Raw genomic sequence first — 144179 nt, 5'->3', positions numbered from 1 at the left:
GCCTCAACATCATTAGATGTTGCTCACTAGTAACTCACTCTTTGAGGCACTCACTGTTGTACCAATGGTTAACTGAGGGGTAGATAGCTACACCCTCTAGCTCATTTTCTCTGAGGAGTTTACTCAGAATCAATTTCAGTTTATCTATCATATGATCTGCACTATAGGAATCTTTACAGTAGATAATTTGATATAAGGGGATATGACATCTGAGAAAGTATTATGGATCCTTGTCATAACTTTATTGTTATCTACAATTGATGGCCATTTCAGGGCTCTACAATTATTACTGACTATCTTTTGAATTGAAGTTATGGTACTAACATTGTTTGTCGGATTCTTGGTCTCAAAGATGGATTCTGCTATTGTTAGGCACAATGGGTAATGATCGTTGTCATCTCTGATTTTAACTTTTAAATCAAGTATATTAAACCAGGAATTTGCAGTTACCATTATGTAGTCAATACTGCTCTTAGTAGATCCCCTGTTAAATGTGTGAGCACTCGGTCTGTCTGAGGGCAACCTCCCATTACAGGCCCTAAGCCCATGCCCTGAAACTAATTGAATAAGTTGAGCCAGTGCAACTGTACAGGACACAGTGGGGCCAGCCTCCAGGGAAGGGACGTTATTTTGCATTTCCTCCTCTTCAAAGATGGTTTCCAACCCCACTACCGGTTCAAATTTACAATTAAAATCTCCCCCTACAATTACTATTGCCCTGAAGTCAATTGCACTTAGAAATACATCAAGTAGCTCTATCACTGGAGATTCCTTGCTAGCTGGACTTCGTCAATTTGTAAATGTTTTCTATGTAGATTTCTTCTTTATTGTGTGTTTTTACATTTATCCCCATTATGTCCAGTGATGGAAATTCCAGCTGAGATGCTTCAACATTTAGAGTGATTTTTACCCACAATACCAGACCACCTTACGGTCTACCTCTCGTTGAGGGAACAGCACTAACACTGAATGTTTTATCGCCAAGCTTGTATGGGGTTTCCAATGCCCAGGCTTCTTGCAGCAGGCAGAAGTCACTTTGATTAATATACTCCTGCCATTCGCAGTCTAATAGTTTTCGTTTCAGCCCAGCTATATTCCCGGATATCAGGCACTTTTCTAATTGCTGTGTTACTTTGTTCCTGGATTGGGAACTGCCTGAGGCAGAGTCTACCCCTGTATCTCCTGTCTGCATGGTTAGTGTGTTGTTTTACACTGAAGCCAATTGGAATAGAGTTTTCATTAAGCAGATTAAGAGGCCCCACACTTCGAACAAATGTGGGGGACAGCACTGGCTGTCTATCAACTGCCTTCAAGTTGTTTTGCGAAGGACCAGGATTTGATAATGGTCTGGGATTAGCAAGTACTTAATGGCTCCCTTCTATTGTACCACAAGAATTGTGTAGTTTGAATCTCACCAGGGTAATAGAAGGTAGACCTGTTCTCAAATCAAGTGCTATTAACCTATCAGCTATGTTTTTTGTTTTAAATGTGAGGAGTATGGTATTGTGAGCTACATTTTTACTGGTTCGGCGCTCAACCTCCAAAAGATCCGAGTGTATTACTGATAGACAATTACGCTTGTGTCGGATCCAGTGTATTACCTTGTTTTTCAATGACTCTTCATCCTCCCTATATGAAGAGAAACTAAGCTTGGGGACGTTCGTCATATACACTTTCCAACCCACTTGTCTAGAACTACCAGTTTGACTATGTGTGGTGGAGATCTGCCTATGCTCTAGGTCACTAATGGGAGGGTATCTTATTTGCTGTGCAGTATGATGGTCCTGCTCCCATGTTGAACTTTCCCTACCCATTGAAATGAAATGAAATGAAATGAATGAAAAAAAAAAATAATTTAATAAAGCGCACTGCGGCCAAGCGGCTTCCTGGCGCTGAGGACCTGATCAGAGCTCACAGAGAACACCCCGGGAGACTAGGAAGGGAATGCCTGAGAGAAAAGAAAGGTTTAGAGGGCCTTACGGAAGTAAGTGTAAATGGGAATAGAGCGAATGGAAAGTGGAAGACTGTTCCAGAGCTGAGGGGCCAGGACTGAAAACTGGGTACCCCCCGTTCTGGATTTACGGAAGCGGGGGATGTGCAAAAGAGACAGGGAAGAAGAGCGAAGAGTGCGGCTGGGGGCGTGAGAAGAGATAAGAGAAGTGATGAAATAGGAGCAGAGCGGGAATGAGCCCGAAAGGCTAAATAAGCCAGTTTAAAAAAAGATCTAAAACGAACAGGAAGCCAGTGAAGAGACTTGAGTGCAGGTGTGATATGAGAGGATTTAGGGAGGGAGAGGATGAGGCGGGCCGCTTGGTTTTGAATGGCCTGAAGTCGGCAAGATTCGAAGGCGGGTATGCCCACATACAGGCCATTCCCATAGTCGAGGCGAGAGGTGACAAGGGCCATGACTATGGTTTTAAGTGCGTCGGTGGAAAAAAAACGCGAAATCTTCCGGATAAGACGGAGGGACAAGAAGCAGGAAGACACAATAGAACTAATCTGACTGTGCATAGATAAGTCATGGCTGACTTTGATGCCAAGGGTGCATACAGAGGGGACGGGCAAAGGGGGGGGAACAAAAGAAAGGGGCCAATGTGCAGGAGACCAAGGGTTGGAAGGGCCACCAGTGAGGACAAGTTCCGTCTTGTCCGGGTTAAGCTTTAAGTGGTTGGCACTCATCCACTCAGAAATAAAAACTAAAGTGGAACAAAACTTAGGGAGAGAATCAGGGGAAGAAGACAGGTCAAAGACGAGCTGAAGGTCATCTGCGTAGTTGTACACAGAGACCCCCAGCTCAAGAAGGGAAGTGATAAGGGGATGGATATAAAGATTGAAAAGAAGGGGGGAAAGGGAAGAACCTTGGGGGACACCACAAGTGACCGGGCGGGAAGGGGCAGAAAAGCCAGAAAGATGAACCGCCTGGAACCTCTCCCGAAGAAAGGACGCGAGCCAGGAAAAGGCCGCGCCCCGAATGCCAGCTGAGCTGACACGGTCGAGAAGGATGGAGTGGTCGACCGTGTCAAACGCAGCGGACAAATCGAGAAGGACCAGGGCTTGGGGGAGGTTAGAGTCGGCTTTCCCCTTGAGTTCATCCAAGACCGCGAGGACCACCGCCTCCGTGGAGTGGCCCGGGCGGAAGCCCGCCTGATGGGATGCCAAAAGGCCATTCTCCTCGACATAAGTGGAGAAGCAGAAGGTGACATGGGCTTCGAGGATCTTGCCAAGATAGGGAAGAAGAGAAATGGGTCGAAAGTTAGACAGGAGAGAGGGATCCAGACCGTTTTTTTTTAAGATAGGAAGGACTATAGCAGATTTAAAAGAGGAGGGGACAGAACCAAGAGCCAGAGAGGAATTGAGAAGGGCAAGAGGAGGGACAGGACAGTTGGTGAAAAGAGTTTTAAGAATACGAGCCGGCACACAATCCGCGGGAGAGCCAGACTTGACTTTGACCAGGAGTTTAAAAAATAATTCAAGGGAAACGGGAGGGAAAAGGGCGAACGAAGGAAGGGGAGGAGGAAGGAAGCAAGTGGAACTAGGTTGAAGCACAATAGGGATATTGGCTTTAATCTTCAAAATCTTGTCGATAAAGAAATCATTAAGTGAGGAACAGAGGGACTGTGAAGGGACAAGACTGGGGGTAGAGCGATCAGAGGTGGCAAGATTGTGAACCAAGGAAAAAATTTCACGAGATTTATTAGCGGCGAGAGCCACTCTCTCGGTGAAATATGAGGTTTTATCCACTAGGATCGCTTTTTTATATTCGGTGAGGAGTAGTTTGTATTTGACGGGTAAGGAGGAACAGTAGTTCTGTCTCCAGTGGCGTTCCGACCGCCTAATATCGAGTTTAAGCGCTTTTAGCTCTGGAGAGAACCATTTGTGCGCGTCGTAGGGGCGAACCACTTTGATCTTTCTTAGCGGAGCAACTAGGTCACATGAGGAAGAAAGCCAAGTACTGACGGCGTCGGCCTGGGATTCGAGAGGAAGATCATTAAGGTCCGGGGCAGAGGAGGCCAAGGTGAGCGAGAGGGAATCGAGGTCGGTCTGATTCCAATTACGGGCTAGAAGGTTTTTCGGAAGGGGGGGCTTGTCGACCGCGCCCAAGTAAATAATAAAGTGATCCGACCAGACACAAGGGGATATAGAAGGAGGTGAGATGACAGGACGTGTAGACCAGATTTGGTCCAGGATGTGACGCTGTGCGTGGGTAGGGACTGTAACATGAGATGTAAGGTTCAAGCACTGAAGAGTGGCAGAAATATCTTTAGAGGGAAAATCTTCCCTAGGATCGCCCGGCCAAAGGTTAAAGTCGCCGAGCAAAAGGACGGAAGAGTTATTAACCACCAAAGTGGCCAAAAGGTCCTGGAGGGAAGCTACAAAAGAAGGCATAGATTGAGGGGGACGGTACACAAGGACAACAGTGAGGGGGGCAGAATGATTAAGTGAGCAGGCCACCAAGTAGTCCACGTTAGGTCTGGGGGGGTGAGTAAGAAGTTGGAATTTGAGAGTCGACCGGATGATCATCGCCACACCACCCCCAGCCTTGCCGACCGGACGGTCAGCTCGGAGGGCATAGTAGGTATCGGGGAGAATGGCCAGAAGATCAGGAAGGGAATCGGTGGAAAACCAGGTTTCAGTCAAGAACAGAAAGTCAGGAGAGTCCGTGGTCAAAAGATTGAAGAGTGCCGTCTGGTGTTTGACTGCAGAACGGGTGTTAAGTAAGTGAGCAGAGGCTAGAGTAGGAACAGGAGAGGGGCGGGGGACAGGAGGGGGATCAGAAGAAAAGGGAATGGGGCAGTGAGTGACAGGTACCGGGTAAGAGGAAGGAGAGGCAAGAATGCCGAATGAATCAAGGTGATGCAATAGAGAGAGAGGAGGAAGGAAAGTAGCAGAAAGGGCAGTGAGTTGGGCTGACGTGTAAACCAAAAAAGGAGCAGGGTGTGTGGCCCCTGGTCCCGGCTCGTCGCGGACGGGTGCAGACGGGCTTAACTTAGGCGCAACTTCGGCGCGCCTTCGTCGCGCCCGCTGCGCTCGTCCGCTGCGCTGCCGGGAATGAGTAACCATGATGTAGGGACACATGGGGGAGGAGGATCAGTGGGGCGTGGCAGGGGATGGAGGAGCCAAAGAACTGCAGCGCGGCGCCCAGACCCGCCCAAGATGGTGGACCCGCCCGTCCCACTCCGAGAGCCAGGCGAGGAGGGGGCGGTCAGCGGAGGCGGTCTGGGTCGCGTGCAGGAGAGGGGGCAGCCAGGGAGGATCCAAGAGCGCTATGTCCAGAGCGCTAAAAGTGCAATGCAGGTATGGCAATTTTAAAAGTCAACGAGCAAAGAAAGTCTCTAAAATGAACGTTGCTCCCGGAGACGCCTCGTGAGATCTGAAGGTGGATACAGGGATAGGCGCGCCTATTCCATACCAGTTGATGTATCTCCCCTTATTTATGTCATGCTGAATGTTTTTATTGGTACTGTCCCTTTGTGCTCCCCCTTTCCTTTTCTTATGCTCATTCCCTCCCTCAGGTCTTGCTCTTCCATAGCAACAATTCATTCGCTTAACCCATCTATACCTATCCTTAGGGTTTTTACTTTGTGAGTCTGATCTTGGGCCCTTAGTTGTTTGTCAGTTCATGGGCCCTCTCGTCTTTGGCCTCCGTTTTTTGGGTCTTGTAATCTTAAATTTGTAGTTACAGGTACTCTGGAGTCAGCTTGGTGCCTCTTGCAACATCCACAGGGTTCCTCTAAAGCTACATCCCTGTCTATACTGGTATAACTGGTTAAATTCTCTATTATTACCTTGGCAACCACTTCCGCTAAAATGACTAGTCTCTGGACAAGCTCGATTAGCAGTTGTGTGTTGTCATTAATATGTACACAGGCCTGTGTTACTGGTGCTTTAAACGGAATGTGTGTTTTACTGACTTTTCCTTGTATATTACAGTGTTGTTGTGCCTTTGTGTTTGGGTAAGGAATCTGTATAGATGGAACCATAGTGTCAGCGTCTGGCACCTCTTACGGAGGCTAAGGGGGAATACCTATTCGAGCACACGATAGGCGTGAAAACGCTCCACCTCTCTCAACACTATTTGACTCATTTAATGCACAAGAGTTTGTCTCTTGAGGGGCATCACATTTGTTTTGTTTGGGAGACATAAGTTGGGGGAAAAGCGTGTCTGGTGCACTAAGTGGGAGCTAGATTATTACTTTTATCTGACCCATTGCTGTGGGGCGCTCTACTTGGAAAGCTGGGGGACGTTTGCCATAGAAAGAGGTGATTTTTGTTTTGCTCTAGTTAATTAATTTACATTTGTTACTTAGCATTGATTCCACCTCTTCAATAAGATTATCTATTTCATCAATGGAACAGTTTTCAGCAGCACTTTTTCTTATTTTTGATGATTTCCCTTTGGCTAGGCCCTCTGAAGCCTTCCGCTTGCCCATTATACTAATGAAGTTCACTTATTTGGGGCAAGAAGAGTGTCCCTTTCCCCACACCACACCCACCCAAGATACCCTTGGAGTTCCCCTCTTTTCCTTATCGATAATGCAGAGGTTTGTCAAGTGGGAGAGGAGCAGTTGGCAGTAAGACACAAAACGGTGGGTATAAGAAGAGAAGCCCCTTAACGGAACCCTAGATGATCCTTTAGGCCAGTAAATTGCCAATTGCTCCAAAACAGATATTTCACAGTACACAGTACACCCCTGTATGAAAGAAGGGTTCAAGGGATAAAATAAAAAGCGAAGGAGATAAAGGGCATCCCTGTTTGGTGCCCTGCAAAAGGGGAAAATATGATGACTGGGCACCATTTAAAAAGCCAGACGTCATCGGGGAGGAATATACTATACTTATTTATTTGAGAAAGGCTGTACTAAATCCATGCCATTTTAGAGCCTGCATCTTAAATTTTAGTTGACACGATCAAAAGCCTTTTCGGCATCCAATGTTACAGCCGCCAGAGGTGTATTATCTGAAGAGGCCATATTTAATATGTCCAAAAATAACCTAGGATTATCAGTCATATGTCTACTTTTAACAAAAACTGTCTGTTCAAATCAAACCATGTCAGGAATTAAGGGGGAGATCCTAATTGACAAAATCTTGGCACAAAGCTTACAATCTAACTTAATTAGGAAATGTGCCTATAGTTGGCACATAAAGAGGAGTCCTTGTCTTTCTTAGAGATCAAACAGATCATAGCCTCTAAAAAGGTCCCATTAGCTTCCTCCTCTGAAAGAAACCATAGATATAAAGTAAGTAAGTGTGGAAGCAGAAAATGAAAAAAACAGGAATAAACTTCAACAGAAAACCTGTCTGGACCCGATGCTTTATCTTTGGTTAACACACAGAGAGCAGACTTTAGTTCAGGGATTGATATAGTCTCTTCAAAAAAAGAAAGATCCTGTAACTGCTGCCGCCTTGGTGGAAGAAAATGAAAGTAGGAGTCTAATGCTTCATCAGTGGGGCAACGGTCCGGTGTATATAAATCTGTGTAGAAATCAGTAAAGTATTTCAAAATGTAATCTTGCTTAAAATGAGCATGTCTATTATCATGTAAAATCTTTATTATTTTAGATTTTTGAGATTTGGCCTTCAAATAGTTGGCAAGTACTTTCCCTGCCTTATTACGTTCACCATAAAACTTGTAATTTATTTTGAATAATGAACCAGCAGCTTCATCTGTTGATTTTTTGTTAAATTCAAATTTGGTTTTCATTAAACGTTGAAGCACACTATCATTATTAGTTGCTTTGTGGACTGAAGAAATAATGAGCATTCTACTTAGCCGAAACAAAATTAATTATATGTCCAAGGGCAGAAGCTTTAAAAGCATCCCAAACAGTATGAAATGGGATATCAGGTGTGACATTATGCAAAACAAAATATTTTATGAAGCATTCAAAATTGTGTACAAACTCTTTATCTTTCAATAAACCATAGTTGAAGCGCCATCTATTACATTTTAATGTCACCGCCAATAAGTCAAAATCTTTAATAACAGGTGCATGATCTGAAATTGATATTGAACCAATTTGAGCTTGAGTTAGAGAGGCAACTAAGGGGGGGTGAGAGAAATAAATAGTTAATTCTGGAACAAGACCCATGTGCCGGAGAGTAAAAAATGTATTCCAAGGTGTCCGGAGAAAATAACCTCCAGGCATCTACTAATCCTCTGGAATGGACAAATCGTGTAAATGATTCTTGCATCTTATTAGGGACATATTTAACTTCACTCACCCCCAACTATTAGATTTGCATTTGTACAGGAACGTAGAAACACAGACATTTGTTCCCAGAGTTGTCCATCTATACCGGTGGGGCCATAAATATTTAATCCAGAAATAGGCTTGTGATGAATGGTGGGATGAATTAAAACCCATCTACCTTCCGCCTTTCTTACCTCCTTCTCTATCACCAAGGGAAGGGATTTGTGTACTAGAATAGCAATACCATTTTTTATGATCAAGAGCTTATCAATTAAGTGTGTTTCCTGTAGTAAAGCAATATTAAATTTAACCTGAGGTTGATTGGTGAGAGCTCGCTGCTTTTTATTAGGACTACGCAAGCCCTTGACATTCCATGAAATGATCTTAAGGGAGTTTACCATTGTGATGTTTAAAGATGTATATTAAGTCAATGTATCTATAAAAGGAATATAATCAACTGATGAATTATTCCAATCATCATATGCATCGAAGAACAATATTACATGGTAAAATCAATAAGAAAAATTATGAAAGAGAAAAGAAAAGGAAGAAAAGAAAATGTAGAGAAAGAAAAAGGAGAAGTAAAAATAAGAAGAGGGAGAATACTTTTTGTAGAGATGAAAAAAATGACAAAAAGCCAAAACGTTTTAGTCAAGAAAAAAGAAGGACAAATCCGGTGTAAGAAGAATATATTGGCAGGGTAGAAAAGTGCAAGACTGAAGACAACAAGCAGACAAAAAAAAAATTTAAATGGCAGGACAATAAGAATGTCCTGAAAAAGAGACAGATAATGTAAAATAGAGTAGAGTAGTCAACTTATAGAAAATATAATGCATTAGTGCACAAATAAAACAACTTACCAAACACGAGGATAGCATGGAAACAGTAGGTGTAGGAGGGGGATACTGGGAGAGCAATAAAACAAAAGAGGGAGTCCAAATTAGACAACAAATTTCTGCAAGAGGGAACAAATAAATAAGGAGAATGTTAAACAAGTATACCAATTGAATAAGAACAACAAATATCATAAACTGACTCATAAAAAATGAACATGAAACCACTTGTGACAATATACAGAATCATACAAGTTAAGACATGAGTATTCACAAACGTTCGCTTAAGGGTTAAAATTACGGTGTGGTTTGTGGCTGAGAGCCACACCAGTGGGGGTGGGGTTAGTTGGGGGGCGGGGCTAGAGAAAAAAATCAAAATCTTTACCAAACAAATCAAAGTGGTACTATAACCTTGTAACGACTATGCGTGACACTTTCTCTCAAGCAAAATCAAGCAAAATGAAACCTATAAATATCAGAGGAATACATACGATTTCGATTACAGTCCTGTTTAGCATCACAAACAGGCCTTTACAGACTATTAAAACAGCAATTTTTTTTTATCCTTCTACGTTTTAGCTGGAAGCAGACTAGGAAGACAAAAAGCGATAGCTGTAATGTTTGAAATCATTCTTAAACTGGTAATTACTCCGGGCCGGCTCCATGCATTGCTTTTTCCCTCACTATAAGGTTACAGAAATGGATTAGCTTTATGCAAAAACAACGATGGTCCACGTATTTAAAACACATAGGGTTACTGATGTTCATATTCAGAGGAGAACGACGGAGCAAATGGGCTGGGACGATGATGGTTCGCAATAGACTTGTTCCTGCCCACAATTGCACAGACGAGATAAAATCTGTAGAAGGGAATGCACCCAAGTACCAAAGACTTACTTTTTTTTGCAGTATGAAAATCCATACATTTTTCCCTGACTATATAACTGCAGAATAGGCCAGTTCAGAGAACTGCACAACATATTTTGGATTTAATCACACACCATAATAAAAAAAAAACGGGTTTACAAATGACATTTATACACTGCAAGTCAAAAGCATACATGGGATATCACAACATGGCAGGCGCGCAAAGCCCATTGGGGTCAAAGGGCTTCAGACCCCCCCCGTCGTGTGTGTCAGCCCGGCTGAGACAGCTTCCTGGGCACACACATAGCCACACCCAAGTACTTCACAGGTCTTTAAAAGACCATTTACTTGTTAATGAGGCTTTGTTGTTTTTCACCTCTTCTTAGCGCCCCTGCATCTTCACTCTGACTATCGCTGGAATCGTCCGGCCCACATAGAGCAGAGTCTCTCGGAGTCCACGCTGCTGCAACCGGCGGTGTTTGCTGACACTCTTTAAAAAAAAAAATCATAGGTCTGCAAGGTCAGCGGGCCGCCAAGGAAGGATTGCCGGGCCACTGGCGGCCCGCAGTCCGTACTGTGAGTTAAGACATATATTCAGTTCAGCAGCAAATGTCAAAGACAAAGACTATTACTAATGAGGCGAATTCAAACCAAAAGTTCAGGTTTTCCTGCGATCCAAAACTTTGCCTTTATGATGTAGAAAAAATGTCTTCAGATCTTTAGGGCAATTGAATGAAAAAATTCGGTCCTTGTATGTGACTTTAAAGAAGCATGGGTGCACGAGTCCATATCTTGCATTCATAGCTCATAGAGTTGGCCGGAAAGACAAAAATTGTTTTCATTTGGCAGCAGTTGTGCGTGCTACATCCTAGGAAATAAAGAGCTTCTGGCCAGACCATAGAATTTGCTTCCTTTGTTTAGCTGCCTTTAAAACCATAAACAGTTGAGTGTATTATAGAAAAAGAACAATTATACCTCTGGGGCGGCCAGAACTTGAAGCACTTGCAGAAATAGGACCAATGCGATGGGCACCTTGTAATTTGAGATGAGTACCTTCTTTCAGGCCCAACAGTTTGGGGATATATACCCCAAGAAAGGCAAGCATGTCTGACCCCTCTGCTCCTTCTGGAATTCCATAAATTGGAAGATAATTACACCAATTTTGACAGCAACGTCCTGCACGTCACTAATACGTTGTTTGACATTTCTCACTCTGGACTCCAGCATAGACCACCTCTCCTCAATAAGTTGGAGTGTAACGTTAGTCTCCATGACAAAGGGTTTCAAATGCTTTATTTCTTCCTTTCGGTCATCTAAAATCAGAGGTAAGGGTGACTTAGTAGGAGAACCAGGGTCATTTCTTTCCTCTTATGCAGAGCATTTGAGTCTTTACGAGCTGTGGGCATGCCAATAGATGGGTTAACAGCTTTTAGAGAGGACTCCATAAGCATTCAAAAAATCGCAGAAAATGAAAAAAGACCAAATGCAACACACAGAAAAATATCCAAGTTGTATGCGTAGCTACAAAATATCAAGTGTGGCCCCTAATACTGAAATGTAAGCAAAGTCAAATGTTATATAAGGATAGAATATCTAAGGCGTGAGCTCACCTGTGTACTAGATAGCGAGCACAACAATTTCCTCTGAAACTGCAGCATTTAAACCTAGCATATAAACATTTAGAAGCATATTCTAAAAAAGTGCAGTCCAAAATTCCTTTCACCATAATATTTATTTGCCAGGCATTGAATACAATGCCATAAGTGTAATATACTCTGTACCATGCCAGGACACAATAGAGTATCTACTGTATGGCAGGAAATATAGCTAAAAATAGGTCATCTAGGCTCCTCAGTCTCCACTATAGACCTGGGAGTCGTACAAGTATATATATATTATCTACTGGTGGTCGCCAGTAGATAGTTATAGTTAGGACCGAGTTCCCATAGGAAATCTGAAAATTCTATTTTGAATAACTTTGGCGCCGGTTGACTTATCTTCGTGAAATTTTCAAAACTAATGGGGCGCTCCGCTCAGCTCCTACCCTGAATGTCTCGGGGTGATTCGTCAAGCGGGGGCTGAGAAAAAATGGGGGTCCCAAAACGCGTTTTCCCCATGCATTTTCCCATATATATCTGGGCGGAGCCTAACCACACATCTCATCGTGAGATCTGATTGGCTGTCAGCACTTCATCCAAGAAGTGTTGCCAGCCATCTTGGGACCAATATACATGATAGCACCGCATTAAAAAGCATTGCAGTTAATAGAAGGTTTTAAGACTTTAGTTACATTATAAATCATTTGTTGATGGTACCATACTCATTTTAGGAATTGTGGTGTGTTCTAAGGTGATTTTACCATGTGAAAAAGCCTTCTGCAGTGATATCATGAATCATGTTTGAGAGAAAACTATTTTCTCATGCTTTTCCCACAGAGGTTTGGAAGGTGATCTATAAGCTAAACTGAGAGCATATGTTCTGTAAATTCACATTATCTTTCTCAGTCATGTGAGAATGAAGTCTGACATTCTCAGTAAAACATGTACATCCAACAAGGGCAGAGACTGTCAGTTGATTCCTTTGTGTTCTACTGCAGCTTCCCAAAGTGTTCTAAAGAACAACTAGAGCGCTAACAGTCCTACTTATGACAAATGTATGGCACACCTGAAGCCATCTTGGTTGGAATAAAGTGGTAACTCTTAATACATTTAATTTAAAAAGGAACAAAATGAGGGGGTTCATTTTGCCATAGAAAGTATGATTAGCGCTGCAGAAAGAAAAATTAGGGCACCTTTTGAGTGACTTCTCAAATCCTCTTCTATTTCATTAAAAAATTCTGACATGCAGACTGAAACATGCACTTTCAATACCAGCAGCAGACTTCCCTGGTGAGCAGTAGCTTTACTACAGTGATCTGTTAAGCAACTAGAGTGCTAACATTCTGAATTTATGGCAAATGTGTGACACATCTAAATGCCTTCTTAATGGAATCAAAGTAAAAAACTGAAAGTATTTCCCACTGAGGAGATTGTAGTAAATGAGGAAATTAGGAAACTTCATAACAAATAAGTCTCCCAAAATGGCCACAAGAGACAAAAGAGCCCAAATGTAGCCCAAATATCACCCAGATGTAGCCCAAGTATAGCCCAATGACATAATGTCCCAGAGTGTTCTAACGAACAACTAGAGCGCTAACAGTCTTACTTATGACAAAAGTATGGCACACCTGAAGCCATCTTGATTGGAATAAAGTGGTAACACTTAAAACATTTAATTTACAAAGGAACACAATGAGGGGGTTCATTTTGCCATAGAAATTATGATTAGTGCTGCAGAAAGAAAAATTAGGGCACATTTTGGGGCATATCAACAACAACCGGCGATAATTATCTCTAAGTGCACTTAGCGCTAGGATAATTATCGCCGGCTAGCGTGAATTTTTATCGCTGAGATAGCGTGCTATTAGCAACGCTTATCTCAATAGCGATAAAAATCCTTACGCTAACAGGCTAACGTGAGATTATCGCTGGAAACCCAGCGATAATCTCACGTTACCTTGTTGATAGGGACAGGCAAACTTAGCCATGATATCCACCTTACATAGGATATCATGGCTAAGTCAGAAAAATACCAGACGTAAAAAAGCAGCGTTAACCGCGGTTAGCGCTGCTTTTTTTGTCTCTAACAGGGTTAGCGACATTCTTGATAATAGGAGAAAAGTCGCTTAGCGACATTTCTCCTATTATTTTACTCTGGAACGCCCCCTTTGCATCTCATTAGAGATGCAAGGGGAAGCGTAGAGTAAAAGGGTGCTAACATGCAAATTTGCGTGTTAGCACCCTGTTGTTGATAGGGCGCTAGTTTTATCTCTGCTTTTTTGGCTTTTAAAGCCAAAAAAGCAGAGATAAAGCCCTTGTTGATATGCCCCATTGACTTTTCAAATCCTCTTCTATTTCATAAAAAAATTCTGACATGCAGACTGAAACATGCACTTTGAATACCAGCAGCAGACTTCCCTGGTGAGCAGTAGCTTTACTACTGTGATCTAATGAGCAACTAAAGTGCTAACATTCAGAATTCATGGCAAATGTGTGACACATCTGAATGCCTTCTTGATGGAACCAAAGTGAAAAACTGAAAGTATTTCCTACTGAGGAGACTGCAGTAAATGAGGAAATTAGGAAACTTCATAACAAATAAATCTCCCAAGATGGCCACCAGAGACAAAAGAGCCCAAATGTAGCCCAAATATGACCCAGATGTAGCCCAAGTATAGCCCAATGACAGAATGTCCCAGAGTGTTCTAACGAACAACTAGAGCACTAACAGTCTTACTTATGACAAAAATATGGCACACCTGAAGCCATCTTGATTGGAATAAAGTGGTAACACTTAAAACATTTAATTTACAAAGGAACAAAATGATGGGGTTCATTTTGCCATAAAAACTATGATTTGTTCTCCAGAAAGAAAAATTAGGGCACATTTTGACTTCTCAAAACCTCTTCTATTTCATAAACAAATTCTGACATGTAGACTGAAACATGCACTTTGAATACCAGCAGCAGACTTCCCTGGTGAGCAGCAGTTTTACTACAGTGATCTAATGAGCAACTAGTGTGCTAACATTCAGAATTTATGGCAAATGTGTGACACATCTGAATGCCTTCTTGATGGAATCAAAGTAAAAAACTGAAAGTATTTCCTACTGAGGAGACTGTAGTAAATGAGGAAATTAGGAAACTTCATAACAAATAAGTCTCCCAAAACGGCCACCAGAGACAAAAGAGCCCAAATATAGCCCAAATATCACCCAGATGTAGCCCAAGTATAGCCCAATGACATAATGTCCCAGAGTGTTCTAACGAACAACTAGAGCGCTAACAGTCTTACTTATGACAAAAGTATGGCACACCTGAAGCCATCTTGATTGGAATAAAGTGGTAACACTTAAAACATTTAATTTACAAAGGAACAACATGAGGGGGTTCATTTTGCCATAGAAATTATGATTAGTGCTGCAGAAAGAAAAATTAGGGCACATTTTGACTTTTCAAATCCTCTTCTATTTCATAAACAAATTCTGACATGCAGACTGAAACATGCACTTTGAATACCAGCAGCAGACTTCCCTGGTGACCAGTAGCTTTACTACAGTGATCTAATGAGCAACTAAAGTGCTAACATTCAGAATTCATGGCAAATGTGTGACACATCTGAATGAGGAAATTAGGAAACTTCATAACAAATAAATCTCCCAAGATGGCCACCAGAGACAAAAGAGCCCAAATGCAGCACAAATATCCCCCTGATGTAGCCCACATGTAGCCCAATGACAGAAGTGTGCAAAACACTTATTTTTTGTGTATTTGTAGTTTTACATAGTGCAGACTTGTCAGGTATTGGAGTGCTTTACATGAGCATTGGTTACATGACACAAGATCAAATTCATTTTGGTTGTAAGTGATTTGACCAGAATCACAGAATGTTGAGCTGAAGCAGAAACTCCAACCTGGTTCCTCAGTTGCAAAGTCTGCAGCTCTGGAAGTAACACCACATCCTCTCCCCTAGGTGCAACATTTAATCAAGTGGTCAACTAGATAAAAAAACATAAAGATTACAAATAATTTAAAAGTTCTTTGTCGCCATTTGAAAACTCAGAAAATGTCTCCTCATTTTAGTTTTTTAGAGCACTAACCATAATTTTGATGCAAATAAGACCCTCTCCTATATGTAATTTCTAAAGGAAATACTCTAGGTATTACAGTTTTGATTACATCAAGATGACGTCAGGCGTTCCACACTTTTGTAATAAATATAGAATGTTAGCAATCTAGTTGTTCATTGGGATACTGTTGAGAGGCAGAGGCCAGGGGCACGGACTCTGAAAATTGAAGGCAGGTAGGAGAGTGCAGAGGCAACAATTTGACCGCACTGGGCAGGCAGGAAGGGCAGTGGCAGCACAACAGACTATGGAGGGCAGTGGAAAGGGGGGCAGGGGCAACAAACCAACAATATGGGACTGGCAAGAGAGGCTGTGGCAATATAATAGACCATTGTGGGCAGAAGGAAGAGGCAGTGGTAGTACAACCATACATGCCAACAGACCCGTTTCAGCCAGGAAACGTCCAATGTTTTTAAGCTCAAATGGGCTTTATTTGATCTGTCTCCTGTCTATAATCTCCTCTTTTTCAATGTAACTCAAAGGGGAAAATCAATACCACCGTTTTTTTTCAAAATCTCCCTCTTACCAAGTTCAAAATGTTCGCAAGTATGGTACATTGGATCACGGTAGGCAGAAGGAATTGGGGTAGGGACATGGACTCGGATAACAGAGGACAGGAGGGACATGGAGAGGTGCACCAAACTGACCCTACAGGGCAGGCATCAGGGTTTGCAGCATCACAATACACCACACAGCACATGCGGGACGGGAGTGCAGCACAACAATCCATAGAAAGCAATAGGGAGGGGACAGGACCATGCACATGGACAACAGAGAACAGAGGGGAAATAGGCAATGGTAGCTAGCTGACCATAATGGACAGACAGGAGAGAAAGCTGCAGCATAATTGACCATAAAGGGCAGGAGGGACGGATCAGGTGCATTACAATGGAACAGACAAGCCAGGAGGGAGGGAATCGGGGTCTGCACATGGAAACAGAGGGGTGGGGGCAAGGGGGCAGTACAGGAGGAGCAAGATGACCATGAAGGTCAGGCAGGATGGGCACTAGAAACAAGACACACCATGGAGAGCAACAATGAGACTATGATGGCATACACACAGACGATGGAGGGAAGGTGGGAGGGGGTCATGGGCAGCTAGCTGACCACACAGGGAAGGTGGGAGGGGCCATGGCAGCACAGAAGACCATGCATGGCAAGCTGGAGGGATATTGGCAGCACAATGGCTATGATGGGCAAGAAGGAGGGTGCAGGGGCATGCACAAAGGACCATGGAGGATAGAAGGGAGGGTCAGGACCTGGGCACAGACAAGAGAGTTCAGGGGAAGGGGCCTCACAACAGACCGCGCGGGGCAGGCAGGAGGAGCAGTTGCAACACAACAGACCAGGGAGGGCAGAAGGGTGTGGCAGTAAAATGGACCATGGAGGACAGGATGAAGGGGATAGGGGCATGGCATGTGGACAGGCAGGTGGAGGTGGCAGGGACAGGTTACAGTCATCTGACAATGCTAGGCAGGTGGGAGGGGAGTGGCAGCTCAACAGAGCACTCAGAGTAGATAGGAGTGTCAGGTCCATGGAACATGGTGGGCAAAAAGGAGGGAGCAGGGGGAAGGAGAATAGGGGCAGCAAGCTAAGCACAGAGGCTAAGCAGGAGGTCAATGATGGGCCATAGAATTGGGCAATGGAGGGCAGGAGGAGTGGACTGGTACATCATGCTAAATGGAGGGCATTGGCAGCACATCAGACCATGCATGGCAGGAGGGAGGAGGCTAGTCCATGGATTCAGACAACAGAGGATAGGGAGGAGGTGGATGGGGCAGCAAGCTAACTGTTCAGAGAAGGTGGGTATTAGGAACTTTATTGTTTTTAAAATGTACGAACTACTTAAAATATGAACAAGTATGCAGCATAATCTCACTTTTATTCAGGAAGAAGAGGACGTTTGTGACTGTGACTCCGGGCTCACTTGGCAGAAACACCCCCTGACCCTCCACCCCCCATCGCAAAATGTAATGCCCGTGAAAAGGGTAGGTGGACGCAGTGTTATATAGAACATAGCCCTGAGAGCACGATTGAAAATGAAAACTAGATTTAGTATATGGTATAAACTATGCACCAAAAAGTGTGATATAAGATGAACTGGGGCGTGAAATATAATATGCAATACATTGTGAGTCTAAAGTGAGGTTTGTCTCCTTTCCAGAGAGTAAAATAAAAAGTATTACACATCCGGCGGTGGATGTGTGTTTTATTAACCGTGAGGGGGGTTTCTTGCATAGTTTGGTCGAATTTTTGTCGAATCCCCTTTGAATGGCTTGGTGTGCGTGTATATGAAATGTGCCCGTCAATAGCTACCCAAGTTTGTATAAATAAACGACAAGGGTGTCTACTTTGAGAGTACCCACCGGCGGGGGCGCCGGGATTAGGCACGGTAGGGCGTCAGACACGTCAGAGCTTCACTAGCAGTGTAAATACATTCCATGTGGATTCATTCTATGCATAGTCGCCTTTTAATTAATATCACGCAAATCGTCATGGTGATAGGTACATACGGTTTGTCCAGCATGTCCTAGGTGTTTCTATAAATATATATTTTTAAAAAATAATAAAAAACAAAGGCCGGCCCCGGGGGATGGTGTCCCCGGGGCCATAAGTGGCCTGAGGAGGGGGGCAATGCAGCCCCCTCCTAAAGAATAAAAAAAAAAAAGGCCATGACCCGGGGGTTGGGGTCCCCGGCGCCGATTAAGGCCTTGGGAGGGCCAAATTAATTTTTTTCAACAAAAAAAATTAGGGTGCAGTGCAGGCCCTGGGGGATGGGGTCCCCAGGGCCATTAAATTAGAAAAAGAAGGGGGACCACACAGCCCTCCGTCTTAAAAAAATAAAATAAATAAAAGACCGGCGTTGCGCCGAAGGCCACGCCCCCTCCTTGCAGCACTCTGCAAATGCGCCCCCTGGCCAGTTGTAAGTTGGGAAATTAATTCCTCTTCAATGCTGAGGGTCCCTGAGGGCCAACTAGCCCAACAAGTATCTCCAGTATGCGCCAGGGAGCTGCGTTGCAGACAGGTGTTCTGAGGCCACGCCCCTTATTACACCTCTATGCAACGCAGCTCTGTGGCGCTTACTGGAGGTACCTAGTGGGCTAGTTTGACCCTAGGGAACCTTAGGATTCAAGGGGACTTAATCTCTCAACTTAGAACAGCCAAAGGGCGCATTTACACAGTGGTGAAGTGAGGGGACGCGGCCCGAGGTGACATGGGCAAACACGCCCTGTGGCGCGTTTTAAGTTGTGGGAAATAATTCCCTTTCAATCCTGAGGGACCCTGGGGGCCAACTAGCCCACCAGGTGCTTCCAGTAAGCGCCACTGCTCTGCATTGCAGAGAGGTGGTGCAGTCCGTGCTCCTTTTTACACCTCTCTGCAATGGGGCTTACTGGACGTACCTAGTGGGCTATTTTGCCCATAGGGATCCTCAGGATTCAAGGGGACTTAATCTCCCAACTTAAAAAACGGCCAGGGGGGGGGCCTGAGGTGACATGTGCAAACATGCCCTATGGCGCGTTTTAAGTTGGGGAAAGAATTCCCCTTCAATCCTGAGGGCTAACTAGCCCACCAGGTGCTTCCAGTAGGCGCCCCTGAGCTGCGTTGCAGAGAGGTGGTCCAGGCCGTGCCACTTTTTACACCTCTCTGCAACGCAGCTCTGTGGCGCTTACTGGAGGTATCTAGTGGGCTAGTTGGACCCTAGGGACCCTCAGGATTCAAGGGGACTTAATCTCCAAACGTAAAACGGCCACAGGGCGTGTTTACACAGTGGGGAAGTGAGGGGACGGGGCCTGAGGTGACGTGTGCAAACACGCCCTGTGGCGCGTTTTAAGAGGTAGTTTTAATACCCTGCCCTATTATATACTGGGGGCTTACAGAGGAGGTCATGCTGATCACAGGGGGACCCCAACGCATAGTGTTCCCTAGTGTATGTAGATGTTTTCACTGTATTCTGAGTGTCTTTTAACATAGCACTGGCTCTAGGACTGGTTAGTCAGACTCAGTTACCACCAGTATCCATCTGAAAAAGTTGAGGGTACAGGATGATTTTGCAACAAGGCTTCTTTCTGCTCTTCTGTTTGTTCTTTCTTCACGTTATCCTTCTTCCTGCACTTTTCTTCATCTTTGAGGACTTCTGTTGCTTCTTTCTGCATTTCTTTTTTTTCTTTCTGTGCTTTTTTTCTTCTTCCTTCACATGTCCTATTTCTGTAGGCATAGTTAGAAATTAGCATTTAAAAAACCTTTGAAATTCACTGGAAGAACCATAGGTTTCAGGCACGTTATAGTTAGGAATTAGCATTTAAAAAACCTTAGAAATTCACTGAAAAAACCACAGGTTTCAGGGGCGTTATAGTTAGCTGGACTTTTCACTCGTACAAAACCATTGAAATTCCCCCATTATAGTTAGTTCAGCTAAATATAACTCGCGCGCCCACAATGCACTGCTGATGACGTCACATATTACATCACTCATGACATGGTCAGTGACATCACTCATGACATCACTGATGACATCTCAAATGACATCACTGATGACATCATCCTTGTGATAGAGTGGCAGACCTCCTCTCCCCCTAATATAACCTTTGATACACACATTCAAAAATAGAAACTAAAATTTTCAAAACAATGGACATACCAATATCAGTTACAACAACCTATTCAGTAATTCTAAGATCCACATACATGTACTCACTCATCATATGTACTCATACACCTATACATCCTGTTACACAATGCCACTCATCCATAGAGTTACTCACACACATAGTCACTCATGCTAATAAAGAATCAAACATCCATTTACTTGCATATACAGTTATACACCCACCACCACACTTACTTCTTCAGAAACTTACACATACTTAGTCTTTTAAACAATCACTTATAGAAACACATACTTATTCATACAGGAACTCTTTCAATCTCTCACTCTCACATATGCTCGCTTATATACACCAATAGTCACATATACTAGTTTAAAACATATGTAGTTACTCTTAAAGACACTATTGAGGCAGACATTCACTCATTAACACACCCATGTACACACTCATCCACCCTTACAGTCCTGCACACATGCTGTCTTCAACACATACAAACAGTGAGTCACTCATTCATGCACCTATGCACTACCTAATACCCCCCATCGAACCACACAGACACTCAGACACTCATACTGATACTCAAAAAAACAACTAATAACCTATATAGACACTTATGTAGCTACTCACCAACCCATGCAGCCACTTATACACAAAGTGAGAGACTGATACAGATATTTACATATTTAAACATTACTCACTAAACCATGTATTCACTAAGATACACTTAATCAGTCAGTTATACAATAAATTTTTCAAAAACAAATCATCCATTTAGACACTTATATACCCATGTATTCTTCCATCAACCTTGAGATATACATATATAAAACATATGTAATTTTCAGAAAAACACACATTCACTGGATGATGTCATCAGTGATGTCATTTGAGATGTCATCAGTGATGTCATGAGTGATGTCACTGACCATGTCATGAGTGATGTAATATGTGACGTCATCAGCAGTGCATTGCGGCGCGCGAGTTATAGTTAGCTGAACTAACTATAACGGGGGAATTTCAATGGTTTTGTATGAGTGAAAAGTCCAGCGAACTATAACGCCCCTGAGAGCTGTGGTTTTCTCAGTGAATATATATATATATATCACTTTTTCCGCAAGCTCTTCGCTTTTGCCTCGCCGCATACGGACACAGACCACAAGTTAAGTGCGTTCCTTTAGTTGTTTATTGATGCCGCCATAACGCGTTTCAAGTCGCCAGGAGTCTTGATCACATGGTAACATTTTTTTGGTCCTGCTTTACATTTTAAAGTGACATAGTGCTGTGTAATTGGTTAAAACTAGCACATGATCAAGGACATGGAAAAAATACATATATATATCCAAGTTCCCTACAACCAATTTTGTCATGGCTTAAATGCTGGAATATAGTTGTCATTTCGGGAGTACATATATAAATGCATTAGAATGATTATTTTAAAGAAAAAGCGAGGATTTATGTATCACATTATTTTCACACATTTGTATAAATATATAATATAGCATCAGTATTCATACTGCTACTTTGTGAAGTCATTTCTTATGGCCATCACCATTAAATATCGACATAATAATTTCTTTTGTCTACACATCAATTATGGTGAAGGATCCTGCTTCAACATTAAGGCATTTAAATATTCCCTCTGTTGATGACCAAATTGTTGCTTAAATGCTGCATGTCAATAAATAATACATGAAAAAGACTTTGTGCGAAATACCATATCATTAAAAACGGTATATATTGTGTCACAATTTCTTTCTTTTCAATTCCTGACTAAACCCTTATATTATACACACAATTCTAATAAATATATATTGTCATATGTCCTTGTGTGCAAAATAGTGCCTAATAAAGTGCAAAGTGAAAAAGTGTTAAAGTGCTGAAATGAAGAAAGTGAAGGGGGGGTTTATTTATACTTTTTCCCTTATTTCTTACATTTTTTCCTTTTCTTTTCCCCTTCCCCCTCACTTTATTTTAATCATCGATTTCCCTCACTTGTAATCTTCTTTATCTTATTGAAGTTATTATAGTTACAATTTACCTTTTCATTCTAACTATATTTTTACTTTGTCCTTTCCTTTTTATCTGTGATATATATCAATTTTAGATCATCGATTTTTTAAATTTTTTTCACAGACTTTCTTTATTTCTTTTTTTAAAATTTTTAGATTTTTTTATACATGTTGATTCCACCTCAGGTTATATCTCTCTTTGATCTCAAAAGTATATCAGTTTTTGTAAGTACAAATATATTCATTACTGCTTGAACTTGTATATTTATGTAAATTGGGTCATGTACGTTCCAGATACCAAATATTAAATATATATAAATAAATATATATCTATAAATATATAAATAAATATATAAATATCTTAAAAACGTACCATAAAATATACCAATACTGTATAAAAAATATATGTATATCAATATTTGAGTTGCAATATGCTAAACAGTACTTAGATTTTTTATACATATATTTTATAGAATTTTATTGACAGGTATACATATCCTTGGTGTTATTCAAGCCTCCCGGTGTCTTAGAGTCCATTTCAAGAATATATCTTGTTTCCAACCTTCGCAATTTAGCTTCTCGGTTGCCACCTCGCCTACTTAGGGGTACTGAGTCTATCAGATAATATTTCAAATCTTGACTCTTAGACTGATGGTATTCCCTGATGTGCCTTGCAACAGGGTATGTGTTGTCTTGATTGGTTACAGCCCTGGTGTGTTGTAATATTCGTTTGTGGGCCTGTAGCTTTGTGCTTCCTATATATTGTAGCCCACATGGACACACCAGGACATAAAGAACATACTCTGTTTTACACGTAAGCAGTTTGGTTATCTTGATTTCTTCAGGACTAAATGGTGTCACATATGAGGTTTTATTAATACCCAGTTGGCATGCTTTGCATGTCTTGCACCTAAAGAAGCCTTTGTGAGTTTTTAACCAACTGCAGTTTTCTAACAATTCAGGATTTGTTTTCATCAATACATCTCTCATTGAAGGTGCCCTTTTGTGCGTAATAGATATTCTGTGTGACAAAAGTATGTCCTATTACTGGGTAACTCAAAACTAATGGCCAATTGCGTTTGATGATATTACACAATTCTTTGTGTTGTTTACTGTATTCCAGAATAATACGGAACTCCTCCATTTTAATTTCATTAGTCGGAGTTCTGTTTGCCTGTTGGAAATTGTTTACATTTGTCTCAGGTTTAGGTTTGATTAATTCCAATCTTTCTGGAATAATAGATTTTGTTATTGCCCCTTCTATAGTTTTTAAAGTTTTTAATGAGTAACCTCGTGCTAGAAATCTAGCTTTTGACTCCTCCTGGGCTTTTTTCAATGTCGTCTGATTACTGTTAATCCGTCTTAATCTAAGCATTTCCCCATAAGGGATGCTGTTTATAAGATGTCTCGGGTGAGCACTGCTGGAGTGTAAGGTTGAATTCCCAGCAGTTTCTTTGCAGTAAAGCAATGTCTCAATTTGGTTGTTCTCTGTGGATACCTTTGTGTCTAAAAAATTAACTGTCGTTCTACTTATAGTGGCTGTAAAATGTAAATTGATCGAATTAACATTGATGGTTTCAACAAATTTTTGTGCTTCATTCTCTGTGCCCTTCCAAACAACAAATAAATCGTCAATAAAGCGTAGCCAAAGTATTATATTGTTTTTAACAATCATCTCATAATTCTTGGCGAGAACCAGCTCCTCCCACCAGCCCATGTGTAAACACGCATAGCTGGGGGAGAAGCTGGCTCCCATCGCCACTCCCATTGTTTGTTGATAATGTCAATTATTAAACATAAATATGTTATTTGTCAGGCAATATTCAACCATCTCAATCACCATCCTGCTATGATCAGTCAATTCACCCAATTCTGTTGTTAAATAATACTGTAACGCTCTAATACCATCAGTATGTTTGATATTGGTATACAGTGATGTAACATCTAACGCCATTAATAAGTAATCATCTTGCCACTCAACATCTTGCAGTTTATATAAAAAGTCACTGGTATCCCGTACGTACGACGTCAATGCTTGCACATGATGTTGCAAATAAAAATCCACATGTTGGGACGTGTGCTCCAAAAGACCTCCCCGTGCTGAAATAATAGGTCTGCCAGGTGGTTTCTTGGCATCTTTGTGTATTTTGGGTATAAAGTATATCGATGGTGTAATGGGGTAATCATTTTTGAGAAATTTATGTTCATCATTAGTTATTAAACCCTTCATTTTCCAAGATGATAGTTTTGCGTAATATATTTTATATATTTCCTTTAGGTCTGTTCCATTTCGTCTTGTGTAGCATTCGGGGTAATTTAGTTGTGATAGGGAGTTTCTTATTACTATTGATGCTTCTTTTTCCAGTTTGCGCACGAGTGAATAGTATCCCAAATTGCGTTTGTTATATTTCTCTTTTGTACTCTGTACCATATGATTCAGTTGTTTAATTTCAGTGATCAGATGCTCACTAAACACGTCAATCGAGTCTCTTGGACTCACTGGAGTAAATGTTGACTTGGCCCTAAATGGTGATGGGATTATTGTTGTTTGGGTATTTTCATTGTTGAAATATCACCACCAGTTTCATTGCTCCCAATTTCCTGATTGTTTACTAGATTCCCTTCCCTCCATAGTTCATTTAGGACAGTTAATAAAGGCGTCTCTTGGCTTTCTATATTTATCTCAGTTTTATCCTGCTATGTGTTTTTGGCCAGTAGTATATGATATTTCTTAAGCTTAAGCTGATGCAACAATATACATCCATCCTGGTTCTGGAGTAATTGAAGTTACTTTCCGGGCAATATGATAGGCCCAGACTCAATATTTGTTCTTCCTCTTTTGTTCGATTTATCGTTGATGGGTTGATGATAGTTTTATTTGACTCCATATTCATTTTTGTTGTTGTCTCCATCTTCCTCTGGCTTGTTTCCTGGGATTTGATGTGCTTGAGCCTTGCTTTGCGCCTCTGCCTGCGTTTGTAGTTTCGGCAGTTGGGACTTTGTTTGTTTGGTTCCTTGGGCGCAATGTCTGCCTTCTCTCTACACATAAAAAATTAATTTCTTCACCAGGTGCTGGAATATTTTGGGCGAAAATAACTTCTTTACTCCTCAATTCTGAATCAGACCCACTGTTCGGAACTGAACTTAAGTCAGAATTCGATGTTTGTAGTGGTTGTTTACTGTGTTGCCCCGTATTCGTTTTTTGACCATCTGTCGCATTTAATTTAGACCGCCTCATTGAATCATATTTTTTGGAGAACGTAAAAATTTGGCCTAATTCGTAGTCATTTTTGTCTCGCAAAAATTTGTACGCCTTTCTTTCCTTTATTTTGTCCTCCTCTTTTTTTAAACGCATTGTCATCTCCTTACGTAATTTCTGGATTTCATTTTGTTTTTCCTCTGACTGCTCAGTGCTATCAATCTCTTCATTAAGTTTATCTATTGCTTCCAGTAGTGAGGCACGGTCTATTTCTGCATATTTAATTAATATGAGTACACGATTTTTTGATGACTCCAAATTGCAGCTTGCCCACTCCTGCATCAACTGGGGATTTGGGTTTTCATAGCTAGGAGCTATAAATATTCTTAACCCTCGAGGTATTCTTCCTACATCGATATATCTTTGCAAAGTCTTAGACTCCCACCATTTGCTTTGTTCTTGGCGCATGTGCTTTACAAGCTGTTTAAACTTCTCCTTCAATGTATAATTAACTTTGTTTATTTCATTTTTCTTGTTTGGTATTGCTAAGTTCGTTGAGTGCAAATCGTTAAACATTTCAAGTGCTGCCGTTTCACGGTCCCGTAAGGTTTCTCCCGACATCATTTTGTATCTATATTCAGTATTAGCGCGTTATCCAGTCTTTTTTTACTTTGAAACTTTTAACGCTCGCACACCGCTGTCCCCCACGCGTTGTTTAACATGCACGCCTACCTGGCAGTTCGCCGGTTGCATCCGGGTCCTCCAACTCAGCTGTTCCCGGCTTCTGCCTTGGCTTCGGCCGTTCGTGTTAACGCTGGGGGGTCCGACACTCCTAATCCTCCCAGATTCGATAAGTTCCCTTGCCGATGGCTTCGGAATTGGTTCCCGTTTGGTGTCGACTTCAGAAGCAGCAGGGGTCTGTGTGGAGCTGGTTGGAACCTCCCGGCTCATATATCACTTTTTCCGCAAGCTCTTCGCTTTTGCCTCGCCACATACGGACACAGACCACAAGTTAAGTGCGTTCCTTTAGTTGTTTATTGATGCCGCCATAACGCGTTTCAACTCGCCAGGAGTCTTGATCACATGGTAACATTTTTTTGGTCCTGCTTTACATTTTAAAGTGACCTAGTGCTGTGTAATTGGTTAAAACTAGCACATGATCAAGGACATGGAAAAAATACATATATATCCAAGTTCCCTACAACCAATTTTGTCATGGCTTAAATGCTGGAATATAGTTGTCATTTTGGGAGTACATATATAAATGCATTAGAATGATTATTTTAAAGAGAAAGCAAAGATGTATGTATCACATTATTTTCACACATTTGTATAAATATATAATATAGTATAAGTATTCATACTGCTACTTTGTGAAGTCATTTCTTATGGCCATCACCATTAAATATCGACATAATAATTTATTTTGTCTACACATCAACTATGGTGAATGATCCTGCTTCAACATTATGGCATTTAAATATTCCCTCTGTTGATGACCGAATTGTTGCTTAAATGCAGCATGTCAATAAATAATACATAAAAAAGGCTTTGTGCGAAATACAATATCATTAAAAAAGTTATATATTGTGTCGCTATTTCTTTCTTTTCAATTCCTGACTAAACCCTTATATTGTACAGACAATTCTGATAAATATATATTGTCATATGTCCTTGTGTGCAAAATAGTGTCTAATAAAGTGCAAAGTGAAAAAGTGCTAAAGTGCTGAAATGAAGAAAGAGAAGGGGGGTTTATTTATACTTTTTCCCTTATTTCTTACATTTTTTCCTTTTCTTTTCCCCTTCCCCCTCACTGTATTTTAATCATCGATTGCCCTCACTTGTAATCTTCTTTATCTTATTGAAGTTATTATAGTTATAATTTACCTTTTCATTCCAACTATATTTTTACTTTGTCCTTTCCTTTTTATCTGTAATATATATCAATGTTAGATCATTTTATTTTTTTATTTTTTTCACAGACATTTTTTTTTAATTTTTTTTTTATACAATTTAATTCCACCTCGGGTTATATCTCTCTTTGATCTCAAAAGTATATCAGTTTTTGTAAGTACAAATATATTCATTACAGCTTGAACTTGTATATTTATGTAGATTGGGTCATGTACGTTCCAGATACCAAATATTAAATATATATAAATAAATAAATATATATATATATAAATATATAAATAAATATATAAATATCTTAAAAATGTACCATAAAATATACCAATACTGTATAAAAAATATATGTATATCAATATTTGAGTTGCAATATGCTAAACAGTACTTAGATTTTTTATACATATTTTTTATAGAATTTTATATACAGGTATATATATATATATATATCACAGCGCAACCAGGAACAAAAACCGGCACCAGCGTGCTTCGCTAATCAACAAAATGGAGGCCACAACCGCTGATTCTGTGGTGCGCAACGCGGGGAAGCAAAGACAGGATAAATGACAAAAAATGCACAAAAGATGAAAAGTACCTCGGTACCCCACGTTCGCACACCAAGTCTGTTCATTTGAAATTATAGAATTTAATTATGGCCGCTCATAGCTGCTTCATATTTCCTGTGATGGGCGGAGCTTCAAAAGCTTGTGGCCATCTTGTGGACTACTTGGCCAGGCCCCCCACAATTTTTTTTTCTTTTTGAATGACACTTGTTTCCCTAGTTTCAGTTTTTTTATTTTAAAACATTTCCCAGTTGCCATTTTATGGGCAAAAACCCCCAAAATGTTTTTTAAAAAACTACAAAGAACGTTCTAAAAAATGTACAAAAAACTTTCCTTGTTAGAACCCCCTTTCTGGGTTTAAAAGAAGATAATCTGATTGTGTGTGCATGTATAAAAAAGATGAGTGAGTGAGTGCATCAGTGAGTAAGTAGATGTTTAAGTGGTTGATATAATAGGTGTGTGAGTGAGTGGGTGTGTCAGTATGTGTATGGCTTAGTGAATGAGTGTGTGAGTGACTGTATTGGTGGGTGAGTGGGTGTGTGAGTGGGTGTATGGATCTGTGAATGGGTATAAGAGTGGGTTCATGGGTGAGTACGTGGGTATGTTTGTAGCTTTATAGGTGAGTGATTAGGTATGTCAGTGGTTAAATGAGAGATTGCCTGGGTGTATTATTGATTGTATGAATGACTGAGTGCATGTATGAGTGGCTCTATTGGTAAGTGAGTGGGTGTATTTGTAACTGTATGTGTGAGTGACTAGGTGTGTCAGTGGTTACATGGAAGAGTGACTGAGTTTGTTAGTAATTGTATGGGTGAATGAGTAGATGTATAAGTGACTGTATGGTGAGTGACTGACTGCATGAATGTTTCATGGATGAGTGACTATTTCTGTAAATGGTGAATGAGAGGGTGTATGAGTGGGTGAGTTAGTGAGTGTGTGAGTGGCTATATGGATGAGTGAGTGTATTATTGACTGTATGAGAGACTGAGTGCATGTGTGTGTCCCTAGCTGTATGAGTTAGTGGGTGTGTCAGTAGTTACACGAAAGAGTGACTGGGTGTATTAGTGATTGTATGGGTGACTGTGTGAATGAAGGAGTGACTGCTTTGGAGAGTGAGTGACTGTGTTAGTGTCTGTATGGGTGAGCCAGTGGGTGTGTGCACAGCTATCCTGTTAACTGTGTCAGTGACTGTATGAGAGAACTAGAATGGTGGTTTCTCTAGCTTTATGGGGGAGTGACTGGCTGTATTAGAAGCTGTATAGGTGACTGAGTGGGTGTATGAGTGAGAGTTAGGGTGAGTGGATGGATGTCTTTGTAACTACATGGGTGAGTGATTGGATGTGTCAGTGGTTCAGTTCTATTCAATTAAAAACTGTTTTTGCATTAAAAATGCATAAAAGTACAGCAAACTGTATACTGAATTAGGTTAAAGGTCCTAAAACATGAAATTGTTCCATCTCAAGAATAAAATAGTATCTTACAAACAGTACCTGACCTCTCTTACATCAATTCATTCACCTCCAATGATTTAAAATGTATAGGTAGTTTACATCTTAAAAGGGAGTATTAGCTATACTATTCCTCACAAACTAATTTGCAATTAGAGTTACGCCCAAATCCTATCATTATGTAAATGAACACGATCCAGTGCCCATAGATGTCCTCAAGATAAAGTTCCACTGTACATATAGAGGAATGCTATACTTTTACAGTTTATCTCAAATTTGACTTTCTTCTCATTGCCTTAAAGTACTGAGGAGATGACATCCCTGCAAGTTTTTATGGCTGCCTGTGAAAAAGAAGCTGTTGCAAATCATACATAAGGTATTTCTAGTTGTTGCAAAATGAGAAGTGCTGCCATAAAGTTATGCAGACTAAACTTCCTTAGAAAAGGGACTGATGAACTTTTTCATTTCCCTCTCATAAAACGGACAGAAAAATAAGATATGTACAATCGATTGCTTTGAAATAGCATCACATGGACAGGATGAAAGTTGATTCAATGAAAATACATTTGCAGAAAACCCCAACATTAAAGGAACATAATTTAGGCAAAATCTCGTCAGGATATACTGTGGTGAGGATTTTCGACAAAAGCAAGATAGGAAGAAGATCCATATAATACAGAGGGCAAAGCGTAGTATGCAATTAATGTGGATTTTTCTGTATTTCTATCCTATCTGTCATGTGTACTTTTGGCCATGAAGAGATCTTTTAGTCTTGCTTTAGGAAAGGTTTCACAGTGTGTTGGACTATCATAGAGGTCTGCCAATCCCAAAGAGACAAGTAACTGCCTAACTTAACACAGCCATGGAATTTTAAGAGCATTATCTAAATTCATAATATCCTTAAAATTAGCTGATTTAGCTGCACCATCTTTCTTTTCCAGATAGACAACTATAATAATAAAGGGGCCATTCTAATAGTGTCACTAATAAAAGGTAGGCCTATTTCTTTATGGGGAATGAAATTAGAACAGGCACCTGGGACAGACAATAAGCTCTTAGCAAATCTATTCTCTCTCATTTCTAAGCTGTCCACTTGTGCTATACCCCAAATTGCTGTACCCTAAGTGGCCACTGGTAGTGTTTTTGCTAGATAGATTTTAAACAACTCATGTATAGGCTTATTACCTACATTTTTGGCAAATTTAAAGATTGCAACTATACTTTTTCATATGGTTGGCTCTAGATATCACCATCTCATTCCATCTTAATTTGGAATCGAAAAGAATACCCAGGTATGAGAAGTTATTTACGTGTTCAATTTTCAATCTGGGAGTTTGCTTTCTTTTTCCTCATATCTCCTACTGTCATAATAAAGGACTTTGTTTTATTAACGTGTAGGTCCAGATCCATCATAAAAGTTACGTCGTTCGTGATACACTTCTGTAAAGACAGGGGAGTTCTTACCAGCAAGACCCCATCATCTGCATACATCAGGATGGGGAGCGGAGTAGAGTCTGCATAGGGAATATCTTTGGACTTTTCGACCAACGCCTCGTTCAGTTTATTGGTAAGCAGAGAGAATAGAGAGGGAGCAAGAACACAGCCTTGTCTTACTCCTTTCTCAATTTTGAAAGATTTAGTATATTCTCCGTGTTTCCGATATCAGACCTTCACCATAGCTCCTAAATATAATTGCCTAACAAAGGAGATTATTGCATCCCCTTTACCTCCATAATGCACCATAGTTTGCTGTGGTCGGCACAATCAAATGCCCCCGACAGGTCCATGAAGGACATGTAGAGGTTGCCTTGTTTAGCTATTTAATATTTTGCCACTAATAGAGCTAGATTTGAGCACTGATCCAGTGTACCCCTGCCCTTCCTGAATCCATATTAGACTTCTGCTAGGATCCTTTTTTCGGTGCCTCAGTCTTCCAATCTATTTAATAATAAACAACCCATTATTTTTGCTGTGCTATCTATTAAAGCAATGTGGTAATAATTTGCTGGATTTGATCCTTTCCCTTTCTTGAATACCTGGATAATTAATGATTGCTTCCATGTGGGGAAAGGCCCTAAATTACTGATTGTATAAAAAACGAATGTAAGTAGTGGAACCAATAAGGATTTATTAGTAAGAAAGATATCCACAGGAGCACCATCTGGGCCAGCTGCCTTTAGGCTCAATGATTGTGATAGGGCAAGGTCTATCTCTTCCATTTTAAGATTCAAGGGGAGGATATCCTTGGGAACTACATATAGATTACCAGAAGTGGCATTCTCTTTCTTTAGGAACATTTTCCGAAAGTGATTAACCCATGAGTTCTCGTCTATAAATGTATCCAACGAGGGACCTCCCTCATCTTGCAGAGGAGGGGTATTAATCACTTTCCAAAAGGCTTTGCTGTCATTGCCACTGGATGCTAGCCTTAACTTTTCCTAAGCCTCAGCTCTCAGCTGTTTCTTCCTATTTCCTCTGGATGTTTTATATATGGCTTTCAGGATTTTAATTTGGTCCTTGTCTCTTGGATTCATTTTTAAAGCATTACATGGTTACATCGGAGAGTGCCAAGGTCTGTTAGTGATTGTATGGTTGACTGAGTGAATGTATGAGTGACTGTATGGGTGAATTTGTTGGTGCACAAATGTATGTCTGGGTTAGACAGTGGGTATGTGAGTTCCTGAATGGGTGAATGAGTGACTGTATCAATGACTTTATGAGAGACTGAGTGTGTGTTTGTCACTAGCTGTATGAGTGAGTGGTTGGATGTGTCAATGGTTACATGAGAGAGAGGATGACTGGGTGGGTGTATGAGTGGTTGTATGGATGAATACACACATGTGTTAGTAGCTCTGTGGGAGAGTGAGTGGATGTGTAAGCATATGTATTTATAAGTGAGTGCATGTGGTAGAACCTGTATTAGTGAGTGGGTGTATTACTGACTGTCTTGGTGAGTGAGCGGGTGTATGAGTGGCTATATGACAGTCTCTCTTGTTCTACAGTTTCACTCCAATATATGATGTGATTCATCTGTTTCAAAACAAAAAGAACAAGTATGTTAGTTAGTATTACATCTTACAAAAATCTATAATAATCTTTCAGTTTCTGCAATTAATGAGTTCATAGTATAAACAAAACAGTCACGTTTTTTATGCTGTAGTAGTATTTCACACTGTACCAATGCAGCACCTGCTCTTTTCTTTTTCTAAAATCAATTGTGATGCTTTTTACATCATTTTCTAATAACATGGCATCTGGTGGCATAAAAATCTGTTGCAACAACCTGTTGAACACAGTTCTTTGGAGGAGGAACCCCCTGCAAACATCAATAAATTGCATGTACGTTTTTCACAATCCCCTCCAGGGAAAAGAAAGTGATGTCTAAGCATGTCATGTGCTCTTTATGCGTCAACACCCTCTTTAGGAGTATGTCAAAGAAATATTTGTATGGCACTACTAAATTTGTAAGCATTTCTAAAGACATATCACTCCAACCACTGTTGAAAAAGAAAAAGAACACAAATATAACGTATTATTATATTTATAAACGTTCGGAAGCAAAACAGTACACATTGCTTCTGCTGTAACAGTATATCACACTATAGTAAAACATTTAATTTTCCCTTTTCTACTGTTTTCAGCTTTTATATTTGTACACTATAGACGATGTATTGTATAAAGATTCATCCTTGAACAGTGATGAAAAACAATTGCTTAGATTGCAGAAAACAAATTGCACAGTAGATCACTACAAATAAGTGACACTATGCTATGCAATCACTACAGTTATTTAATCAATTAGTTTACTAAACTAAACTAGACAAACATATATTAAAAATCGCTGTTTGTTGTTATAACTGGTACAATATAAATAACAGATATAAAGCGCACTTGATTTTTGGAGATCCTATTGAATACATCACCCCTGGTAGAACAAATGATGTCTCAAACACAGAAGATCCACATAGACGAAATACCGTACACCACCATCATCATCAAACTTTATTCGGTTTTGCAAATAAAACAATAAAAGTCATACAAGCATCAATAAAACTTCACATAAATACAAAATCGCAGTACAATACATCCTGGGTAGTTTAATTACAGATTACAAATTATAAATCCCAATGCCAAGATTAGTCATAGTTTGACCTAAGCCTAACGGCAGCCCTTAAAATGTTAAGCGTATACAAAACTATTTCATTAGAGAGGAGTTATAAAGGAATAAAAGCTGGTCTTTTTAAGGATGGGACTAATAAATAACTTTCTAGGAACCACATATAAAACTACAAAATATTAAAAAGTGCATCATGTCCTGAGGAGACTGACCGTCGCAACCACAGGGCATGAGGCACTGTGCACCACGTGGATGTGCCAGGAGATAGTGAAAACTATCAAAATCTGGTCAATAGAAAGTAATTGTGAATAATTTTAAGCCCTAAAAGATATGGTTTGGTGGTTGGTAGGGTTTTTAATGCAATGTACCTATGCACACTGATCTTACACAGCTTTGTTTCCTCTCTGTCACAACAATTCCTTCTAAAAAAACACTTGTTAGCCCAGGTAAAATCCCTCTTCCATATAATTTTGGGGTTATCAAAACGTTCTGCCGTTCCTAACCTACAAAGGCCCTCTCTCATATACTGGAGTCATCAAATGCGCAAGACATGGTCAAGGGAAAGACAATCCTTTAAAATGTCTTTGCTGGGGGCGTAGCTAAGATGGCGTGGGTAAGATAGCGGCGCATTAGGACGTGGATTCCTGTCCCTCCAGTGCCGCCAGCCTACAGCTTTGCAATATCGCCTACCTCGGAGGCCAACCATGGGTCAATGAAGGCAGGGAGCCCTTGGCGAGCGATCCAGTGCCGGTGACTCGCTTCAACAGGGCCGCAGTCTCCTGTTTGCGGCATTTGAGCCTCGCTGCAGGGTCGCAGCCTGTCGGACCTGGTGCAGCACGCGGCTCAGCCGGGATCTCTTCGGCGTCCGGATTCGGAAACTGCCCTGCTACTGGGAGCCGTGGCGCGACTCACAGTAGTGCCCTTCAGTGCAGAGCCCAGGAGGAAGACGAGCCTGCCGGTGTGTTCGAGGTGGAGTGTGGGGCCGCTCTGGCGCCATTTCGCAGCTTGCCTGTTGCGGCCTGGTGTGGTGGCGGGAGAGATCGGCTGACCTGCGGGGCTCGAGCCAGTGCAGTGAGGTTGTCCGGGCCTGGCCCCTCAGCTGAGCAGCGCGGAAGGCCCCTGGTGTGCCCACAGCTGGTTGTAACGCTGCTGCTGCCTGGAGCGATCGGCGATGACATGTGAGGTGAGGAGTAGAAAGGGATTGCACGGCATGGCCTGGTGGGGCCGCCCCCGGTCTGCCGATTGGCAGACGGCGTGAGTGGGAGGCCGGACCTGCCTTCGCCCCTTGAGGCCGGTAACTAGAGCGGATGTCCCCCAGCGAGCCCCTCCAGCTGTGTTTGGGGCTTTGGAGGGCTGTGAAGCACCCATCTGCTCGCTGGGCCTATCGGCCCTTGGGGGAGGTTCTGCTCCCCCATCTGGAGGACTGCATGGTGGCAAGGATGACGGCGCTTTGAGGCTGGTGGCACAGTGCGACATCTTTGCAGGCCCCTGAGGTGTATAGCCCTAGTGCCCCCCTCACATGCTGACAGCGCGCCTTCACAGGCAGCGCTTTGTGGACCTCTGGTCTGCCTGGAGTGATAGGAACGTCTTGAGGTCCAGTGCTGTGTCCACCCTGCTGACACCCAGGATGGGGGCAGCGCGGAGGGAGGCCTTGCAGAGCAGGGGGCGACGGTGGCCCAGGTTGGTCCGCACGTCAGCAGACGGTGCATGTTGGGGTGGTGTCCTGCTGGTGGTGGCAGCTTGGTGTGGAACACTGGTGGCCTTGGCCCCCATGGGTCCTGGTGGCAGCCGGTTCCTGAGCGGTGCATAGAGCAGGTTGCACAACGGGTGGTGGTGCTCGCCTTGAGGTGGACGTCGAGGGCCCAGATGGAGGCTCAGGGGGCTGTCCCTCCGCTAGGACCTATGGAGGCGGTCCGGCCCGAGTGGCCCCTCGGCACGGAGGGCTTGCCATGGCGACAGCTAGGGCCCAGAGAGAGAAGTCGCTGAAAGAACTCCTCGAGAAGCAGTCAGGTCCATCGCCCTCTCAAAGCGGGAAGAGTGCTGAACAATTGGAGGGCGGTGATGCTCCAGCAACCAAAGCGTTAATGGTGAAGCTATTCACGGCTATCAAGGAAGACATTCAGGAGCTCAAATCCCAGTTAGCTGCCGATCTCAAGGAGGTGAGACGCGAAGTGGACAACATCGGCGAGCGGGTGGTGACCCTAGAGGAGCATGATGTTGGCAGGAAAGAAGATCTCCATCACTTGCAACAGGAAATGCTGCGCCTCTGTGACCAGAATCTTGATCTTCAGGCCCAGGTGGAGGATCTGGAGAATCGTTCCAGATGCAACAACGTGCGGATCAGGGTCATCCCATGGAAGGAGGAGGGTGACGATCTTCGGGCTTATGGAGGCGCCTTGTTTCAACAGACCCTCGGGGAGGAGGGGGTCTCAGCTATCCAAATGGACCGGGTCCATCGGGTGGGTCTTCCCCGCGGTAACAAAGCCCCCCCCTCCTGATATCCTTGTGTGTGTTCATGACTTCCAAACAAAGGAATGCATCCTCCGGAAGGCCCGAAGCATCCCGTACAGTTCCGTGGTCATCGCCAGCTCTATTTCAGGACCTCGCAGTCTCCACTCTTGAAAAACGCAGAGCGTTTAAGCCTGTCACCACCTACCTGCGAGACAAGAATATTCCTTATTGTTGGGGTCACCTGTTCTGCCTGATATTCAAACACCAGGGGAAGCTCCTACAGCTTAAATCACTTGAGGAGGCACTGAAGACCTTAGGTATTAACGCTGCCCCGTCTGCGGAGGGGGTGGACTGACTAGATGCAAGGCGTCACTCCCGCGCTTCGGAGTGGCAGCGAGTAGGCAGGCCTTCACCGGGCCCGATGCCTGACCGGGCAGCAAGCATCCAGGAGAGGGAGGCGGTCCTTGCCTCACTGTCGCAGGTTACGGACTGTCCAGTCACTCCGTGACATTCCTTGCTGATGGCTCCCGAGTGTACTCAACGCTGGCTGTCGGAGGAGCAGAATGGACCGCTCGACTTGGACTGTTGCCTTTCTCCCGGTGGTGCAGTGGTTGAGAGAGATCCACCCTGCTGAGTGGGCGACTTTCCTACCACGCCCCCCTGAACGTGGACTGCAGTGCTGGGGCATACTTTAGTCATGTTTACGACTTCGGCCTTGGTCATGTTCATCCTGTTACACACTGACGGACTTTCGTCATGTTCTTTCTCTATTTTTTTTTTTATTTGTTGGATTTGGGTGGGTTTTCTCCTCAGTGAGCTCTTCTACTGCTGCCGCACCCACTGCCTGCGCGCTTGGGCCCCCATATCCCTTTCTATAGTAGCACCTGGTGCGTGCCCCTGCTTCGCTTCCCGGCGTTTCACCTTTCCCTCTGGATTTTAAAATAGTCAGTCTCAATGTCCGGGGCCTCACTTTCCTCTGTATGGGTGGCGCCTTCATCGCTAAGGCTGCCTATGACAGCAAAACAAGACGGGCGAAGCGTGCAGAACTTGAGGCAGCTGTCCTGGAACTGGAGGCAATACATAAGCGGACTGGTGCGCACCGCATCTGGCGGCAGTTGGAGAAAGCACGCCTCCAGCTGCGTTGGGTGGACATTGATCGAGCGGAGCACACTATGATTCGCCTCAAACACAAATACTTTGTTGGTTCCAACAAATGGGTCACATGTTGGTGCACTGTCTACATGGCCAGCAAGAAGCGCATGCGGTGAAATCGGTTTGGGATGAGGCTGGTTGTCTCGCTATAGACGACGCCCGGATAGTCTTGTCCTTCCGTTCCTTCTATCGAACATTGTATGAGGCGGATCCCTCCTTAAGCCCTGATCCATCTGAGTATTTGGGCGATGAGGCAGTGACGCCCCTTCCCGAGGCTGAAGCCACAACTTTAGACTCGCCTGTACGCGTCGAGGAAGTCATCTCTGCGATTTCTAGGCTGAAGTTACAAAAGGCCCCGGGGCCAGATGGCTTTGGCGCTCTTTTTTACAAAACTTTTTGTGCCGAACTCGCCCCCCTGCTCACTCGTCTTTTTAACTCTTTTTCGGATTCGGGCTCCCTCGCCCCCTCCATGCTACAAGCGACTATTTCCATTATTCTCAAGCTGGGCAAAGATCCGGAATCCTGCCACTCTTACCGGCCGATTTCTTTACTGAATGTCGATGCCAAGCTGTTCTCTAGTATCTTAGCGCACCGACTAAACCCCCATATGCCTGGCTTGGTTGATCCGGACCAGTCCGGCTTTATTCCGGGACGACAATGCGGAGACAATACTAAGTGCCTTTGTCACCTGATCGACAAGGTCCAACGATCTAAAGAGGAGGCCCTTTTGTTGGCGATCGACGCGGAAAAGGCCTTTGATCGCGTACATTGGCCTTATCTGTTTGCCGCTCTGGAACGTTTCGGACTGGAGCCTGGGTTTCGACGTTGGATAATGAGTATATACAATGGCCCACAAGCCACGGTGCGAGTCAATGGTGCACTCTCCGAGTACTTTGATGTAGGGTGGGGGACGAGGCAATGGTGCTGTCTCTCCCCCCTGCTTTTCACGTTATACATGGAGCCTCTGGCCCAGCGTCTCCGGGACAACCCTCTTGCGCAGGGTATTCCTTTCGGTCAGGATCATCATCTTATTAGTCTGTATGCAGATGATATTATTTTTACAATTGCTCATCCCCTAACCACGCTGCCGGCCATTATGCAGGACCTTCAGACATTCAGTCGTTTCTCCGGCTTTAAAATTAACACACAAAAGTCCCAGGTCCTCAACGTCACGGTCAGCCATCACACGGCAGAGGCCCTCCAGGCTCACTTCCCCTTTGAGTGGGTGGCTGAGGGGCTTCCCTACCTAAGCCTAACCCTCCACAAGAGCTTTTTGAAAACGGCGGAGGTGAATTACTCTAATCTGCTTTCCCGCATTCGCACGGATCTTCAACGGTGGCGTCGCCTGCCACTTACGTGGTTCGGCAGGTTAGCCGCAATCAAAATGAATGTCCTACCGTGCGCGCTCTTCCTGTTCCAGAACCTGCCGTTGGTACCCCCGCCGACTGTCCTTTGTCAAATACAGAAGGCGATTAAGGGCTTTGTCTGGGGCCCGATCTACTGTCACACTCCCAACTCTATAGTGCAAAGACGCACGGAGGCCTAGCTCTCCTTAATTTTACCCGATACTATCTCGCATCCCTCATCCGCTATATCGTCGAATGGAACCGTCCCTTGACGGAGAAATATTGGGTCTTCATGGACCAAACCATGGCTGGCCCCCATATCTGGCGTGGTGCCTGGCTGCAGAGGTCAGCTCGCGCTTGGGGGCTTTATTCCTCTCCGGTCACACGATCCACGATGCTAGCGTGGGACAGGGTCTTGCGGAGAGCAGATTTTACCTCTTTCCCCTCTCCCCTGACCTGCTTTTTTCAAACCCTGCTTTCCCACCAGGGATGAGTAGTAGTGCGGCGACACGTTGGGTGACGGAAGGTTGTAAGCGCATAGGCCATTTATACGACATTAAGGGCCTCATTCCCTTCAAGGGACTACAGAAGGACTACAATCTCCCTGACTCCGACATTTACTTACACTCCCAGATGATCCATTGGATCACGGCCTCCGGGACGCGCCCCCTAGTTTTTCGGCCCATAAACCCTTTGAGAAGTGGTTACTAACTAAGAAAGATGATAAGAGCCTTATCTCTGATCTCTACTCCTTCCTTAACGCTGCAACCCTGAGGGTGCGCACGGCTGGCCAGGAGCACTGGGAGGTGGAGCTGGGGCGTGCGTTGTCGGACAAAGAATGGGAAGACATTTTTTACCGAGTGCACCACACAACCTACTCCTCTAGCCACACCGAGACATCTTTTAAAATTGCTACTTACTGGTACTATACCCCTGAGCAGCTTTCTAGGTGGCAGTCTCAATGCATAGACCTTTGCTGGCGTGGGTGTTGGAATCCTGGGTCACTGGTTCACTTACTCTGGCACTGCCCCATACTGACCCGATACTGGGAACGCATCCTGGATGACGTTGACTCGTCTTTCAACACTTCCATACCCCGGCTTCCCGCGTACACGCTCCTAGGCTTACCCAATGCACTTACTTTCCCCCTGCGCTCGCTTAAGGGACGGCAGATGGCATTGGCATTGAACGCTGCCACAGAGTAATCTTAGCACGGTGGAAAACCGATAAAGTCCCTGACCATACCCATTGGCTCCATCAATTGTGGAATTTGTTAGCGATGGAAAGGCTCTCCATGGTAGCGGTGGGGAAGGACAAGAACTATCCTAAGCTTTGGGCGCCTTTTTTAACTGTTCTCTCTGCAGAATTTCGAGAATTGACATGTCCGCAGTATCTCCGCCTCTTGAGGTTGGTGCCTGACACTACTGCACGCACCACATAAGACATGGTCTTGTCAGCCTCTGGCCCTTCTCACTGTGTGGGGGCCCTCCTTCAGCACTATGGCTCAGGGACTATCGCGCGTGCAGCTCCTTCTATCAGTGCTCACCGAGGGAAAGGGGTGGAGGGGGGTGGGGATTTTTGTGGGGTTTCCTTGGTTTTTATTATTCTTCTGTTTACTGTTTCAATATGGAGCACTGCTCGGAGCCTACGGACCATATTGGGCCTCTCTCCCAGGGACTAGACTCTCTATAGCCAGCCTGAGTGCCTACTTTCCCCTGCCTTGAGTCCCAGCTCACGTCCCCGCCTTCTCCTTTTTCAGACGCGGCCGGCCCGGCTGGGTTGTAGGCGATTTGCTGTGTTAAATATGCTATACCTGCATAGATGTTGGTCTAGTGGCACAATTCTGTTATATCTCTTCTGTTATATCTATTGCGCACCATGCCAGCACACTGGGTTGTAAGCATTTTGCGGTTGTATCACTGCAGATGTTCCTCAATAAAAACAGATTTAATACTAAAATGTCTTTGCTAAGTGCATTTTCTTGCTTAGCCCAAATCTTGAACCACAATGCTAATGGACGGAAAGCCAATTCATCTAAGAGAAAGGCCATCCCCAGCTCTTCATGCACAGCACAGGACAAGGTACTTTGCGGTACAGAGAGAACCCGTCTCAAGAAAGTGTTTTCATCAATTTGCAAAGCCTCCAAACCAATGTGACCCCATAGCTCTCTCCCATAACAGGCCTTGGAAATGCATTTCGCTCTATAAATCATCAAAAGGGTCCCTATTGGTTTTCTCGGCCTCTGGAAGCAAAGTTAAAAACAGCTGCAGTCGCTTTGACCAGGTCCCCTTCTGAGTGAGAAAGGGGCCCCAACTCAGAGAATCATCAAACACTACTCCCAGATAGGAGAACACTTGTGTCTTAGGTATTGACAAGGTTCCTATCTTAAAGGTAAACTGCTTAGCTTTGAGAGATCCCACCTGCATAACAAACGTTTTAGTATGATTAAACGTCAGGTCCAGGTTCGCCATAAAATGAACAAAAGAGTTCAATAGGAGTTGTAAACCCCTTGCTGTCCTCACCATGAGAACAGCATAGTCTGCATATATGAGGACCCACCATGGGGCAATCAGCTTTTGTATCCAAAAGGCCCTTCTCCAGGGAATTGTATAAGTTAAAGAGAAAGGGGGCTAGTATATACCCCTGACATACCCCTCTCTTGATGTCGAACTTGCGAGCCACTTTGAGATCCTTTGAGTAACGGACAACCGCTTTTGAGTCTCTGTGACAGTCCTTTAGAAACAAAACAATGTCCCTGTCAATGCCTATAGAGGAAATCAACTGCCAAAGCTTTGATCTATTTATACATTCGAACGCTGGGGACAGGTCCATAAAGGCTAGATGGATAAAGCTGGGGTGAGCCAGAGTGTACTTATTCAAAACCATGTACAGACTTAAACATTGTTCCTCCCTGGAATGACCTGGACGGAAACCATATTGAACCTTGGCTAAAATTTTGTTTTCATCTGCCCAGGATACAAGTCTATCCAGTGCCATATGACTCACCACCTTCACCACAGAATCCAAAAGGGAAATGGGCCTGTAACAATCCAGGGTGCTATCCCGATCCCCCTTTTTAAAGACCAGGACTATAGTCAATAAGGCCCAGGAGTCTGGGTGGCTGGCATGGACCGATGTATTAATAACAGCTGTAAGTACAGGTACCCAGGTTTCCACATGTGCGATATAAAGGTCTGGGGGATCCCATTTTGGCCTGGGGCCTTATTTTTAGACAGACCCATGATACCTGCTCTTACCCCTTGTGTTGTGAAAACAAGCTCAGCTTTGCTTTCCACCCTTTCCTGCCCTTCTATCAACAAGGTGTTAGACTGAAAAATACCCTCAAAATGGCTTACCCTATCGTCCTCTGTGATATGGGCATCCAGTAAGTTGCCACTGTCTCCACCCAAAAAGGGACTGTTAATAATGCCTCATAACTTTGAGCTATTGCTCAATGTGCTGGCCTCTACTAGGGCTAACCAGGCCTCCTCTTTCAGGGCAGACTTGCGTTTTACTAGAGCAGCCTTGTAGACTCTCCGGAGGCTTTTGACAGCTCTCTGATCTCGAGGCATCACTCCCAAGGCCTGTTTCAATTTCCTAGATGCCTGAGAACACTCTGAATCAAACCATCTCGATCCTGGGCGCATAAAACTCACACCCGGGGCCCATAATAACTTCCCTGTGACACTGGACATGTTTCCAAATGCTTTTATGATATCCCATGCTCTGGCCTCACTATCTTGACAGATGGCAAACTCTCTGTGACATTGGATTAAAAGGGACTCATGAAGCTGCTCCGGGATGATTTGCCCCCACTTTAGTCTCCTCCCAGCCTGCACCACTTTTAAATGGACTCCCGAAACCTTCTTAATTTGTTTATATACTCCAGACCATCCTGTTTAGACACAAATTGGATTATGGTTGCTATATGCACTCGCCGAAACTGAAAAATCTGTGATCAGGGAATGAAAAGGTGTAGAAACAAAATTAACATCAATAATTGTCTCACACTCTCTCCTGATAAAAGTGGGAGTGATGTCGATTTTCACTGGAGGCAGCTTATTAATGGTAGAAGCTAGATCAAATTTGTGCAAAATGTTAGTAAGTACAGCACCCTGAGGTGTATGTTCCATATGCAAGCCTGCTTGTTGTGCGCAGCCCATAGCTTTCCCCCCTCCCTGCCTGTCTCCACACATATAAATATTAAAATGCCCTGTTAAAAAAATGTAGTGGTAACTCTGCCCTCTCAGATTGATGTTCCGGAGTACAGACCCCAGCCGTGTTATGATGCAATCTTCCAGCTGTGCGATTCCCGCACTGTAAAGATTTACCAGCAGGAACGTACTCTTTTCGCTGGATGTTAACATCATATGCAGAGAAGAGGAGGCAAGAAGCGATATGGCAGAGATGCCACGGCCTGCTACTGAAAGAAAGATAACAAGCCCCTCCTTAGCTGGTCCTAGAGGGGATAGCTGGCACAAAGAAGGTTTTATAGCCTTCCAGATCGTAACTATTCTCTACAGCCCATGTTCCTTGAGGCAAATCACATCAAGCATTTAACAAGGAGTAACCATTCAGGGTCGTCGATCTTACTCGCAAGCCCTGCAATGTTCCAGGACAGAAATTTACACCCTTCACACTCATTAAATACCTGGTCCAAGGACCATGCCTTCCCCTGAGGTACAGGAGCCTCAAGGTCCTGAGAACCAATTACACCTTTCCAATGAACTCAGGGGGTGAACCTAGTTACTAAGCTTACTCCTGAGGATGCCCCCATTTAACTCAGAGCCCACCTCTTGACGCCACTCCTGTTGGTACCCTGGTTTGTAACTTCTGGGCCTATAAAAGTAGACCAGCCGGAGTGCCACAATTGCCGAATTCCACCACCTGTAGTTGGTTTGCGCAACTGTACTTAAAATTCAATTTACCATAAAAAGAATTGTTAAAATTAATGACAACATAGTCCCCCACCCATGTTATCTTGGCACTACCAGCCCACTGTGTCCTACATACCATTATGATTTCATTTTCCGCCCTAGAGCAATATTTGAATTTAGCCAGTGTACCACCTTATACTTCAGTTGGACAAAATCTTCATTTGTCCCTGGATCTAGATGTGGTACATTGGCTAACACCACAATGAGCAGGGTAGACTCTGGTGGGAGTTGAACAGAATATATACGGGGGATTGATCAATTCCCCTGAGAGGATGCCTTCCTACACTTCCTGCCCTTCGTCTGAGGAGCTGTAGGATCCGCCCGCTTTAGATCCCTGGGCTTAGAGAAAATGAGAGAACTCTGGGTTCAAGAAACTCTCCCCCCTATGAATGTCTTGTCGGGCCAAAGGTTCATTACTGTTCAATAGTGGTAGTGTCATGTCAAAACGGGCTTTAGCTACAACATGACATGGCCACTCTGTTACAGTCTCGGCTCTAACGCCAGGCCTCATGCCATTACCACAGGAACTACTGATGATGGCTGGGGCCATGGCCTTTGGGGACGGGGGCTTATAAGGGGAGAGGTAAAGTCCCTTTGCAGTGTAGCAGTCAATATAGATGAATTGTTTTCCAGCACAGATATTCATTATAAAATAATGCCCAGTGCTGACTGCAGGGCTGCTTTGAACATGTCAAACGAATTGATATCCAAGTTGGGTCCTGCTTGAGGCACTGCTAAATTTGACTGGGAGCCACTGTTCTTTCTATGTTTACAAGGGCCCCCCCATTGAAGGGCGTTTCCTCTTTGCACCCCCCCACTGCCGTCCTACTCCCAGGGGTCAAACCAATACTTGCCCTAGGCACTGCTGTCTCAGCACTATCCCGTGAAGAGGCCTCTGGCGTAAAAAGGGAGGTAACCACAACATGATCTTGTACCATGTCCATCAGTCTGACACGTAGTGCCTGTGCCTGTGCTAGGGAGCCTTCTTGTGGGGCTACGAATGCAGTCTCTGGATAGCGGGGTAAAGGTGAATGGGACAATTGCCTGGCAGCCAATTCGATCTCCTTATCCAGTACCCCAACAGCTTGCTGCAGAAATGCATCCATAGTGCTCACCGTGTTCGAAGTGTCTTTAGATTTAGGTCCAGCCACCCCCCAACATTTTCCTATTGTGGAAATACTTAAGTCCAACAATACCCTGACAGAACCGGCTGATGCAAACAATTGCCGGATTAGCCTAATAAAGGAGATTAAGTTGTTAGAATCCACAAGATCCACAGTGCCCCTCAGTCAAAGGTGAGACTGCTAAAAATGGGACGGCCAAAGCCAACAGGCTCAATGCTGAACTCGCAAATTGGTTAAAAGGAGGAATCGACTCTTACCTACAGGTCCAACCATGTGCCAGCCAAGCTGAAAGATCCAGGATTCAAACAGTCTTCTTAATGATCTAAATAAGCAGGTAGGAACTAAGTTTCCAAGATGCACGGTCAACGCCTGCGGGAGAGGAGCAGCACCTTAATGGTGCGTGGCACGTGACAGCTGGGGGTAAAGCTCCTCCCCATCCTTGTTTGCACTCTGTATCCGAGTCCTGGAAGGGAGAACAACATTGCGTGATGCTGGTAAAGCATTGGAATGGTGCTGTTATTCGTCGCCCAGGACAGGGCAATAGTTGTTGCCTCTCTTGGCTCAATCAGGGCCAAAAAGTCTCCAGGTGTCTCATTCCACTCTGCAGCCGCACTCTGGGCCTGCCAAGCTGCCGCACCACGTCAGCTCGCCAGCACCCTCCACAGCTGAGCGAGCCTTGGTGCAGCACCCTGAGCACCAGAAGCAGGCAATCAGTCACAGCTGTACGGGGACTATACCGTACAACAAATTTTTAATCATAAATCCTACTTAGAACTTTGGTTGAAGAAACAAGTCGTAAGAATTTGGAAGCTTGAAAGGCAGTTTTTGTTTGAATATAAGGTTGGTGTCATTGCATTCCATCCATCCAGTTTAACTGTTTAAATATACAGTATAGTGTCCAGATGTTATATTAAGTCCTTTGTGAAAGATGATTGTAATATCAGTATAAGTTCTTCTAGAAACTGTTTGTAATTTCGGTTTCCAGTTCAAACCCATCTGCTCTGCATCATTGCAGCATTCATATAAGGCATGTTCCATGTTTTCGTATATACAATGAATGTAGCCATAACATCTAATTTACAATTTGAGCAGGTCAAATTTTGGTTAGCCTTTTTGATCAATCTATCAAAAGATACAGATTGGGAATCTGGAAGTATTAAGTACAAACATCGTTCAGAATTCATTTTAGTGGTAGACGTAAAAGAGCAATCTTCACAGTCATGGTTCCACATGTAACTCAGTCCAAATCAGTCATCTTTATTTATTTCTTCTTCTTCGATAACTCCAAGGATGGCCATTATAAATTCCTGTGCGTCTTGTTGAGTGCTTTGAGTAAATAGTTTTGAACCACGATGTCTACTGGATATTGAATGTCGGAAGCACTATGTATTACAGTCCTATCACTATGTAAATGTTGAAGCAAACCACACAGTGAACACCATAATATCAACTGTTGTTTCTGTTCAATTGCATTTATAAAATGTGGTAAATAAAACAGTGCATTAAGCACAACATTTGTTTAGCAGTTGACACCAGAAGTGTTTGAGGACTGATAACGCAAAATATATCCCTAGTTCTCCAGTTTTTTCTTAACACCTTCCTTGTTCTTCTTTTCCACCTATTCAGCAACATCCATAGATTCTTTTGAGAACTTCCACTTTGGACAGATTATCCATGTTTGATAAATGGGATACTGTCCTAAATCAGGAGCATATACACTTCTCAACCAATTGTACTTTCTGACACATCTTGCATTGGCACTAACTTTCCTGTCATCAAAATCAACCAAACACAAACCGGACAGTGTTCGAACTCGAGACAATGCTACATATGACATACCTTCTTTAAACACAATACTACCAATAATAATAAAAGCTGCCTCTACACTTAAACCTTGAGATTTGTGGCTAGTTACAGCATTAGCTAGAGTCACTGGGAACTGCTGCCACCGCACATATAAGTCCTTTATAGGCAAAAAACGTACAACACATCGGCCAATTTGTTCCACGCCATCAATCTGATCAAATCTATTTGGAAAATTCATGAAATCAATAACTTTACCAATTGCGTCATTTACTAATCCTTCCTCAAGATTTACATTACACCCCAAAATTACTTTACCGTTTTTGCACATGTGTAAACACTTTTCTAATCCTTCAATCCTCTAATGAATCCAATGTTGCTTGTAGTTTTTCCACTTATCAGTACTGTCACCCCCTGGTGTTCCATTTTGTCAACTGCTGTAATTTCATAAATGTGTTCTTTCTCCAGTTTTAATAATTCTTCATTACAATTGGAACACTCCTGAAGTGTTGGCATTAAACAAACTATGGATTTCCTTTTCTTCAATGGAATTGTATGTTAGCTGTGCTCCTGTGCTGTTAGAGGAAAACAGTTTCTTGATAAAAAACAAATTTCTAAGGAACATTTTCCCTCTTTTGTCAGAACTCCTCCTCTAGGGCCATATGTAGGTAAATTACATTTACCGATTCTTAAATACCGAATTTTACCGATTCGGTATTTATGAATCGGTAAATGTAATGTAGGTAAAAAAATACCGATTCGGTAAGTGTCGGTATTTTAGAATCGGTATTTACCGATTCGGTAATGGTAACCTGTATCTCATTGATTCCTATGGGCCAGGAGGCCCATAGGAATCAATGGGAAGCCAGTTACCATTACCGAATCGGTAAACACCGAATCGGTAATGGGGGGAGCTCAATGAAGGGTGGCAGGGTGTCACATTGACACCCTGTTGCACCCCTGATTCCTGCATGTGTGCACATGTGGCACACATACATGCCCTGAGGGCATGTGTGTCTGCCACATTGCACACATCTAAGGGCCAAATAATGCCTTAACTGAGACATTCGTCATTTACCACCAACTTTCAGTTGGTGGTAAATAACAAATCCCCACACCCACCACACACTCCCCCTACATCTCATTTCTGTATTCGGTATTTACCGAATCGGTAAAATTACAGATTCGGTAATTTTACCGATTCTGTAAATTACCGAATACAGAAATGATCCCCCTACATATCAAATGCCTAAATACCGGTCAGTAACGGTATATTTACCGAAAATCAGCCGTTACCGACCGGTATTGGCCTACCTACATGAGGCCCCTAATGTCTTACAGAATATTTGTGTATTCCACGTGAGAGGTTGTACATATTCTTCAGTAGTTCTTCGTATTGGACATTGCCAATGCTTCCCAAAGAATTCCAAGTTTCATCACACAGAAGTATCTTCAAAACAGGGAGTACTTTGACGGGGGTAAGTTGCAGTAGGTCACAGAAGATAATGTAATGCTTTCCTCCAAACAGCACATCATTCTCTGTTTTAAATCTGTGGCATTCTCCAGTGTACGAATGAAAGCATTAACTTTAATGCCATGCTCACCACCTCGATGATTAAAAGTTTCCATTTCTTCAGTGGTCTTGAGACTATATGACACGCTTCACCGGACAACTTGTGGTATTCCAGTTTATTGCCATGTTCAACAGGTAGCATAAGTAGTCAATATAAAGACATTCCTTTAATGTTGTGTGCAGTTACTACACATGATAAATTTGATTCTGTAGTCCTCTGTAGGTAAGTGGTGAGAAATGTAATTAAAAAACGTTTCCTGGTGCCAGCTTGACCTTTGATGTATGAAAGTATTGGATTAAATGATAAGCATTTACTGTATTTCTTCTTATGGAGGAATCCATGCACTAGTTCCTCTTTTACCTCTATATAAATGTCTTTCTGTTTGATGTTCAGTTGTCCAACTAACTGTTCCAAATCAACAAATTCTTCTCTTGCTTGTTGCATTGCAGTCTCTATCTCTTTCATGGCGATGGCAGCTTCATTTTCAATAATTGGTTGATCAAAGGGATCTTGACTCAGTGGTCCTGACGTTTGGTTGCTTTGTGAATTCTCCTTAGCTATCTAAGCAGCAATTGTTTTTTTTCTGTTTAATCTCATCATTTAACATTTGCAAATAGTTTGCAAAGAATTAAACACTGAATACTGCTTCTAATTCTAATTCAGCATGCCAAGGCTTGAAGAGTTGTAGAATCGCAAATTGAAAAACTCTCTTTTGTCTGGAGTTTTGCACTAAGTTTTCTGTGTTTAATTAGACTTCCTTTTGTGCATCTGACCAAACAACTGTCAAATCCAACTACTGCATATTTCCCTTCTTCTAAGTTTTCTGTTACATTGCTTTTATATCTGTAGTATTTAAGTACTTCATAAAGGCACATCTTTTCTGGATGTGGACTCCTCCATGGATAGTATGTGTTCAGCATATTTGATTCCACAATGTCTGTACTTTCCAGGTCGAACTCTACTAGGTGCTGAATTTCTAGGAAATACTTTAACACTCTATTTTGCGTGCTTGCTAGACCTAGACCTACCCAAACAATTCCCTTGACTTCAAGAGTAAACTGGTCAAGCTCAACCGATCACAGAGCTTGTAGGACCCTATTTCTGTATGGGAAAGTATTTTCTTGGTCAAGGTCTTTTCTGAAATCTCCTCTCACATCTCCTTCATCTCTGTCTTCTCTGATTTTGTAATATACAAAGTGACATAATGAGCAACAGTGATGGAGTTGTCTGCAACAAATTGAATTTCCTTATTTGCATTCCACATTTTGAGAATCACAGGGTTATATTCATTAATGTACTTAGAGGCCTCTGTTCTACTCAAATTATATGCATTTTTCAGTGATTTTCATGTCTGTGTATGACTGACTGCAGATAAAATTAGGCCTGGGCGGTAAATTCCGTTCCGCTCGCGGAATTTGCGGAATTTCGGTAATTTCGCGTTCCGCGGAGAACACGAAATTGCCCAAAATTTTGCTTTCCGCGACTTCGCGAAATTTTTTCCTGTTCGCGTTCTCAAAATGCGTGTTCGCGAGATATTTCTCCCCGAGCACGCAAACAGCAACTGTGAACAGGAAAAAAGCATCGCAAACAAGCAATTCCGCGTGTTCGCGGAATTTCTGCATGTTTGCGGAGATTTTTACTGTTTCGCGGAGATTTGCGTAACGCGATTACGCAAATTCCGCCCACCCCTAGATAAAATGCTGGTAACTCCTCTATGGGAAACAACAGGTCTTGTAAGTCCAAAACGACATCTTGGTTAAAATTTTCCTTTGCATCTGTATTTTCAACGACAGTACTTTCCACATCTATGTGTTTGAAAGGGCAGAACTTTGTGTCTCAGACCTTTTCAACCACTGTCTTTTGGGATAGCGCATTCACATACTGTTCTATGAAAGAGAGTACTGACTCATCACTGTCTGTGTTAAAGTTTGGCACATTTGTTATCCATAACAGCATGTGAATATGAGGAGCATCTCTTGCAAGGTACTCTTTACACCAAAAGAAATCTGTTACTTCGCCAAGAGAAGGATTTGCTTTGTTGCAAACAAAAGACAGACTGACTTGAATCATGTGGTTAAAATATCTACAAACTTAAGCAGGATCCAAAGAGCAATGTTCTCTGGCTGCTGTCCTTAATGTTTGAGTTTGCTTCTCTCAAACATTCAAGCAGGTCATCCCATGTGTATTCCACACAAGTAAGTGTCAAAAACCAAGTAGGTGCACCTAGGTTTCTCAACATACATTTCAGCTCTCCATGGCGATTATACCAATACTCGTTGGTGCCACGTTGGCCCACCACCACATTAATCAAGTTGCATTTTAAGTTTTAATCCATTCCATGCACTTTGTCAACAAATTCCTTTGCAGAGAGATCTTGAAGATTAACCCCTGTCTTCAGTATGTGGTTTACAACATATGATAGTCCAGACAAGTCACTCTCAAACAGAAGATAGAATATGTATGGAAACCACTGGCAAAATCTAGGATCCTCTGAATATATTCTGGTTGAGTGGTATTCAGCTGCTGGTATTTGTACAGGGCGGTCATCATACTGGCTGCCTGTTCCAGTAGGAAACATTTGTGGAAAACAGCAAGTCTCTCAACATTTCTCCCAAATACTCATGGGAGCTCTTTTTGCTTGTATCATTTGAAAGAGCAATAGCATCACCAATAACTTCTTCAAAATGCATTGGATGGATGCTGTAGGGTTCATTAATTTTTTCTGATCTGAATCGATCCACGTTTTCAATCTATCCACTTGAAAGTAATGTTTCGTCCACCACACATATTATATCTTGGTCAACATAAACATTTTTCAAATTAAATGTTATTTTGTACCAGGTATAATGTTGCCTTTTTCACTATACTAATATCCACTAACTCTTCCCATTTTTATTTTATTATTGATAGGCACACCATTTACTAGAATGATAAGTGGTTCATCCATATCTCTATCTTTATAATCTAAACGTAAGTAGACAACTCTTCCTTTAAGGACTTTCTGTAACTCAGTTGGTGACAGGTTCCCTGTCTTTGTTTTCATACGAACTATTGACTGAAATGGATGTATAAACTGTATGAGAATTGATTCATAAACATTTCATTCTCATAGTTCTCCTGGAACTGATAGTACTTCTTACGTGTTATGTACTGCTCCAGTTGGCATTTTGTTATCTTCTAAGATATCATAGCAATTCTTCATATAACTTGCTGTGTGGACAAATCAAACAGTTCTTCTACAAATAAATACACAGCAAATTCTTGCCACTTATCCATTTTCTCCTGTTCAGTTTTTGAGAATACAGGTATATTACGAGTTTGGCTGTTATAGTGAATTTGTGGACAACAAATGCAAACGCTGTTTGGTTTCTCTGAAAAAAACGTGTTAAACTTTGCAATCTTCTGGGTAAAGTCTCCATAGTAATACCTGTGTCCTGTACCTCTACACCTGCCCATACCAACTCCTCATTTTCCCTAGACTCTTTTTCATGACCCAAAAAACAAAACTGAGCATCTTCACAAACTTTTTCTACCTCTGCTACTGTACCATGCAAAAGAGCTCTATATTTATTTCTCCTAAACATAAGGCAAGAGTTTTCACATAGTAAAGTCTCCTATCTAAATTTTGCATCGTAGAGTGGTGAACAGCTGACATTCTGAAATGATAAAACGTGCTTCAGCACTTTCTTTGATAGACATTCTAGTGAATGTCCCTGTAAATTAGTATACTTCCTTCCTTGGCATGGCCCTAATCCTTGAAAAATCCAGATTTTCTGTTTCAGACATTTGCAAGGAAACTGATGTAGAAAAGCTCTCAATATATCAGTTGATTCCTGCCGAATACTGCAAATACTGCTACAGTTCCATTTGTATACAGGGGCCTGTCTATGCCGTCCCTGTAGCTCTTCCGCTATCACTTCTTCAACATTCCTAGGAACAATCTCCTCTTTTGCAATGGGAGTGCCAGACTTCACCTCATAAAATCGACCTGTTGTTTCAACTGCATGAACTAATGTGTACCCTTGAATGTAGCTTTCTTCATTAGAGAAAGGCTCAGTATTGAAAGTATGCTTTCATTCACCACTGGAAATTGTACAAAATATATTTTTATTTACATGTCTTTTGTTGGCTTGTTCTCTTCATATCTCACAACAAAGGAGAGGGTCCCTTTTGTAACAAAGGGGTAGGGCACCAATAAGACCAAAAAGTCAAAAAGTGGAACCCCCTTTGAGCAGTTTAAAAATTCAACTCTCATACATACAAACCAAATGTCCAAAACATCTAATGTATTACAATTTGATACACTAGATCTTTGGGACATTTGTGAGAACATGAGAACTGAATCTAAAAACACTCCGGCTCAACAAATGATTGGCTACAGACTGGTGTCTTTCTAATGACATGATGAATTGCCTAATGTATTCTCCTGCTATGTTTTCTGTTTAATGAGGGTTTAATAATGATGTTATATTTTCTTCTTTGTGATTGTTTAAATTTTGCATGTAGTGAATGTTTTTATGCTCTTTAAAACATTGAAATTGTATATTTTAATAATGAATTGCTATGCGTTGTGATTTTAATGAATACATATAAAATTTTCTAGAGAAAATTACCCGGCATTGTGTGTATATCCATACATCGCTTTGTTTATATTTGTTTTTGAAGATATTGGTTGATACTTGGTTTGTATGTATGAGGGTTGAATTATTAAGCTGCCCAAAGGGGGTTCTACTTTTAAGTTTTTGTTCTTCTCTTCATAGACATCATTCTTTTATCCAGTATTCTCATTTTGCTCAGAATCAAAATAAATAGCTGCCTTTTCAGGGCAAGAGCCTTATCAAATATAGCCTCAACACATTATTTTTGTTAGACTGCTTCGCTTTTCCTTTTATTGTGCATCAAAACATTCTAATTCGTATTTCCTTAAACTGCCTTTGTCTTCTTATTAACTACCTGATTTGTTATATGATTTATTGTTCTTAATTTCATTTACTTTTTAACCTTCCTTAGCTGATTTGAAATCACACTCTTATTTATTTGCTTTTGTTACCTTTGCAGTTTTCCACATACTATTTTTAAAAACGTCTTAGTTTTCTTACCTGCAGCTCTTTTCTTTTTAATCCCATTGTCCACATTCTGTCCCTTTTGTTTCTCTGTTGTAAGTAAATAGTATCCTTTCCTCTGTCTCTTTCTTCTTTCTGTTTTTTTTCGCCACTATAACTGTCTGATTTTATGTCCAAGTAGATGTCTGGAATTTAAAAAAACTAATCAACATATTTAGCTTTTCATTATATACTATTAAATTACAAATCTTAAATATTTAAGTTCCAATACAAACATTTACATCACTATCTCATAGGGACACTAGGGGGTGTATTAGGATGGCGGGCAGAAAAGCACCCTGACCGCCATGGAAGCGGAAAACAACTGCCCACCGGCACCGTCGCAAAACCGGCGGTCAAATTATGATCAACCACCAAAAAACACAGACCGCGGCGGAACGGGGACAAGAAAAACCGCCCGTAGTGGGCGGAGATGGCCAAAATCCGTCCGCGGCTGTCAGATCTGCAGTGGAAAAACACCAACCCGCCGCAAGTATAGCGGAGACACGGCACGGTAAATTAGGATATCCCTAACGGTCCCGCGGTACGTACCGCTGTCTCCGACCGCCGTGGTCACCCAATGGAATGAATGGGAGAGCCAGCGGAAGAGCTGCAGCACAGCCACCACGGCGGACGCACCGTGACAAATATGGCAGATGAAGTCCTAAAAGTAAACACAGCAAACTAGCCATGGCCCCCAAATACACAAAACACACTCCACTAAAACAACCACATGGCAAAAGAGAAATATAAAAATCCCAGGACAACACACCTGACAGCAATACCCCAATTGGACACACCCACATAGCTGAGTATAAAAACAGTCCCTTCCCTGACCACATCCCTTTGCAATACTCCATGAGAGAAGGGGCACCCCCCCCAGCTGAAAGGAGAGGCAAAGAACACAACATCACTAGCCATACCACACACAGCACCACCACCACTTCCACAGCTGCACAACTAGCCCCCCTGCACAACACACACCATACACATCACAACCACACCCACCACTCACACTCCTGCACCCTCAACCACATTGCACACCACACACCATGGCCACACAGAAAATGCCCAAATTCACAGAGAGTGAGTTGACAGTCATGGTAGATGAGATAGTCAGAGTGGAACCACAGCTTTTTGGTAGCCTGGTCCAACAGACACCATTAGCCACAAGGACACAAATGTGGGTGAGGATAGTCCAAAGGGTCAATGCAGTAGGGACCACCCCAAGATCCAAAAAGGAGATCATGAAGCGGTGGCATGATCTGAAGAGGGTTGTCAAGTAGAGGAGGCGCAAGAACCGTGAGCTGGCTCAGAGGACTGGCGTTGGCCCTCCCATTCCACAAAAACCATTCATACCATGGGAGGAGAAGGTGCTTGCCATACTGCATCCAGAGAGTCTCACAGGAGTAGCCGGGGGAGTGTAGGCTGGTAAGTACAAACAAATCACTACCACCACTCTTTTATGTACTGTCTCGCACAACTACAAAGCTACACCACCTAGGACAAATCCTATCCATCTGTACCACACACTCACAAAAACATGTCTCACAGATCTAACATTCACCCACTCCCATTCTCCCCAAACATAGCTACCAACATTACCATGGGGGCATGTGTACAGGCAGACAGCACTACAACTCCGACCAGGCCCCCTTGTCCCACAGCATCTGCAAGATGGAGCTTTTCCACCCACCTCACCCAGAAGAATGTGTCAGCCATTACAATACCCTCATCAAACTTACAGGTGGGCAAATATCTTCCCTGGGAGGGTGTTTGGGGGTGGGAGGCCTACACTACCACTCCCACCATGCCTCCTGGCCCACACCTCTGCAGGATGGAGCCCTCCCCCCACCCCACCCAGAAGCAGTTGGAAGCCATTGCAGCACACCAAACAAACTTACAGGTAGGTAGCCATCTTCACAATGAGGGTGTTTGTGGGTGGAAGGCCAGCACTACAACTCCCACCATGCCCCCTGGCCCACACCTCAGCAGGATGGAGCCCACCTTCCCCACACCCAGAAGCAAGTGTCATCCATTACATTACCCTCATCAAACTTACAGGTAGGTAGCCATCTTCACAGTGAGGGTGTCTGGGGGTGGGAGGCATGTACCACTTCTCCCACCATTCCCCCTGTCCCATACCTGAGCAGGACGGAGCACTCCCCCACCCCACCCAGAAGCAGTTGGAAGCCACTGCAGTACACCAAACAAACTTACAGGTAGGTAACCATATGAATCTGTCCTTTGACCCCACTGAGCAGGATGTAACCCGCCATCACGCACACACACATGTGACATCACAAACACAAATGTGGGCACATTACAGTTAAGCCGCCAGTACGTGCACTCACCCCTTCGTCACAAATGAAAAGGTGCCATTTGACAACACTAGCCCTCTCATTACACAAAGAGGCACACCTATCCCATTGTCAAGCACAGTGTGCACACAGGTAAGCTAAGGAAACTGTCACAGCTACCAAAGTGTGACATACCAATGCACAAGTAGGAGAAAGTCAGGGCACAATCATGCACAGCACAAATATTTACATGTGCATCGCCATGGGGCAAGTGCAACAAGGACCATTTGAAAAATACGAAAACATGTGTGGTGGTACAAATCAAGATATGCGCATGACAGGACAAAGGTATGCAGGAGATGACAATGGCCAGTCCATGGCCAGATGTGACGCCTGCCAGGTCACACAAAGCAACAATGAGTCCTCAATTAAAAACATGCTGTGCCAGGCCGTAGATGGCAACAGGTCCCTGTAATCATTAATTGTGCACGGGTTGCAGGGTATGCCTTGACACCTCACACCATAGACAAGTAATGCCTGTACCACTGCATCATGTCAGGAAGCACAGTAGTGCACATAGTAAACAATGTGATGGTCTGTCAATTGTGCAGTGTACAAAAAGTGAATGACACACAACTAACACAAAGCTTGCTGGGTGCACTACAATGACCAATTCCCATCTGACCCACAGGTGACCAAGAACTCACTGCAGAGGACAACACCAGCAACCTGCAGAGCCAGTTTCCCGCCCCCCCGGTACATGGACTCTCGGATGTTGACTCCCAGGATTCCATCGACGATGAGCTCGGAGCTGGCCCATCTGGTGTGCCAGGGAGCAGCAGGTCACAGGACCCCATCGCCCCCCCACCACATCTGTGCCAACAACCACTTCACTGCAGACCACTGCTGTCACGGCTTGTGTGGCCACCGCCACCACCACCACCAATGCTGCCTGCAACACCCTCCCTGTCCCAGAGGATGACCAGCACACACCACCGACGGAGGAGGGCAGGGAGAGGATGCGGATGCCCACAGTGGTGAGGCAACAGGTCCGTGGCAGCAGGGCAGGTGGGAGGGACAGGGCCAGGAGGCTGGGACCCAATCCCTGGAACACATCACCAGAGTCCTTGGTGCATACGTACAGGCCCAGGGACGAACGAGCCGGTCGGATGAACTGTTACACAAGCTCATCCTGCTGATGAGGTCCATCGACACCCGCATGGGACAAATTGTGGAACTCTTGGGCCAGCAAGTGGTGGTACTGAGGGACAGGCCTGCGTCACAAACAACACCTCCACCTCCCTCTGGTGTGCCGCAGGATTACAGTTCACCATCCTTCCCTGCGCCCACAGAGAGGGATGAGTCCTCAGACCCCACTGTCCCTGCAGCAGGGCCCCCCCTGCCGAACGACGAAGGGGCCGTCCTAAGAATGCCCTGGGAGAATCTGGAGGCAAAGCACCTGCCAGACGCCAGTCACAGAAACAGCCATGATGGCAACCTTCTCCACCACTGCATTGACTTTTTGGAATGTCCTTCCCCACACTGCCTTATGAATGGCATCTGTCTATTGGACTGGGTCATCACTTCAATGTGCTGACTACTCGATTATCTCATTTACCACAACTGTCAACTCACTGCTCCACGCCCCCACAGTGGAAATGTACACCCCCGTCGCATCTCACCATTGCAAATAAAATATCCTTACACACATGTTGTTGTGTCTGTTCCGTCTTTATTGCAGGATGTACAGTCTTCATAATGATCACAATGTACCAGGAGCATGGGCTGTATGTAGGCAAGGAGAAGTTGTAGGCACCTAGGGAAACGCAACAGAACTACTTTCACTGGTCTGGGTGTGGCATCACAGACATCACACAACTCCTACCATCAGGATAACCCAACATGCACATGTCACAATGGGCAACAAGTGTCAACATACACATCCTGTTGATGTTCCCAAATGACCTGTCCCAGAAACATTGCCAAACACCGCTGAGTCTACAACTGGCTGCTGTTACACTTCTCACATGCCCCTTCACGACAACAGCAATATCAGCAGACAATGGGTATGTTGCACATTGTCACCCACCTTCAAGTGAAGTAGCGTGTGATGAGCTGTTCACATAGCTCAACACCTTCCTCCTCTCCACTGTCCTCATCACTGGACATGGGTTGGTTTGCAGGCTGGGGCCTTGGGTCCTCACCATCATCCAGGAGCAGGGGAATCTCCTTGCGAAGGGCTAGGTTGTGGAGCATGCAGCATGCCACTACAATCTGACACACCTTCCCGGGTGAGCATGCCAATTCAACTCCGGTCTTGTCCAGGCAGAAAAAATGTGACTTGAGCAGACCAAAAGTACACTCCACCACACGACGTGTCCTCCCATGGGCCTCATTGTAGCGGACTTCAGCCGGGGTCTTGGGATTCCTCAGTGGGCTCAGCAACCAGGGACGGTTGGGATATGCATAGTCACCTAGGTATGACAAACACAAATAGACATTGCAATGAGGGCAGCAGGTCACACACCCAGCATGCCACATGACTAGGCATACTCACCCACAATCCATGCACGCTCGGGAAGCAGATTAGCCATCAGCTGGGGCACAATGCTGTTCCACAGGATGTAGGAGTCATGGGCCCAGCCTGGGAATTTGGCACACACGTGGGAGATGTTCATATCTGCCAGGCACACCACCTGCCCATTTATGGAGTGGTAATGCTTGCAATTGCGGTAAATGTGCTCACTTGCCTGTGGTGGCACAAGCCTGACATGGGTGCAACAAATGGCACCAACAACATTGGGGATGTGTCCAAGGGGATAGAAGTCTCCCTTCACAGCTGAAAATTCAGCACCCCTGGGGAAATGGATGGATCTGTCCTTGTATATCATCATGGCGGACAGTACATCACGCAGCACCATGCTGAACATTGGTTGTGACATCCCACCAGCGCTGGCCACTGTCTCTTGGAACGATCCAGTGGCAAAAAAATGCAGGGCCACCATCACCTTATGAGTAGGGGTGAAAGCTGTTGGATATGTTCGGCGAGGCTGCAGGTGGGGCTCCAACAGATCACAAAGGGTTTTCAGGGTGGCTCTGTCCAGACGGCATTTCCTTTTTTTTTTTTTTTTTTTTTTGATAATTTTATTGAGATCAGGACAGGAGACCGGGACAACATATAATAATTAGAGTTACAGACAATTAAACAAATAGATCGAATCAAACAGACAAATCAGAGAAGGGCATGTAAATACAGATCAGCAATCATATCAGCTTTGTCCAAATCAGCTCAGTGACAAAAAAAAAAAAAAAAAAAAAAAAAATGATGTGTTCATCAATCTTTACTTAGAGTTGAGGCGCCCCAAATTCTATTAGTTTTTTGAAGAAATTTGTGACCTCTGATCTTAGCTAGAGAAGTTTCCATAGTGTGGATTTCTTTGACAAGAAGCCACCACTCCATCACGTGTGGAGGGTTACATGAGATCCAAGTCCTAGCAATAGTGAGTCTGGCACAACCAATCAAAATATTAATAAGATCAGTTTGTGAGGCTAAAGATGAATGATTCAGCAGGGGGATGCCGAGCAATACATTAGCCAAGCTAATTGTAATTGGTTGTGTCAAAATCTGCGTGATACCCTGGCTAACTTTAGACCAAAATTCAGTAAGTCGGGGACACGTGAACATCATGTGTTCAAGATTGGCGGCTAGCAGGTCGCATTTGGGGCACCTTGTCCGTTCACTACTAGAACTATTACTAGACCATTTTGAGATTTTTTCCGGAGTATATTATAGCTGAAATATCGTTTTATATTGTTGTAAGCGTAAGCTGGAAGACTGGACCGAGCGATTAAAGCTACTTAGCGAAGATGATATCTGATTAGCTCAGATATTCAAACCCAAACGGGAACTCCATTTGTCCGCAATATTCCCACAGTCGTCCAGTTTAAGCGAGGTAAAAACTTTATAGCCTAAACTAATGAGTGATCTAACCTTAGCAGGATAGAAGCAATTCCATATATCTGAATCTTCAATTTTAAGTAGCTTTATTTTACGTATTAAGTAATCATGAATCTGAATATATTTAAACTGTGCGGCTGAGGGTAGTTTGAAGATTATTCTTAGTGTCTCAAAGGCCAATAATCCATCATTACCGTAGAGATCTCCAAGTGTTTCAATTCCGGCATCTTTCCACTTGTAAAATATACCATCATGAAATATGTCCGGAAGACCGGGGTTACCCCATAAAGGCAGTTGAGGATGGAACAAAGACGTATTGCATTTGGCTAAAATAAGTTGCCAAATTTTAACAGTGTCTCTAATCGTCTTAAATTTTACCCGTTTAAAATAGTTTGGGTCATTAGTTTTGGCTAGAAACATATTGGAGTCCTCGCCTAGGGCGAATTGATAACAATACAGCGCTTGTGTGTTGCGGACAAACAGGCCACGGAGACGACTCAGGAAAGCAGAAAAATAGTATACTCTAAAGTCGGGGAAGGTCAAGCCACCTTGATTAAGAGGTAGTTTAAGAAGATTAATTGACCTGCGAGCCTTCTTGTATCCCCAGATGTAACTGCTAAAGATCCCATCGAGCCGTTTAAAGTATGCGTTATTGACGAGAAGAGGTATGGACCTAAATAGATATAAGAATTTAGGTAGTATGTTCATTTTGATTAAATTGATCCTACCAACCATGCTTAAGGGGACCTTGTGCCATTTTTTAAGAGTTGTAGCAGTTTCTTTAAAAAGAGTCTCATAATTGAGTTTAATTATCTCATTAGTATCTGAAGAAATTTTAATACCAAGGTAAGTGGCTGTTCTGCAAGTCCCTACTATTTGAGTCGTTGGTTTGAAGTTCAGAATAACTTGAGTTTTATGTGAGTTGAGTTTATAACCGGAGACTAACCCAAATTTGTTAGCCTCCTCAGTAATTCCCAGTATAGCTGACGGTATATTGGTTGAATAAACCACGATATCATCGGCATACGCCGTTATTTTTAGTTGTTTCTGACCGTGTATAAAAGGAGTAATATTAGGATTTGCTTGTAGTGCGACAAGAAAAGGTTCGAGCGATAATGCAAAAAGCAAGGGTGATAATGGACACCCTTGCCGAGTGCCGCGAGAAATTAAAAAGCTGGCAGAGGTTAGCCCATCATAGTAGAGCCTGGCTGTAGGGCGATCATATAGAGCCTGAAGCCATTTGAGGAATTGACCATGGAAACCCATAGTGATCATTGTTGACCAGAGAAATTCCCACCCCACTCGGTCGAAGGCTTTTTCAGCTTCCAAGAGAATCATACCGAGTGGGGTGGGTCCAAGCCTGGCAACGTCGAATGCAGTAATGGCCATATTAATATGGGCGGTAGTATCTCTTCCCATGACAAAACCATGTTGGTGAGGGGACACCAGATGAGGGATAAGTGGAGCTAGTCGGGAAGCAAGTACCTTGGCGAAAATTTTAGCATCTGTATTGATTAGTGAAATGGGTCGATAGGACCCACATTGATCCGCCGGTTTGCCCTTTTTTAGAAAAAAGACCATCCTGGTTGTATTCCAGGATTTGGGAGCCTCCCCATTTATCCCAACATTACTAATCACATCAGTAAGTAATGGCAGAATTTCCTCCGAGCATTTTTGGTAGATGTCTAATGGGATTGTATCCTCTCCAGCAGCTTTACCTAAGGGTAGTGAAGCGATTGCTTTTCTGATCTCTTGCTCAGTAATATTTTCAGAGAGCAAATCCATATTTTCAATCTGTTTGCCTTTAGTTGTATTGGTGTCTAAATAATCTTGAATCTTATTCAACTCAGGTTGCTCCTCTGGAGTATATAATGTACTATAAAATGCAACGAATTGCTGGAGAATCTGTTCGGGTTGAGTGTAAACCAAATTGTTTGGGCCCTTAATTTCTTTTATAAATGTTTTAGATTTATCATCGGCAATTTTATATGCTAAAATTTTGCCAACCTTATCCCCACTTTCATATTGAGATATATGGAATTTTTGTAAACTGTTTACATTTTTCTCCATAAGTCTAGTTTTAATATTGAGCTTAGATGAAGCTAGCTTTTGACATATGTCAGATAAGTTTGGCACGCCCTGTATCAAAGCCTGTGACAGCTGTTTTTCAAGCATAGTTATGGTGTTACTCAAAACCGCCCAACCACGTCTATATAGGGAGTTTTGATTGAAAACAAACTGTTGTGTGAACCCACGGATGCTGGCTTTAACCGTATCCCAAACTATGCTTGGAGAAGCAGAATTAATATTTATAGCAGTAAATTCACGTAAGTGTGCTTTGAGTTGTGTTATATAATCAGTGTTAGATAGCAAATGTCTGGGAAATGTAAATGTCCTAAGTTTCCGGTTGGTCCGTGGTAGACTAAATGATAATATAATTGGATTGTGATCCGAGGCAACTCTTGGACACAACTCGATGGAGCTGTTCTTTATGATATTATCTGATGCCCAGACCATATCAATTCTTGAGCAAAGTTGGTGGGGGGCAGAGTAGTATGTAAAGCCGGCAGTAGAGGGGTATATTGTTCGCCAGACATCTTTTAAATTGTGGATACGTCCGAGTTCGATAAGTGCAGCTCGTGAGCGACGCATCCTCTGAAATGCTCGTTGTCGAGTAGTATCAATATTGTAATCCATAATAAGGTTGAAGTCCCCCATTATAATAAGTTCCCCACTGCTGTCCAATAGTTCAATATTTAACCTGTCTATAGTAGACGGGTCATCAATATTCGGCCCATAAAATACACAGAAAGTAAAAATATTGTTATCCCAGAGCACTTGAGCAATAGCCCAACGGCCAGCTTTATCAACCTTAGTTTTAGTCCAGACGGCATTTCCGTATGATCACAACACCCTTCATGTCCTCCAGCACCGTCAAGTGACGAATCAAATTTGGCCTCCTCCTATTTGAGATGATAGTGAACACATGTCAATACATCATGAGATGTGCACAGCATATCACGTTCTGGATGACACAACGACAACAATGACTGACTAACAGACCAGCTCACATGTAGGGACACCTTAATCTACACAAAGGCCACACCTGTCAACTTACACAAGACAAGTACCTCAAACACCCCTTTGATCAATGTGAATGCACATAGGGATATGGCCACATTTCACATGGGCACACCTGGGAGTATAGCATCCAGCATATGTGTAACTAATCAAACCCACTGTCTCATACCTAGCTGCTGTACCTGTCACACCTCAATGCGTCATTACAACCTGGCACACATCCACCACACAATGACCACAGTTGGCGCTGGAATGACGAATGTGTGCATGAGCAGACATGAGAGGCAATGCAACACAGTTCATCATTCATTGAGACGAGCATCGCTGTGATTGTCAGTGCACCTCAACACATTGACATGTGTACACATCGTAGAGTCCAGAACAACACTGTCCTGCCTACACCAACATCAAATCCATAAGTGGCATGTGAGTGGGTACGGGCCAATCTACGAAACAAACACACAAATATGGCATGTGTAGCCATCAGTGGAGGAAATGGAACATTGGCATCATGTGCACGATGACCATGTTGGCACTGTGCCCTATTGATGTTTGATAGATGGCCATTGCAATTGTGTGGCACCCAAATCACGGTAGCTACCGCCTGGCCCAGGCGGTGTCTCACCAGCACCCCCATTCACACAAGTGCTGTACTGATAGGCATGAAGACATGTGAAAATGGCAGTTGGCATGCTCCGCCGCCTGAATGGCAGAGCCTCATGTCAAAGTACGGCACCCAATTCACGGAAGCTACCGTCTGGCCCCGGCGGTGTGTCACCAGCACCCCCATTCACACAAGTGCGGTACTGATAGGCATGGAGACATGTGGAAATGGCGGTTGGCATGCTCCGCCGCCTGAATGGCGGAGCCTTGTGTCAATGTATGGCACCCAAATCGTGGAAGCTGACGCCTAGCCCCGGTGGTGTGTCACCAGCACCCCCATTCACACAAGTGCGGTACTGATAGGCATGGAGACATGTGGAAATGGCTGTTGGCATGCTTCACGCTAAAATTGCGGTAGCGCACACCGGGCCCCTGCGGTGTGTTACCGCCATGGAGCTTACCCTAGAGCCAATGCAAAGCTCGATAGCGGTGGCATGATGCAATTTTGAAGATTGCGGTAGGCGTGTTCCACCACCGCGGAGGCAGTCATTGGATGCATTTGAAAGAGGCAGACCAGGACCACCAATTGCTGCAGCTTGGCACCTTTGAAACGACCCCTGGGGCTATATGTGTGTGGGAGTGAGCCTCACATTTCCACTGCTCCCAGAGCCTGTTGCCTGAGACCCATCACCTGCTGCTGCCCCCAGAGTCTCCTGCCAGAGACCCCTCACCTGCTGCTGCCTCCAGGGATTGCTGCCTGAGACCCCTCACCTACTGCTGCTCCCAGAGCCTGCTGTATGAGACCCCTCACCTGCTCCCAAAGTCTGCTGCCTGAGACCCCTCACCTGCTGCTGCTCTTAGAGCCTGCTGCCTGAGACCCCTCACCTGCTGCTTCTCCCAGAGCCTGCTGCCAGAGACCCCTCACCTGCTGCTGCCTCCAGGGACTGCCGCCTGAGACCCCTCACCTGCTGCTGCCTCCAGGGACTGCTGCCTGAGACCCCTCACCTGCTGCTGCCTCCAGGGACTGCTGCCTGAGACCCCTCACCTGCTGTTGCCACCAGGGACTGCTGCCTGAGACCCCTCACCCCCCAATTCCACCGCTGTTGTCTCATGTCCACAGTGATGGCAAGGACAGAGAAGATCCGTGCCAGTCCCTTCACAAGCAAGAAGCTGGAGGTCCCGGTGGACGAGGTGCTTCCTACAGTACCCAAGTCTATATGGTGTCCCAAATGTCGTGGTAAGTCTTCGACAGTGGTGGGGTAAGGCAGAGGGGCCACACATGTAGTTGGACTGATGCAGTATGTGCCTGGGAGTGTGAGGTAGTGTCATGCAGTGCCTGACATGCTGTCTCCAGGGGGAGGGTGTGTGTACCCAATGCCACAGGTTTGCCTCCTTGCACATGTATGTATGAGTGACCTGTGTTCTGTTGTCAGCCATACAGTGACACAGAAGTTTGTTTATGCTGTAGTCAGGACAGTGATTGCTTGTCTGGATGGCTGTGTGTGCCCCTGTAGTCCATCTCAGTGTGAGCCCAGCTGGCCTGCACAGTCTGCGCCTACAAAGACAAGGACACCTCACTTAACTTACAGAGTATGACATCAGTCTTTACACATTGCACTCCAGCTATGGGCCATCTCAGCACTGTAGTTTGCACAAAATTGCCCTTGTGAATGGCATTTTGTATTTTTGAGATCATGTTCCTCAATGTGACCACCATGACACATTCATCTATTCACAGGGCAGGGACATTGATGGCTGTGCAGTCTTGGACACAGTGAGTCCACCCCCAAATACAGGTTGACATGTGATGTATGTGTTGCTCAAGCCAACAATGGACTGGAGATGTGGGCAGGCTACATAGGTGTTTCGGTGCTGGCTTCTTGCATGTGCGTGAGATGTGCAGGGACTGTGTTCCCCCTCACACCTTCATGCTTTAACATCAGCTTTTCTCATGCAGGTGTAACATGTGAGCTGTACTATAGTCTCTGATTGACCTATCGTTGGATATGTGATAATTTTATATCTTGCTGCTATACTGATAGATGTTGGTACATGACACTGTGTCACTGATCATTCCCCCTCTTGTCTCCCATGCCTGCAACTCAAGGTACACCAGCGTAAGGCCATGTGGAGGGCCATTGCAGCAAAGGTGCAAGCTCTGGGGGTCTCAAACCGACGGCACACCCAGTGCCTCAAGAGATGGGACGACATCAGCCGGCTGGCAAAGAATGTGGCGGAGATGACCTTGGGGCTGATTCCTCACACTGGGCGTTTGGGACGGCGCAGCATGACACCACTAATGGGGCGCATTTTGGCGGTGATGTTGGTAGTGTGATGCTGTGGCATGTAAGTGGCTGCTGGCCTGGGTGCCGGTGGCATGCATTTGCCCTACCTGTACTTACAAAGGTGATTTGGATGCTGTGCCTTCAGATTACATTCTGAGATGTGCTCTTCAGGTTTCTTCTGCATTGGGGTAGTCTTGGGAATCCCATGGGAGGGAACAGTAGTGTGCCCGATCTGACTGTGCGTTCATCAATGCATCCATTGCATGCACCCAGATTGGAGAGGCCTACACATCTGACAGCAATGTGCACCATTCTGTTGTCCCCAAGGTACGACATGGTGGGTGGCATGGGCTAATGTCCATTGTGGACTGCCATGTTGTAGTCTGGGTCTGTGTTGTCCCCTCCTGTTTCATCCAGATCTGTCATTGGCAACAAGTACTGTGCCCCCATCATGTCCCTAGGTGTGCTCAGAGCTAGTTGTGTGTCTGTTTGAACAGAGCCACAAGCAGGGTGTTGTGCTGTGTGGTCATCACATGGCTCACTCATGCCTGAGTTTCCAGTTTCCACGCACTGATTGAGTCAATATAGTGAGTTGGCACGATGTGATTGCACAGGATGGTGTGCAACATGTAGATTTGGTGATCTTTTGTAATGCATTGCTTGCATATGTTTGTTCTGTTGCTGTTGCTGTCACTGACCTGACCCTGCATCTCTCTCTCTCATGCAGCATCATCTGTGGTCACTGAGGGACAGGAGATGGACACCAGTGGGGGTGAAACTAGCACAACAGCTGTACAGGAGCACAGTGACACAGATGTCACCAGCACCTCCAAGGGGGACAGGAGTCTGCTTGAGGAATCCCAGCCTGAGATGCAAAGCATCACATCATCCGATGCCAGTGGGGATGCATCCATGTTGGAGGGCACAGAGAATGGGGACTCTGCATCATCTTCCACCACACAGTGGCCAGTGCCCACCCTCCCAGCCGCTTCCTCTGGTGTCCACCTCAGTAAGAGGGGAAGAGTGTCCTTCAACCCTGGCACCGCTGCCCCTGTCCCCCCTGCTGAGTCTGTGGACCTTTTGCGCTAGCTGTGTGTAGGCCAGACAGCTCTCCTCAATGCCTTGACCACGACAAGAAATTGGCCCAGGTGGTTGCTTTCATGAAGGGCATACATTCAGATGTTGGTGGGCTGCACTGGACAGTCCAGGCTTTGTTATCAACAGTGACATCTACCCTGCAACAGGCACATACTCACAGTCCAGCTCCGGTCCCTTTGTCCACCCCCTTGCCACTGGCCACGTCTGACGATAGTGACCACAGTCCACATACATCAAAGGCATGATACATCACAAGAAGCACACAGCAGCAGCAACCCAAGTGGTCCCGGGCGCAGACACCATCCCCACAGAAGCCCAAAGCCACCCCAGAGCGCAGGGAGAAAAGCCTGTCAGGCGACACCAGTGGACAAAAGGCAAAGCAGCAGACCTCAGGCACACATGCCTCAGTGACATCCCCATCTAAGGACTCTCCTGCCCCTAAAGCATCGCGCAAAGATAATCATACAGTGTCTGTGCCCACCAAGGAGGTGGGGCATGCCAAGGGTACACCTAGGAAGGGCTCCAAGGCAGAATCACCAACCACTTCGACTCCCATTCCAAGCCCAGTGAAGCAGGGGTCGGAGGGCACTGTAGGGGTAACACCTAGTAAACAGGGGAAGGGGCAGAGGTGAAGCCAGGCAAAGCGTTCCGCTGGGTCCTGCCCATCACCAGAGGGGATGCCAGTGCCTGCACCTGCTGCAGCTGTGGTGGTGAGTGTGCCTGTTGTGCCCACACCACTTCCTATTGATACAAAGTCAGGCAAGCCATTTAGGATCCCCAAGAAGTGGAAGAGCACCCCTCCACAATCTCCCAGCCACACCGTGTCTCCTGTCTGCATGACTCCACCTTCACGTGCCACTACACCACCTGGTCCTAGGAGCCCTCCGGCTTGCCAAGCCACTGATAGCTCTACCTCAGCTGGTCCGCTCTCTCCTCCGTCAAGTGCCCCGACAGTACCCGAGACACAGCCAGCTCCCAGTCCGCCTGACAGCCAAGTCTGAGTGGTAGTCACACTCACACACCTGTCTCTCACACATGTGGGCCTGTACTGCACATTGTTGCTCCCTGACTGTGTTGCTGACCATGGAATGGTACAGTCGCACACATTCCCTGTGCAGCTTCTCATGGACTCCTCTGCACTTTGTCCTGCCCACTGCCCTTGTCGTTCACTGCTGTGTGCCCCCTGCCTGTGCAGCTTCTCATGGACTCACTCTGCACTTTGTCCTGCCCACTGGCCTTGTCGTTCACTGCTGTGTGCCCCTTGCCTGTGCAGCTTCTCATGAACTCACTCTGCACTCTGTCCTGCCCACTGGCCTTATCATTCACTGCTGTGTGCCCCCTGCCTGTGCAGCTTCTCATAGACTCACTCTGCAATTTGTCCTGCCCACTGGTCTTGTCGTTCACTGCTGTGTGCCCCCTGCTTGTGCAGCTTCTCATGGACTCACTCTGCACTTTGTACTGCCCACTGGCCTTATCATTCACTGCTGTGTGCCCCCTGCCTGTGGAGCTTCTCATGGACTCACTCTGCACTTTGTCCTGCCAACTGGCCTTGTCGTTCACTGCTGTGTGCCCCCTGCCTGTGCAGCTTCTCATGTACATGCTCTGCATTGTGTGCCTTGCTCTTCTCATGGTACCTATCTGTGCAACATGTGAATAAAGACAGTTGCTCCTGTTGTCTATTTTATCAGTGTCCTTACTGAATAAAGTTCTTTTTCTGTGTGTAAATAGTTTACTGTGGCACATGGTCTGTGTGCCACTTCAACATAGTCAATGTTTGGGCTCACTTACTCTCTTTTTTTCAGGGGTGACAGGGTCTTCAGTTCTTCTTAACTCAGATACTTGTGTGGGCAATGGTGTCAATTTACAATGGATAGCAGTAGACATTTACTTAATTTGTTCATGTTGGCTATATTGTACACCGGGGGGCACTGCCAGCACAGAGTGGGTTTCTACACACAGTATTGCAGGCAGCCTGGCCAGGGTCATCATGTATGTGTGTTCTTCCTTTATGTGTGCCCAGTGGTGTATGTGTGTGGTCATCTTGTGATGGCCAGTCATCCTAGTCCCATGGCTTACTTTCCAATTGTGCTCTTGAATGGCCAGGTAGTGTGCAGTGTGAAGGGGGTGTGTTTGTGGGGAGTGTTGATGTGTACATGCCTCTGCACTGTCAACTACACACATGTGTCACCCAGGATTTGTGTGCCTGTTGTCTTGATTGTTCATCTCTGTGGATGTGGTTGTATGCCCATGGGTGAGTTGTATGTTGTGCACTGTGCAGTGTGTTGGTGTGTCCTTGCAGTTCTGTCTGACTCCTACTTGATGTTTTTGTCACTTGTGAGTATGCAGAGCGTGTTACTGGCAAGTCAGTTTTGTGTTTTGTTGCACATCCATGTGTCTTGTTGCTGTTTGTGGAGACTGTGCAGACCTGCTGTTCCACACTGCCATTGTGGTTGTGTTTTCTCATGCATTGCTGTCCCATGGTGCCTTCTTGCCTCCAGTGTGGCATGTTGTGTGTTTTTTCATTCCATCCCCTATCTGTGCTTCAGCTGCCTACCCATTGTGGGTCTGCACTCCCACTCTTTGTGTATGGTACATTCCTGCCATGTCCCCTACTGACATGCAGTACTCTTCACTTTGGTGTCAGCTGTCCCCTTGGTTTATATGTGTGTGTACCTCCCCTTGACTTCATTTGTGACACTGTGCTTTGTGGTGCAGTTCTTTGGCCAGGGTCAATGTGTCACTCAGGGCATTTCCCCAATGGGTAGTGTGTGATGTTCTGGTGCTATTTGTCAGTCATGGGTGTTCCTATGCAGTTCAACTGTGTGTGCTGCCCAGTCCTCTGGTCAAGTTGTTTCCACCTTTGTGTCCCAGACTTGTGCATCTGTTGGGTGTTGTGTTGGATGTATGTGTGTTGGCTGTGTTATTGCTTCACTTCCTGGGTTTGCTGTTGTCTTTGTGCTGTGCTGAATGGTGTTGTGTGGCTTGCTGTTCTGCCACTGATGTCTGTGTGTGGCTGGAATGCTTGATGTGCACACACTGCTTGTTGTGCATGCAATGCTGTGTGTGTATTTTGCCTTGTGATTGCCTGGTGTGCATCCCCTGATGTCCTGCTGTGTTTGCTGTGTGATTGTTCTGCCTGTGCATCCGTTGTTTGTTTGCTGTGGCTGTGTTGTTCTGTGATGGTGCACTTCTTGTGTGTGTTGTGGTATGTTGTCTGTGCATTGTTCCTGAGTGATGACGTTGTGCACTCCTGTTGTGTCTGTGCTCCCATTGACTTTCCACAGTTTAGCTGCACAGGGCATGTCTGTTGTTGTTGTGGTTCTGCGTGTGTTTCTGCCGGGTTATGTGTTTGTCTGTTGTATTTGTTTAGACATTTGTTGTGGCATCCCTGTGTGTGTGTGATGTTTGTGGTTGACCCTAGGGTGTGAGGTTGTTTGTGTGTGTATTGCCTGGCAAGTATTGCCAGCCTTCAGTGTGTTTGGCACTGGTGTTGTGTGCTGCTGGTGTGAGGGGGGTATGTGTGTAGATTCCTACTGGTGTTTGTCAGTCCTGAGGTGTGTAGATGGGCCCTGTGTATAGTGCTGCTGGTGTACTCCTGTGAAGTAGTTGTATGGATGTGTTGCTGTTCACAGTTTGACTTCAGGGCCTTCCTTTCCTTCCTTGTGCCTATACATGGTTTGCCTTGCTCTCTCCCTGTGTTGTTGCACTGAGCTGTCTGTGGTTTGAGTTCACTCACTGTGCCAGGCATGTGTGCTTTGATGGTGTGAGGGTGTTGCTCTCTGTTCCTTGTGTTGATGTGATGTACACATGCTTGTTGTGTGTCTCCATGGCCTTCCATTTGTGTGCAGCTCACTTTGGTTTCCCTATTTGTTGTGCTCCATTGCTGTTGGCATGTGGGGTGTGTATGTGTCTGTGTGTCAGTCTGTGGTATGTATGTGTGACTGTGCAGGCTGTGTGTCCATTTGGATGTTGATTCCTTGTATGTGTTTATTTGGTGCTTGTCCTCATTTTTATTTCCCTTAGTGTGGTGTGGTGTTGTGTGTGTTTCCCTGGCCCTGTGCTACTGTGCTCTGTGTTGTGTTCCTGTGCAGCCACTCCTGCAGTGTCTGTCTCAATGATTGTTTGTTGTGTGGTGCAGGGTGTGTATTGAACTGGCTTGTTGTTGTGCATGGGGTGGACAGGAGGAGCACACGGCATGTGCCTTCAGGGGGTGTGCTAGTGTGTGGTGGGTGTAGGTGTAGCCCTGTACTCTTTGTGCCCTGCCCATGCCTGGCGCTGGCTCTGCCTTCTGCATTGTGCGCATGTATTCCCTTGTGTTCGCCACTGCGGTGACGTGACTGGGACATTGCTGCATGGTGGCGGTAGCTGTGTGTCTAGGATGCAGAGGGGTGACTTTGTGGCAGGTGGGTGATGTGTGGGTGCCCTTGGGGATGTGTCCCTGTCCCCTCCAGGGTGTCTGATGTGGATTTGGACCCTGTGTTTGCCCGTGTGTTGTGTGATGTGTTTGTGTTGTTGTGTACCTGCGGCAGCGTCCGCGGTGGTCCATGAGTTCCTGGTGATGTAGCAGGTACAGCACCGGAAAGATGTGTAGAGCTGGGTCAATGGCGGTCGTGACCGGGACTCTGGTTTCACACTCCGCTGTCGAGCTTCCGCCATCTCTGGTTGGGCGGTATCTCCGCTGCAGTGCGTCTGCTTGTTTCAGTCATCCTAATTTGTGGAGCGGGGTGGACATCATTCCGCATGGCGGAGAGTCTTCATTGGCTCCAACCGCTGCGGTGGCAGGCGCAATTTGATGGCGGTGCGCGTCGCACTGCTGCGGTCGGAAAATGGGCTATGTTTGGCCATACTAATATGGCGGAAGTGACGGCTGCTGCTCGCGGGCGGAAAACATCATTTTTCCGCACCGCCAGCACCGCGGTGGTGGCACCGCCCGATATCCTAATGGGCCCCTAAGTCTCTTACTTTTCATGTTTAAATAAGAGTGTGCCTCCCTGGGTAAATGTCAGCATCAGAGTGTACCTGGGTGTGTCAGTATATTAGTCAGTGTGTGTATGGGTGAGCCAGTGTATGCATAAGTGTGTGCCTGGGTGTGTTATTGTATGCATTATTTGGGTGCCTATGTGTGTCAGCGTATGCTCCAGTGTGTGCCTGGGTCTCTAATTGTATGTCCAATTTCTCCTATACAGGATTTTTCTTATTTAGGAGTGGTTTTTGATGCCAGGGGTAGCCGGGGCCCTTGCAGATTCAAAACCTCCCAAAGATTTTCCAGTGCTGCGAGCTATAATTATAACTTTGCCTCACATATTGACAAAATAAACTGTGGCTCCTCGTTTGGAAGTCTTTAGGAGCAAATGTTTACCCACCCTTACCTAAGGGGCTGGTATTTGGGGCTTTTCTGAAACCCTCACTCTCCAGACAGAAGAAAATAGGGTCTTGTGACATATTTTAGGTGTACCCCCAGCTTGTGTCACATACAATGTGCATCAGGAGTTGGCGGTTATGTATGTTGAGGACCATGTTAAACTTGTCCCCTGGTGTTATGGTGTAATATATGGGCATATTTGCACACAGGATTTAAGAGAAAGGTGATATCTGCCTGTCTAGCGTTCAACAGAGGCCTAGCTATACCCTGCTTACACTACGTTAAGCAGGAATTGACTATCCTGGGGAGACTAGAACTCTTCTTTTCTCCCTCTGTCATTACTAAGGCTGATATTAACTTGGTAAAAAAAAACAATTGCCAGGAAAATGTGTCTTAGAGAGGTGTAGGAATCAGCCAAAACTTTGGTTAGAGAGTATGGACCTCTACAGTTCACCCCCAATATGGAGCCATACCTATTATGGGTGGAATCTACCTGGGACAGAGTTCTTCTGACTAGATTTGGACTTGAAATTCTCCTTCGGGCCAGTTTGACCCCAATGACGTTTTAATCTGTCCCTGTTATGAGTCTTCGCCCCAGAGTTTGCTTCCCTTTATCTTCTTTTGTAAATATAATCGGATATTCTCGAAGAGGTTTTTAATACCCCAAATTCAAGCTTGTGGTATCACAAGGTGTGCTGAGGCTTTGTTCTATTTGCAAGGGCTAAATTATCCCAAACTTTGTGCTTCATTTTTGCTTCTGTTTTAAAGGGTGCTATTGCCAGGAGAAAACTGATGTTGTTTTAATAGCCTGATCCTGCCAGCTTGATCTGTTTATTTGATGACGGTAGGGCACATTGCTCCTTGGCAGGTTTTCTTCTTCTTAATTTGTTTGAAGGGGGGCTTCTGATTGTGTTTTTTATTGACTATATTTATTTTACTTGATCTGTTTTACTAACGTTATCATGAGATGTGTTTTTTTAACAATGTATTTTATACTTATTGTATGCTTTTATGGCTCTGTGTCACTGCCAAAATAAAGTTTATCTAAGTCTAAGTATGTATGGGTCAGTGTGTGTCTGGGTGTGTCAGTGAATGCATTACTGTATGTGTAGCCATTTCACTATACGCACCAGAATGTACCTGTTAGTGTATGCATGAGTCTGTGCCTGGGTGTGTCATGTAAGCATCAGTGTCTGCATGGGTGTGTTAGTGTACACATAGGTGTCTTCAAGGATCTGTTACTGTATGCATCAGTGGGTCCATAGATGTGTTTGAGTATACATGTGTGTGTGGTTAAATATGTTAGTGTATGCATCACTGTGTGCATGGGTGTGGTACTATATGTTTTAGAGTGTGTCTGTGTGTGACTGTATGCATCAGTGTATCTCTAGCTACAGAGTACATTAGAGGTGACTTACAAGTAGAAAAAGGGAATATTTATGATTTAGTAAATGGTTGTAAATGCCAAGTCAACCTGGCAGTAAAACTGCACACACAGAGCGTGCAGAGGCAGGCCGCGACATTTTTAAAGGGCTACTTGACTGGATGGATGACTTGGTTGTGTCAGTACTTCAGTACATATCTGAGTGAGTGTATCTGTTCCTCTGGGGGTGTGTCACTGTCAGGATCCTTAGGAGGATCCCTGCAAGTCATTCTACATTAGCCAGTATCTCTATTGGTAAAACTAACAGGAGGTGGCAGAACACTACCAGGAGAAATAATTTGAGGTTGAGCTGGCAGCGCTGGAAACTCAAGATGTCTGTCAGCTCAGGCTCTCCTGCAACACACCAGTTTTTTCCTTCCAGTCTCGATTTGAGGGTGAAACGCACGCTGAATAACAAACGTGCACTTCAGCTGACTAAATTCATGAGGAGGCAGCTTTTCTTGAAGTTCTCCAATGCATATCATAGAAAGGGTAGCAGTGTCTGGTTTCATCGTCAGAGACTCTTCAGTAGCGTTTCTGTGAGGTACTTCTTCTTGAGGATCATCTCGCAACTGAGCATGTGTTTGGAGAAACAGAGTAGTGTCTCGTACTTCGAGTCAGTTAACCGCGGTCCTGAAAAATGATTTGAGAGTGTTAGGTTCAGTTGGTGGATAGTGTCTCAATGCTGAACAACCCCTTCTGAGAGAACAGTGTCTCTCGTTGGAGGCTGTCAACCACGCTCCTATTTAAAGGGTAGGGAAGGAGCCGGTTAACAAATAGAATAGCGTTCCACAGATTGTCTAATCTAAAGAATCAATTCCTCCCTCTAAGATCCTGTCTCCATTTTAAAGTAATTGTAAATAAAATAAAAAGAACAAGAAGAAAGGAAGGATGAACAATGATTACTTACCTGTACATTCTCTCTATATTTTGACCTAAACAACCGAAGCATTCAGCAAGACAAAAAAAATAGCAAGATCACAACAGAGAAACATTTGAGAAGAAATTACCTGTATGAATAGTTGTTTCCAGCTCCTTTGCTGACGAATCATTCAGACAGGCAAGTACTTCCCCTGGAAGAAAAGACAACAAATATTTACAATTGTTTAATATGTGACAACGCAATGCATTATTTGAATTCACACTGACATATAGCAGATTACCAGAAGAAACAAATGTAGAACTGCATAGAAGAGGAGCAATAGACTTTGTTTAGGTATGGTAGAAGTAAATGAGAATAATATTAGAATGTTAGCATATTAAAGTAAAGTAGTATTGTACATGTTTTGTTGATATATTTGCAGTTCCAAACATTGCGAGAATGGTACCATAAATGAAAATAACAGAGAAGACAGAAAATACCTTCCTGGAGAGGAACCACAGTGGCTTGGCTGTCTCTTCTTTCTCACCATCACCTCCCCCCCTTGTTACTCAGCTGAGCTTAAGTATAATATATATACCACAGTGAGTATTTGGTGGTCCTGGAGGGGCATTGGGAACTGACGACTTTCTGCTCCCGTGCAAGTCTGTCATACTAAGATCCTGACAGACACTGGATGTGTAAGTAACTATCAGCCTCATGCATCAAGCCAAAATCCAGTCGGTAAAATACCGAATCGCAAAAACCGCCCGTTACCGATTAAAAAATACCCACTTCAAATGCATGAACCAAAAACGTGAGCAAATAACGAATCGTTAAAATAAATCCGCCAAAATACCGAATCGCTAATAACCAAAATGCAAAATTACCGAATCGCTAAATACCGCTTTAGCAGTTACCGAAATCACTATTAGCTCCCGGAAAGTGCCAATAGCAAATAACGAATCGCACCCCAATGCAACAACAGTCGCTAATAACGAAAATCCCAAAAATCGCTATTTTGCATGAGCTAAATAAGGGGGAATCAAAACCTGGAGGTAAAGTTAAAAAAAAAAAGCAAATGCAAAAAAACAATTTCAACATGTGCAAATGATTGAGGCAATCACAAGACCCTTAAATGTGGCCCAGGAGACCCTGTTGGCTCCCACAAAATGGCTGCCCTCTACGTGCTTGCAAGGAGGATGCGTATCAATGCAGAAGGACAGCGCAGGAGAAGGGTCCAGGAGCGAGTCTTCAGACTGCGCATAACCTTGCTGGGGCAGAATGAGGACGAGGTGTACGCGAAGTATCGCCTCAATCGTGCAATGATCATGCGCCTGATTGCAGACCTGGAACCATTACTGCAGCACCAGACACACCGGACCAATGCAATCCCTGCGCACGTTCAGGTCCTATGCAGCCTGCACCTACTGGCCTCAGGGAGTTTCCAGGGGGTAATTGCGGTGGCCGGAGGCGTATCGCAAAGCGCACTGTCACGCTTCTTCAAGAAATTCCTCGATGCCATGCTGACAATGCTACACACCCACATCAGCTTCCCCACAACCCCACAGCAGTTGGACCGCACCAAACAGGCATTCTACCAGGTGGCACAATTCCCACATGTGATTGGATGCATCGACTGCACGCATATCCCCATATGTCCACCCGCAGCAAATGAGTACATTTTCCGGAACCGCAAGTCATACCACTCAATCAACGTGCAGGTTGTGTGCGATGCCAATAACATCATAACAGACCTAGTGGCACAATTCCCAGGGAGCACACACGACTCCTACATCTTCCGCAACAGTGGAATGCACAGGCGACTAATCAACGGAGAATTTGGAGAGGGACTCCTGCTAGGTACGTAAAAATTACGCTTCCCCACACCAACACCACACATGTATGTACATCACCAATGCTAAGTCTATGCTTCTATCTTCTAGGTGACAGTGCTTACGCCCTGCGTGAATACATACTCACCCCATACATCAATCCAGCCACCCCACAGGAACATCGCTACAACGCTGCACACATCAGCACTAGGAATGTCATAGAGAGGACATTTGGGATTCTGAAGAGTCGCTTCAGAATCCTACATAAGACTGGCGGCGCCTTGCTATACAAACCTGAAACATGCTGCCGGATAATTGCTGTATGCGCAATGCTGCACAACATAGCGACCAGAAGGGGGATACCCATAGAGGTGGACAGGAATGAGGACCACCGGGACGAACAACCACCCGCCCAACAACGACAGGCACACGTCCCGAACACAGCAGAGGGCCATAGGAGGCGGACATACATAATGCAAAATCATTTTTGAAACATGTGAGAATGAAACATGACAATTTTGTTTGGGGTGCAACTGTTTAATGCACAGTAGCACTGAGGTTTGTGCAACAAAACTAGCAATGCAAATCATGCTCCAATTGCCAAAATAAAATTCAAATGTGCCTTAAACTCACGCCTGTGCATACTCAGTAAGTGGTTGTCCATGGTTGCCCCACCATGGTCCTGTATGCATGTTCAACTGTCTAGTGGCGCTTGCCACGTACCCCAAGCCTCCGCTCAGGTGTCTCCATTGCCTCACCACGGCCTGTCCCCGTGGATGCCCGTGAACTGCGGCGCCTGGTGCTGGCCTCTGCCAGTGACACGCTGCTGACACTGGAGGCAGCCTCACTAGCGTCATCCCCCCCCAAAGCTGCAGCACTGCATGTGCTGCTCTGGAAGTGTTCCACAGCAGTGGTCAACTGCCCCAGTGCCTTTGCCACATCCCCGCAGAAGTGCCCAAGGTCGACCTGCAAGGACACAGTGCGGCATGCCAACACTGCGGTACTGTTGCTGTGGCGCGTGATAGCCTTAGTAGCGGCAGCGGAACGCAACAATTGCTGTCGGTGCCTCCTCTTCTGGCACTCATGGCCCTCCCTCATGGCACTGGTGAGCTCCTGTACATCTTCCCTGAGGTGAGCATTGCCCTCTGCCACCACAGAGCTCATGTCCCTGACCGCCGTGCCCATGGCCATTACTGCGGCAGTCATGGCTCGCATTTCACGAACAAGGTGCACGATGTTGGTGCTGATGGTTGCCATGTGGCAGCTCTGCACGCGCTGTACAGACAGCATCCTCTCCTCAATGCCAGGAGTGTGTTGGAGATCCAGGTTTCCTGATGAGACCGAACGTTGGCGAGACCTGCGCCGCTGTGTTAGCCTGGCGCGGACAGGTGGTGCATCAGGTGGTGTGATGGCGCGCTGACCGTGTCCCGTTTGTGTGGTGGGTGTTTCCATCACCGGCAAGGGGGCAACCTGGGACCTGCGCCGCGGCGCTTTGGTGGCTGTCGTGGCAGCAGCTGGTGTGGCTGGTGCTGGTGGTGCTGATGTTGCTGGTGCTGGTGTTGCTGGTGCTGGTGTTGCTGGTGCTGGTGGTGCTGGTGGGGTGGCAGGTGTAGGTGATGTGAGGGCATCCTGCGCTGTCTCAAGGTCTGAATCAACCGGTGTTTCGGATATTACCAGCTGCCCGCTGTCATCTGAATCCCAAGGTGATGCATCTGTGTGTGAAACAGTGCATGGTTAGTGGGATGGTTAGACCTACGTAGTGTTGTACACATACATGTCCCTCCGTGATCCACTAAATATACTGTCTATACCCAGCTTCTACTGATCTGGTGAATGGTTATTGCATTTACCCCTTTACATGCACACTTGCCTGAGTAGACTACAACTCCCATGATGCACTAGTGTTAGGAGTCAAGCTGTGTGTTGCAAAGCTGCATGCACACTCAGATCCTGCTGGGGGCCTTGAATGGGATTTACGCTATGCTGGGTATGGGCACAGGCATGCATCTTACCTTGGGCACTTGTGGCTGCGCCGGACGTGTCCAACTGGGTCACTCCCACGACGGCTTCCCGCTCAATTGTTCCTTCCACTAGCTGCTCCAGGGCAGTGTTAGCCTGGACCGTGGAAGGGCCGCCTCCCGTTCTGCTTGCGTCCCGGAGCCTCTCTGCTATCCTCTCCTTCGCACGCTTCCGCAGGTCGTACCACCTTTTTTTGAGGTCGTCGATGCTGCGGGGCGTCACACCTACTGCATTCACCCTCTCGCGGATGCGCAGCCATATGCGGCGCTTCTCCGCCTCAGGCACCTTGAGGGACAGCTTCCCGAAGAGGCGATCGTGCTTGCTGGAGACTCCCTCTATTAGGTGCTCCAGCTCCCTGTCGGAGAACTTGCGCTTGCGCTTGCGCGCAGCCTCAGCGCTGGATGGGGCTTCCTTCTCCATGGATGTAGTTCTTTTGCTGATGGAACAGTCTGTGTGGCTTCAGTCTGCACAGGCAGTCTGCAGTCAGTGCTCCTGTTTGCTCCTCTGTCGATGCAATGAGGGTGGGGCTGCTGTATTTCCTGGTTGGTGATGTCATCTGCACGTTCCCGGTGCGACGCGGTCATTTGCGATTTCGCTAATACCGAATTCGCTATTTGCTAATTCGGAATTACCGAACTCGCTAATAGCTATTCGGAGTTTGCATGCCCCGCTATTGTATAATCGGTAAAAATAGCGATTTTTAAGGAATCGCTAATATTTACCGAATCTGTTGATGCATACCCAAAAGCGATTCCTTAATAACGATTCCTTATTTCTCGCTATTAAGGAATCGCTTTTGGTTAGCTTGATGCATATGCCCCTAAGTCACTATATTACTAACTCTCATTGCAACTCTAGTGGTCTTTAAAAGTGTTTTGTAAGTGGCATATGGATTGCTTACTGGCTGTGTTAGTGAGTGTTGAGGTATGTAACTGTATATGCAACTGGCTCTATTACTGCTGCATACATATGTGCATGTCACATGTGACTGAATGTGTAAGTGCCTCTATGCTTTTGTAAATATGTATGTCAGTTGCAGTATAGTGGGAGACTGGATGTTAACTGGGCATATGAGTATGTAAATATGCATGTGACTCACTAAAATGACAACCTACATGTCTTACCTTCCAAACATATACCACACTGCCCTATGGCCTACCTACAGTCTGCCTTAGTGGTGACGTATATGTAGTAGAACAGAAATGTAAATTTTTCCAAGTAGTTTAAAATATAAACACAACCTGGTAGTAACAGTGCACATACCAGCTCTTTAGTAGCAGCCCGGACACATATTTAAAGGCCTACTAGTCTAGATGAGTGACTAGCAGTATCACTACTTCACTACATTTCTAAATAAGTGTATCAATCTCCCTCTAGCTGTGTTACCAGATGCATAACTAACTAACTTACTTTATAACTAACTGTCTTAGTATCCCCATGGGTCTCTATATGTGTATATAACCGCCTGTATGTTTTGTTTATTGGCTCTATTTCTGAGTGTTGAGATATATAACTGTGTGTTCAAGTGGCTCTGTTACTCCTGGACACATAAATGCTGCATGGACATGTGACTGAATGTGTAAGTGCCCCTTTCACTGTCTCAGTAGGTTGTGTTTGCCTCTATGCTTATATAAGTGCATATGTGACTTGCAGTATGGGTGGCAGACTGGATGTTTAACTGGGCATATGTACCTAGAACTACTTATGTAACTCACTAAAACTTCAAAGTGCATGTCTTACCTTCTAAGCAGATAGTACCCTACCCTATGGCCTACCTACAACCTATTTCAGGGGTGACTTAAATGTAATAAAAGGGAAGTTTGAGGCTTAGAAAACCGTTTTAACCGGTAACTCAACCTGGCAGTAGAACTGCACTCAAACTTTACAATACAAGGCCCAAAGCATAATTTAAAGATTACTTGTGTGGATGGGTTACTTGGTACTGTCAGTTCTTCAGGACATATCTGAATGACTGTGTCAGTCCCTTTGTGGGTCTGTCATTGGCTATGTTAGTAACTGTCAGCATGTGGCTGTCTCTCTTAGTAGCTCTATGGATTTATAAATGTATATGTAAAGGCTGTATGGATTGCTATGAGTGTGTCACTGGATGTATCACTGTCAACCTTGATGTGTCAGTGTAAGGATCAGTGTGTGCCTGGGTGTTTTAGTACATGGACGCGTGTGTGACTGAGTATGTTAGTGTGTGTATCAGTGTGTGCATGGGTGTGTCAGTGTATGCATTAGTGTATATATGGCTGTATCACTGTATGCATCTGAGTATACCTGGGTGTGTTAGTGTATGCATGAGTATGTTGGTTGGTAACTATATAGGTCTGTAAATGTGAATTTAAGTGGCTGTATGAATTGCTTACTGTTTGTGTTAGTGAGTGCAGGGGTATGTAACTGACTCAGTTAGTGCTGGAAACATAAGTGCTGTGTGAGTTTGTGAGCGTGAATGTGTAAGTGCCTCTGTCGCTGTCTGACTGGGTATGTGATTGGCTCTATGCTTTGTAAATAGGTATGTCAGTCGCAGTATGGGTGAGAGACTGGATGTACAACTGGGCATATGGGTCTGTAGGTGTACTTGTAACTCACTGAAACTTAGAAGTACATGTCTGACATTTTAAGCACATAGTGCCCTGCCCCATAGGCTACCTGCAACATTCCTCTAGGGTTACTTATAAGTAGACAAAGGGAAGTTTAAGGCTTGGCAAGAGGTTTTACATGCTATGTCGACTTGGCTGTAAAAGTGCACATGCAGCCTGTGCAGTAGCTGGCCTGTGACATGTTTAAAGGGTTACTTGGCTGGATGGATGACTTGGTTGTAGCAATATTTGAGTACAGATCTGAGTGAGTGTATCAGTCTCTTGTGGCAGTGCCGCTGGATGTGTAAGTGGCTATGTTGCTATATGACTAGCTGTCTTAGTATCTCTATGGTTCTCTATATGTATATGTAACTGGCTGTATGGATTGCTTACTGACTGTATTGCTGAGCATTGGGGTATATAACTGTTTGTGCAACTGGTTGTGTTACTGCTAGATGCATAAGTGCTGTATGGGCATCTGACTGAATGTGTAAGTACCTCTGTTTCTGTCTGAGTGGGTGGGTGAGTATCTCTAAGGTTTTGAAAATACGTATGTGAGTTGCAGGGGAAACAGAATTTACACCGCTGCTATTACCACGCAGGTAGGTAACAACACAGTCGTTACAACAACCGCGTTGTTAACCCACGTTGCTTCACATCGCAAGTCATTTCTACGACTTGTGCTAGGTGGCGTGCAACACCAGGGAATGTGTTGGATTTTAAATCCAACACATTCCTTGCTGTTGCGCTAACTGCAGTAGGAATAGTAATTTATACTATTCCTAAGTCCAGCGTGCCACCTAGCACAAGTCGTAGAAACGACTTGCGGTGTAAAGCCACGCGTGGTAACAACGCAGTCATTGTAACAACCGCGTTGTAAACTACTGTGTGGTAATAGCACGCGTAGTAACGTTGCAATTGCAGTATGGGTGGAACATTGGATGTTTAGCTGGACATGTGGGTCCGGAAGTGCACATGTGACTGACTACAACTTCAAGGTACATGTCTTACCTTTTAAGAACATAGCACCCTGCTGTATGGCATATGTACACCCTACCTTAGCGGTGACATATATGTAGTAGAAGGGGAGTGTAAAGCTTGGCAAGGAATTTTAAATACCAATTCAACTTAGCAGTAAAACTACACATTTTTAAAGGGTACTTGTCTGCATGGGTGATTAGAAATATCAGTACTTCAGTACATATCTAAATAAGTGTATAATTACCTCTTGGGGTGTGTCACTGGATGTGTAAGTGACTATGTTGCTATATGACTAGCTGTCTTAGTATCTCTATGACTCTCTAAATGTGTATGTAACAGGCTGTATTTATTAATAACTGGCTTTATTGGTGAGCGTTGGGGTGTGTAACTGTATGACTAACTGGCTCTGTTACTACTGCATAAATATGTGCTGTATGCACATGTGCCTGAATCTGTAATTATCTCTTGTCTCTCTATGACTAGCTAGGTGAGTGATTCTGCTTTTGCAAATATGTATGTAAGTTGCATTATGGGTGAGACACTCCATATATAACTGTGCCTAGGGGTCTCAAATACACATGTGATGGAGACTTTAAAGTGGATGTCATACCTTCTAAGTCTATAGCATTCAGCCCTTCGGCCTACATACACCCTACCTTAGGGGTAACTTATATGTAGTAGAAGGAAGGTTTAAAACTTGGCAAGGTGTTCTAAATGCCAATTCGACTTAGCGGTAAAATTTCAAACACAGGCTCTGCAGTAGTAGGCCTAACACATGTTGAAAGGGTTAGTTGTCTACATAGATAATTAGGAGTATCAGCATTTCAGAACATATCTAAATAAGTGTATACGTCCCTCTCAGGGTGTGTCACTGGATGTGTCAGTGACTATATTGCTATATGACTAGCCGTCTTACTATCTCTATGGGTCACTATATGTGTTTCTAACAGACTGTATAGATTGCTTAGTGGCTGTATTACTGAGCATTGCGGTAAATAAGTATGTGTGCAATTGGCTCTGTTACTGCTGGAGACATAAGTGCTGTATGGGCATCTGACTGAATGTGTAAGTACCTCTGTCTCTAATTGACTGGGTGGGTGAGTGCCTCTATGGTTTTGTAAATACATATCTGAGTACGGGTGGGAAACTGGATATTTAGTAGGGCATATGGGTCTGGAAGTGTGCATATGACTCACTAAGACTTCAAAGTATATGTCTTACCTTTTAAGCAAATTTTAACCTGGCCTATGACCTACCTACACCCTACGTTAGGGGTGACTTCAATGTAGTAGAATGCAAGATTAAAACTTGGCAAGGAATTTTAAATGCCAACTCAATCTGGCAGTAAAACGGCACACAAAGTATCTGCAGTAGCAGGCAGACTACATGTTTAAACAAATACTAGCCTGGATGCGTGTCTGGGAGTATCACTGCTTCAGTACACATTCAATAAATGTATCAGCCCCTGTACAGCTCTGTCACTGGATGTGTAAGTATCTAAGTCACTATATGACTAGCATAGCACCCTGCCCTATGACTTACCTACAGCCTACTTAATGGGTAACTGGTACTTAGTATAACAGAAGTTTAAACCTTAGCAAGAAGTTATTAATGTCAATTCGACCATGCACTAAAACTGCACACACACTGTACAGTTCCAGGTCAACACATGATTAACACACCTTCTATCAGACCCAAACAGACACTAACATACTGACTCACACACCCAAAGAGGCAGTCACCTACGCATATATAAACTCACAAATACACTCACACACCCACACAAATCCTGTCATACGCTCACAATACTTTTGTATATATCATACACACTTTCACCAACCTTATGTATACACAAACCTTTTCAATCATATTTTTTTACAAAACTACACTCTATTTCACATACCTGTTATTTGAGTTGGCTGGTTGCAATTTCTTTATTTATGCTGTCAGACTGTACTCAGAGAAACATTGAAAACTAAGCAGAAGAATGGTACACCACTCTCAGGCAAAGCAACCATTAATGGCGACTGTTTCAATCAAAATGTACTGGTCATATTTTACTTTTGTTATTGTACTTCTCAATGGTCAGAATTTCTTAACCCTTAACTGCATTTCAGTAAAGAAGCCCTGGTAGTGGTTTTGGGCGTATACGCAAATTCGTCGCGACCCTCAGCGTGGCCCCATGTAACTTTTCAACAAATTTGTGAAAATGTACGGTAGTCTGAAAACATATCTATGTTTGTACTCTTAATACTTTAAAACTTTACCACACTTCATAAGAACCACCTGATCAGGAAAATAAACCCTCCTTCATAAATAATGAGTCTAACCCACTATAACATTAACAAATACACTACTATCTGTTTAATACCTTTTCTCTCTACAGTTTTGCAGCTCAGTTTCCATAGCAATTCCTTTAGAACACTCTCTTGAAACAGTAAGTGTAAAGTTTCCAACACAATCCAGAAGCAACATACTAGTTTCAAAATGAACCACAGCAGGTGTCTTTGACTAATCAGAATTAAAAGAATATCCAGGTTTGTATTACATTTTATTATTCTTACCAGAGGCAATCACAGATCTACTTATTTATCATTTAAAGGCACTACCTAATTCTACCAACCTGCATATTTGCACCATCCAATCAAATATGTTTTTTTAAACTAGGACATGGCCTCCATTTTACCTACCTTACATGTGGAAAACTGTCTCATTCTGTTCCAGCCTTGTCTTGTGTACTACTCCTCCTTGCCTTCAAAATGGTTAGAGTGTGGATTGTGGGTTATAGCTTTGTATCATGGACTTGAAAGTGTACTATAAGACTGACATTGACTTTGGTTGGCCTAATGTTGACATTAGTTGGATTGGCCAGAGAGGGTTAAAGAGGCGTCAATTAATGCCTTTGGTTGAAATCATTATTGGTTGCCAACATCCAAACCTCATGATTGTACACTGTGGTGGCAATGACCTAGCCTAGGTACACTTACTGGGGAAGGACTGGAAATCCTAATGAATAAATCAATCAGTGATTTGTAGAGTGCACTACTCACACCTGAGGGTCGAAAGGCACTGGGGGGGGGTTTGGGCAGCTCCGGTCATCCGAAAAGCCAGGTCTTGAGACTCTTCCTGAAAGCTTGTAGCGTGGGGCTTCATCTGAAGCTGAATGGGAGTTATTTCCAGGACTTGGCTGCTATGTAGGAGAAGGATCTACCTCCCGTTCTGGCTCTGTGGATTAGGAGTGGGCAGAATTTGCGTAGTCGCACCACGCAATGCTTCGCGAAATGGTAAAAAATCTCCACGGGCAAGCAGAAATTCAGAGAACACGTGGAATTGCTTGTTCTGCCCGTTCGCGATGCTTTTTACCTGTTCGCGAATGCTGTTTGCATGCTCGGGGGTAAACATCTCGTGAACACACATTTTGTAAGCGCGAACAAGCAAAAAGTCTCTCTTTTTTCAACAGGGAGCCAGTGGAGGTCTCGTAGGTGCTGAGTGATGTGGTCATGTCGTGGGATGCTAAGGATGATTCTGGCTGTGGTATTCTGGACGGTCTGGAATTTGTGGAGTAGAGATTTGTTGATTCCAGCATGGAGGGCATTCCCAAAGTCCAGCCTGCTGGTGATGCGTGCATGGGTGACGGTCTTCCTGGATTCAGGGAGATCCATTTGAAGGTCTTGCAGAGTATGCAGAGGGTCTAGAAGCATGTGGAGGATACAGCATTGATCTGTCAGTTCATGGTGAGGGAGGAGTTGAGTATGATGCTGAGGTTGTGGGCATGGTCTGTGGGTGTGGGGGGTGGCCAAGGGCGGGAGACAACCAGGTGTCATCCCAGGCGGCAGGGTGGATCCGAGAATGAGAACTTCCATTTTCTCTGAGTTGAGCTGCAGGCAGCTGCTACTCATCCAGGTTGTGACATCCTTCATTCCTTCCTGGAAGTTGTGCCTGGTGATATCGGGCTCCTTGGTTAGGGAGAGGATGAGCTGGGTGTCATTGGCGTAGGATACTACGCTGAGTCCGGGTTTTCTGACGATGGTTGTGAAGGAGGCCATGTAGATGTTGAAGAGCGTGGAGCTGAGGGAGGATCCTTGGGGTACTCTGCATCTGATCTCTGTGGGTTCAGAGAGGAAGGGTGGGAGTCTAATTCTTTGAGTTCAGCCAGGTGAGGAAGGAGCAGATCCAGTCTAGGGCAGTACCCTGTATGCTGGTGTCGTAGATTCTAGATGCTAGTGTGCGGTGGGAGACAGTGTTGAAGGCTGCTGAGAGATCTAGTAGAATGAGGGCTGCAGTGAGGCCTTGGTCGAGGAGTATGCTGATGTCATCCATGGCAGCCCGGGAGGCGGTCTCGGGTCTGTGGTTGCTGCAGAAGCTAGACTGAGATGTGTTGAGGATGTTGTTGGTTTCTATGAAGTTCGTCAGCTGGATGTTGATGATCTTCTCAATTACTTTGGTGGCGAAGGGGAGGAGGGAGATATGCCTGTAGTTCTTGAGGTCCGTTGGGTCTGCATAGGGCTTCTGACAGGGTAAGTTGGTACTCTCAAGTGTATGCTCCTCATGGTCTTCGCGGTGTCTTCTGTGGTGAGAGGGGTCCAGGTGAGGATAGCCGGCTGAGTGGAGTTGCTGGTAGAAGGTGTTTGGTCAGTGCCTTGTTCCTGTTATTGTAGGGTGTCCTGATCTTGTGGTGGAGGACAGAGCTGAGTTTGTTGCAGATGTCCTGGGAGGGAGGGAGCATCGGTAAGGAAGACGGTATATCTTCCTTTTACATGTTCTTATATTCACTTGAGTTCTTGCACTTTGGTGGATAGACATGTCTGCTTTTTTTGGTTCAAGGTAAACTGTATTGTGCATCGTACGCGTCTTTCTATCTGATGGGTTTATAAATTATATAATTATTTTTCTTTTCATTCCTCTTTTTTTCTTTAAAACACTTGCAGCTCTTCTTTTTCGTTCTTGCTTTCTTGAGTCCCACCTTTCTTGTTCAGTTACGGGCTTGATACTGCTAAAACTAAATATATTGCCTGCAATACCCTGTATTTGGTTCAGGACTATGCTTGTTATCTCATTCAGTCCATTTTTTCTTGTAATAATATGTCTGTATGAGTTGGATATTTGCATTTTTCCATGCTGATGTCATTATGTTATGTTTGCAGTCCTGATGAACCCCTGTTTATGGTGAAACGCGTTGGCTGCACTTGTATTTATTTGAGAATATTAAAAGAAGAACTCACATTACAGAACACTCAAGAGGAATTTCTTTTGAATGTTCATGCAATGTAACTCCTTAGCACACGTGTAGTTAATCAATTGACATAAGTATATAACGTGTTTCCGCAAGAATGAACAAGTTATTAGTACAAGAAAATACATATGAGATCTTCTTTCTTCCTTCTTGTTTTCTTAAATTAATGCAAAAACTCCCAATGTTTCATTCCAGCCAACACGTGTTTCGTCGTAAAGTGGGTTAATTTACCCCACGACTTTCTCAAGGCTATATTCCATGTATCTTTAAATCTAATGCCTGTTCACTTGGTAGTATCCTTCTTGTTATATTTGTGTATCCCATAACTGTATTGGTGACTAATACAGTTACGGGATACACGAATATAACAAGAAGGAGCCGCAAAAAAGTTGTGAATATTGCACGTGGGGTAAAAACTGTTCTCCGACATCTTGCACACATAAGGGATCCACAAACCACCCTATATTTCACTCATGTTGTTAGAGTACCTCTACCCTGACCCCTTACATCTCTTTCAATTTTTATTTTGACCCCCCTGGGACTGTGTCCCATTAGATAAAATGGTGGCCGCAACTTTCTACACAGGTTGCGGCAAGCCAGTCACAGCATTATTTTTGGCATGTGCATTTGCAACTAGTTTTGAAATAGTCTCGAAGAATTAGCGACCATAGATATACAATTTTGGACTTTCTTTAATATCTCCAAAACCACTGAACAGATTTACAGCAAATAACAAAAAAGGCCTTAACTACCTACTGGTGACCCCTAGTTGGAGAGTTGGAGATATATATAAAAAAAAAAATATATATATATATATATATATATATATATATATATATATATATATATATATATATATATATATATATATATATATATATATATGCACTGAAAAAACCATAGGTTTCACACATGTTATAGTTAGCTGGACATTTTACTGATAAAAAACCAATGAAATTCCCCCGTTATAGTTACTGTAGGCAACTATAACTCACGCGACCGTAATCCTCTGCTGATGCTAATACTGTATTTAGACACTTATTTGTCCATGTCTTCTTCCATTAAATTTTAGCTATACATATATTACAAATATTTTTTTTTCATAAAGACACATATGTCATCAGCAGAGGATTACGGTCGCGTGAGTTATAGTTGCCTACAATAACTATAACGCGGGAATTTCATTGGTTTTTTATCAGTAAAATGTCCAGCTAACTATAACATGTGTGAAACCTATGGTTTTTTCAGTGAATTTGCAAGGTTTTTTAAATGCTAATTCCTAACTATAACGTGTGTGAAACCTATGGTTTTTTCAGTGAATTTGTACGGTTTTTTAAATGCTAAGTTACTTTACGCCATTTGTGGCGTGCGCGCCCACTTAACGCAGTTCGTTCCGTGCGCGCACGGTGCGCTTCGCGAACCGTGCGCGCACAGTGAGCGCGCGTGTCCACGTTACGCTAGATGGGCCCTGAACGCACGATGCGCTTCGCGCACCGTGCGCACATGGAGGAAACATATGATGAGCATCGTTATGACAGGTAAAATATATGTTTTGTAATGTCTAGATAAGCAATGCACACGGGATGAGGAGAATGTGGATATTTTTTTTTTTTATATATTGGCTACCGTACGCGTACGGTAAGCGTAATCGGCGAAATTTTCGAAAAAATTAAATTTGCTTTTTTTCACTTGGGGGATCGTTAGGGACTCCCTCGATACGGCTAGGTGCTTGGGAGCTGTCTAAACAGCCCCTTTACATGTTTTTTCACTTTGTTTTTCAACCCCCAGTCAGAGTGCGAGAGAGAAAATGGCGGCCGCCGCTTCCTGGTTTAGACCGATTCGAATGTTTACTAAGATCTAACGGCCAATCAGAATCGCGCTCGCGCACGTCACCGTACGCGTACGGTAAGTGCACCGTAAGCTGGCTCAGATATATATATTGATTTAAAGGCTATTTCCTCAGAATCTACTGAACAGATTTACACCAAACCTACAAAAGGCACTTCCTTGACTTGGGGACTACCTCTCTGCCAAATTTCATTAAATTCTGTTCAGCCGTTCGGGCTGTAGCCCTGTCTAAAGGTCCTATGGAAAAATGCATGGGAAAAACGCGTTTTGGGACCCCCCTTTTATCTCAGCCCCCGCTTGACGAATCCCCCCGAGACTTTCAGGGTAGGAGCGGAGCGTAGCGCCCCACCTATTTTGAAAAATTCGCGAGGATTCGTCGACCGGCGCCAAAGTTATTCAAAATAGAATGTTGCGGATTTCCTATGGAAACGTGGTCCTAACTATAACTACCTACTGGCGACCGCCAGTAGGTAATATATATATATATATATATATATATATATATATATATATATATATATATATATATATATATATATATATATATATATATATATATAAATTCTTTAAAAAAACCACAGGTTTCAGGGACGTTATAGTTAGACTGACAATCCATTCGTACAGAGCCAGAGAAATTCCGCTGTTACAGTCAGCTGAGCTAACTATAACTCACGTCCCCGCAACGTACTGATGATGCTGTCACACATTACATCACTCATGACATGGTCATTGACATCACTGATGACATCTTAAATGGTATTTCTGATGACATTACTGATGACATCATTAATCGCAGATGGGCCTACTCACACCCTAATATAACCTTTCATACACCCACTCTAAAATACAGACTATCATTTTCGAAACCATAGTCACACCAATACCAGTTAGTACCTACCCACTCGCTGATTCCTAGCTCTGCACACACATCCTCTCACTCACCCATACAGTCACTCATACATGCAATCACTCATCAATACAGCCACTATTATATGCACTCATACACCCAAGAGTCAATCACAATGTCATTTACTCACCTATACAGTTATAAACACACCACCTCACTTATTCATACAGATACTAACACATACTTACTCTCTTATACAATCACTGCCACAAGCACACACTCATCAGTACATCCATTCTCACAATCACTCACTCTCACATACATTCACATATACTCCAACACTAACATATACTACCATTCACATATGCAGTTAATCACACATATACCACTAATACATCTATTCACTCACCAACACAGCAATATGCACACTCACTCACCCATACAGCCCCTCACAGCAGACATACTCATCAACCCAAACACCCAGTGAATCACCCACTCACACATCCATGCAGGTAGGCACACAACACACATACACTCAGGCACCCATACAGGTACTGAGACAACCAATCAATAGCCCATATAGACACGTATATACCTATTCACCAACCCATGCAGCCACTTATACCCCAACTGACAGACTGATATGGATACAGACATTCACACAGATTAGTCACTCACCCATACATTCATCCAGACATGTATAATACAGTCAGTCGCGCACTGACTGAATCATCATATATATATATATATGTATCACATTGTCAAACTTTTTAGAAACACTCACATCACTGGGTGATGTCATGAGTGATGTCATCAGTAATATCATTTGAGATTTTATCTGTGATGTCATCAGTGATGTCACTGACCATTTCATGAGTGATGTAATGTGTGACGTCATCAGCAGTGCATTGCGGGGGCGTGAGTTATAGTTAGAGCAGCTAACTATAACAGCTGAATTTCTCTGGTTTTGTATGAGTGAAATGTCAGACTAACTATAAATGTCCCTGGAACCTGTGTTTTTTTCAGTGAATATCTAAGGTTTTTTAAATGCTAATTTCTAACTATAACGTCTCTGAAACCTGTGGTTTTTTTAGTGAATTTTATATATATGTATTCATTCGACTCTCAATCTTACAAGGAAGGAATCAGCACTCAGGTTGTAGTTTGGAAGTATTTAATCTGCAAAGAACGTGATCCACGCATTTCGGCTCGTCCGATATAAGGTTTCATTGTAGCTTCCTTATTTAAATGTACAAATCATGGAACATTGATTAAAATGGTTTACGATGATTCTTTCATCTCATACGGCGTGATGCATCCTGGGACTGATATCACCCATATCAGCGGCTGTTATGTTGTTGCGCTTCAGGACGTAGGGCAAGCCAGGATTGCTCCCCCCAATAGACTACCATTGGATAAAAGGAGTGCGGGGCAAAGACTCTTTCATATTAGTGCATACTTACGTCCAAAACGGACCCAGCACCCAAAAAGAATTGCATCATGAATATGCGTGATCAAACATGGACATCAACTTTGTTAATCACCTAAAGTTTTGTTAGATTTAATTTATAACAAGTGCATGTTTTTATACCGGTTTATGTTCCAACAACTATGTCATGTTTTATAAGGTGTCGTGCAAATGATGCATTTTAATACAATCCAGGGGAGGGCGGGGTATTCTGAGTTACCAAGGGAGGCTCATTAGCATAAACATGGGAACATCCAGACAACAGGACGGAGTTCAACAGTTAAAAAATGGAGGGTCATAGGAGTTGAAGTTTGAATAGGTTTGTTTAAACAATTGAATAATGATGTGGGAGTGGTCATGTTGTTAAAAAGGGCCTTATCACATGGGAGGGTGAAACATCTGCATCAGAGGAGAAACGTGAGAAGCGCTGTGCATACATTAGAATGGAAAACAGAGGTATGAAAGACCCGTTTTTTACACTTAGAGTAATTTCAGTGTTTATCGTTGTATATTTCATTGGGCAGAGGCTCATCTAAAAAAAAACTCTAGAGTGTCGTTGTAGATCAGTTTACTCGGTAGCACATTTTGAAAGCGTTACTTCACGCTTTTAGAGGGAAAGCGTTGCTTATTGGACATTTAACATGGCAGACATAGAAGGTGTTTAACGTTGGCTGTTGAAATGACTTTACAGCATACTAATGACAATTCTTTTGATGTTTAACATTTTTAGGAAATAACCCCTGACAAAGGGCCGGTAAGGCCTGAAATCCATTGGGTCAAGCTTTTTCACAATTATTAAAGGAACTGGGAATTTCGACATGCTGTATTAAAGGCGATTGAGCATAATGCACGCATTTGAAAATTGGAATCACCTCGTTCTGCAACCTCAACTTACAAACAATAAAAATCATGGAACATTGATTAAAATGGTTTATGATGATTCTTTCATCTCATACGGCGTGATGCATCCTGGGACTGATATCACCCATATCAGCAGCTGATATGCACACAATGTCATTTCAGCAAATCTTGCCCTGTGACAGCCGTACCTGTATGTTCGTCAACGTGACTTGTTCATAATGAACATACTTACGATTGCAAACCTCAACATAAACAATGAACTACACATTACTTTAAAGTGAAGGCCATATTCATCTGGGCACTTTGTGAATTATAATGGTTGTTACATGAAAGGAAAGAAAAAAAGGGGTGTTAATATACACACACTATCCCTAAATAAAGTTCTAGTGATTATAGTTCCATTCCATTCACAGCTCATTTGAGATGAGTGCATTGAGGGGGGTGGATTATAGTTAGCTCAGGTAACTATACCTGCTAAATTTCACTGGCTTTGTACCAGTGAATTCTGAGTCTAACTTAAACGTCCCTGTAATCTTTCTTTTTTCAGCAAATTTCTAGTTTTTTTTAATGCTATTAAGATGCCTATCACAATAGATGGTCGGGGTTGGAAGCAGGGTTCTGGCCTGATATTGTGCTGCCCCCACCCAAGCTTACTGCTTCTGCCTCCCCTCCTCCTTGCCATCCATTGTCCAAGTCCATATCCCTGCTCGCTCATTACAGTCCTGTGTGGCAGTTGTTCTGCCACTGGCCTTACCGCCTTCTCTGAACAGTTAGCTTGCTGCTTCACCCACTTCCTCCCTGTCTTCTGTTGTCTGAATCCATGTACTAGCCTCCTCCCTCCTGCCATGCATGGTCTAATGTGCTGCCACTGCCCTCAATTTAGTACGATGTGCCAATCTACTCCTTTTGCCCTCTATTGCCTAATTCCATGCCCATCATTGGCCTCCTGCTAAGCCTCTGTGCTTAGCTTGCCGCCCCTACTCTCCTCCCCCCGCCCTCTGATGTCTGTGTGCATGCCCCTGCTCCATGTTCCATAGACCTGCCCCCTATCTACTCTGAGTGTTCTGTTAAGCTGCCACTCCCCTCCCACCTGCCTAGCATTATCAGATGAATATAACCTGTCCCTGCCACCTCTACCCTGCCTGTCCACATTCCATGGTCCTATCCCCTTTCTCCTGTCCTCGATGGTCCATTTTACTGCCAAACCCTTCTGCCCTCCCTGGTATGTTGTGCTACAACTGCTCCTCCTGCCTGCCCCGCGTGGTCTGTTGTGAGGCCCCTTCCCCTGAACTCTCTTGTCTGTGCCCAGCTCCTACCCCTCCCTTCTATCCTCCATGGTCCTTTGTGCATGCCCCTGATCCCTCCTTCTTGCCCATCATGGCCATTGTGCTGCCACTAACCCTCTCACTTGCCATGCATGGTCTTATGTGCTACCACAGCTCCTCCCACTGTCCCTGTGTGGTCAGCTAGCTGCCCCTGGCCCCCTCCCACTTTTCCTCCATGGTCTGTGTATATGCCATTATAGTCTCACTGGTGCCCTCCATGGTGTGTTGTGCTTCTAGTGACCTTCCTGCCTGACCTCAATGGTCAGCTTGCTGCTCCTGCCATGCCCCCTTGCCCCTGTCCTCTGTTTTCTATTTGCAGACCCCTATTCCCTCCCTCCTGACTTGTCTGTTCCAATGTAATGCCCCCTGATCCCTCCCTCCTTCCCTTTATGGTCCATTATGCTGCAGCTTTCTCTCCTGTCTGTCCATTATGGTCAGCTTGCTGCAATTGCCTCTTTCCACTCTGTTCTCTGTTGTCCATGGGCATGGTCCTGTCCCCTCCCTATTGCTTTTCATGGATTGTTGTGCTGCACTGCCGTCACACATGCCCTGTGTGGTGTATTTGGCTGCTGCAAACTCTGATGCCTGCCCTGTAAGGTCAGTTTGGTGCACCTGTTCATGTTCCTCCTGTCCTCAGTTATCCGAGTACATGTCCCTACTCCACTTCCTCCTGCCTTGCATGATCAAAAGTACCATACTTGCGAACATTTTTAACTTGGTAAGAGGGAGACTTTGAAAAAAAACTGGGGATAGATTTTCCCCATTGACTTACATTGAAAAAGAGGTGATTGTAGACAGGAGACAGATACAATAAAACTCACTTGGGCGCTTAAAAACATTGGGCCTTTCCTGGCTGAATCGGGTCTGTTGGCATGTATGGTTGTACTACCATTGCCTCTCCTTCTGCCCATATTGGTCTATTATATTGCAACAGCCTCTTTTGCCTGTCCTGCATTGTTGGTTCGTTGCCGCTGCCCCCCTTTCCACTGTCCTCCAAAGTGTGTTGGGCTGCAACTACCCTTCTGCCTGCCCAGTGTGGTCAAATTGTTGCCTCTACACACTCCTACCTGCCTTCCATTTTCTGAGTCCATGCCCCTGACCTCTGCCTCTCAACACTATCCTAATGAACAACTAGATTGCTAGCATTCTATATTTATTACAAAAGTGTGGCTTGCCTGACGTCATCTTGATGTAATCAAAACTGTAATACCTAAAGCATTTCCTTTAGAAATTATAGAAATGAGATGGTCTTATTTGCATCAAAATTATTGTTAATGCTCTAAAAAACTAAAATGAGGACATATTTTCTGAGTTCTCAAACAGCGACAAAGCACTTTTAAATTATTTGTTACATTTATGTTTTTTTTACCTAGTTGACTACTTGATTAAATGTTGCACTTTGGGGAGAGGACGTGGTGTTACTTCCAGAGCTGCAGACTTTGCAACTGGGGAACCAGGTTGGAGTTACTGCTTCAGCTCAACATTCTGTGATTCTAGTCAAATCTGTTAATCTCCCCATGCCTACAACCAAAATGAATTTGTCTTTGTGTGATGTAACCACTGCTCATGTAAAGTACTTCAATACCTGACCAGTCTGCACCATATAAAACTGCAAAAAAACAAAAATAAAAGTGTTTTCCACACTTTTGTCATTGGGCTATACGTGGGCTACATCTGAGTGATATTTCTGCTACATTTGGGCTCCTTTGTCTCTGGTGGCAATTTTGGGAGACTTTAATTCATTTTATTCAATGTGATTTAGAAACATAGATCATAAAAGTGTACGTAAAAACAGTAAATAATCTTTCCTAATACAATACAATGAGAATTAATTTAAACCAGTAGGTAAAAAGGGGTGTTACAAAGACAGACAGAGCAACTTCAGTTTAACAGAATAGTAAAGTTCAATGTTTCACAAGATCAATCTCAAGTACTTTGTGCTAAATATGCAATAAGGGGTCCAAGTATTATGCATCACTCTAATACCTGACCAGTCTGCACTATAATAAATTGCAAAAAACTAAAAAGAAAAAGTGTTTTGCACACTTCTGTCATTGGGCTATACATGGGCTACATCTGCGTGATAGTTGTGCTACATTTGGACTCTTTTTTCTCTAGTGGCCATCTTGAGAGACTTATTTGTTATGAAGTTTCCTAATTTTGTCATTTACTGCAGTCTCCTCAGTAGGAAATGCTTTCAGTTTTTTACTTTGATTCCATCAAAAAGGCATTCTGATGTGTCACACATTTGACATAAATTCAGAATGTTAGCACTCTAGTTGCTCATTAGATCACTGTAGTAAAGCTACTGCTCCCTAGGGAGTTAACTGGAAGTCTGCTGCTGGTATTGAAAGTGCATGTTTCAGTCTGCATGTCAGAATTATTTAATGAAATAGAAGAGGGTTTGAGAAGTCACTCAAAATGTGTCCTAATTTGTCTTTCTGCAGCACTAATCATAATTTCCATGGCAAAATGAACCCCCTTATTTTTTTTCCTTTTTAAATTAAATGTTTTAAGTGTTTCCAGTTTATTCCAATCAAGATGGCTTTAAGTGTACCATACTTTCCTCATAAGCAAGACTGTTAGCACTCTAGTTATTCTTTAGAACACTCTGGGAAGCTGCAGTAGAACACAAAGGAATCAACTGACAGCCTCTGCCCTTGTTGGATGTACATGTTTTCCTGAGAATGTCAGACTTCATTCTCACATAACTGAGAAAGATAATGTGAATTTACAGAAAATATGCTCTCATTTTAGCTTCTGGAGCACCTTCCAAACCTCTATGGTAAAAGCATGAGAAAATAGTTGCCTCTCAAACATGATTCATGATATACAAGCAGAAAGCTTTTTCACAGGGTAAAATCACCTTAGAACACACCACAATTCCTAAAATTAGTATGGTACCATCAACAAATGATTTATAATGTAACTAAAGTCTGTTATCACCCTTTATACGTTCTCCTTTTGGTGACCCTCAAAACCTTCCATTCCCTACAATGCATTTTAATGGGGTGCTATCATGTATATTGGTCCCAAGATGGCTGCCAACACTTTTTGAATGAAGTGCTGACAGCCAATCAGATCTCATGATGAGTTGTGTGGTTAGGTTTTGCCCAGATATATTAATTTATTTATCCTTTAATATTTAAAAACACTACTCAACGGATTTACAATATATAAAGCAAAAAGTGCACTCTGGACCAAGATCTACCATTCTGCCAAATTTGGTGTAATTCTCTTAACCGGTTCAGGCTGTAGCCGCGACAAAAGTTTCCTATGGAAATGAACATGGACGTTTTGGGACACCCTTTTTTCTCCGCCGCCGCTTGACAAATCACTCCGAAACTGTTAAGACAAGAGCTAACCGGATTGCCCCATTAGTTTTTCAAATTTTGGGAAGATTTGTCAAACGGCGCCAAAGATATTGGCAAAAGAAAAAAAGCTTTTTGAACAGAAACAAGGTCCTAACTATAACTACCTACTGTATTTATATATATATGTACAAAAGCCCGGAGTCAGCTGTATCTGACAACAGAAAAATGCCCACACCACAGCTTCATATTACCAAATGAAATTTTATACATACGCATTTCACCCACTCAGGGGCTCCGTCGTGGTCAGTACGGGCAAACACTGTGTATCGTGTAATGAAAAAATCCGAAATCTCAGATAGAGAACCTAGCAGGAGATAATCGCTCAAATGCAGGCGAAAGAAAGAGAAAAAAGAAGGAAAAATGTCCTTTCTTGAGTCCCCTCACTCACCAGGGTTTCCCCACGGTGACATGGTTCATCATAGGGGCCATCTCAACCAGCTGCGGGTTGAGGCGTGCTACGACTTGCGGAAATACGTAGGAGCACTGTTTTTTGAGACTATGGGCCATATGTAGGTAGCCTAATACCGGTCGGTAACGGCCGATTTTCGGTAAAAATCCCGTTACCGACCGGTATTCAGGCTTTTGCTATGTAGTGGGGACATTTCAGGATTACCGAATCGGTAATTTTACCGATTCGGTAAATACCGAATCCTGAAATGAGATGTAGGGGGAGTGTGTGGGTGTTGTGTGGATTCGTTATTTACCACCAACTAAAAGTTGGTGGTAAATGACGAATGGCTTTGAAAATGCTTTTTTTGGCTCTTAGAAGTGTGCAATGTGGCAGACATACATGCCCTTAGGGCATGTATGTGTGCCACATGTGCACACATGCAGGAATCAGGGGTGTAACAGGGTGTCACTGTGACACCCTGCCACCCTTGATTGTGCTCCCCCCATTACCGAATCGGTATTTACCGATTCGGTAATGGTAACTGGCTTCCCATTGATTCCTATGGGCCGCCTGGCCCATAGGAATCAATGGGAAGCCAGTTACCATTACCGAATCGGTAAATACCGATTCTAAAATACCGAGCCAATGCGAATCGGTAAATATTACCGATGGATTACCTACATAGCATTTACCAGTTCATGAATACCGAATCGGTAAAATTCGGTATTTATGAAGTGGTAAAAGTTAGGCCACCTACATATGGCCCTATGTGTGGTGTAGTGGTGTGTATGGAGTGGAGTGAGTTTAAAAATATCTAACTAGTGGGCTTAATAACTTTTATTCTTGCTCCTAGTTGATATATTAAAAAGCGGGGTGAGTCCCTAGGGGGCCTGATTACAATGGGTCAGGTGTCCCTAGTGGGTGTGAACATGTTTTGAGCTTCCCCTAAGCTCTTCTTCAGGACAGGCACAGGGTCCAGCCCTATGCCTTCCACTCCTTAAGTGACCTAAATTAGGGATAAAGAATCGTGCTGCAACTAATAAGCATGCGCATTAATACATACGATTTCTTAACGTAGTATCTTAGTTAGAAGGCAACAATGCGCCTCATGGTACTGGAGAGGCTGGGAGGTTTCTCGAGCGTTGTCGGAGAAATCCTCTCTGGCTTTCTTGCCTAGTGTGTCCCTTGAGACCGCACTGTGTATCATCACCTTTAAAAAGAAGGATGCCATGTGATCACATAGACATAGCAAAGTTATTTTGTTGCATAGCGGTCATGGAGCAATGACAAAAGAAATATGTTCTTCTATATTTATACATAGTAATTAATGCATTATAAATGTATAGCTTTCCCATATGTTAGTTTACAAAGAAAAGAAAACAATTCCTTCTCTTATATGACAGCATAAAATATTCCAAGTTCAAGTTCCCTTTCCAAAATAGAACGCATTAGCACCTCTTACTGATTTTCAACTACAATATATTTCAAGTGGGTCAAACTGCTGCTTTAAGAAATCATAACAAAGACACAGAGCAGAATGGCTGATGTGACCTGCTGCCACTATTTCAAAATTAAATTAGAATCACTGAAACAACCAGGGCTGACACATGTCAAATTGGTGCAATTTCACCCATAACTCATGCCCTCACTGTACATAACCAGATAGATTAGAACAATGAATTCACACAAGTTCCCAAAACTTTCAGTGTTGATAAGTAGATGAAAGCAAAGTGGATCATGGAACCTCCTTCTCCCAAAGAAAGAGCAAATTATATGTTCATGAATGAAAATAAAACAACAAATGAATCCAACAATGGAGTAATGGAACAAAACACATATACACACCTCGCCTGCCGACTAGCACTTGCCTAAGACAACAAATTCCTCACTTATTATACTCTCTATTCAAATTACACCTCCCACAGTGAACTAAGTGTATCATATCTCCCCTACTAGGAAACACAGGAATCTGAAATTGCAACAATCCCATAGAATGAGAAACAAGTAGTTAAACATCATCGGGGGTCCACAAGGACATACAAGAATATCAACATATGTGAGCCAGCTGTCAATATCAACCGATATGGACATGTAATTCCTCATCCTGATTGAGTTCTCCCAGGGATTTACACCCAAGTAAACAATGTATTCTGACTCCAACAGCCTCAGTTTTGTCCCCCTGTCTCCTCTTCATGTACTCTTCATGACCCTGTCAATGCCAAAATATGACATCAAGTCAGCAATTCTGATTGTATACTCTTGCCCAGTGAGTAGCAAGTGGGTAACTTACGTCCATATTCTTGACAGCTCTATAATGTTCCAACACCCTTTGCTTCACAGGACAGATTGTGCTGCGAACATAGTTGTACCCACACAGACATTGCAAAACATATACAACATAGTCACTTCCACATGTTAAGAATTTGTTAATGCAGCGTGTTTTCCCTGTGCGGAGTTGGTATTCTCTTATTACTGCTGCATTTGCAGGCCTTGCATTTTGCCACATTTAGAGAAACCATTCTGTTCCTGTAGCCAACAGCCCTGAGTTGTGTTGGTATAACTATGTACCAGGAAATCTCATGGGATTTAGGTTTGCAGTATGTAAATAAAGCATGAGGGGACATGGTGCTTCCTATAAGTGGATCCGAAGTAAACAGGTGCCAGTGTCTACTTAGCATCTTCCTAAGGGACTCAGATTCACTACTGTAGGTGGTAATCAGTCTTACAGTGTGGGGATCTTGCTCATTCTTCTGTTTTGGGGTCAAAAGACTAGCTCATATATGCCTGAGCCACTTTCTCCCTGACTGCTCTCCATGCCTTATAGGAATGGCCCCTTGCTCTGAATCTGGTTATCATACGTCCCTCTTCTTCTTTATAGGTTTGTCCGGCACTGCAGTTATACTTTGCCCTAAGCAATTCCCCATAGGGGATGTTCCATTTTAATTTGTTGGGATGGTGGCTACCAGTATGGAGAAAACTATTATTCACAGCGCTTTTTTGGAACAAGTTGGTATGTCTTTTATCACCCTCTTTCTTGATAGAGACCTCTAGGAAGTCCATTTCTGTGTCGTGGATCCTATGTGTAAATTTCTGGTTTAGGTCTTTACAGGAGATATGTGATAGAAATTCATGTAGTGTTTGTTTGGAGCCTTCCCATATGATGAATAAGCCATCTATGTATCTAGTCCAGAAAACAATATGCTTTATCGATCTCTGATTAGCATCAACCCACATATGTTGTTCCTCCCACCATCACATGAAAATACAGGCTTAGCTATAAGCGAAGAACTTCCCATGGTAGTCCCAACCAGCTTTTGATACCATGCATCATTGAAGATAAATACGTTATTTTCCAAGCAAAACCACAACATATGGAGTAACATTATGGAATGATCAAACTCATCTATAGGTTTGTCATGGAAGAAATGTCTGCAAGCCGGGAGTGTGGTCAATGTATGTATACGGGGATACCACATCTAAGGTGACCGGAGTATAATCCTGCTGCCATGGTATGTCTGAAAGATTGGTGATGAAATCAGTCCAACCCCTACAATATGAGGGTAGGGCCAGAAAGTAAGGCAAAAGAAAGAAATCTAGATAGATGTAGATTTGTTCCAGCAAACTGCCATTGGTAGAAATGATAGGCCTTCCCGCAGGTTTCTGCCTATCTTTATGCACTTTGGACAACGTATAAAAACAAACAGCCACTACTATTTTAACATTTAAAAATTGATGTTTCTCCATACTCATAGTCCCTTCTCCTTCCAGCCCCTAAGAAGTGTGTGGTATGTGTCAATGGAGGAACAGTAGGAGTTATATGACATTTTCTCATAATTGTTAGCTTCATGCAGCTGCCTATGTGCTTCCCCAAGATATTTGTTTACATCCCATAAGACCACATTTCCCCATTTGTCAGAGGGTTTGATGATAATATTATGGTCACTAGACTGTGTTTCCAGGGCCAATTTCTGTCCCTTTGTTAAATGGTATGCAAACCTGTTGCTGTATTGGTTCCATATTTTCATTCGGTGACTAATGAACACCTTATGGAATGTGTCTATTGAATCATGGGGAATATTTGGATTGCAAGTCGATTTTGGTTTAAAATTATTTTTTTTGTTTAAGAAGTTTTTATTGAATTTTCAGAGAGAGAAAAAAACAAATGATACAATAAAACGAATATTCCAATATAATGCCATAAAGAAATAATATATAAAAACGAAATTGGTTTACAATAATTGGGCAGACAAAAAAAAGATCAATAATAGGGTAATTAAGGAAAGGGCACTGGTAAACAGGATAGGAGGGAGAGGGGGGAGGAAAAGAGGAGAGACAGAAGAGAAGAGAGAGAGAGAGAGAGAATAGAAAACCAGAAAGAAAAGAGAATAAATTATCACATGGGAGGGTGCGAGGAGAGATAAGTAGTAAAAGGGAGCCAAAGAAGATCAACTTTGATTTTTTGGGAAACAGAAGAGGAGGAAACGGAAGCAATCCTATGTTCATCACAAATAAAATTCCACCAAGTAATTAACGACAGTTTAGAATTGTCTTTCCATGCAGACAGGATCACTTTAAATGCTAATGCAATAAAAAGATCAAATAACCTAGAGCTAGGTAAAGTAGTTTCCATATCAGGAGCTAAAGAACCTAAAAAGATATTAACAAAAGTTAAGGAAGCATTAAAATTGAAAACTAACATGCATACATTCCAAATTGAATTCCAAAAAGATAGAACAGATGCACATTCATATAGCTGATGAACTAATGTACCAGTTTCGCTAGAGCAGGACCAGCAAAGAGGAGAGGATGTAGGGGAAAACTTACAAATAGCAACAGGAGTAACAATGGCTCTATGATACAGAAAAAACAGAGATTGGGTTATCCTGGCTGCAGCCGAAACTTTAAATAATTTCGACCATAGTGTGTCCCAACTATCAACAGAAAGAGAGATGGATAGGTCCATTTCCCATGCACTTTCAATGTTGGATTTAGAACGAACATTACCATTAGATAACAATAACTTATAAACAGTGGCAGCTTTAAGTTTATGCGTCGGGAATAGAGAATATAATGGTGAAGAGGGTATTAAAGGAGGTGATTCTGATGGGAGAGAGTAAGTAGCCAATTGGGTTTGTATAGCATTAGAGATAATAATATATTCCCTGTAAAAGGAGTCAGGTAGCTGATATCGTGTTTGTAGTTCTTGGAAGGAGATGATAGAAAACCCATTCAAAAACTGATGTACAAAAAAAATCTCCTTTTCCTTCCAGTACTTGTAGTAAAATGATCTACCTTTATACTTAAGAAATTTATTATACCATAGGGTAGAAGTTAAAAAACATTGGATAGGGGATAGGTCTTTAAGAAATGTATTGCACAACAATTCACGGGAGTATTTTAATACAGGGCTTTTAGACAAAAAGGTGCAGTTGGACATAAATGTAACATGTTGAAACTGAAACTCTTTTAAAAGCGAACGCTCAAAGATAATCCATCGAGATATAGGCGTATCCCCAAAATCGAAGGCCAATGAGAAAGATTGTTTAATCAAGAAGGCAGAGTGGTACAATTTAAAATTGGGAAAGCGCACTCCCCCCTCTTCCTTGGGACGAATAAGTTTATTCAAAGCAATGCGGGAGTGTTTATTGTTCCATAAAACTTTGATACATAAAGAATTTAATTGGGAAAAATATTTATTAGGGATTTTGACAGGGAGCATAGATACCGTCTAAAGGATATGAGGAGTAACCATCATTTTAATAGTATCTAGTCTACCCCACCATGATAAAAATAAGGGGGACCACACGAGGAGAAGAGATTTCAATTTATTCATTAGTGCGTTAAAAATGAATTTAATAGTATCCGCTATATTGGAGGCAAACCAAATGCCAAGGTATTTAATTTTGGAAGGACACCATGCAAAGGCCGTATCAGCAAACATAAATTGATAACATATCGAATTTAAGGGGAGAACCTCCGTTTTAGATAGGTTAAGTTTGTACCCAGAAATGGAAGAGTAAAGGCGGACTTCCTCTAAAAAAGGGGGAAGGGATTCACTTGGATTGGACATGTATACCAGTATATCATCCGCGTAGGCAGACAGTTTAGTTTCAACAGACGCAGGGGCAAAACCTTTAATTTTGGGGTTGGTTCTAATACGCTCAAGGAAGGGTTCCAAGCATAGGATAAAGAGTAATGGGGAAAGTGGACAACCTTGTCTGGTGTCTCTAGATAGGGGGAAAAATTGAGAAAATTGGTTATTAACAAAAATACTAGCCCTCGGACATGAGTATAAAAGTTTAATAAAAGAAATAAAGTTAGGGCCAAATCCAAACCATTGTAGTGTGTGAAACATAAACTGCCAATTTATATGATCAAATGCTTTTTCAGCATCCAGGGACAAAGCAGCCAGAGGATCTTTATAATTTTTACCATGGGACAGGATGTTCATGAACATTCTAGCATTATCGGAAGCCAATCTACCTTTGACAAAACCCACCTGGTCAGTCTTCATCAGTAGGGGTATGATAGTATCAAGCCGTGACGCAATAATCTTAGCGAAGATCTTGCAGTCATAATTGATTAGGGAGATTGGGCGAAAATTTTTACAAAAAGAGTGGTCCTTATCAGGCTTAGGAATAATGACGATCAAGGCATCCATAAAGGAGCCAGATGCTTTCGCGTCAGTAATAAAGGAGTTAAAAAGCTGCAATAATTTAGGGGCAAACAAGGATTGGAAAGTACAATAAAATTCCACCGGTAATCCGTCCGGGCCAGGGGCTTTTGACTTCTTCAAAGCTTGTAGGGCAGTAAGTATCTCTTGTAAGGTAATGTCCGCCTCTAAAGCGGAAAACTCAGCATTCAGAGACGGAGGTGAAGGGAGCCCAGAAAAGAAACTATCAAGGTTATGAGAGGAGGGGAATGTATCATCTGAATAAAGAGATTGATAGTAGTCATGAAAGACCGCTGCAATTTCTTCATCAGAGGACACCAGATTATTAGTGGATTCATCCATGATCGGACCAATGGTCTTACGTTCAGAGCGAATTTTTAAGTAATTCGCTAGCATTCTACCTGCTTTATTTTGCCCTCCATGAAATTTAGACTTGATTCTAAGTAAAACATTGCAGGCATCAACAGTCGCAATTTTGTTAAGGTTGGTTTTAGCTGCAATTAAATTCTTTAGTGCGTCTGCATTTTTAGAGGAGAAATAGTCATGCTCTAATTTTTTCAGCTGTTGTAATTGGTCCTCATACTTTTTCACATTGGCCTTCTTTTTCCGGGACACAAAAGAAATAGTAAAAGCACGGAGAGCCGCCTTAAAAGCATCCCAGTTGTTCGGAATGGAAGTGTCTGATGGGTTGTTAAAGGTAAAAAATTCATTAATAAAGGAGGTGGCTTCTGTAAGATAAACTGTATCCGATAACAGGTGGGTGTTAAACTTCCAGCGATTAAATTTGGTGGAGGTAAGTGAAAGGTCAAAAACAGCATAAACAGGGGCATGATCCGAGATAAAAATAGAGCCAATTTCAGATTTTTGGATAAATGGGAGAAGGGGTTTGCTAACCAAGATATAATCAATTCTGGACCGGGTTTGGTGTACATTAGAAAAGAACGTATATTCCAATAAAACAGGATTACAAGTTCTCCAAACATCATACATTGGGCGAGAGGCAATGGCCGATTGAAAGGATTTATGGGTCTTATCCGGTTGAAATTTGTACTTAGATAAGCGATCAGAAAAAGGGTCCAACCATTGATTAAAGTCGCCTGCTACAATAATATTAGGACAGTCAGCAGTAGAGAGGAGAATTTTGATATCATTCCAGAATTTTGGATCCGGTTTCACAGGGCCATAAATATTTAACAAGACTAGCGTTTTATTGTGTAAAACAATCTTGGCCATTACCCATCGACCTGCATCATCATTTTGAGAAGAAATTATTTGCACAGACAAAGTTTTGTGAAACAATATGGCAACCCCCCCTTTTTTGTTAACTGCAGGAGAAAAAACAACTTGGCCTACCCACTGCCTTTTCAATTTCAGCGACTCAGCATCATTACAGTGAGTTTCTTGAAGAAAGGAAATTTGAGAGTTGAGTTTAGATAAATGAGAAATTACCTTTTGTCTTTTGACAGGATTTCCAAGACCACGGACGTACCACGTAACAAAATTACACATACGCGAGGGTCAGGGGAATGAGATACACATGGTGTAGAAATACTTCAAAGACAAGACGACACTGGAAAACAAAATGCGCATAGATGTTACAAAAGGAAACAACAAAACATAAAACCACATTACTAAGAAAAATCAACAAGCCATTGGCAATGGAATAAATGGAGAGAAGTCTAAAAGCGCCACAACCGAGGAAGAATGAAGAGAAAAAAACAAAGAGGAATCATGGGAAATCTCGAAAGAGGAAAAGAGTGACGCACCAACCAAAGAGAGACTGAGGTAAGAAAGTGTGAGAAAGAGCAGGGGAGGGAAAGAAGGTAAGCAGACGTAGAGAGTGTAGGAAAGTAGAGAAGAAAAACAGGTCAAGGAGGAGAGTCCAGACCTGAAAAACAACAATAAAAAAGTGAAGTTGGAGCGTGATGAGACCAGAGAGAAGACAGCGGTACATACCACATGGATAAGATTGGAAGTAGGAATAAACCTGGTAATTGTAAGAAAGGAGCAAAGAAAGGGCGATATGAAGGGAGGAAGAAAGAAATGAGCAGGTAAGAGCCAATAACGAAGAAGAAGAGACGTGATTAACAATCATGCAATAAGCAATAGAGCGTAAGAAGAACTATATATAAGAAATATCTAAGGTAACCAGAAAAAAGCTTTTGAGAACACCACACTAAAGCAGCAATAAGAAAAAGCACTCAATGATTCGTGTCCATATTCCGAGAGGAGATGCTATTGAGGAACAGTTTCAATTTTCCCGGATCATCAAAGGACCTTGTCTGGCCATCGTGAGTGATCTTGCAGATGGAGGGATGAAGTATACCATATTGGACGTTCAAGTGTCTCATTTGTGGACGCAATGCAAGGAATTCTTTGCGTCGAGCGTTGGTCGCATTCGAGACATCTTGTGAAATAAAGATATTGTGGCCTGACCACGATAGGTGACGTTTAAGTTTAGCTGCTTTGAGAACAGTCATAAGTTCTGTGAACTCCAGAAAAAGCATGATGATACCACGAGGTTTGGTAGAATTCAGTTGAAGGCGACCTAAGCGGTGAGCTCTCTGTATATTCAAGGGTGACGATGACTGAAGGCCCAGGAGATCATGAAGGAATTTTCGGAGGAAAAGCAACATATCAGGACCCTCAATATTCTCTGGCAAACCAAAAAGACGGAGGTTATTCCTTCGATTACGATTTTCCAAGTCCTCAGTATGAAGCTTTAGCTTGTGAATCTCTTGTTCCAATAACGGTATTTTTGTGGCCACATCTTGAGCGTCACTGACGCGCTGTTCTAACTCAGTCACCCTGCCTTCCATGACAATCCATCGGTCCTCTATTTGCTGCAACTTTTCATTTGTGGCGACCATGAAGGGTTGAAGACCACGCACTTCCTCTAGTATGTTATCTAGTACTGGGCTTTGTGACGAAAGAATAGGTGAAGGCGGGTCATTCTTCTGCCTTTTAGGCTTTGCACCAGAAAAAGACGGTTTACTTGGAGGATGGGAGTCACTAGACATCTTGGCACTTTGACTTGACACCTTCTTGGCGGGAAAAAGTATGCGGAATTCTCTCATACGTTGTGAAATTTGACGAAGAGTCTTATATAGCCATTACAGCATCACGTTAGAACAAATAAAGCTGTACCGCATCCAGCCTGTTAATCACGGCTTCTGAGGAAGACAAAGATGATGAAACCTTCTCCTGAGAGAAAAACGGCACAGAACAAGCATGGCCAGGGGTTAGTGGCAACAGCAGAACTTAGAACAGACTCCCCCTCGGAGAAAAATGAAGCATTAAAGCATCAAAGCATGACTGAATCCTGGAGATGCGTGCGCGGTGCTGCAGGAATGAGATACAGGCGCCGCGACACAAAATGGCGGCCGCCCAGTATTACCTCAGAAAATCAAACCGCCACGTCTCCGGGTGATAGGAGTGATATAAATCGCCGATGAAGGGCAATTCCGAATCACGACATGCTCCGCTGACGAATTCTTATGAAGACAGGAACCGCAGCTCGCTGGGAAGCCTTCCACGCAGCTACATAGCACCGCGTCCGAGCGGAGCTATCGGAGATCCGCCATCTTCCCTCGGCGTCCAAGCCACGCCTCTTGGTTTAAAATTATATTTATTTGTTCTGTCTAATTCAAGATTAAGTGATGTTAGAAAGCCCCTCCCTGAAACCAAACCTGCATTTCCCCCTTCAAATCCACTAAAGCAGCCAAATCTGGGATGTCCCCAATACTCAACATGTCAAAAGTGGCATCAAGAGCCAGGACAATTGCAGATACAGCTCTACGGTCTATCTTTTTGCATTGTTGCATGAATATTTTTTTAAGATTCAATTTGTGCACAAAGAGAACAATGTCAATAAGTGTTCTGCAACAGTACAGGTTTGCTGTGGGCAAAAGGAAAGCCCAAGTTCAAATAATGATTGTTCCTCCTCAGTTATATGTCAGCATAAAATATGGCAATTTCAAGTTCACTTTACAAAATAGAGCACATTAGCACCTCATACTGATTTTCAACTGCATTATATCTCAAGTGAGTCCAAATGCTGCATCAAGAAATCATAACAAAGACTCAGAGCCAAATGACTGATGGGACTCAAAATTTGTATCACTAAAACAACCAGGGGATTTTCTTTAATATCTCCATGGTAAATGCACTATTTTTAACCCCCGGTCTCTCGGTCCCCACTTGACGCATTACTCGCAAGTTTCCATGCCCAATAAGACCCACCGCAAAAAGTAGATCTATTGATGGACAGAATGCAGAACAATGTCATACATTCACCCCACTGTAGAGATCTGGGCCTAAATCCATCGTTTTTTTGCTCAAAGTGGCATGGAGAGCACGGGACTCACGTCTGAGCATACCCGTCCCACCCGGGGTGACAAATGCAAAAAGAACTATTGATGGACAGAATGCAGAACAATGTCATACATTCACCCCAGTACAGAGTTCTGGGCCTAAATCCATCATCCATCATCCCCTTTGGTATCGCTTTGTTTGCCCTAAGTTGGCAGGGTATGCCCAGACGTGGGTCCCTTGCTCACTTTGACACTGGAATCAAGATATCCTGGCTGATGAGGGTTATTAACCCGAAACCGGTCCCAGGATGCTTGTTTCCGGTCCAGGGTAGACATGGCTTGGCAGTTAGGGCTGGACTGTTCCCATGAGGCACAGGGTCAGACTGATTTGCATATGACCATGTCTGAACTGGGGTGGTGGAGTGAGCTAAAGAATGATGATGGATTAAACCCAGATCAGTTGACTGGGGGTGAGTGTTTGATTAGTTCAAACGCTCCGTCCATCATCCCCTTTGGTATCGCTTTGTTCGCCCTAAGTTGGCAGGGTATGCCCAGACGTGGGTCCCTTGCTCACTTTGCAACTGGAATCAAGATATCCTGGCTGATGAGGGTTATGAACCCGAAACCGGTCCCAGGATGCTTGTTTCCGGTCCACGGAAGACATGGCTTGGCAGTTCTGGCTGGACTGTCCCCATGAGGCACAGAGTCAGATTGATTTGCATATGGCCATGTCTGAACTGGGGTGGTGGAGTGAGCTAAAGAATGATGATGGATTAAACCCAGATCAGTTGAATGGGGGTGAGTGTTTGATTTGTTCAAACGCTCCGTCCATCATCCCTTTTGGTATCAATAAGACCCACAAGCACAATTTTTTAGGAAAATTTCATGAAGATTCCTGAAACAGTGGCAAATATATAGGCAAGTGAAAAAGTATATATATAGCCTTCCCATATGATTACAAGTATTAGAAAATGAGGGAGAGTGCTGCAATATGCCAACCTCTTCCCAACAAGTAATGATCACAGCAGGTATAAATCTATCAGGAACAATCTGGAGCCCTTTTAAACCAGCTTCAACCTTTATGCCAATGATGCCAAGGCATGCGGTAGACATCTTCAGTGATCTGGTGGTGGAGGAAATTAAGAAACTCTGCCGAAAAATCAGTCTTGTTAATAGAAAATGTAAACATCAGGAGAAGCAATATCATAATTTGATGCAGAAACTGGGCAACAATAATGAAGTTATAATGCAACAAATCTGGTAAAGGTGGGAATGTGGTCCTCTGTCCCAAGGCAGAGTACTTCAAGAAAGCCTATAGACACTTAGATGACACACAATTCTATAGAAAATCATCAATATGGCAAGTTAGAACTGGTAAATCTGCATTAAAGGATTAAGTCACCGTATGGAAGTATTAAGGGCTCATTTCAAAGGATGAATTTCTATAGTTGTATATAGAATTTCCTGCTGTACCTGTGATCTACTTCATTCCAACGGTGCATAAGGGTATTTCACCAGTGCCGGGCCGACCAATCATCTCGCAAGAAAGGGGCTCTTGGAGAAAATCTTGCAATGTGTCGACTTCTTCCTTAAGGAATTTGTAATGAGTCTACCGTCATACATTGGAGACACAGGAGAATTTCACAAGAAATTACACAAAAAGACCTGGAGTGAGGAATATGTCCTGATGACAATGGACATAACTTTGCTATATGCGAGCATAGAGATCAAGGACAGTCTGAGGGCCATAGAACACTTTTTGAATAGGAGGCCCATTTACTTACATAATCACAACCAAATGCTGCTAAAAATGATCAATTTGTGTTTGACCAACAATTTCTTTTAATTTGGCAAAGAGATATTTCAACAACTGAGGGGGGTTGCCATGGGAGCCTGCTTCTCCCCCAGCTACGCGTGTTTACATGTGGGTTGGTGGGAGGAGCGGGTTCTCAGGGTGAACCACATTATGGAAAAGGATAATCATGTGGTCAGCTGGTGGAGATTAATTGACTATGTTTTTATCATTCGGAGGGGAACAGAGGAGAGTGTGCATCATTTGAGCTAGTTGGCCCCCAGGGGCCCTCAGGATTGAAAGGGAATTAATTCCCAAATTTAAACGCGCCGCAGGGCGTGTTTGCACACATGGCACCTCAGGCCCGCCCCCTCCCTTCACCACTGTGCAAACGAGCCCTGTGGTGCGTTTTAAGTTGAGGGATAAAGTCCCCTTCAATCCTTAGGGCCCCTGGGGGCCAACTAGCTTACCAGGTACCTCCAGTAAGCGTCACAGAGCTACGTTGCAGAGAGGTGTAAAAAGGGCCGTGGCCTGAACCACCTCTCTGCAATGCAGCGCAGTGGCACTTACTGGAAGCACCTGGTGGGCTAGTTGGCCCCCAGGGGCCCTCAGGATTAAAAGGGAATTAATTCCCCAACTTTAAACATGCCACAGGGCGTGTTTGCAGACGTGTCACCTCAGACCCCGACCCCTCACTTCTCCACTGTGCAAACGCGCCCTGTGGCACATTTTAAGTTGGGAGTTTAAGTACCCTTAAATCCCGAGGGTCCTTGGGGTCCAACTAGCCCACGAGGTGCCTCCAGTAAGCACCACAGAGCTGTGTTGCAGAGAGGTGTAAAAAGAGGCGTGGCCTCTAAACACCTCTCTGCAACTCCGCTTCCTGGTGCATACTGGAGGTACCAGGTGGGCTAGTTTGCCCCCAGGGATCCTCAGTATTCAAGGGGAATTAATTCCCCAATTCACAATGTGCCAGGGGGCGCGTTTGCACAGTGGTGAAGGGAGGGGGTGGGGCCTGGGGTGACATATGTGCAAACACGCCCTGTGGCGCATTTTAAGTTGGGGAATTAATTTCTCTTCAATCCTGAGTGTCCCTGGGGGCCAACTAGCCCACCAGGTACCTCCAGTAAGCGCCACTGCGCTGCGTTGAAGCTCAGCAACGCAGCTCTGTGGCTTACTCATCAATGAGCAAGTGCCTTATGTGAATACCAAAATGAGTAAGTGCACTTACTAATTTTAGTATTCACAGAAGGCACTTACTCATTGATGAGTAAGTGCCTTCTATGAATACCAAAATGAGTAAGTGCCTTCTGTGAATACGAAAATGGTAGTACGTTTAGGATTTTGTCTTAAGTTAGTTCTGTGAATCAGGCCCAAAATGTGCAAACTACCACTGGCTGGTATGTACTATGGATGTATGTGGAGTATTATCCCCCAAACATAGAATTGCCAGAATGCTTCATCTGTGAGAAAATCCCGGATGGGGACCTCCCTCATGTGTGCGTCCGTGCCAGATAAAGCAAACACTGCTGAACCCTACTATCATATGTCCCGTGCAAGCCCATTGTCGTTTTCCCTATGTCAGCATGAGTATGCTGCAGGCTTTACTTTGCTTTGTGCATGTTTCTACACACACATATTTTGCTTTGTGCCACTCTGTACTTTCACACAGAACTTACGGTTATTTTTGTGTTCTGTATTTTCCTGGGATTTAGTCTGAACACCATAGAGAGGGTCAAACAACAATGCCCCTCATTATTCTGTTTTGATCAGGCTCTAGCACATAGGCAAAAACACACATGCAGCTGTTGTTTGGGAACACACACTCTTTGTCATATAGGTATGCACAGACAGGCAAATACACAGATGCTATCACGACTACACCTGAGTTGTTGAACTTTCATCTGTGCATGCTAAGATATGGGTTCTGCTGCAAACACCCAGAGATCTTTTGACATATAATCACTTTGCTTCTGAAGAAGGGGAGGGGGGTTAGTTTACCCTGTCTTATATAATGACAGCTCCTTTTATGATTTATGGATTACTTACTATGCTGACGTCTGTGTTAGACATCTTATTAGGGACTGTAGCACGTATACTGCATACATGATGTTAAAATAAATATTTTAACATTTTCTTGCGTAACTGTCAGATCTTATTGTGGACAAGTATGAGTGTGAGAGCGAAAGGGTGAATCCTGCCTCTGTGATTTCTGGGACGGTTGTGTTCCGGGGTGTCTAATCACCTGCTCCTCTGTGAGTGAGTAGGAGGGCAAGTGAGAGACTATAGCTAGTCAGTCCCACACTCATTCGTACTAAGGTGGTAGGATAACTCAGTCCCTGTCTATCATGGTTCTAGGGTCCCAAGCATAGTTCTGTGATTTCACTACACGGGATTGCAAATATCCTTATGATGTGCGGGTCGTGTTTGACTCTATAAGCAGAAAAGCTCTTATATAGACCTCTTCTACCTTGGTAAATATTGGGAATAATGACCTCTAAGATACTGATAATCCCCAAAGATCATAAAAACCACTCCAATTCATCATATATGCAATAACTACTCCCAATAGGTGGACACCAATGGCAGTATAAAACGTGAAATGTAAACATAACATGCTGATGAAAAATGTCACAAGTTTTATGTGAGATGGAAAAGGGAGCCACAGTTGATCGTTGACTTCAATACCATGCATCCTAACTTAGCGAACAAGGATGAAGAGATTAATATCCATATCCATATTGAATAACATTGCTACAACTGCTTGGATAAGATGTTTTAGCATATTTCTGATTTGATTTTTAATGTTTTTTAATTGTTTGCATCTATGTAAACAGGTAAGGGCTTTCAACCGTACTAATATAGTTCGTTGTGTGTTTTTTACAGGAGGAAAGGAAAGGGTACTCCAGGACGATTTTTTTGAAGGAGAACACTATCCTTTTCTTTGACTATCTGTGTGTTGTAGTAGGACATCTCAGATAAGACATGTTTGTTTTTCATCATCTGGGGTAAATCCATTCAGTAGTTGTGAAGTTATTAAAAGAAATTTGTATCGATAGGGACGTGGAAAATCCTGAGGCTCTGAGGTAGAGCTACGCGAACCCATGCATCAGGAGGAGTAATGTATTTGGCTGGCCACAAGCTGTCTAGAAAGGTGTGGGTGCCATTTTATGAAGCAGTAGATGGTCCCAGGGCATAGAAATAAACATAAAAATGTACAGAGGGGGCCGGGGTGGAAATACCATGACCCCATGGGTGTATTGTAGGTGTCTCTCAGGGGTCTGTTATGAGTTTCAGAATAACAAAATCAGTTTTTTTTCCACATGGATGCAGTGAGTCACAGCCCTATTAAAGGGCTCAGCACAGACCAGAGTATTTTCACAATGGAGTTGCAAACCCTGCTGAAACAAAATAAAAAAAGATATACATTTAAGCACTCAGTCACACAGTAATGCATGCACTCACAGAGTCTCACAGATACTCACACATCTACTTACAGACCAACTCAGAGAGATGTATATGCCCACTCACAGACCCACTCACAGACTAATGCACCCACTCACAGAAGCACTCAGTCACTCACATACTCAGAGAGCTACTCACAGACTCATGCACCCACTCACAGACCCACCTAGACACTCACACACTCAATAACAAACCCACTCTTAGATTAATGCACCCACTCACACACTCACTCAGACACTTGCACACCCACTCACAGACCTACTTAGAGAGTCAGTGACATGCTCACAGACCCACTCAGACACATATTCACTGACTCACAGACCCACTCAGACTCATGCACCCACTCACAGACCTAGTCAGAGAATTATGCACCCACACACAGATTCACACAGACACTCACTCACAGACCCACTTAGAGACTAATGCACCCACTCACAGACCCACTCAGACACTCATACACCAACTCACAGAGACATTCAGAGACTCTTGAACCCACTCCCAGACTCACTTATAGACTTACATACCTAGTCACACACCTATTGAGAGACTCATGCACCAACTCACAAACCCACTCACACTCATACACACAGTGACACACCCTCTCAAAAACCCATGCATCCATTCATACACCCAATCACAGGGTCTTGCATCCACTCGCAGACCCACTTAGAAAATCATGTACCCACTGACAAACCCACTAAGTCAGTCATGTATCCACTCGGCCACTCATGCACCCATTCAATACCCACTCAGAGGCTCATGCACACATTCAAAGATGCATTCTGACACTCATCCACTCACAGAGTCATGGAGTAAGGCACAGACCCATTCAGAGACTCCAACACCTTTTCACAGGCCAACTCATACACTAATGCACCTACAAAGAAATCTACTTAGAGACTTATGCACCCACTCAGAAACCCACTCAGACACTCATACAACCAGTTATAGACCCACTTTAATGTTCACGCACACAGTCAGAAGTATTCTTACATGCACACTGACAAACTCAGATTCTTATACATCCACTCAGAGAACCACTCAGACACTCTTGCCCCCACTCATTCACTCAGGAACTGGTATATGTACTTATAGACGTACTTAGACTTATGCATCCAATTATACCCACGGTTTGACATCTTCAACATCATTTTTTTTCAATAAATTTTAAATAATTGTATTTTTTAATAATATTGTTTAATTTATACTTTGCAATTTTGTAACTTAAAAAGAAAATTGACATGTTTGACATGTTTAATAGTTCTTTTAATTCTGTCATACATTTATTTTACCTACTTTAGCATTCCTTTCAAAGGATCGACAGTCTTTTATTAGTTTAATTTTGCAGCCATTATTTTTACTGTTACCTTCTATTTTGTAATCTGTATGTATTATTTTTAGTCTATTTTACCGGAACACAGTAAGGTGTTGCTTTTCGTCAGAACAGGTACGTTCTTTTTTAAGGATTTTTTAAGGATTTTGGGTGTATTGCGACTTTGGTGGGAGGTCTTGAAGTTAGCTATAGTGTATTTGTAGTTTTTTTTGTACTTTCAGGGTATCATTACAATGCCAGTCGGATGAGTGTACGACCAGCATTGTTTCAGAAATGGGAGTGCCGAAAAGGAGTCGGAGGTCCTGCTGTCAATTTCACAATGCAACCGCCTTCACGGCAGTCGCACAGTGTATATTTTCTGTTGCAGCTTGTGCTACGGGCTGCAGCACCAGCCGCAAAAGAAAACATACACTTTTAAAACATCCCTGCACTGTGTGGCAGGCACCATGGGGTTCCGGTTCAGAATGTGAACCCGGCGTCCAGACTCCAGTTCTTTTAAGCGTACTCGCTCAAGGAACTACCACATAAGGATTTATATTGTTTGGAGCATTTGGACTCGCCACCGCACTCGGGACTTGTCACCTGTCCTACGATAAGGTTGAACTAATAGAATTTCTGGCATTATTTCGATTTATTGATCAGCCGGGTCGGAAGTATAACCAGCGGAGAGGATTTAAAATTTAAGACTTAAACAACCATACCGCCCTGAAAAAGTCATAGGGTCTCCCCCAATCGACGAAACATGTGTTGGCTGGGCGTTGTTGGATTAAAAGAAAAAGAAAAGACAACAGAAACGTATTCCTCTTTTTTGTTCACACCTACTGTTTCTGTGAATTTCACTTGTGAATAGAGTGTGTGCAAAGGATAGGAATTGTCTTGCCACATGGTGCAGGGATGTTTTGGCGGCCCCATATGTGCCCTGCACGCCCCATAGCAGTGGGCCAGAGGGGAACAGGCCCGGCTAGGGGCCCCCAAAGTCACTTTTCACCTGCCTTTTCATGAAAGAGCAGGCAGAAAGGGACATTGTAATACCAATGGCAGTGTCTGGGAAGGCACCACCCCTATTGTAGGGATTACTGTCCCTCCAACGGGAGCCCGTCGGAAAACATCATACTTTCCCTTCCTTTGCTGCCTATGACCGCATGCATTGTAATGCAGCGGTTGGACTGCTGCAGCAGGTACCGGTTGGACTGCAATCAACAAGCCGTCGTTTGCGGTCTGACCGACATCAGAATGAGGGCCTCACTTGTATTAAAATGAGTGCTTTTTACTAGTTTGCAATTTTGGTTTTCCATACACTGTTTTAGTAAGGTATCATTATGATATTCTAAATTGTGTTATGCTACCTTTATTTTGATGATTAAGTGTGAGGCATATGTATTTTTGGGAATGGATAGGAATTGTCTTGCCACATGGTGCAGGGATGTTTTGGCGGCCCCATATGTGCCCTGCACGCCCCATAGCAGTGGGCCAGAGGGGAACAGGCCCGGCTAGGGGCCCCCAAAGTCACTTTTCACCTGCCTTTTCATGAAAGAGCAGGCAGAAAGGGACATTGTAATACCAATGGCAGTGTCTGGGAAGGCACCACCCCTATTGTAGGGATTACTGTCCCTCCAACGGGAGCCCGTCGGAAAACATCATACTTTCCCTTCCCTTGCTGCCTATGACCGCATGCATTGTAATGCAGCGGTTGGACTGCTGCAGCAGGTACCGGTTGGACTGCAATCAACAAGCCGTCGTTTGCGGTCTGACCGACATCAGAATGAGGGCCTCACTTGTATTAAAATGAGTGCTTTTTACTAGTTTGCAATTTTGGTTTTCCATACACTGTTTTAGTAAGGTATCATTATGATATTCTAAATTGTGTTATGCTAACTTTATTTTGATGATTAAGTGTGAGGCATATGTATTTTTGGGAATGGATTGTGTTTTGCGTGCAGGTTTTCTTTGATTTACAGGTTTTTGCCTATGAACATGTCCTGTGGGCATTAGGAGTTTCTGTATTTTTTTTTTATTGGAATCACTTTTGGTTTATAATAAACCAGCAATGTTTACTATGATTTCTTTTTTTCTGGTTATGTAGTCTTTCTGTACAAAAAGTAAATTTTTTAATGGTTCCTAGATACTTTGGATTGCTTTGAGGGATCTCTATTTGATTTGCTTTATTTTTGCACTTTTTGGGGCCTTTTGGACAATATTTTTCAAGTTTTTTATGGATTATTATATTTGACTACATGGATACAGAGGAAGATCTGTAACTACAGAACAGTAAGTCATCTTATTTCTTTAGTTTATTTTGGGTAGGAAATGTTATATTTTTTGTTTGTATGAATATTTAGGGCTTGATTATGACTTTGGCAGTCCTACAGTGGAGACTGCAATGTGCCATCTGCTGTAGGACCACCAAAGCCGTGGTGCAACCACCTGCCAGATCAGGCGTTAAATCTTGGTCTGGCTGGCAGACCTGCAGTGGTCTGATGGCAGCTGCTGTTAGGCTCATAGGAGAGTCTAACTTGCAAACCACCGCTGTCAGAGCAGTGACTGCACCTTCCTGCATGGTGTGGCATACATGCCCTGTTAGTGCCCCCTTGGTCACCTCTCCGCCACCCTTTTCATGGTGGGCTGTTGAAGCACGCACGTGTTGGGCCTCATAAATTATTTTAAGTGATCTAGTTTCTCTTATCTCATAATAACCTCAGCTACCATACCAAATCTGTGAGGTTCTCAAATGGATCTTGTTCTGTGCAGAAAGGGACCAGAATACTTAAGGGATGAACCATTATCATATGAGAACCTGGAATATGATAATCGTTAGTATTCAATAAGTCATAGTAATCTCCCAGGTAATTTCTACCACCCAATTAGTTGACCATAGATCAGATTAATTTAGCCACAGGAAATATTGGAACAGAATCATCAGAATATTCTGTACTGAATTGTATTTTCATCTGGCTTCAAATAATTTGCATGCAAATCTAATTTTAAATTCCATCAGATTTAATAAGCATTAACAAGCTTGTGACATCCAGACATGGAGGGAGCTAAATCCTCTTGAGCCGAGGGAGAATATATCCTAAGCAAGTAAATATATTGGAAATCAGTTGTCTCTCATACCAAACCAAATAATGAAAGTTCAGTTTCTGAATAATCCAGTTCCAGTTCATGGACAGAATTATCTGCTCCTGTCCGCACGGCATAGTCAATGACACAGCAGCTTGTCCAAACTCTTTCAGCCAGAAAGGATCCACTATGCAAGCAGCCAGAAGGATACACAGTATTTTGTCACAGTTTGCATTGTTTCTGCAAGTCGAAATCATCAGTCTCTGTATCGCACAATGGGTAAAGGGGGGATGGACAAGAGTGGAATTGCCCATGTTCATAGTTTAGGCAATTACAATCTATCGATTCCATGTTTACACCCCTCAAAATCACCAAATTGGCCAGATCATCTGTCCCATTGTCCCATTGGTCAGTTTCGATAGGATGAGATGATGTAGTTGGTAAAATATCCAAATCCATAAGAATTAAGTAATCCAATACTTTACATTTCCTTAAGACCACTGTTCTTTAGTCATATGAGTGGCTGTAACACTTTGGGAGTAGGCAAGTCAATGTTCTCATCCCTTGTCAGTCCTTTCTCAAGCATTGTGTTCTAGGAAATAACAATTTTGTTGCAAATCTAGTCAAGTATGTTGCAAACATGAAAAGCATCATTTGAGTGTTCGAACACAAGTAGAAACTTTATGAAAAGTTCCCATAGGCTTTACGCTATTCAATAAATAAGTTCATACTAGGAGAGAAAGCATGAGGCCTTCATGAAACACAGCTTGTGCACAATGAATTTGTGCGAAAAAATGAATATCTCATTATTCAAAACAGTACATTAGTTCTTCAATTAGGCAGATTAATTTTATCTCAATGTGAATTGCAATGAATTCATGTAACTATAATATACCCATAAATAATTTTTTATCGCTTCACTATTATTTTGCTTATAATTTTGTACGTTTCTTTGCACGTTATAGGTTAATACGTCATTCAGGATATGAAAACACATTTGAAATAAACCTTTATGAAGCACAAATCATAACATCACTTTGTGTAACATCAATTTCTTTTAGTCAATGTCAGTGCTCACGTTACATTTTCTAGTGTTATTATTAACCATTTTTCTATCAAATTAGAAATGTTCTGTGGTATCGTTTATTTACCATATTCCTCTATGCTTGAAAACATATGCCAATAAAATTGTTAAACTTCACATTAGCTTATTGACTGTAAAGTGTTGCCCTACTGTGCAAGATCTGTGTGGAGTGCTTCATTCTTCGTTTGGGCCGTGGACTATGTCTGTCACCCCCCTCCAGGCCCACATCACTCCTGTGCCTTCCTGAGACTACTCCTTAGGACACTCACCTGGTGTCTGAGCCTCTTCGTGCCCTTCCAGTGTGGCCAGTGCCGGGTGGTGTGGCAGGGCTTGTAGGGTTGCCTGGACCGGCGGTGCTAAGGCTTCCCTGTTGCCATTAGTGACTGTGAGCTGGTTCACCCACCCACAAAGTACTATCTTCTTGTCGATATCGTGCCCCACAGCTAGATTGCCACTTGGTCTCTGTGAATAGCCATCCAAGCCCCCTGCAGCTATTTCTGTACTATCTGGCTGGGGTGGGACTCGGTCCCCAGCGGGCGGTGCTTCTGTGGCGTGGGATGCTTGGCCCCCGCTTTTAATTTGAGACAGCAGCAACGATATAAGGTGAGAGCTTCCGTCAGCTGGGTTAAACAACCATGGGGAAACAAACTGGCCCCTTAGCCCCAAATACAATAACTACTGTGCGACCCTCTATTACAATTGACAGCATGCTGGAGAGGGTGGTCAACATAGTATCCAGCGAAATTGAGCTTACAGAGCATAGCCTGTCCCTGGGATGCAAGGCATTACTGATTGAGCCGGGCTGTGGTGCTACACCAACCCCTCGGCAAGATGGTAGCTCCCCTTCACATATAACTATTATCCCTACTGGTAGGTCCGTCCTTGCCCAACTTGGAAACTTTAATATATAGACTTTATGACCGTGAATAGGCTGTTAATACAACCATTTCCAATGCCAAGGTGGGTTTGGGCAATTGTTGTCTTACAAGTGTTGCAGCCACAGACTGTCTTGTTAATATATATCATCGCCCCTCAGGTGGCCCCTCTACTGTACCTGTTTCCAAGAGATGTATACAACAAAATGATCGACCGCCCTTAAAAGTTATGAGTGAAATGGCACCGCACAACTCTATAAGTAGTGTTCATATGCACATTCCACTTGTGGGTGGTTCTCTTGAGGCTGGTTCTCTAGCTCTTTCTAGATTAGTAATTGGATCTAATCCTACACCCATCCACCACCTAGAAATTACAAGTAAAAGTAACAGTGTTGTCCATCATCCACCGTTTGTCCACTATTTACCAAGTGGGTCTAGCTTTAAAACCAACCTGGATGTGCTGGGTCTACCCCCAGCTGCCTGCCCTTATGTGTAGGTGTTGGCAGGAGTGCCACCACTCAAGACACAGCAGAATGAATCTTGGGGAGAATTACACATTAAATGTGTTGATTGGCTAACTAAGTGCATACAATTTAGGATCTCAAATATGAATGAGATAATCATGGTACGGAGAGTGGGGTGGGTGGGTGACTCAGCTAAAAATAATTGGAGGTGACTGTGTCATAATAAATGTACGCAGACATGCTATGGCAGTTCATGCCGTGCATATACTGGGGTGCATGCACAGAGGGGAACACAACATGTACCCCCATGCATGCACCCTATGACCCTTCGGCAACAGGGGGCCCTGTAGGCCCCCCTTTGTTTCCTCTCTACCACAGTTTTCATGGCAGGCTCACCACCATGAAAACCATGGCAGGGAGGAAACTTGTAATGTGATTGGTCGGAACGAGGTTGTCCTACCAAGCATATTGTGGCTTCAAGACCCCCTCACTACCGTCAGGGATCTGACCCCTGGCTGTTGCAGTGATCCTAGATAGGCCCAACCACCCTGGTCGTAATAGAGCAGTCGGACGACCGCCATCACGTGCCCCCCCAAATCTAGCAGTCCTGGACAGCCAGACTCATAATGGGCCCTAGATTCTTAGAATTATTACTAATATTGTTTTTGAGTTGTATTTTTATGATTTTAGTTATATAATGTATTGAAGTGAATGGGGAAAAGATGGTGATGTAATCTTTTTGGATTTAATTTAAACATATGTATAAAATATTTTAAATTATTTCAAATAATTGTTTTATATGAAAATAGATTTTTCTTATATTAATAATAATGTCATTATTTTGGCAATATTATTGGAGTTGATATTGTGGTAAGCAATATTTGTGCCATGGAAGTTTATTTAAAGGTGACAATATTTTTGTTTCCCATGTTTGTGTTTTTCAATATAAGCAAAAATCTATATTATTAGCAATGACATATGTGCTCTTAATATTTGTGGATTAACTAGCTAAGTATAGGAAGTTGATATTTTTTTTATCAATATTAATTTTCTATTATTTTTGTGCTTTGAGATTGTATGCATCAATATTATTTCAGCAATCCCAATACACTGATGGAAATGTCATAATATAGCCAAAGCTCAGAAGGAAATGTAAAGGGCTGGAGTTTGCTCCGGGAAAAAGCAAAATCAACTCTATTGAAAGTAGACTTAATTTCAATAAAGAAGTGGTGCTTTCCTGTTTTTTCTATTAGACGCAATCAATAGAGCAAAGAACCAAAGCATGATCAATAGTGTTAATATAGCTCCTGAATCTTTCCTGTTCAAAGATGATCATATTGTATCCATCAGCCCAGGATGCCAGCATCCCAAAATTATTTCTGCAATAATTTTAGAGATAGTTCCAATAACATATCAATTGGCGGTTGATTGGTTCACTACAAAAAAAAAAACTTTCTTTAAAAGGTGTTTTTGTCAAGGTCTGGTCTAAAGGGCTGCGGCTGAGAAAGGTGCAACCACTTTCTGAAGCAACATCAGACCTTACATTAGTCTCAGGATGTCAAGAGGTGTGATAAAAAGTAAAGAACGAGGGAGCATATCAACAAAGTATAGCGATAAACATCGCTGAGCGGGTTTAGCATAACGCCGGCTATCGCCGGATTTAATCGCCAAGATATCGCGTTATGTACAACGCATATCTCCACAGCGATATTAAATCTGGCGATAGCGGTGAAATCCGCGCACATCGCTGGAAATCCGGCGATACAACGGAAGCGATAAGGCAAACCTTGCTAATAGGGAGATGTGGATTCAGCCTTAGAATCCACCTCCCATAATATGTATAGCTAAGTCTGCTTTTTAGCAGACGTTAGCTATCGGCGTTATCTGCGGTTAGCGCGGATTCTAACGTAGGTATTGCCAGCTTGTTGATAGGGAGTAGTGCTGTAACTCCTTGACTCCCGTGTTGTGTTAGTAGGAAACGCCCACTTTGCATCTCATTAGAGATGCAAAGCGAGGCGTAGGTAAAAAGGCTGCTAACATGCGCTAATGCATGTTAGCACTGCCTTGTAAATAGGGCGAATACATTATCTCCGCTTCTTTGGCTTTTTAAGCCAAAAAAGCGGAGATAAGGCCCTTGATAATATGCCCCAATGGAAGGAAAAAAATTGGATGCAGTGAAAACAACTTTCCATAAAGCCAGGCCAAACAACAGAAGGAAAAGAGGAACAAAACTAGAAGAAATAAGCAGGATACGGAGGAAAACCAGTGAGTCCAATGAGTGAACAATAGACAGACGTGTTATTTTTAGTTCAAACTGGTCTGGCCTCCTTTTATATAGCTCAAAACAGGAAGTAAACGGTGGAAAGAAATAAGCCGACATCGTATTTGGTCAATTCAAAACCAAATGCTTGTAGAAGGAGACATTAGCTAAAGGAAGAAAATCTGGCATTTGTTACTAACTGTAAGTCCTAAACTTCCACACCTGCAAGAGTTACAAAAATTCCGCAGGCAACAACAACCACATGGTATGTGACTCTATTAAAAATCTGCTGTCAGAAATCAAAGTCACCAGCGACACAAACAGCACTAAGCCCTGCAGTCTCAAATCAGAAAGATGCCTTGTGGTAGCACAACACCAAAAACAAAGCAATGATGGCTCCTTCAAAGGTATTGGCAATACTGAATTCCATATACAGGAGTTAAACGTATTGAAATTCCTTCTTAACAATTTACAGGTACTTTAGCGTTAATTGTAATGCGCTTAAAAAACATGTTTAAAAAAGGAGGTCAGAGAGTTGTCCCACCATACACCTTGAATAAGAGCCATGGAATTACATTGGGCCTGCAGCCTTTGTACTTCATATTCCTCACATAATCCTCTCTATGTTTTGATGATTCATGAGCAATAAAAACAATGATTGTCAGCATACTGGTTTGGTTTGGACACAACTCCATCTCAAGATTTGGTGTTGAATTAAAAATGACAATAAAAAGGCAGTCTATTCCAATTCATGGACCACTCAGTCCAATGATTCCGTACTGAACAATGAAGGAGATTTTTCATATTGAACTGCAAGTGTGAAGGGCATTCATGAAAGCTTCTTTGTGCACTAACTTGAGAAAAATAATGTTAAATTATCAAAATGTACCTTAAGCTGATTGTTGACTCGCATGGGAAACGTAGGTGGGGGGGGGGGGGGGGGGTGTTGCAAAATGTTAGAAGCGTGTGTTTTTTTTTTTTAACCTCATATCACCATGCCTTCTGCAAGACTCAGGCCTTTTTACCTTTCTTGTCCGGCCCATGGCCTGCTGAATTCAAATTAGGCCCAACCGCATGACCGAGCCCACCGATCTGTAACCTAAAGAGGCGCCCTGATGTAATCATAGGACCTCTCATATTGTTAATTCCTTACCCTTAATTCCACCCCATCTGATGAAATCAGCACATATCTTGGTTGCCCCACCAGGTGTAGCCTCAGTATCAAAACGGCAGGTCAGATATACCACTTTTAGCCAAATGGTTGCATATGGAGGAAGTGGATCTGTCCAGCATCTGCAGATCTCCCTCCTGTTTAAGAACACCAAATACAGCAAGAGGCCCCACTGCACTCCACTCAAGGCCATATCCACCCCCATTAAAATGAATAGCTAACTTAACTTGATGTTTACACCCAGGAAATATTTTAAGATGTTCTCAATATCCTTCCTGAACGCCATAACCCTTGGGCAAGTAAAGAAGACATGTTCATCCTTGGCTCTTAAGAGGCCACATCTTCTACATCTAGGACTCGGCTCCTGAACAAACTTTGCGATCTTTTGGGGGGTCCAGTATAGTCTATTTATAGTAATAAAATGGTTTTGCTTCAGATTAGCCAGTTTGACCACTGAATACAACAACTTCAAGGAATGTTGCCATACTAGCTGCAACTCAGCCCATGTTAAATATGGTCCTGTCATTTTTCTATCCTCAGCATCTAGGAACTTCCAGTTCTAAATGGCAACCTCCTTACATTACATTTAGCCCTCATATCCTAGCACTTTGACTCAAATTCCCAGCCCCCATATCTCCTGAGCCACACTTGCAAACCAGGAAGACAGCTGAATATATTTAAACCTTGATAAGGAGCCCCCAGTCTTGACCCTTAAGACATCCCTGGGTAGGACCCCGGCACTGCCATCAGCTCCCACCAGGTGACTATCCAAGCCCTTTTTCATTAAGAAGGGCGGGGATAGTCACCTGGGGGGAGCTGATGGCACAAACGTGTGTTTTAACCTACCACAATATAGACGAGAATTAAGATACCCATCCATCTGCCTTTAGATTCAGATTCCTTTTTTCCCTCAGTGTAGGGAGTTCCCCGTTATGGGAAAACTGATTTGCTCCTTTCTTTTTCACATACATTTCTAACAGTTTGTCCCTGCTCAAATGATTTTGAATTGTTTTGAATATATTGACTAATGTATTCAATTGTTGACTATTGATTTACTATTAATACTGATGACTTGAGTTGTAACTTTGCAAATCTTTTAAAATTCTTTATGGTTTTGAACTTATTCACTCTTTCTTCCTTGTGGGGCCAAATGTGCTTACATTATTCAAATGTGTTGAATTTTATGTCAGCCTCATTTGAAACAAAAAAATTCCTTGGTGGACACTTATTGAACCAGAATTTACACCAAGCAAAGAGCCCTCAAATTGTTTTTTTTTATATTCACCAGAGTGACTACAAAACCCATTCTGTAATTACACATTTCAAGTTCTCTCAGTTAACTTAATAAAATCTCAGAGCCTGAATACATCTTTGGTGGTGAAGGAGTGGGGCAGCACTCCATCGCCCTGCTTCTGCACCTCTAAAGTCGACCTTCAGTTGCCTACCAGATTACAAGATGTTATTTGGGCAAGGGTCCTGTTGTAGCTGTCCCACAACGCTGCCTTTCCAAAGGTCCAGAGGAGAACTTTAGAAAGGCAGCTTTGTGGGTTAGCCACAGTGTGTACCAGCATGGCATAGACAGTAAAGTCCATGCTGTGCTGGAACAGGGGGTGCACGCAGACAGAGGGCACACCAGGTGCCCCCCTGCATGCAGCTCAAAGGCTATGAGGCTTTGTTGACTCTCCACCGCCCTTTTCATAGCAGTAAGACCCTTGACCTCCTGGTTAAGGAATCTGCTTTCCTCTCACCCATCTCTGTCATTGTGTCTCTGCCCCCAGCAGCTCTCTTGTTCAGGTAGGTGTTCGAGTCCCTCCTCCACCCACAGGCTCCTGCCTGTGCCTCATCCCTGGTGGTGCAGTGAGAGTGCCTTGCTATTCTGCTGGTCCACTCTGCTAATCCTCCTGTTTTCACTGGGTTTGTCTCTTTGTGCCATTTGTGTCTATTTGTGCCTCTTCTGTCTCTTTGTGCTTTTTTTGTCTATTTGTGCTTCTTTTGTCTATTTGCGCCTCTATTTTGTGCCTTTTGTTCTATTTATGCCATTTTCCTGTTTGCTGCTTCCACTGTTTTCTTTTTTGTATTCCTTTTGCCTATCTTGCTCCCTTTCCCACTGCTGCTGCCGCTGCTGCCGCGTGGCCTGTCCCCCCTGCGTGTTCCATCTCCCGCCTCCCAGCTGCTCCCCCTCCGCCGACCCCTACTTAATGATGGCTGCTGCGCGGCTGGCTGAGCAAGACCTCTGACCTCCTGGTCAGGGATTCTGCTCTCCCCTCGCACAGCTCCGTCGTTGTGTCCTTGCCCCCTTCACCTCTCTTGTTCATGTAGGTGTTCCAGGCCCTCCTTCACCCACAGGCTCCTGCCTGTGCCTCATCCCTGGTGGTCCAGTGGAAGAGACCTTGCTCTTCAGCTGGTCCGCTCTGCTAGTCTTCCTGTTTTCACTGATTTTGTCTCTTTGTGCCTTTTTTGTCTATTTGTGCCTCTTTTGTCTCTTTGTGCCTTTTTTTTCTATTTGTGCCGTTTTTGTCAATTTGTGCAGTTTTCCTGTTTGTGCTTCCACTGTTTTATTTTTTGTATTCCTGCTCCCTTTCCTGCAGCTGCTCCCTCTGCGTCCTCTCCACCCACTTGCTCCTGCCTCCCAGCTACTCTCCCTCCCCCAACCCCTACTTAATGGTGGGTGCCACTCGCAGGAATCTCACCGCCACTTGCTGCTTCAGGGGGATTGAGAGCGCTACGGACTGCGAGGACCAACAGCCCTTCGGACCTCAGCTGCAGCCTCTTCCGCCGTGACTCCGCCCCTCCCCAGGACATTGATAACAGCTCGTGGTCAACGCTCCGCGGGAGCCACTCACAGGAATCTCACCGCCACTTGCTGCTTCAGGGGGATTGAGAGCGCTACGGACTGCGAGGACCAGCAGCCCTTTGGACCTCAGCTGCAGCCTCTTCCGCCGTGACTCCGCCCCTCCCCAGCACATTGATAACAGCTCGTGGCCCCCGCTCCGCGGGAGCCACTTGCAGGAATCTCACCGCCACTTGCTGCTTCCGGGGGATTGAGAGCGCTACGGACTGCGAGGACTAGCAGCCCTTCGGACCTCAGCTGCAGCCTCTTCTGCCGTGACTCCGCCCCTCCACAGGGCATTGATAACAGCTCGTGGCCCCCGCTCCGCGGGAGCCACTCGCAGGAATCTCACCGCCACTTGCTGCTTCAGGGGGATTGAGAGCGCTACCGACTGCGAGGACCAGCAGCCCTTCGGACCTCAGCTGAAGCCTCTTCCGCCGTGACTCCGCCCCTCCCCAGGACATTGATAACAGCTCGTGGCCCCCGCTCAGCGGGAGCAACTCGCAGGAATCTCACCGCCACTTGCTGCTTCAGGGGGATTGAGAGCGCTACGGACTGCGAGGACCAGCAGCCCTTCGGACCTCAGCTGCAGCCTCTTCCGCCGTGACTCCGCCCCTCCCCAGGACTAACCCCAGGTGACTCTCTACACGCAGCGCGGGTCGCAGCGCGGGTCGCAGCGCGGGAGAAGCCCAGGACAAGGGCGGGACCGTTTGTGGCCGTTCGTGGCCAGTAGTGGACGGGACGGGCCACCCCTCTAACCTCGGCACTCTTTGTTTGGTACATGTGCCTGTATAGTCGTGAGCTCTTGCCATACCCACGTTCCTTATTAGTTGTGTGCATTAGTTGTTATGTTTTATTAATTTTTATACAACCCAAAGTGTATATTAGTATTTGAAACATGTTGTATGCTAAGGGCCTTTGTTATTGCTACTGGCTGCCTCTATTGTATGCTTGTCACGTATGAAGATGACTTCCTTAAGGTCTGGAAGGAAGATTGCGCAGGGCAGTACAGGGGGCTGTGTATCAGGGACTCTCGATAATTTTATTACTAGAGCAGTCCGTGTCCTTGAACATGAGATCATTTTAACAGAAAAAAGACTGTCTTTGGAAATATCAGCGAAGAGATCGTCTCTTGGTAACATCATGTCAGCCGTTTCTCCTGAATGCAGGCAGCCACAACCCGTCTCTGATCTGCTGCCCAGTATTGCGCAAGGGATGTTGGACACATCAACCCATAGTACTTTGGAAATTATTCCCGACACTATAACCATTTTAGAACCCAGTCCCTTATTTGTAAATTCTAGTGTTATTCCCTCTTTGCCTCATATAGAGCATCCACCTAATGTGATTCCGAGTAAGGAAAGCAGGCCCCAGTTTACCAATGGGAAAAGAAAACGTGTGGGAGTGCCAACCAAGGGCAGATGTGCTAAAGTGCCTAAAACGTTTAAACCTGCCAACCCATGTAACGAATCCCAATCCCACACGTCTCGTAGTACCCCTCCTGTTGTTGGGAGTCTAATGCCCAATCAGCCCTCCCCTATCATGTCTAGTGGCAATTCTCTGCCTGCTAGCTTTTCTGAGTCTCTCGACCAATTGCTTAAATCTTTCTTTTTACCGTTATAGGAGAGAGTCAGCTCTCCACTTCTATTGGGAAATTGGAAAGTATTGTGCTTACAAACACGACTCTTTTGGAGAAAACTTTAGCGACTCTGCCAGGTTCCAGGATTCTACCATCTCCTGGTCCGGCCGTCATAACAGGGATTGTCTCTAATGGTCCTATTCCCCCGGCTAGTGTATCTCCCAACTCACCCGCTCACAAAGATCCTACTATTCCATCTGTATCAGATCATGCTGTGGAAGCTACTTATGCACCTGCTGGTGTTGTTATGTCCAATAAACTAGCTAGTAATGTTGTCAACAATAGGAGCAACAATACAACAGGGCAGATTGCCTCCCAGGGTGAAGGTCCGTTTTTAAAACTTCCATGTATCAATCTTCCCCCTGAGTCCCTACCCTATACTGTTATTTTGGCTGGTGTTCCAAGGATCTCACAGGTTAAGATTGAGTCCCATAGTGAATTGAAGAATAAGGTGATTCACTGGCTAAATGGTAATAGGCCTCTGCCACCGAGACTAAGTGCGGAAATTTTGTATGTACGTAGGGTGAGTTGGTTGGGTACCAAAGTAAAGAAAGTGGAGGGTGATTGTATAATCATTAACTTTCGGGACCCTAGAGTGGTGAGTCATATATGTTCCCATCCCAATACTTCGAGCGTTAGTGGAATACTCACCTTGGATTTGTCTTATTTCTTTCCTTTTGGCTTTCGCGACACACGTTGCGATTTGTCATCTGGTTGGGAAACGGCCAATAGGGGTTTTCGTTGTCCATCCAGATTGGATTTCCATCTTCCACTGTCCAATCATTTTGCCCCATTGAGTAGTATGGAAGGGGTTGATTGACTGTCAATTAATTTTACTAATTTGGGCTGTGTGAGTAAAATTGCTATTGGCCCTGGAAGTTCTGTCGGTACGGGGAATGCAAGTTGCAGTGGGCCCAGGGTGGTACCTTTGGGTATGGGTGACACGTATTCCAACACTGCACGTGTTTCTCTCATTGTGTCCCCTTGCAATTGTGATCCCTTTTTACCAGCTTAGGAGTGTCTAGAAAATTCTCAGGGCACAAACCTTGTTAACCCCACACCCATTGAAACGGAGACGGTACCTCTTACTCGCACGTTGCACAATGATAGATCACTAATTTCAGACATAGATCCTTGTCCCAACGAGCACGAGCGTTTGGAACCTGGCAATATTGTAAACCATTCTGCCGCCCAGGGTTTTTTTCTTGCCCAATCGCCAGCTGTTACAACTAATTCCCCCCTTCTTACCTTGGCCTCGTGGAATATTGCCGGTCTAAGGAGTAAAATTGTAATTGAGGAATGGTCTGCCTGGGCAAATAACCTTGACATCCTGGTCTTTCAGGAAACATGGGCTGTGGACCCGATTTATTTTTCTGGTTTTGTTAATTTTTATAAAGGGGCCACTAGTGGGTTAAGGGGTCGCCCTTCGGGTGGTCTCTGTATATGGGTGAGGCAAACCCTCAAGTATAGACTCACTGAACTGGCCATTGACAGCCCCGACATTCTGATTATCTCGTTGCATCTTAATGATATTCCTGATATCATGATAAATGTATATAATAGGGGCCTACCCGGCGGGCGAGGTACTAATACTTTTTTACAATTAGATGGGTTCTTGGAAACAGTCAACCCCTGTACAAATGTGATAATATTGGGTGATCTAAATTGCTGTTTCGAACCTTTGTACACTGCTTGGGACTCACTCACATTGGAAGTGGACGCACATTGGAATATCCCACCTCTTGACCTTCCCCCCATCAAGAAGTGGACTGAATCTGCTATTCAGTGGATGAGTTTGTGTATGGGGCGTGGCTTTAGGGCAGCCAACGGACGGACCTTCTCTGACAAAAATGGCAAGGATACCTTTGCTGATGGTCGTCGCTGTAGTAGAATTGATTATGCCCTAATTAAAGTGGAGTTCTGGTCCACTTTAAATGATATGGTGATTCTAGATTGCCCCGAGAGCGACCACAATCCTTTAGTTCTGAGTTTCCTGTTTTGCCCAGCCCGTAGAAGTGAATTATCTGAGATAGTTACTGCTGACGCCCTCCTAACTAATAATCAACGGAGAGTGCGCTGGGAAAAGGTTGCTATTGATAGTGCAGTACTCACTGAAATCAGCTCGAAAGTTTCATGTGCGTTGGAAGCCCTTCATTCTCTCCAGAGCCAAGAGGCTGTCATTGGCGAGTCTACTCATATTCACGAAAACCTTTTTTTAGGCCTCAATGCTCTTTTTTCAAAACCCTGTAAGGTTAAGAAATTGTTTTTACCAAAGCAAAATCCTTGGTATAACAAAGCATGCCGTGAGTTTTATGGCAAACTGAAAACCGCCATTAAATCCAAAAATCAGGCCAATATTAGATTAGCCAGGAAAGACTAAAGTAAGGCTAAAGTCTCGGCCAAAATCCTTTTGATTTATTGATGTCTTTAGCAGTGTGCAGCTGTGGGAGTATTTTCTAAATATTAGTTTATACTGACACATACTATTTCTCCAGATATAACACTTTCCCTTAGTAAGGCTCTTTGGAGAAATTATGGCCGAGAATCTAGGCCTGAGCTATTCAACTGATGAAATCAACGCAATCCTGTCCCTCCCTTCACTTTTACAAGACAAGGACCTAACACAAACTTTAACCCAGACCTCTGATTGGGATGAGCTATCAGAGTTGAAAAAGGAACAGGTACGGACAGCCATTCATGGAATCATAATGACTGAGTACCTACGTGCCAACGCAGCACCCAGAGGTCTCTGGGTGAACAACGCTCCGCGCATTTTTCTCCATGACTTGGTTTTCCAAAAAGACTGGTCTTCCATTTCATGGAAGTGTACTAGAGACTATTTAGTTCTCATTATTAAAACAGCTACCAGACTTTCTGAAGAACTCATGATCAAGATCCAGACTAGCGAAACCAAGTTGAAGAACATGGTACATCTTACAGTGTACAGAAAAAGATTAGAAGAAATCAACAAAGAGATGAGCGAAACTAGAGACTATATCACACAAAATAAAATTCAAAAACTTGGCAAGGATTTAAAAAAGTTCTCAATGGAACGAATGCACCCATACAGCGCGGATGACTATAAAGTCCCGGACGACAACTACGATAACAATTCGAGTTACTCCAGCGCAGGTTCCTCCTCTAACGGTTCAGACTGGAGTGGTGAGGATACCTTTACACCTAGGAGAAATAGAGGACAATACAGACGCCAAAATAGAAGAAGACCTAACAACTGGTTTAATCCCTACTTTGGTGCTCCATCACATCCAGCTCCTTTTCAGACATTCAATCCTGCCTTCCAAGGTTGGGCTAGTCCTTTCTTCCCTGGACCATCACCGATGGGCATTCCACCACCACCGAATATGAGTCAAAATTACACACATAGACCTCCTTTTTTAGGGAGAGGCCAGACCAACAACAGAACAAGAAGAAAAGGGGTTACTTGGGACGATCAACAACGCCAAGTACACACCAGGAGCATGACGAACACGAAACAAGGGACCAGCGCAACGACCTCATCTTTAACTTAACTAACATGCCTCTCACTAAAGAACAAGTTGATATTCTGGATAAGGGGCTTAGTTATGTCCCTACTCCACCTTTGGATGTCTTCAAACTTCAATATGAGATTGCCGAGTTTTGTAGGAAGATGAAACTGAAGGCTTTCTTCAAAGATCAAGAGGATTTCATGAGTGACGGCGACACCAATCTACGCCGAAAGTCTACCTTTTGTCCTCTTAACCACCAAGTGCCAATCGAAATTCTAGCCTTTGAGCAGGCTATTATGAGGGAAATAGAAGGCCTCCAAGATCAAAGTAAAAGACCTTTCATGAATGTATCCAACGCCGAACAACAAGCATTGGATTCATTACGAAGAAATGGGGACCTAGTGATTAAGCCTGCCGACAAGGGCGGTGGGATTGTACTGCTCAGCACAGAAAGCTATGACCAACAATGTTCTGACCTCTTATCAGACAGAAAGTTCTATGAAGTGATCACGACAGACCCGACAGAACGCTTACAGAGAACCATCATATTAATGGTGGATGAAGCTGAAACCAACACCTGGATCTCAAAGACCGAGGCCGATTTCCTCCTGGCCCGGACACCAAGGATGCCATACTTCTATTCACTCCCAAAGATCCACAAGGAACGAAGACCACCCCCAGGGAGATCAATTGTCTCAGGGATCGGATCTTTTCTGGAACCTTTGTCCCAATTTGCGGATCATTATCTAAAACCCTTGGTACAAAAGACACCTACCTATCTTAAGGATACGAAAGACCTCCTAAACCTACTTCAAGATCAACAATTTTCAGGAGATAAGATGCTTTTAGTGGGTTTAGATGTGGAGAGTTTGTACACCAGTCTCCCACAGAAAAAGACACTAGATACTTTGGAGGAACTACTATTCAGTCAACAATGGGACCACAAGACGCCCAGACATTTTATTCTTGAATGTTGTAGACTGGCGCTCACTGAAAACCATTTAGAGTACAACAACACCATGTACAGACAATGCCATGGTACTTCCATGGGGAGTACATTTGCGCCGAGTGTGGCCGGATTATACGTGAGTGATTTCGAGACCAAGAACATACTGTGTCCGGCTAATCCCTTTCGCGAGCAGATAGTCTTCTGGAAACGTTATATCGATGACGTTCTGCTTATCTGGGAAGGGAGTAAAGAGACCCTCATCGACTTCCATCATTGGCTGAATACTAGAGATGAATGGTTGAAATTTACTCACTCAGCCAGTCCAGACACACTGGATTTCCTAGATGTCACCATATTCATCGAAAACGATACTATCCAGACAAAAACCTTCTTTAAACCCACTGCCAAGAACAGTCTCTAGTCATTTAAGAGTTTTCACCCGCGCCCAATGAGGGAGAATTTACCATATGGGCAGTTTCTCCGTCTACGACGGAACTGCAGCAACATCCGAGACTATAAGGAACAAGCTAAAGATCTCTGCAACAAACTGCGAAATAGGGACTACCCTCAGCATACCATCAAGAAGAGCCAAAAGAGAGCAAGAAATCAAGAAAGGGAAACCCTCATGGAAACAACAGTGAAAGAACCCACAAAAGATCTTGTCACCTGTGTGAGTACCTACAGTGTGGTATCCAATGATGTTAAAAAGATCATTAACAAGAATTGGAAAATCCTCACCTCCGGCTCTCTGAAATGGCCGAAACCAAGATTTTCAAGCAAACGAACCAGAAACCTGAAAGATATGCTAGTGCATACCAGACCACCATCAAAACCCAGTCTGATGATCACTTCTAGCTTATGGGACTATACACCAGTAACTGGTCACTACCCCTGTGGCTCGTGCTCGGTCTGTCATCTTACGAAACCAACTAAGACTCTACAACTACTACCAGACCTGAAATGGACCATGAGGAACCACACCAACTGTAATACTACTCATGTAATTTACATGATCACCTGCCCCTGTGGATTACATTACATAGGGATGACCTGCCGCAAAGTCAAGCTACGACTTTGCGAACACAAGAGCAACGTTAAATGTAAGAAAATCACAACCAAGATGAGTAGTCACTACCTCGAGAAAGGACATACAGTTGATCACCTACAATGGGTGGTTCTAGAGACACCAACTATGAAAAATGCTAATGCAGAAAACATCTTGTTCGAAAAGGAGCAGAGGTGGGTTTACCGCTTATGTACTCATATTCACGGATTAAATGACAATATTCCGTGGCTGAGCATTAAGAGATAGGTCAGCGTCCAGAACTTGCCAGGAGTAATGAAATGAGGAATATAAATGAACAACATCCTCACAGAGACATCTAAATTCGTGTCACAGCGTAGCCACTCATCTCTGAATGTGTGGCATCGTGGTCTAAACTTTGATCGTTTGCCTTTGTGAACTGGTGCTAAAAGTATTTGATGATGACAGCGAACACTTAGCATGCTATGTACAAGGAACCATACTTTCATAGAAAACGCACTTTGTGTAAGAGTCTAGCAGTCCTTCTTTTTGATGCGACCAGCATTGGCACAATTGCAGTGATGAAGAATGGGAAATCTTTCTTCTTCTTCTGACTAGTCGCCCTGTCTGATCGGAGCTATAATTTCATAAACGCGATTGAGCCGCTGCCCTGTGTAGTACAGCCTTGTGAGGCAACATGCTAGGGGAGAAACTAAGTACTCGCACAACTCTTTACATTTACTTTATTGAAACAAGTAAAACTTTATTCCGCAGCGAAAATTCAAGAATCACAACTAACTGCAATATAACATCATGATATCTTCAAGTGATCTACAGATTAGAGCGCTAATTATATGCACGAAATTAACAATGAGATGGGGGAGTTGTAAGTAACACGAGTCCTCTTTTGTTTTCTATGAACTCGTCCTTTATCTTGACCCGGTTACCTTGCTCAATACACCGGGTGGAGAGAAGCAGTGACAGAACAAGTCACTAACCGCCGAAAAGGTACTGTTCCCGATACACGAGGACGCCGAAGAAGGAACGTAACGTATTTGATTTCCTAATACCTTTCTTTTCCCTTTAAGAGCGGGCAAAGCTTACACCATCGGATGTAACCCACAAATAGAACAATTAAGGTATTCTTTTCCAATTTTCTTTTCTGATAAGCTGTCGATGTCGTGTTTTAATCCTTGGGTAAATAACCTTAAGTTGGGCTTCGTAGTCTGATTTATATTGCTGAACATGTTAACAATGTGCATTTCTACTAATACCTCCCGCCATCTCTGGGATTTTTTTGGCATGTCAATTGACCTCTTTACCGGTTGCATTGACCGATGTCCGTGTACCGTTTCATTCTCTGTTTTCTTTAAAGAGAGAGAATTGCCTTAATTTTTAATGAGACCAATTGTTTGATGCATAGCCTGATACCATAAAATACCACTCACGCGATGGCTCACTCTTCGCCAGAAATATAGTGCCACTGTTTTCATTATGAAATACTGATTATGCCGTTTTTCCAATCCTTTGTTAAACAATCTTCCCTGATTTACATTGTTTAATATGTTGGCAGCGTGATACCTTAAAATACCACTCACGCGATGGCTCACTCTTCGCCAGGAATATAATGCCACTGTTTTCATTATGAAATGCTGATTATGCCGTTTTTCCAATCCTTTGTTAAACAATCTTCCCTGATTTACATTGTTTAATATGTTGGCAGCGTTCCTCTTCATATTAATTTTTACAAACAATACCTCCCGCGATCTCAGGGAGTTTGGGCACTACAAATAACTGATCGTTTCTACCAAATGCACTGCCTGATGTGTATGTTTTTTCATTTCCTAAAGAGACAGATTTGCCATGTTTATGAATGAGCTCAATTGGTTGGCGTACAGTCTGATACTACAAAATATTATTCACGTTATGATTCATTCTACGCCTAGAATTTAGTGCCCCATAGGGACACGTTTCCTGTTCGTAATATCATAATTATCTGGTTTTTACTTGTAAAGTCCTTGTTCTTATAATTTGTCATCTTTAGAAGGGAGGGCTGATTTTGCCTTTTACTGCATATGAATGAATATGATTGGCCAAATTGGTTATGTTACATGTAAAAAGCATTGCCTTTTTTATAAATTGCTACGACATTTGATGTCTCGAATTTTGAACATCCTGACAGCACACACACGGACTGTATTTCTAACATTTATTTTCTTTTCTTTCCTCACACTCTTTTTTAGAAATAGGTTCGAATTGAACTCAGACGGACAGGTGAGATAACGGGACTCACCCATTTCACGAGGGAGATCCCTTCAAATTAAGGAGTCTCCTACACATACACTAGGGTCCTGATGAAAGCCTATATGACCCTTTGGGGCATGAGATAAGGCTGAAACATGTCGACCTATTTTCTGGACACATAATTATTTTAGTGCATTAGACCCTAATTAGTCTATTCTGTGCACGACAAGTATTTTTTAACCTAACTCGAATCCAGTTTCATTAAAATTTAAAAAACTGGACTCTTCGAGTTTTTAAAATCTTTTTTCACTCACCATATAGCACTTCACAACACACCTAACACGGTTCTCTGATCACAACTGAAAAAACCAGAGGAATTAACCTCCGGGTGGAGGAAGCATTCATTAACCCGATGATGATGCTGTCACGTTGTCAAGCAAATAGCGGATAATCGAACATACCGCTAGAATTCCACCTGTGAACGAACACGTAATTGAGGGTTTCTTAACAGTACTTAGTACTGTTGCTACTAACCCTGGTTCTTTTAGGACCTGTGATCCACTCTCCATTGATATTTAAACGTTTAAGACAAAGAAGCTGAGTGGGTCATACCCCTTCTTTCTCCCTCCTTTTGATTTATTGAGAGTCTACTCATATTCACGAAAACCTTTTTTTAGGCCTCAAGGCTCTTTTTTCAAAACCCTGTAAGGTTAAGAAATTGTTTTTACCAAAGCAAAATCCTTGGTATAACAAAGCATGCCGTGAGTTTTATGGCAAACTGAAAACCGCCATTAAATCCAAAAATCAGGCCAATATTAGATTAGCCAGGAAAGACTACAGTAAGGCTAAAGTCTCGGCCCAACAAGATTGGGACAATGAACATTGGAACGACCTTTTGGTCGCTAGCAAACAAAAAAACCTGTCTATGTTCTGGCATATTGTGAAGTGGGGCAACTCTCCGAGTTCGCAGGTTCCCTCAAACCATGTTCTCCCAGAATCCTGGGTGTCGCATTTTGAGTCCCAGTTCTCGGATACTAATTTGGTTGAAGAGACTGTTCCTCCCATCTTACAGGACTTGTCCTCCCTCCAGAATTTTACATTCGATTGCAAAGAGGTCGAGATGGCTTTAACCAAGGTTCCCAGTGGCAAGGCACCGGGCATAGATTGTGTCCCCGCGGATCTTTTTAAATTCGACCATAGTAATTGGGTGCCCTATATTGCTTTCCTGGCAACTGCTATAGCCAAAGGGGCTGCTATCCCTGAATCCTGGAAAGGCGCCGAGATACTGCCCATCTTCAAGAAGGGTGATCGCTCGTGCCCGGGGAATTACCGCCCAATTAGTTTAATCGATTCCATTCACAAAATCATTGCCAGGATGATCCTGGCAAGAATCCAGTCATGGATTGAGCAGGAGGATATTATCTCGCCTCTGCAGGCTGGGTTTAGACCCTGTACTAGCACCATCGACCAGGCGTTCAAGTTCCAACTGATCGTCTGGAAAACGGTCTATCTTTGTGGCGGTACTCTGTACGCCGCTTTTGTTGACCTTCGGTCAGCCTTTGACTTAGTCAATAGGACTAAACTTTGGGGGGCTCTAGCGGAGCTAGGGATGCCTGCTGACCTTTTGAATATTGTCATTAGCTTGCATGATAAAAACTTTGCACAAGTACGCTGGGGGAATCAAGGGCAGGTCACAGACAGATTCAAAGTTAATAGGGGTGTTAGGCAAGGGTGCGTCCTTGCGCCCACTCTTTTTCTGTTATTCATTAATAGAGTTGTGCAGTATTTTTCATCCATTTCCACCGACGCCCCCACGCTGGCTGGTATAAAAATCCCACTACTCATGTTTGCCGACGACACCCTATCACTGTCCCAGACCCAGACTTGGTTACAGGCAGCTTTGAACGTATTTGCCAACTTTTGTTCCGACTTTGATCTGCTAGTTAACGTCTCAAAAACTAAGTACATGGTCTTTAACAAAGGAAAAAGCGTGAAAGGTCATGTTACTATGAATAATGATTTACTCGAACGTACAAACGTTATGACTTATCTGGGGGTTGTTTTTGAAAACAAGCTGAACTGGAGGCCACAAATTGATGTTCTATCTCTCAAATCTGCCCAGCTCTCTGGGTGCTTGGTTAAAGAACAGAAACAGTCCCAGATGAAAATGATAGGCCCTGCTATTAAAATGTATAATGCCAGGATTAATTCTGCGATCCTTTATGGCGCAGAACTCTGGGGTTTTGCTGATCTTTCCCCTCTGGTCAAGGCGTAATACAAATTTTTGAGGATCCTCACGGGTCTCCCCTGTTCAAGTCCAGTGAAACCGCTTCTGCTGGATCTTGGTTGTTATTCTTTTGAAGATATTGCCAGGTTTAAACCATTGGCTTTTTGGAGGAGACTATGGACCATACCGGAATTAGGCCCTTATGCAAAGGCATTTTTGGATGTTCGCTCTATTCTGGGCTCCGGTAACATTGTGTGGTTCAAGCAAGTTAGTCTGCTATTGGAATCCATGGGCCTGGGAATTCTTTGGACTGACCCTGCCAACAACCCTTTTCCTCCTAAAAAACTATTTAAAAGCCTCTACTGGTCTATGGTACTTCAGAAACAACTATCCCTAGTGCCAGCAGAGTCTTTGACAGGCAGGTTTCTTGTGCAGAAAAAAGCCCCACTCTTAGAAGCCTACTGGGACATTATTACCAGGCCCAGTGACAGGAAACTTTATCACCAACTGAGGATTGGCACCCTACCCACCAAATTGTTTACCAAAAAATGGAAGGGTGAGGTGTGTGACTCCTGTCGCTGGTGTAAAGACTGTGCTGAATCTGTGGGTCATATATTTTTTGTCTGCCCGGCTTATGCAGCCCTCGGGCTAAATGGCTCAAACCCATATGTCGTACTTTGGGCACTAGACTGGGGCTTGAGGCTTTAAGAATCTTAAGATCTGATACTGGTGAATGTATCGTAGTTGCCGTGGCCAAATTCCTGGGTTGGGTTTGGATTATTAGAAATAGGAATCACTAGATACCAGTGTTGTGTTTAATCATGATCTTATTTTTTTGTGTCATCTTGGAACCGTTTTTATTCCCTATTTTGTATGTAATGTTTATTTCTACATTGTAATGTCTTTTTATGATGAAACTAATCGATAATAAAGACTAATGAATCGGTGGGTGCTGTGTGGCCACGTGCAGCTGATGTGCCAAAGACAAGCCCATCTACGCCCATCCGCAACCTGACTGCGACCAGCACCAGGGATCCTGGTCCTCCGACCCCCCACCGCTATCACACAAGGCCCATTCTCCTGCTGACACACTCACCTCTGGACCCCGACAGCTACCGCCAACCCATCAGACGCCAGCTCACCCAAACCCCTAAGCTGCATCCTCCTCAACGTATGCTCCCTGCACAGACATGCAGTAGAAATCTGGGTCCTCCTCAACACTCTCTCGCCCGATGTCGCCTTCCTCACAGAGACCTGGACAAATGCCAGCTCTGCACCCGACATCACAACAGCCTTCCCTGACAGGTACAAGATCCAGAGGAAAAACTGCCCCAACCACCCTGGAGGAGGCCTTGCCATCATCCACAAACACTCTCTCTGACTGACAACCTACAGCTGGAACAACTCCTTGCCCCTTATGGAACACATCCACTTCAAGAGCCGGGTCAACCCCAGAGCAACTCTATGCGGAACTCTCACATACAGACTTCCTGGACCCTGCAACCCATTCACCAAAATCATCACAGACCACATTGCAACCCACGCCCTCGCCTATATGGACTATGTACTGCTAGGAGACCTGAATTTCCACCTTGACAACCTCAGCGACCCCAACTCCACCGCCCTACTAGACAACCTTGCCAACATCAGACAGAAGCAATTCATCACCACCCCCACCTACACCCTTGTCCCCATCTTCACTGGAGGAATCAACATTCACTTCAGTCACACCACGCAACCCCTATGGACAGATCATTACTGCGTCCACTTCTCATCCTCAAAACCCACTGCACAGAAGCCAACACCACTCCCCTGTGCAGAAACTGGAGCAAGATCACCAAAGAGCACCTCGTCTCAATCCTCAGCTGCACTCATCCCCCCACCATGACCGACATCAAATCTGCAGCCAATGAACTCCACAAATGTATCACCAACTGCGCCAACACGCTCGCACCACTCCAAAACATCAACAGACAACACACCACCAAAGCCACCTGGTTCACCACGGACCTCTGAGAATCCAAGCACTCATGCTGATGACTAGAGAATGCATGGAGAAATAGTAAAACCCTGGAAGCATGCACCACCTACAGGACTGTCACTACAGCACACCACCAACTCATCAAATCTACGAAGAGGAACTTCAACCAGGACACAATCCTCTCCAACTCCTGCAACTCCAAGGAACTCTTCAACATCATACAAGAATTCACCAGAGCCCCCCCCCAAAGAAACCTGATGTCCCCCCTCCCAGGACCTCTGCAACAAACTCAGCTCCTTCCACCACAATATCAGGGCGCTCTATCACAACTTCAATAAACACGACCAAAGCACCCACCCAACACCTTCCACCAGCAACACTACTCAGCCGACCATCCTGTCCTGGACCCCTGTCGCCACAGAAGATACCACAAAGACCATGAGTAGCATACACTCCAGAGTACCCACTGACCCCTGCCCACCGCACATTTTCCACAGGACCGCCTCTGCCATCGAACCAGAACTACAACGGACAATAAACGGCACCCTCGAAATAGGCGCGTTCACTGACGACTGGAAATGTGCAGAAGTCAAACCCCTGCTCAAGAAGCCCTCCGCAGAACCGACGGACCTCAAGAACCACAGGCCCATCTCTCTCCTCCCCTTCATCGCCAAGTCACTGAGAAGATCGTCAACATACAGCTAATGAACTTCATAGAAACCAATGACACACTTGACACTCTCAATCTGGCTTCCGCAGCAACCACAGTCCCGAGAGTGCCCTCCTAGCTGTCACGGACGAAATCAGCACTCTCCTCGACCAAGGTCACACTGCAGCCCTCATTCTTCTAGACCTCTCAGCAGCCTTTGGCACCATCTTCCACCACAATCTAGCAGCCAGGCTCCACGACACAGGCATACAGGGAACTGCCCTAGACTGGATCTGCTTCTTCCTCGCCATTCAAACTCAAAGAATAAGACTCCTGCCCTTCATCTCCGAACCCACAGAAATTAGATGCGGAGTACCCCACGGATCATCTCTCAGCTCCACACTCTTCAACATCTACATGGCCCCACTTGCAACCTTATTCAGAAAACAGACTCAGCATAGTATCCTACGCTGAAAACACCCAGCACATCCTCTCCCTCACCAAGGATCCCGACATCCCCAGGAACAACTTGCAGGAAGAAATGAAGGACGTTGCATCCTGGATGAGCAGCAGCTGCCTGAAGCTCAACTTGGAGAAAACGGAAGTCCACATCCTTGGATCCACACCCTCGGTGTGGGATGATACTTGGTGGTCCGCTACCCTCGGCAACCCTTCCACAGACCACGCCCGAAACCTCGCATCATACTCGACTCTTCCCTCACCATGAACCAACAGATCAACTCAGTCTCTTACATATGTTTCAACAACCTCTGCATGTTCCACAAGACCTTCAAATGGATCCCCCCCGAATCCAGGAAGACCGTCACCCAAGCACTTATCAGCAGCAGGCTTGACTACGGAAACGCCCTCTAAACTGGAATCAACAAATCTCTACTCCACAAACACCAGACCATCCAGAATGCCACAGGCAGACTCGTCCTCAGCTTCCCACGACAACACCACATCACCAGGCTCCTACAAGACCTCCACTGGCTCCCTGTTGAAAAAGGAGTGACCTTCAAGCTGCTCACACATGCCTACAAAAACATCCACAACACCAGATCCCAATACCTCACTGATAGAATCTCCTTCTATGTCCCCAAGAGAAACCTCTGCTCCTCTGACCTAGCCCTGGCGGAAATCCCTCACATCCAGAGAGCCAAAACAGTAGGCAGATCCTTCTCCTATATCACGTCCAAGAACTGGAACAAACTCTCCTTCAGCATTAGACAAGGCCCCACACAACAAGCATTCAGAAAGAGCCTCAAGACCTGGGTCTTCGGATGACCGGAGCTGCCCTTAAAAACCCCTCTCCCCCAGTGCCTTGAGACCCTCATGGGTGAGTAGTGCGCTCTACAAATCCCTGATTGATTGATTGAGTCTCACTACCATGAAAAGGGTGGTTGACGGCCAACTCTTAATATGGTTGGCAGTGCCACAGTAGCACCACCAAGCATATTGCGGTGTCTGACAGCCGCACCAGCGCCAGGGATCGTGGAGGTGTTCCTACTGCTGTCGTTGTAATAATTTGGTCGGACCACTGGTGCAGCAGTCCTCGACTGCCACTTCACCTCCACCACAAGGTTGGCGGTTCTATGTACCGCCAAACTCGTAATTAGGCCCTCGGTCATGTTGCTTTGGAACTTATAGTTTAAACTAATATTTAGGACAAATATTGTTTACCAAATATACTTTTATGTAAAAGATCATTTTCAGCTTCCAATAAGTGCTTAGGAACAATGTGGGTTTAACACACGACTTAAGAGGATAATGCAATCATTTTCCTAATTTCACAGGTAGTTTAGGCCTCCTCAAGAATGTGTAGAAATACAGCAAGGCTTGCTCGTTATAGTACACACCCTGGTGAACTTGTGGGTCAGTACTTAACATCTTAAGTGAATCAAGATGCATTGCACCTGTTTAATTGAGTTCAATGTTCACAGTTTGGCTTTCGCCTGTATACATTATGACACTTCATAATTCGGAATTCTTTAAAATGTTTGCTGAGGATAAACTCTCCCATTCCTAGGCAGACAGGCAGGCTGTGCTCTGCAAATTCAAAATGGTGACATTCGCAGGCAATGTAGAGAGAAGCATCAAAATAAACACGTGCCAAGCGATGCTAGTGCTTCTAAGAGGATTTACAAATCAGAAGGCGCAGTGTGACAGAAAGATGGTTTGAGCATGCAATTTATGAAGGACGATTATCTTTATTCTTTCACAAGAGTGACCACTGGTGTGTGTTGTCTGCTTTTGTGTATAAGATTTGCTTTTAATCCACTTACCGTTGCTTCAAGGACAACCTTGGGTGCCTCGCGCACTGCTCTCATCCTACAGCATATACTTATGAGCAGCAATGAGCAAGTGCGCATTTTTTTAGTTTGAAATTGGAATTTACAAACATAATTTGTATGGGGTGATTAAATAATTTTCATGCAACGAGTACTGAAACCTGTCGCCATCTGATTCCGAACAAGCACGAGTTACCATCCAATAGTGTGTAAAACTGTGCCATCTACATAAAGATGATAATTAGAATTTTATGATGCGGAGCAGATATCATTGGCATATAAAGTAAATAACACTGGCCACGGAAAGGATCCCTGGAGGGACTATAAAAATGAGGAAACACTGCTTGGAAATTTAACCGAGGGCACGGTTACAATAAAGGCGAGAAAGCCATCATATCGAAAATTAACTGGTCGCATTAAATGCGGGGTAGAGCGAAATTAATAAATTGCTGTAGGAAATTTAAAAGGAGGCCAATAACCAAGCGATAATTATGGATTTAATAAGGCACAGGAGGCACTCCATTTTTCAGGTACCACAATTCTCATTCTGCCTTCTAATGTATTCACTCTGGTCCAGTAGCAAACAAATTCTTTCACAAATACATAATTATACAATATACTGAGGCAGAGAGACACAAGTGTGGACAGATGCAGCTTCTTTTTCATATTTTTTCTAATTTACAATATGAACATACAATGGGCCATTTTATGGAAAGTGCCTCCGGGGCGTAACAGGCATTTGCGCCCGCTTTGCTTGCCCGAGGAACTTTGGTATAACAGAAAGGTTCACAGACGCTTGGGATGCCCTTTTCGTAATATCTCAGAGGGTGTTCCGTCTTTTGTATGGGGTGTGGCACCAGCCGTGGTCGGTAGTAGGAGTAACTGCAGGGCGGTGACGTGGGGAGGGGGAGGGGCAGGGTGGGGGGTAGTAAACTATGGATTCCGGAGGTTTACAGGTAAGTTAACATATAAATTAATAAAACGAATTTTCGTTGCATGCACTGCACCCCCAAATGCGATGCTGTGCACGTAACGAAATTCGTTTTATTAATTTATATGTTAACTTACCTGTAAACCTCCGGAATCCATAGTTTACTACCCCCCACCCTGCCCCTCCCCCTCCCCACGTCACCGCCCTGCAGTTACTCCTACTACCGACCGCGGCTGTGTGGCACCACGCAAATGAGGGAATCCCTTTGCTTCTGCGCCAGCTCGTATTATAGAAGCATGGGCAGAGGTAAAGAAGCTCTCCGAAGGTGCACTGTCATTGCGGCCCCTGAAAGCAGCCCTCTGGATGAGGAAGGGAGTCCTATGAACCCTCCAAGACATCCCCTTGCAGTAGGGTGCAGTCACTCACTGCACTTGCCTTCAGGAGGATCTGAAATACCCCTTAAATGTTGCCACCTGAATAGTGAAACACGGAGAATCTTCTTGAAAGCTGCTCTGTATTTCACTTGAATGCGCTGCCCCTTGGGCAGCATGACTTTGTGGCTTCTGAAAGGTGCGCCCGACACAAAATAGACAGCATGCTGTATTCTGTAATATGGCTTTTGGGGCGTAACATGGGCCCAGTGCACATGGGTCCCCTTGCACCAAGGGGTCTGACCCTTAGGCGGGCTCATCTAAGCTCAAGGCCAATGAGAGAGCTTTGAGATATGGGAGACTGGGGGGGCTCCA

This window comes from Triturus cristatus, chromosome 4_1 (assembly GCF_964204655.1).
Source record: "Triturus cristatus chromosome 4_1, aTriCri1.1, whole genome shotgun sequence".
NCBI classification, from domain to species: domain Eukaryota; kingdom Metazoa; phylum Chordata; class Amphibia; order Caudata; family Salamandridae; genus Triturus; species Triturus cristatus.
This window is presented reverse-complemented; position numbering follows the sequence as displayed.